This window comes from Carex rostrata, chromosome 31 (assembly GCF_964058835.1).
Source record: "Carex rostrata chromosome 31, lpCarRost1.2, whole genome shotgun sequence".
In the NCBI taxonomy this organism is placed as follows: domain Eukaryota; kingdom Viridiplantae; phylum Streptophyta; class Magnoliopsida; order Poales; family Cyperaceae; genus Carex; species Carex rostrata.
The window spans coordinates 655942-766047 of record NC_135948.1 but is presented as its reverse complement, the minus strand read 5'-3'; the positions used below and the strand labels follow the sequence as shown (position 1 = coordinate 766047).

The window sequence follows — 110106 nt, the reverse complement described above, 5'->3', positions numbered from 1 at the left end:
TAGGCCGGCACCTATTTATCGGGTGGTAATCAAATTGATATTATCAACTGAAAAGGTCAAATTGCATAGTGGATATGCCCGCTATATTTTGGATCCCAAGCAGCGGCATGTGCTTTAATTTGATAAACAGTGACACAACATTCCCATAGCTTCTAGCAAAATAAATAACGCAACTTTAATGCACAAGGATTGATTTTTTAGACAATTATTTGGGTTAATAATTTTTAATTACAGTAAGAACCCAAATTTGAAATCCAACAATTAAAATTTCATTTATATTATGTTTGTATAAATAAAAATACACGCATATCAGAGGATGATTAATTTTAAATAGTGTTTATTGCGTCATAGCGGAACGCCTAAAAAAAAGCGCTATGTCCATATTGTGCCGTTATAGCATGCTATAGTGTTAATAACACCATAGCTAATTTTATGGTCTGAAAATATTATAGCAGCACTATATTACGCTATTTAGAACCCTGATTTCAAGTAGCACTATGAAAAAAAGAAATAATCGATCAAACTGAAACAATTTGATTTAATACCTATTAGTCTTTAGAAACACCGGAAATTAATTAAATTAATTTAGTCCATGAAGAAAATTGTTGTCATAAAATAAAATGATTTACTTGTTCATAAACAATATATTGGGCTGAATTGTGGAGTTCAAAATAAATTGGACCACCGTTTCTAGAAGAGGTATATATGGGCTATAATCCACCTTTCTAAACGAGGATGCATATGGGCTATAAGACTTGAGTCAAATATGCGAGTAAAATGGATAAATGGGTAAAGAACCGAGTATAGATTTTAAATCATGATCAGATCATGGCACAATGACATTATTGCTTCAACATAGTGGGTGTAAGCATAGTAATAAGATTCCCGATTGATTCATTTTTTTTGATGTTTTTGAATTGAACTCTGAATAAAACACAAAAAAACGTATAATACTTTTTATTTGCGAATAAAACACATATAAAGCGCGAATCATGAATTATTCGGGAGAAAAACGCGAAAAAAATGCCATTGTTTTTTTTGCTGGGGTTTTTTGTTGGAGATTTTTTTTTGCTTCCTTATTGTACTGAATTATTTCCGAATTATATCGAAAGCACTAATTTTTGAACCCGCCGAATTGAATCGGAATTTTTCGTTTCTCACTATGGGTGTAACCGTGTAAGGATGGCACTTCCACAATATCCAGGATAAATTTTCAACAAAATGGTTAAATCCTACGTTTATGTTTAATTGAATAGATGAATAATGAACACACTTTTAATTAACTGAAAGTACTAATTACATGAAAATGAACCTAACTTTCATGAATTATGGGACTTATCAACTAGCATAGTCTAAAAGCTTATTTTTGTTGAAACTAATAATACTAAGTCGATTCATATTGATACAATTATATGAGAGTAAATATAATAATGAATTATAGAGTTTTTTTTTTTTAATTTATGGTGGCACTATACTCATTTAAACATCAGGGGAGGTAATAAGACTGTCAAAAGTGTCATTTTTTATAACAACAAATTAAAATTGTTCATGCCAATTACTATACGAAAATACTAATTAGAGATATTAGCGTAATTATACCTACGAACTACAATTCTATTAGTATGCCATCGACTATATTGATTAAGGCAATATCATTTGTAATTTTTTCCCTAAATTAATATATATGGAAAGTAAAACTTAAGATGTGTAGGCAATAACTACCATATTCGATATAAAAATATAAAAAATATATTTTAAGTTCCATATTTAGCTTTCATTATTATCCAGTAACATTTAGTAGTTTTCTTTTACATATTTGATAGATACAATATTTTATTATGCTTCTACGTACGTACCACCATAATTAGAAGAACATATAGAAAGATAAATTGGATATAAAGAGATAAATCTTTTTCAGCTAGCCCTCAAAAATCTAATATTATTGATCCCAAAATAGCACTGCCCGTTAATTTATTAATTAATTTCTGACTTTCCAAATTTATTTAAGTCACTAATCACTTTAGTCCTAGAAGCCGTTAATATAAACGTAACGTAATTCTGTTCTAATCCAATTCAGTCATTCAAAGGAGGGAAGGTATTGCTATTTTAGTTACGCTATAATTAATCCACATTTTATTTAGTTAGGCTATATATAATTAATTAATGTATTCCTTTATTTAACTAATCTCCCCTCCAACACGTACTATATATATATAAGTATCTCGCCTTAGACCTAGCTAGCTTGTGCCATTAATTTGTGAAATTAAGAAGAGCAGAGCAAAAGAGAGAGAGAGAAAATCCGTGTTCTTAAAAGAACTCTGTAAAAACAGCCATGGCATTTGAAGCAAGCATTATTTCTCTTCACACCAACAGGTACACCGCCCTCCATCCCCTGTTCCCTTTTCTCTAATATCAATTTCTTTCTTTTAGTTAACAATTACCGCTAATTTCATTGGATTAAACATTTTAAATTCTATTTTATATTGACATTGTGTTAAAATTTGTAGGAAACGGATGTCATACCTCCATCCTGAGGTAATGATAGAGGTTGAAGATGTTATATTTTATCTACACAAGGTAATTTTCTGCATTTTATTTAATCACAAAGAGTTCTATTTAAGAAGGGATTGTGTCTTATTATTAAGCGAATCAAGAAGATGGTCTAGAAAGGTTAGAATATCCAATTAATTGTGCACTCCATGGTGATGCATCTGTGACATATTTGATGTGTTGCATTTTTACTTAAAAATGAATAAATAGAGAATACATTAGTTGTTTTTTTTTTTTGAAAAAGTGGTCACCCACCGATTTCATTCGAAACCATAATAGTGTTTGCTTCCAATCTTCAAATAATCGGAGAAAGAAACGCATACAGTTTGTACCAAGAAAAAACAAACATAAAAAACCAAAAAGGCTGGTCCACAGAAACAGCCCTAGGCTAATAAACGTCCAAAGAATAGAACTGAAACATCAAAAACAATCAGCAGGCAACAACAGAAACTCCTAGCAATATCAGACAACAAAAAATTCCTAATCATTTAGAAACTCTAACCCAAGCATATGGGTTAAATCTTCTTGTGTCAGCATAGGGTGCTCGACCTCTATCTCTGAATCCCCCTCCTGAACTGTTTCATGTTGACCTAATACAATCAGATCATGAGAAGACAAGACATTAGTGTCCAAAGACATAATTAAAGACAAATGCACAACACATATATATCTGTTGGAACTTGGAATGGATATTTTTCCTACTAGTCAAATGCCTTCTATATATATATAAAATATATATGTAGCCTCGGGTCCCACATCAGTATGCACAACAACATTAATTGTTTTATCTTTCGATAATACAATTAATTAACACGACAACTCATTCTCTTATTTTGCAGATTCCTCTGATAACTAGAAGTCCAATTCTTCGAAATCTCATCCATGCACATTCCACCGAAGAAAGCGACACTTGTGCGTTTGCACTTGATGGGTTTCCTGGTGGGGCTCGCTCCTTCGAGCTCGTTGTCAAATTCTGCTACGGAAGGAAAATCGAATTGACATCGGTGAATGTTGTCCCACTACTTTGCGCTGCCTTCTATTTACATATGACGGAGAAATACTCCAAAGATAATTTGATAGCTCAAACTGAAATATTTTTCTCAAACAAAGTCCTCCCAAGCTGGACAGAATCAATTGAAGCTCTGGTTTCATGTGAGGATGTATTCAACCAGGCCGAGGAGCTCGGTTTTATCTCTAGATGCCTTGATTCTGTTGCAGAGTACATGATGAAAAACTGCGAGCTGAGCTACCCAGAGAAGGAACTGCTTTGGAGTGAGATTAGATGCATGTCTCTGACTCATTTGGAATTAACCGAGTCAAGTACTTCATGTTGGTGGTTTGACGATCTATGCTCTCTAAGCATAGATCTCTTCAGGAGACTTACATGCGTAATGGAAGAAAAGGGACATGATCCATTATTTATTTTCAATGTCATTATGTACTATGCAAGAAAGTACAACCCCGGGTTAGATCCTGATTCTTCTGGAATATGGTCATATGAGGAGAGATTCGTGCTTGAGCAAATTGTTTATATGTTACCTGCAGAGAAGGGGGTCACCTCAACAAATTTCCTTCTTAGCATGTTGTCCGCTGGTACCATGTTAAACGTGAGCCCAGCATGCATTTATATCATTGAAAGGAGAATTGGTGCTCAACTTGACGAATCTACCCTTGAGGACCTCTTAGTCTTAGTACCAATTTTCGGGGACACAACCTATAACACACAAGTTATCAAGAGTATTATTGAGAATTTCGTCAAAGAGAACTCACATGTAGAAAATGTCCCACGCAATACGGCAATGGCAAAGCTGCTTGATCGCTACCTCGCATATGTTGCAGCGGATGCGAGTTTGAACATGGAGATGTTTCTGTCACTTGCAGCTGTGGTTCCTAGGAATGCAAGGCCTTGCCATGACGACCTTTATCGTGCGATTAATTGCTTCATGGAGGTACGTAATCATATTACTTACTTTTAACAACCTTCAGCTGATATTGACATTTTCATCCATGGAAATTGCCTTCTTTGTGGCTAGCTGTTTAAAGATTAATTCCGAAACGACCCTTCCTTTTCAAGCTTAAAAAAAAAAATTGAAACATAAAGAAAGGAAAACAAATTGTTTTTCTTTTGAAGAAATTAAGGTGGACGTGTAATTAAACATGTGCTTGATACTTCTCACTTCACAATTTTTTTTATCAGATTTTTTCTTTCTTAAATTAGTGCAACTGAGACTTCACCTTTAAAAGAAATGATATGATTTCAGTTGCATATATGCTAACAATGTACATTTCGATCAATCTTATGCAGTACCATCCATGGCTCTCTGAACAGGAAAAAATAAAACTCTGTCAAGTACTGGACATAAAAATGATGTCTGAAGATGCATGCAATGATGCATCAGAGAATGGAGAGCTTCCCTTCCTCGTTAAGTTAAAGGTTATCTTCAATCAATTCCTCCATTTCAGGAGATCCCTTGCTGGGTTGGAGCCAAATGAATGAAATCTGAACTTTGTTCGACATTGCTCTAGGAGCAGAGCAAAAAAAAAAAAAAAAAATTCAGAAATACTGTTGAGGAAATTTGCTAATAACTTTGTTAAGAATATGTAATCCATAATATAATAATTCAGAAATACTGTTTAGAAGCTTTTCTCTACAAATGAAATCCATAAGATAGTAACAAATTAATGTGAACAAGAGACAATTGATGCGGTGTGCATATATATATAGTCTGCTTTCTACTTAAATATGAAGCAGTGTATTATGTTTACTTTGTTTGCCTTTCATATTTTCGTTTTTTTTTTTTTTTTAAATGTTAGTATTCCGATAAAAATATATTTCATATTAAAATCCAACAAATTATTTCTTAAATACATCTGTATGATACCCTTTTTAAATTATTTTTTTAATTACGAACTCGATTTTCACCAGCTCGTAAATAAAAGAAACAACCAATATATATATATACTAGTATCATACCCGTGTATTGCAACGGTGACATATTATAAGAAAAAAAAATCAATATATGAAAATAATAATTATCCAAAAATCAAGACACATGTTAATAGAAAATTTATATGATTATGTATTTTTAATTAACTTTAATTGTGATCTCTGATAACAATTTGATGATGTGATGATTCTTTATTTTTAAGTACCAATGATATCAAATAATAGCTCAATTCGAATCTAATATCAAATATCGTACAACAATTCAATATCGACATATAATATGATATCAAAAAACATAAATAAAAAGTGTTATCGTGTGTATGTATAGGATATACACACACACATATTATAAGAAAAATATATATTTACACACACGTTCCAATTTATATTCTTATTTGTTTCCAATTTATATATATTTTTTCTTTGTTTCCAATTTAGAATATATATATACATACACACACATTGATATATTCTATACATGAAATATATTCTAAATTGTCCACAACAATATATATAGAAACTAAGAAAGAGAAATAAAAAAATAAAAAAAAGAAATAAGAAAATGAAAGGTGGAGTCTTTTCAATTGAAGATGAGAAATATGAAAACAAAGAAATAAGGAAACAGAGAAATATATCGCTAAATTTCAGAGACTGTTCATTTTTAATTGTAACGTATCGTGTAGCAGCACATGTGGTGAGTATGTTTTTAACTAAATTTAGACTTCTATACATAAAACAAATGCATTTAATCAAAAGAAGACAAATTATATAATTGGAGGGCTGAGATCAAATCCGAAGTTTCATCTTTCAATTGTAGCTGTTGGCGGATCGGACACCCAACATGCTTAATAATAGAATGGACATATATATATATAGCTCATAGAGAGAGAGATGGGCTACGGTGAGTTGCAAAGTAAAACACGTTTATACTCCACGCAATATCTTCATTTTCAAAGTTCAAAACGTCGATCCAAACCGCTCAACATGATCTCCATAATAAATATGCTTGGAAACTAAATTTTACATTTTTTGGAATTTTTTTACTATTTATTAAGCCACTTTGAAAATCTGAAAATCCGGGTGAACAGAAAAAAACAGTAAAAATTTCTGGACCACCGAATCGGTGATTTTCAAAGTGGCTTAATAAATAGTAAAAAATTCCAAAAAATATAAAATTTGGTCTCCAAGCACATTTCAATATGGAGATCATGTTGAGCAGTTCGGATCGACGTTTTGAACTTTAAAATCGCAAAATATGAGTGTGAAGTAAAATAGTTGCTTTACTTCGCAACTCACCATAGCTCATCTCATATATATATATATAGAGAGAGAGAGAGAGATGGGCTAATGCCTAATATACAAGGTTCTAAATAGCGATTATAGCGGCATAGCGGGGAGACCAAAAAAAAAAAGCTATTGCGAATAGCGTAGCTATAGCGGAAGCTATTACACATAGCGATTTTCCCTTTTCAAACTTTATATTCTATATTTCTACTAATTATCAACATAATCAATATTAGAGAATTGATGTAACAACTAAATGACAACTAATCTAAGTCTATACTTTTTATCAATTACGCAAATAAGAAGGAAAAAAAATCTAAAAAGTAACATTATTTAATAGTTTATACTTCATGGTATTACATATTATAATAGACAAAGAGCAATTAATTTTATAAGGTAAATGAAGTCAATATACATATTTAAACATTTTATAATTATAATAATAATCAAAATCAGCTTTCAATTGAAACGAACGATAATAATTTTACAAATGAATACTATAAAAAGAGTAATCAAAATGAAGAATTAGTATTTGAATATTTCTCAATATAGAATGATAGAATAAATCACAAATAAAAATAGAAGCATATAGTTTGGTTTAGTATACTTATTGTAGAAGACCATGTAGCATTAGAAATAAGAATAGAAGTACAGAAGTCCATATAAATTGCAAAAAAAAAAACCATGTAACATAGTGGTAGCTATAGCGGGTCTCATATAGCGGTAATAGCGGTCAACTATTATAGCTATCGCGGTCGTAGCTGAGTTAGCACAATTTTATCTCATAGCTTAGCGTTTATGGTCCGAAAAAGCTATAGCGTAGCTATAGCTAACTATTTAGAACACTGCTAATATACAATCGATTGTTCCTAGCCTCCCGTGCAACCAAGTCATTTTTCAATTTTTAAAGTCCAAATGATCGATCCAAACCGTTAGATGTGATCTCCATATTAAAATGTGCTAGGAGACCAAATTTTACATTTTTTAGATTTTTTTTACTATTTATTAAGCTACTTTGAAAATCGCTGATCCAACGGTAGCTTCTGATTTTACTGTTTGGTTAAGCCACCGTTGGATCAGTGATTTTCAAAGTGGCTTAATAAATAGTAAAAAAAAATCCAAAAAATGTTAAATTTGGTCTCCTAGCACATTTTAATATGGAGATCACATCTAACGGTTTGGATCGATCATTTGGACTTTAAAAATTGAAAAATGACTTGGTTGCACGGGAGGCTAGGAACAATCGATTGTATATTAGCCTATGTCTCTCTCTCTCTATATATATATATAGGATTTGGCTACTGTGCTACGCCTCAATATTCGAGTTTTCAAAATCCTAATAATCGATCCAAACCGTTCATCTTGTTCTCCATATTAATATGTGTTTGTAGACCAAATTTTACATTTTTTGAAAAAAACTTACTATTTTTTTAGATTTATTGAATATCCCTGTTTTTTATGGTACAGATTTGTCTGAAAAACAATGATTTTCAATAAATCTAAAAAAATAGTAAAATTTAGTCTCCAAACACATATTAATATGGAGAACAAGATGAACGGTTCGGATCGACCGTTAGAATTTTGAAAACTCGAATATTGAGCCGTAGCGCCGTAGCACCGTAGCCCTCTATGCAACCCACAGCACCGTAGCCAAATCCTATATATATTTTTTTATTTAAAAGGAAATTTGCTACGGCACCCATAGCACCGTAGCCCTTTACTTAAAAGGAAATTTGCTAATAACTTCTTCTTCTTTTTTGAGGGTAGGAGACAACTAAAAAAAAAAAAAAATTATTAGCAAATTTCCCCAGCAATATTTCAGATTTTTTTTTTTTTTTTTTGCTCTGCTCCTAGCAATGTCGAACAAAGTTCAGATATCATTCATTGGGCTCCACCCCGAGCAAGGGATCTCCTGAAATGGAGGAATTGATTGAAGAGAACCTTTAATAACTTTGTTAAGAATATGTAAATTGAACTCCATAATTTTAGATGCTTTTTCTACAAATGATATCCATAATATTTCATCAAATGTGAACAAGACAATTGGTCTAATTAAATCTGAAGCAGTGTATGTTTTATTTATTTGACTTTTTATGTTGTCCTTTTTTCTCTTTTTGGAGCTCAATTTTTCATTGAGTTGCTTTTTACTGGTAAAGAGGACTGAGGCTCTGAAGCCTGACTTCTTTCTTACAGATTAATTGATAATAGCGTGCCTGTTGTGATATGTAATTTTTAATAACACTCTTAAAAATGGAAAGTTGTTTTTCTTTTGAAACATAAAGAAAGGAAAACAAATTGTTTTTCTTTGTTTGAAAGTTTCTTTCTGGACTTAAAATTGGAAAACGCTATTCTGGCAAACAAATTTGGTAATTGTTAGATCTCTTAACTTTGCTAATTGGCCACTAGATATAGACCGCAATATATAAACTTTTTTGTCAAAAAGAATAAAACAGAAAGAACATTCAATTTACTCGTTAATTTGACTGTAATGTTAGAAAAAACTCAGTACAAGAAAAATTTTCATGTTACAATATTCACAATAAAATGGACTAAAATTAAGTTACACAACATAAACAGAAAACTTTAAATGTATATATAAACCTAAGGATTGGCACTATCAAACATCATGCAGTGTCTAGAGTTGGGCTTCTACAATACAGCCTTGATTTAATTTTAGATGCTTTATCCAAAGGTAAAGAAAAATTGGTATAAAATTATACTTCTTCTGTAAAAACCCTAAAAATAAAATCACGAAACCTCTTTGAGTACAGTTTTGGATCAACTGCTGAAATTGAGGTGGGGTCATACTGCATAGATTTGTATGCATGCTCAAGCTTCTTACTGATATCATAATCTTGTAGAATATCTATTATTCCAAAGTATAGTAACACATCATGAAATTCACCAGTTGGTTCTCCAATGAGAGCTGATTCAATGCCGGCTCTCCGCACTATCTGTTCTACCTTTGCTGGCATATTAATTCCTAATTTGATTGTCGACCACCTAAAAAACACAAATCACTAATTAAAGTAGAGCATTATTGAGATAGGTTGTTTTGGGTATGTAAAGGAAAAAATTATATATTATTAAGATGCCAAATCACTTGAAGCACCTTGTCAAGTCTGAGTCTTCCTCTCGAGGTGTTCCATCGCTTCTCTTTTCAGCATCATTGGCTGTTTCAGAAGTTTAAGAATGAGAAAACCAAATAGTTAATTCTTTTTTTGAAAACTGAAACTTGGCTAAAAGGATTATACCTGGGAGAAAGTGTACACCCACTAAAAGACTGTAGTCCATGATTCTTTCTTGCTCCAAGAAATCAGAATCTCTTTCCACTTGCCTATTCACAAATATAAATAATGTTAGGAGACTCAGACATAATTATAAATCACTGCTCTTATTTTTTTCCTTGGTGTAATAAAAACACATGGAGGAATATATCCTCAGTTAACTACAACTAAAAACAGGACAAATTAAACAAAAAAATGTTAGATAATGGCCATATTGAGTTAAATATTTAGTCATAAATTATTAGTGTGAAGCAGAAATACTATATACATTACCTGAAAAATTCCTGAAACCAAGAATTCTGTAATCTAAAAATGAAATTAAGATCGAGATCCTTTAAAGTGGTAGTCTCATCAATCTCTGTCTCAGGTTTATCGGTTGTGCGACCATGTGAAGATCCCTTCAGGTCAAATCGTCGGTGGATGGGATACTCGCAGTTGAAAAGATTACCCATTATAACAAAGCGAACCTGTTTTAATTTGCTAAGTTAATTAAATGGTTGAACCTGTTTTATTTCATTGTTTCATCTTTGCTAACCTTTCTTTGAGTAGCACCGACTAATTTGACACAGTGTAAACCAAAAAACTTGGTTACTAGAGTGTTCTCAAATGCTCTAACATGGTTGTAATAAGCTGGAAGCATCTTCAAAAGAACCTATTCAAAGATAAATTTTGAAAAACATAAATCAAGATGATTTTTACTTAAAAGGAAAAAAAATCCAGGGCACTTGAACAAGAACCAGAGACTAGATGAAAACAGTGGAGAAATTTCTACCTTCACTTCTGATTTCTTCATTGTTTTTATCATATACTTGTCATCATTAGTCAAGTAGAAGAAACTTCCGCTCTTTCCAGGTGAGGATAGTTCTCTAAGTGCATCATTGCCACAAATAGAAAGCATGTAGTCCGCTGGATCAACCTTGAACAACTTCCGTAGGGTCCTGTAAAGGGAGTTGATTTAGTGCTTTTCTCTATGCTTATGTGCTCCTGTGTGATCAGTTTGTATTTTCTCAATATATTTGGGTTTCAGTATTAGTCTTCATTTTTCAACTTTTTTTGTGTGCTAATTGTCGCATCGAACTTCTATTAGAAGAGTAGTTCACTTCATCATTCAATTCTGGGAAACATATTTATTTTTCAGTTGTATTTATGTATGATGATGTGTTCAATTAATGTTACTATTCTTCTCAAAATATGTTTCTTTTTTTTTCCTCTAACTGCAGCATTCAATTTTTGACCGAAGAATGGATAATTGTTTGACTGACCTGAAAACCATAGGACAGTAATCTTTCCACCGGAATTCAATTGACTGGTGGGGAGGTGTCTGTTTTGATCCTTCTGGAGGAAACCTTGTCCAGACCTTCTCTTTTGGATCAAATGCAGATGGCTTGAGATCGAGCGTTGTTGCAGCAGATTGCTTCCCTACTGCATGTCTGCAACACAAGTGAATGAATCAAATGGAAGTGCTTCAGCCACTATAGCTCCTTCGAATTTATTCACAATATATTTGATAAAGCATCATTGGTGGAAATTTAAAATGAGATAACAGAGAAAAAAATTGACCATAATAACCAGGACTAACCACAATGTTATCAGCTTTTCTCTGAACAAAAACAAGTAACTTTGTCACTACAGACTTAAAGACCACAAATAACCTATGGGTTAATTTAACATGGCAAAATATATTATGTACTCAAAATTATTGGAACATGTAATTTATCATTTATCACAGCCTTTTCAACTCCAAATTTCACTTACTACTACCTAGGGGTGATCATTACTTGTTGCCTTCTATGTGGGTGTCTGTGCATTTGCTAAGATAAAAGATAGTCTCCACTTAGTATTTGATTGTGCTACAAAGCCAATTTGAAGGAGAAAAAAATAGACGGAATACCTGATTCCAAGTTGGAGATTAAGCATGAGCTCATAGTTCCTATGCCCCTTAGAAATAGTTTCTCCCTGCCTCTTTATCTCTGACGGTGGCCACCTCATCATTGGTGTCAACGGGCACACCTCACTGTTCCTCCAATCTCCATCCAATTCGTCGTCAGAATTTGTGAAATTAGCAAATGAGATCACGCTTTTTGAGTGTCCCCTAGCCCATAGCTTCTTTGAGGAAGGCATCACTGACAGAACATCTCCTTGGCAAACCTGGAAATAGCCATGTCAATTATATCGCCTCAGTGACCTCACATGATCTAATGGTTTATGGTAGTCAAATAAACATACTTTATATATCTTTGTAACAGCAAATAGATATTATCTACAATTATGATATAACAATAAACAAAATTGGGCCATTAATAAAAACTGCGTGAGATACCTTTTAACATTTTCCAAATTAAAGTGAAAGTCATGATGGCACTTACTGCAGTAAATGTAAAGCAAAATTAAAAGCAAGTAAAAGAAAGGGCTAGCTACCACCAACAATTCTGACCAACCGAATGTTGCAAGACAACCTGATCCAACCAACAAGGACTGTGGCATGTGTCTGGACTAGCTGGTGAAACCTGACATGGTAACACCTACCTCAAAATCACTTCGGCCGGTGGTGAAGAAAGTCTCTGGATCTCGGGAAGTAGGTGAACTGGCGTCGACTGATGGATAATAGGCACCTCTTTGTTGGAGCACTCCATTCTCCATGCTCCAACAGCCAACATAGATGCTACCATCAGCCCACTTGAACGTGCCACTTCCGTTTGGTAAGCCATCCTTCCATCCACCTTCATATCTGTACCACAATTATATGTTTGGAATGAACATTGCCTGATTCAGCTTCATTGTATCATCAAAATAAGATAGATATATTATCTAACTAGTATAGATTATCTGATTTAATTGTACTTTCTCAAAGGAGCAATTTGCTCAACCACCTTAAACCGCAAATAGTAAATTCGAAAGGCCTTCTGAGTTCTGACGATAAAACATTTAGTATTCGCACACAGCCATCACATATATTTCAATCAAACGAGAACAATGTCACTCTTTCAAGTTTTCTTGGCAGTAGAAATTGTAATGCAATGTTGGTATTATATAATTTTACGGACATTAAAAGAATATATTTCAAATATGAGTCATTTAAAATTATTGGGCAAGGCATTCTTACCTATTTCCACTTGCCCATATTAGAAGGCCCCGGCCATGAAAAGCACCGGCCTTCCACTCACCAGAGTACTCGTTGCCATTTTTCCACACATACTTCCCATAACCTTCCTGGAACCCGTACACCCATTCCCCGTCATAATAATCTCCAGATGGGAATGACTTCTTGCCATGCCCGTGCTTGAGATTCTGCGACCAATTGCCCCAATATGTGTCGTCTGAACAGCTTGTATACGTTCCGAATCCCTCCATGAATCCATTACAAAACTCTCCTTCATATGTGGCACCGGAAGGCCACAAAAATTTGCCACGGCCAGTTGCACGGCCTCGTCGCCACTGTCCCTCATACATGCATCCATCAACCCAGAGGTACTTGCCTATGCCATCAGGCAAACCGGCCCGCCATTCACCGGTGTAAAAGTCTCCATTTGGGAGGCGTCGTTCCACGTGCTCTGTCTGTTCTTCTTCTTCTTCTTCTTCTTCTTCTTCTTCTTCTTCTTCTTCTTCTACAGTTGGGGAGTTCCCTTCGCCATTGGCAGAGGTGGAGGTAGACATTGTTGGGAAAACAAGGCTTCGCCGCTTGTGATGGTGGTGGTGGTTGTGGTGCTTTCGGAGGAAGGGCCGATCCCAAACTTTGGGCATGATAAATGGGGGTAGAGATTTATGATGGGCTAGATCATGAGCTTGGCGGGGGTTTCATTCTATGTGAAAAAGGAGAGAGAAACAGGAATTTCGTGCAACTTTGGATTGGTTTTGATTTGATTTGGAGGAAGAACAACCGAATTAGGGGAGAGAGAGAGAGAGAGAGAGAGATAGAGACAGAAATGGATATGGTAGGATGTCCGAGGATGGCGCACAAACGCAACATTTGAGGAGGCGGGAGAGCGAGCTTAATTTAGGCTTGGAATATGGAGAGTTGGAGACTGAAAGGAAGAAAAGAGCCTGCTGCCTGCGTAAGTTCCTAGATCCCATGACAGGTGGGTCCCACCGAAAAAATGAAATTAAATATACCGACAGATGACATATATATTAGAAGGATCTCTGTTAATAATTTTAAATTCTAAATTTATTTAGCAAACATTTTATGTTAATTTTAGATTATTTTTATATCTACATTTTCAATTTCGCAAACGCTTTAAAAAAAGATTAATCATTAAAATTATATATTAAAGAAGTAATTAATCTTTTATAATTACAGAGAAAAAAGTGGTCGTATTATTTGTGAAGTAATTAAAAAACTTATGTAAAATTAATTAATTTTCAGACAAATTGTTAATCTAATAGAATTACTAATTAATAAGTAAGTGCATCACATTCTTGCAAGAAAATTATAAGTATTAATTATATCATGATCATGTACAATTAATTAATTATTTTACAAATAAATGTAAGGAGATGTCATGACTTGCGACTTGCATTGCTTCGGCCGGTCAGAGTGGCACTTGACTGTTTCATATATATATTCTGCCTTTTTTTGTTTTATTGTAAATTTATGTAATTCTTTTTTAATTAACAAAAATCGATGGTACGTGCAACAGACACATGCATGAATACCTCCGGCCTTGGACGCTTTCTCAATTAACCGGGCCTCATTAATTGATTGATCTCCTCGATCGTTCTCGGCCTTAATTTCCCAGTTCCAACTTCCAACTCCAGCAAAGCACGAGAAGAGAAGAGACGAAGACAAAAGAAAACCAATGTTCGCATGCACGTTCCAAACTCCAGCAAATCACGAGAAAGGAATCTAGCTAGCTAGACTGCTAGAGCAGACAACAAAATGTTCACACGTACCTTCAATCGTCCTATATATCGTCATTAAGCCACGATATATATGTTCAAACGTCTATTTTAAATTACTAGTATCATACCCGTGCGTTGCAACGGATGCATATTAAAATAAACAAATATATCAATGAAAATAATAATTATCTAAAAATTAAAACACATGTTAATAGAGAATTTATATGATTATGTATTTTTAATTAACTTTAATCGTGATCTCTGATAACAATTTGATGATGTGATGATTTTTTATTTTTAAGTACCAATGATATCAAATAATAGTTCGATTCGAATCTAATATCAAATATCATACAACAATTCAATATCAACATATAATATGATATCAAAAAACATAAATAAAAAGTGTTATCGTATGTATGTATAGGATATATACACACACATATTATAAGAAAAATATATATTCACACACACGTTCCACTTTATATTCGTCTTTGTTTTCAATTTAGAACACACACACACACACACATTGATATATTATATATCGGAAATATATTCTAAATTGCCCACACTAATATGTATAGAAACAAATAAAGAGAAATAAGGAAATAAAAAAATTGATTTCCATTGTGATCCGTATAGAAACGAAGAAATAAGGAAACAATAAATAAGAAAATGGAAGGCGGAGTCTTCTCAATTGAAGATGAGAAATATGGAAACAAAAAAAATAAGGAAACAGATAAATATATCGCTAAATTTCAGAATTTATTCAATTTTATTTGTAACGTATCGTGTGGCAGCATATGTGATGGGTATGTTTTTAACTAAATTTAGACTTATATACATAAAACAGATGCATTTAATCAAAAGAAGACAAAATATGTAATTAGAGAGCTGAGATCAAATCCGAAGTTTCATCTCTCAATCGTAACCATTGGCGGATCGGACACCCAACGTGCTTAATAATAGAATAGAGATTAATTATATATGATTGCTCACATATCTTACATTTAATTATTTTTTTCGTAATTTATATTAGTTTATTCAAAAATGTCCAAAATATGAAAAACAAAATGATAAAATAAAGAAATTAATGATGATGGTCATGTGCCATGTTATGTGTCGTATCTGTTATGATCAAGCCGGGTTGCGTGTTATGCTATTTGTGTCATTTTTTTCGAGTGATCATCAAGTATTTATTTAATGTTTGCTTTGAATTTCAAGTAATTCTTAAAAGAAAAATTGAGGCATATCCATGTTCTTGTATTGAGCTCTTAGATGTCTTAATCTGTCAACGATTGTGATTAAAAGATGAATTTTCAGATTAAATATTGCTTCTATTTGATTATTAATTATTATTATATGCATCTTTGTTATGTTTTTATACGTGTATAAGTCTAAATTTATTTAGACTCGTCACATATAAATGTCATGATTGCTCTATTCTTTTCGAAAAAGTTTCTAAACCTTTCTTATTTGATTGTCATGTTTTTTTTTTTTTTCAAAATATCATTTAAAGATACAGATTCATAGTGGCTGTAATTTTTTATTTCATTATATGTTATTTAAGAATATATTCAAATAGGTAATTTTGGCATGAAATACGTTAGAATTATATTGCTAAGAGATTTTTTTCTATCATATTTTTTTTTTCATAACAAAGGATAAGATAATCATACACCTAACACGAAAAACTAAAAAATTACTCAACTTCAAATTGTTTTCACAAAATTTACTTCTCCCGTATTAAGATTTTCTCTCCGACGTAAATTAAAAAGAGAAGGGTTCAAATGTCTCCATTTTTGGTGTCTCCATGCCTTCATTTTTAAAAAACTTTAATAACTCAAAATTTAAAACTTAAAAGTCAAAATAAAACCGTTGAATGTAATCTACATCATTTTATCTATGCACTAGTAAAAAATTATGACATTTTAACTTTGTTTTGATTGTCATTGAGAGCTTGTAAAAACATACTAATGTGGATAATTTCTAAACTTTAATTTTTCAACTAATTGATTTACATAAAAAGAAAATCGAAATGTGATAAAAAAAATTTAGCACATAGATAAAATAGCATAGATCACATCTAACAGATTTATTTTAAGGTTTATGATTGAAATTTTGAGTTATTAACGTTTTGAAAATTGAGGCATTTGAACCCTCCTCAATTAAAAATGACAAAATTTGGATGTAAACAAAATTTATAAGGTCTTGATGATAATCATGGTTAAATTTTTAAATACAATTATGTCATTATGTTGATAATAATTTAATTTTTAACTCCGCCGAACATTGCTTAACTAATTAAAAAGGATATGTATATCCAAATAGGTAATTTTGAAAGGAATACGTAGAAATATTTCATTGCTAAGAGATTTTTTTTTCATAGCATATTTTGTTGTCTTTCTCCATGACATGGGATAAGATTATCATAGCAGTACTATAGCACCTAACACGAAAAACTAAAATTTTACTCGAACCTTCAAATTGTTTTCCTAAAATCTGCTTCTCTCGTATTAGAATTTCTCTCAGACGTAAATTAAAAATAACAAAATTAAAGTTGGATGTAAATAAAATTTATAAGCTCTTCATGAGAATCATTGTTAAATTTTCAAATACATTTTATGTCATTACGTTGATAATAATTTAATTTTTGACTCCGTAACTGTCGAACATCGCTTAACTATTTTTGTGTAGCTACACTGAATTGTTTTATTTTTGTTTTATTTTTCCTATTATAGAAAGATGTACGACGGTTTTGAATGTATGGAAAATATTTAACTATATCTAGAACAAACTTAAGTTTATTAAAATATGAGGAGGGTTCAACTGCACCAAAATTTCATCCTCCAGATTCGGTCCAAATTCTGAACCGCTTATCTCATTTTTTTATAAACGTCTCAGAATTTGTCTCTGCCTCCAACTCTTCATTTCCAAATATGCATGCTCAATCCTCTCCAGTGAAGGAAAACACTCCTAAATCTCTTTCTCTCTGTTTCGCACTTTCTCCCCCCACGACCCCACCTGTCTCAACCCCGACATCGACCTTTCACCCTCATTTTTTCTCAAGCTCTCTCCCTCTCACCTCTATGGATCCAGTGCTCATTTTGGAGTCTTCGTGCCCCTCTCCTCTCTTCGTTTTTGCAGCAATTCAACACTCAATTTGAAAGCATGGCCGGTTCGGTGGTGGGTATGGCGGAGGGAGCAATTGCAGTGACAATTTTGTTCACTGGAGAAAGAGGAGAAGGAGACAGAACCATGGCAACTTCTTTCACGGAATCAGAAGCAATCTCTTAGAAATGGAGAGGACAATAGGTTCTGATTTCCTTCTTATTTTGTTCACTGGAGAGAAAAGGAAAGACCCAAGCACGCAATATTTGGAATTGAAGAGTCGGTAGAGATAAATCTGAGGCGTTTATCAAAAATGAGATGAGCGGTTCAAGATTTGGACCGAATCTGAAGCATGAAATTTTGGTGCAGTTGAACCCTATACTTAGGGGGCGTTTGGTTCGCGCTATAGATTATTCCAGGGAATAGAAGAATTCCAGGGAATGTAATGCCAGGAAATGTCAGCCAGGGCATGTGTCATTATCATGTTTGGTTCGCGCATGGCTATTGCTTTAACATTCCTAGAAATAAGTCATTCCCATGTTTGGTTTACACATAGATATTGCAATGGCTATAGACATAACTTCACTATTTATTAATTATTAACTAAATGATGTTATTTTATTAGTACAGTACATTTCTAGTCAGGTTTGGTGTCAGTGTGTCCTGACCATAGTTATCACATATTTTACAAGATGTAGTATTTGTAGGCAATAAATGTTAAATGTACCGAATAAAGATATCACCACAAACTCTGTCACTGCTCATCACATAATATGTCAAATAAAGATATCCATTACAATAATTTTACAATATTAAAAATCATTACACAGCATTACAAAATATTCAAGAGATCACAACATAGTAGGTACAAAAAAAAAACTGGATATTCATTTTCTCAGCCTTGAAAAAAAAATGATATTTTCTCACCATGCCAGATTCTATGACCAGCCAAACTTATAATCTAGCACATAAACAAGTACGAGCGAAAACAGGTACATGAGATATGCCAAAACAATTCCACAGAGAGATGGTGCAGAAGATCGTAAAGAGACCCATGACAATGCACACAATCAGGATAACAAGCACTTATGATGAAAATTCCCATGTCAGATCCTTCACATAGACCAGTGCCAGGAACACCGCTAGGTAGTGTGTTATTCATAGTTGCTCCTCCATAGATCTGAAAAATGAAACATTTCCAACAATTTTTTAAGTTGAGGCACAAAGCACTATTCTTTTATCAATGAACTAACCCACTCCAGCTTGCAGCGAGTCATACCAGTACTGGCTTGTGTATTGTCCTATCATCTTGTGAGTGTACCGGGTACCTTGTACCGTGGACCGTTAAAGATAAGAGAATGATATATTCACAAATTAAAGCCGTCCTTCTAATTTCCTTCATAATCCTTTGTTCCTTTTGCAATGTGATATGGCTACTTCACTTGGGTTGGAGTTGCGACTGGTACGATCTGCCACGGTCATTGAGACGATCTCCTCTTGTACCAGTATAGATGCTATTTAATTCAGAGTCAGTGATCGGAAAGAAGAAGAAAAGATTGTTAACCGAATAAAATAAGAAGCGCGCGCGTGCAGTTCGCTGATATCCGCGAAGTGGGAATGGAAAAGTTCCGCCTTTTTTTCGGCTATGACGATGACCATGAACGAGGGAATCGAGATAGTCAGGAATCATCCATTACCATGTCTATTCCCATGTTAGTTTTGCCAAACACGGTAATCACATTCCAGGATATTGAGATGCCAGGGAATCAGCCTCCAATAGCACGAACCAAACGCCCCCTTAAAATATATAATGAATTTAAACTAAAAAACCAAAATCATAAAATAAGTTTGAATTCTTGATCTTGAGTTCATGAGACATGCATTATCTCTCTTATTATTTATTAAGTATGTTGATATTCTGATTTGTCAATGATTGTGATTAAAAAATGAAATTTTGAATTGAATATCAGTCATCCGATTATTATCTGTCTTCGTTTGATTCTATTATGCATCTTTTTTTTTTTTTAATATGTAGAAGTCTAAAATATATTTAGACACGTACTTATTGATGCCTCTCCAGCACTCTCTATCTCACAAAATCTACGTTTCTTCCTCTTTCTTCATTTTTTTGAGAACTTTCTTAAACCATCTTATTTGATTATTAGATACTCGGTTTTCTAATTTGTCCTAATTTTTGTTTTTCATTTTTAAATATCATTTATTTTTTTAACTTATTAATAATTAAATTGGTCATTTAAATGAACTTAGTAGATAATGAAGTATTAATCCGACCAATATATTGAAGTCGCGTTAATTTTTAATGTTCTTAGATTCAGCAACAAAAAAAACTATATTTCAACACTAGCAAATAGAATTTGATTCTTCCGATAATACACACGCATTTGGACCAATCTTAGTTCGATATAGGACCATTTGAAAATTCTCTATTCAAACAAAACTAATTCGAATAAAAATACTAATAAACACAAGAGATTTTATCAAACGTAAAGAATATTCTTGAATATTTTATAAAAGAGCATAGAAAGAAAGTAACACATACATTTGATCTTTAGTTGTCAAATATTAAAAGCGTTTGGAATTAAAAGAAGAATTATAACAAATTTTAAAAACATGGTCTTGTCCTCTAGAAGAACTCAAATAATCTGTTTTTAGTAGTTGAACGTAAACATTCATTCTGATATTTTTTTTCATCTTTTAATCACATCTTTTCTTATAATACGTGATTTTTTTTTATGAAAATATGTTATTTTGTATAAAAAAAATTAAATTGATTGATAATTGATTGGTCATTTAAATGAACTTAGTAGGTTCTTAAATATTGTTATCCGTATGCATATGATTAGTTGAGATATATCACTTCTCTCTTATATTATACTAATTGACTTTTAATTTATAATTTGAATTTAGAACCATCTATTTAAATTTTATTCATGAATATTGTTGAATAATTTTTTTATTGGTCTATTTCTTATCATAATATATGTCAGTTTGTTTGAGATTTTTTTTTTATTCTCTTATAATATATTCCCGTGTAATGTACGGATACAATACTAGTATTAGCTTAACATGTTAGAACCTAGTAAATACACAAGTGCATCACAGACCTGGTTTGTAGTCTGGTTTTTTTAATCCTTTTGAGCCATTAGCAGTTCATGATTGATTTAAAATTGCAATTCGATCTCTAGGATACAAACTGGTTATTGTTATCTTGCCTCGACAAGCTTAGTGAACATCCTATAACTAGGAGCTAATAGAGATGTATAATTACTTTATTTTCTTATTTCAGAATTGTATTGCATTTGTTATGTGTTGAATTATTTGTCGGAAAGTTTGTGTTGCTCATTGCTCTTTTATTTGGTCCTTTTCTCATTTCTTTTCTTCTTCTTTTTTAAAATGAAGATTGAGCCTTCAAATTTTATATCTTTGTTATTAGGATAAAGAATTTCTCATATTCGGATTTTAAACTAATAAACTTCCACATAAAGACTATGTATTTTAATTTGTCATTATACCAAAAACTAGTTCTTCCTTTTCTCATTTCTCATTACTCTTTTTTAATTTCTTCCTCTCACTGACCCTAAAGTTTTGTTATCATAATTAGGAATAATGGAAAGAGGTCATGGTCAGAATCACTACAGAATTGTTTTAATGAATAATATCAATCTAACTGTCAAAAGATATTAATTTAATCAAAATTTAAGAATACATTCAACATGTAAGTCCTTAAAATGTTTAACAAGGTTCCAATACTATTCATATCGTACTAATTGATATTACAATTCATGACCTTTTAGCTCACATAATTGATCGTCATGACTTCATGTCGATGCTAATTGATAATGCAATAATGTTAAAGACTTAAAAAGGCTAATTGATATTGCAATTATGTTAAAGACTTAAAAAGGCTATCTATTTGCATTGTACTCGATTTTAACTACTTTACCTAACTCAACAATTCAAATGTCCTTACAATAACCTCCATCTTTCTTTCAAAAAAAATATAAAAAATCCTCACAATAAAAGAAATAAATGAAGCATGTATAGTGAGTTAAATTCCAGTGTTGTAAAAAACGTCCGTTTAGGCCGATTAATCGGCTGATTAGTCGTTGGCGGTAATCAAACCGTTATAGATTTTTTTTTTACTAATCAACCAATTATTTCCGAATATGACAGATTATTCTTGATTATTTCCAATTAATCGCTTGGCGATACCCTGTCCATCCGATAACCGCATACCATTATTATTTACAACACTGGTAAATTCATATTGTGCCGCAATCAAAATGACAAGGGGCAATCATGCATGGCACTCGAATGGTCACAGTATACCAACAATTCCCTCTAATTAAAATGCCTCATGTTAGAAGTAATTTCAAATTTAAACTTCACCAATAAATAAATATATTGTCAACAAATCCTCACCCATCATTAATTATTTGACAACACCTTACGGGCACTAAAGACATCAATCAAAACTCAACTTTACTTTGCTTCCATTATTTTATTTTGCAGACAATCAAATTTCTCCAAAAGCACTCACTTATCAATTTATTTTGCAGACAATCAAATTTCTCCAAAAGCACTCACTTATCAATGCCCAACAGACATGGCATACAAATAGCAAAAGGAAAGAAAAGAAAAAAAAAATGGCAATAAGCCCAACATAACAGCTAATTTCATCTAAGCCTCAACGTAAATGCCTGCAGTGACAGCAAAATTTTCTTTAAACGTTCCTTGATATCAGGATCGATCACATTCCCGTCATTATCAAAGAAACTTTGAGGGGGCTTTGCTGGAATGAACAATTCAGGCTTGTTTATGAAATGCAGATCAAGAAATACACCGATCTGACGTATGTGGTATTGTGATCGTTGCCCTCCAGATCCACCTGCTGAAGACACTATGGCTGCCGCCTTGTCAGCCCACACATTTGGAGGCCTTGAGGCCCAATCAATGGCATTCTTCAGAGGAGCTGTGTTAACAAGTTTAAATTTGTTTTCAACTATTGTTTTCTGGAAAAATACTTTTGGTTTCATAATTGGCTTCACCAAAGATTTAAAGTCATTGATTAGACAGTAGAACCAACAAGAATCAGCTAGTATGGTAAATTTTAAGTCGTTTCTTTTAGTATGCATTATCATTTTTAGTTGATTGAAAAACAAGAATTGCAAAGCTGTTGAGCTAGTAATCATACCTTCTTCATTTTTTGGAAAAAAAAGGTTTTGTAACCCGTTCCATTGAACTGAAACAGTATTAACTTACAAAAGTCCCTATCACTTAGTAACCCTTTTGGCATGTGTTAAACCCCTCTTTGTGCTAAACCCTAGCACAATCAACCCAGAACTATTCAAGTAACAAGGTCTCAACCAACAACTAGCAATCATACTGGTCAAGTTGCGATGGTGCATGTGACAACGAATACTTAGGGCTGTACCTTCCTGTACAAAATGTACAAAAGGAAGCCCAAAAGGAAAGGACAAAAATGAAGGACCAATAAAATTGTAAAACCCACAGCACCTAATTAACATGATAAAATTTGGAAGTTTACTGGTACATATGCTGGTATAATACCAGCATATGTCAGTTTACCAGTAAAGCATTATCAATTAAAAATAAAAATCTTTGTAGTAATACCCTCAAAAACCAAACAGATACTGAAATGACAGAACTATTACTGCATGACTTACTACAGCAATGTGAAAAGTTAGAAGATAATTCTCAAATAAGAAGTGGAAAACAAATTGCATTACCTGGAACAGAGTAGTTGTATTCAGGCGAGGCAAAAAGGATGCAATCGGCTTCTAGAATCTTCTGTCTGAAGGCCTCTACTACAGGAGGGTATGTACCATCTTTCTCGAGATCCGTGTTTACAAAGGGTAAAGGCTCTATATCAATAAACTCCACTTTCAACCCAGGGATAGATTCATTGCATATCTCAATGGCTTCACAGGAAAAAAAAAAAGGAACAAGATGAGATATCATTAAGAAATTTATTCTTTTTCTTTAAATTATTTTGCGTATGTAACCCTGGAAACTTGTATGTTTCTGTCACAACCCAAAATTTTATTTAATTGGTCATAAATCCCACAATGATATGGTACAATTATTGCCATATCTGATATAATTTTTTGGGAAATATCAAATGAGAATCATTACGTGACCAAGTTGCAGTGGAAGGCAGTGAGGGAAGAGGGCGGCTACCCCCTTTAACGTCCCCGCCCCCCCCTCCCACCCCAATTTGAAAATTTGTAAACTTTGTAATATTTACATGCACATAAACTTTTCAGCCCCCTTTTAAAATAGGGTGAATTCATGTATACCCGTCAAAAACATCAAAGTTACGTATTTCACCCTCGAAAATTCACAATATCAAATTTACCCTTCTAAACTTCAAAAACTCACAAATTTACCCATTTTATTCTTGTTTTATTAGAACTCATTTTAAATTTATAAAATACCATATTCCCTTCATTAAAAAGATTAAAAATATGCAATATGTTTCAGAAAAATGATTGTCTAATTAGTCAGTTTTCGAAGGCAAATAGGTCATTTTTGTACTTCTGACGCTTACAAAAGCATATACTTAAATTTCAATGTGTGTGCATCAAAAGTTCAGAAATGACTCATTTGTCTTCGGGAACCGACCAATTAGAAAACTGACATTTTTTTAAACATGCTACATATTTTTTATTTTTCTTAATGAAGGGTGAAATGGGTACTTTATAAATTTAAAATGAGTTTTAATAGAAAAGACAATAAAATGGAAAAATTTGTGAGTTTCAAATTTTAGAAGGGTAAATATGAAATTATTAATTTTAGAGAGAGGGAATATGTAATTTCAAAGTTTTTTAGGGCAAAATATGAAACTCCCCCTAAAATAAAATTACAATACACTAGATTAATTATCCAGGCCCCCAATTTCATTTTTTTTATGGTGAAATATTGGGAACCAAAGGAGCATTGTCTTAAGTGATATAAGAAACAAATTACAACTTATATCAGAAAAAAAAAGGAATTTCACATTCCTACTTTTCATATTTATATCAAAAATGCCTACTGATGCAATAGCCAGGTTTTACCTTCTTCGTCAATTATTCATTCCCAAATCCCAACTTTCCAATAACTAGTTTTATCAGTATGGCAATATATCATTTCAAATCACCTGGATATGGGACTAAGCTCTTAAGAGCCTCACCAAAAGAGGAGCCTCCTTTGGGATTTTATGCCACCAAAGTTTTATTATTGGCCGCCTTTTGTTCTAAACATCACTACATCAGCAACTACGCTAGGACAACTAATTAACTATAACCACTAGGGGAGTGATTAAGCAAAGAAAAAATATAGTAATTTTCAGAGAGAGAGAGAGAGACCACAACGGATGAGACCGCGGTTGCGAGAGGCGCGGCGAAGGGAGCCACAGAGAGCGGCTACCTTAAGTAACGCCGGCGTTGGAGTCGTAATAGAGTTAGACGCCATATCTTCTTTTTTTCTCGTTTTATTTTCAAATCTCGCTTTGTGTTTGCATCACTAAGTTCTTTATATACCACAAAAAAAGAAAAAAAAAAAGGAAGGATAGATGTCACGGGACCCACAAACTTGGACTTCAGATTTTATGTACAAGTGTGATTTCGCCATTTCGGGATTGGGTTCTATTCTATATCTGCTGCGAATTCACGCGCTGTATCCTAATCCAACCCGTCCGATCTGAAAATCTCATTTTGATCCGCACCGTTAAATCAAAATGATATGGTCCAGATTCCAGAATACTCGGCATTTGTGCGCTGTAACAAGCCGAATTCATGCTGTTAATAACTTCAGCCGTTGCCGTCAAAAATGAAAATTCACTTTTTGGAAATTTGATCTGCGGGAGAAAATTCAAACTTTAAAATTGGAGAAATCAATTTCCCATACGATGTATGAAGAAATCAAACACGTGATATACATTTCTATGTCAATAAAATGTATAAACAGGTGACACATCTTGATCACCTCAATTTTCCACAAATCAATCCCATAAGACATCACATTTTATGGACAGGTCTAGTAGTCTTATTTTTTTTTTGGAAATTTGATCTGCGGGAGAAAATAATCTTTGCAGCCGCCAAGGTTTTCAAAAAAGAAATTTGATCTGCGGGAGAAAATTCCAGTTGACTGTCTCAAACTTTGAAATTGGAGAAATCAATTTCCCATAAGATGTATGAAGAAATCAAACACGTCTATGTGATATACACTTCTATGTCAATAAAATGTATAAGCAGGTGACACGTCTTGATCACATCAATTTCCCACAAATCAATCCCATAAGACATCACATTTTATCAAGGTTGTAAATAACGTTTATTGCGTCATAGCGGGGAGCTTCCAAAAAAAGCTATAGCAAATAGCGACGCTATAGCGAAAGCTATGCCACATAACGTTTTTTTTTTATTTTTATAAAAATTATATTATATATTTGTAGTAAATATCAACATTATTTAGTCTCATAGAACAATAAATAATACCAAATTGATTAAAAAATTATAATATTCATATTGAACCAATGCAAAGTCCAAATTGCGACTCAAAATATCCATAGTAATACTAATATCATAAACTATCGATCTTTTTCTATTCAAAATATCTTCAACATCATAACATAATTTATCTTTTTTCTATTTAAATTTCAAAATACCTAGAAATTAAAAAGAAAAAAAATTTCATACTTCTAGTAAAATAAACAGATGATCCTTGAAGAAATTCTTGTTAGTTCCTAAAATTTTCATAATTTAGCAATTATTTATTTGATTTATCATCAGTTAAAAAAAACCAAGAGCAAAATGAAAAAATTATTATAGCGGACCTGAATTTGATATAATGCAATATTCATCAAAATTAAACAATATCTTCACCATTTATTTATTTTAAAACCTATATAAATTGAAAAAAAAAAAAAAAAAAAACCACTCATGTTGCATAGCATACGCTATTTGCGCTATACGTTATGCGCTATAGCGGACTGCTATTACCGCTATAGCGTCCGTAACTCAAATAGCATGTGTTAATGCTATAGCTTAGCGTTTAGAATCCAAAAACGCTATAGCGGCACTATAGCTAGCACGCTATTTAGAACACTGCATTTTATGGATAGGTCTAATAGTCTTAGTCTTATTTTAAAAAAAAATCACATTTTATGAACATACACGACTATGTCCATAAAATGTATGGAAATCAAACTTTTTGAGGTAGACTTCCAGACCATTTTTTATGAGAGAACTTCCGGACCTTAATTTGGAATACGAGGGATCAAAATCAGTGCTAACCTGTCAAAGTTATTTACAATTAAAAAATTCAAAACCAATGTCATAAAATAAAGCCAATAAATATGATTTATATCATTTTATTAATCAAACAAGACTAGACCTTACTGTTCTTAGGAGGTCGAAACATCAAAGATCAAAGTGAGAAATCCTTCGAATTGTGGACATCTATAAAACAATTTCTTTGTTAATATATAACCTAAGTTTGAAGGAGCACCCATTCTCAGCTAACTTACCCTACTTTTTTATTTTATTTTCTCTTGCCAAATAAAATAAAATATATCCATGTTAAAGGTTAATACCGCTTGACTTATACTTCATGTTATTCTAGCAAACGAACTCTTAATGGGAAATTTATTGATAATGTTTGGTATAAATACATCATACAATGCCTCATCGGCTCATACGAGCTCTGGAATAAAATGTTATTTTTTGTAACATGAGAAGAGAGAAGATTAAGAAAGCAAATTATATTGTAATTTTATTTTTCTAATATATTACAAGTATCTCTATTTATAAAATAAATAAAAAATTAGCCTTTGCACTATTCTCTATTCTATCTAATTACAAGATAATTTTTTTTAGTCTATTAATTACATGACACTATTTCCTATATGCAACTAGCCCTTGCAAATTCAAAATTGAAATTATATTTTATATTTTAAAACTCCCCTCAAGTCAGGAATGTGAAATCGTACAATCCTAGTTTTCTTGTAATTTTCTCAAATAGACTCAGATCCAAGCCTTTAGTGAAGATATCCGCGAGTTAATTTTCATTTTTTTTTAATGTATGGTGTTTCAATTTTTTTTGCTTGAATATTTTCTCTAATAAAATGACAATTCACTTCTATGTGTTTTATTCGCTCAAGAAACACGGGATTTGAAGCTATATGTCATGCCGAATTATTGTCGCAATACATTTTCATTGATTCTTGAGTTTTAAATTCCATATCTAATAGGAGTTGCTTAATCCACGTTAGTTCACTTACGATTGATGTCATGGCATGATATTCGGCTTCGGCGCTTGATCGTGCTACAATATTTTATTTCTTGTTTTTCCATGTGACTATATTTCTGTCTACAAATGTGTAAAAACCTGTTGTCAATTTTTTATCGACCCAATCTACATTGGAATTGCCACATATATCATTAGAATTATTATTTTTCATCCAAATACCCTTATCGGGATTACTTTTTAAGAATCTCAAGTTTCTATTTACCGCTTCTAAATGTGGTGTTCTTGGTGAGTGCATGAATTTACTAATTTTGCTCACGAAAAAAGAAATATCTGGACGAGTAACTGTTAGATAGATCAATTTTCTAACAAATCTTTGAAATTGATTTATGTCTTTTAAAGATCCACCATCTTCACTATTTAACTTGCATTTATTGTCAATTGGAGTGGAGGCTGGTTTACATCCTAACTTACCGGTTTCATTTATTATTAATAAATCAAGTGTGTATTTTCTTTGGAAAATAAATACTCCTTTATTCGAAGATGCTACCTCTATTACTAAAAAATATTTAAGATATTCTAACTTACCGGTTTCGTTTAATAAATCAAGTGTGTATTTTTTTTTTAGTTGTTTCTTAATTTTTTTGGATTTGCTCTAAATTATTTATGGTAATTATGATGTCATCTACATACACTAAAATGAGAGTTGTATTATTTTCATCACAATTAGTAAATAAAGAATGATCGACATTACTAATTCTAAAATTGCAAGAAATTAAATAAGAGCTAAGTTTGTCATACCATGTCCGTGGTGATTGTTTCAATCCATATATTGATTTATTAAATCTAGAAGCCAAGTTAGAGTTGGTTTATAATTTATGACCGGATGGTAGTGTCATATACACCTCTTCTTCAAGTGTTCCTCAAAGAAAGAAATTTTAACATCCATTTAGTAGAGGTCTCAGCTATTATTTACAACAATATAAAATAAAATTCTAACGATATTTATTTTTTTTCATCGGTGCAAAGGTTTCATTATAGTCTATGTCATAGATTTTGGTTACAAGTCTTGCTTTATACCTTTCTATAGTATCATCACTATTATATTTGATTTTATATAGTCATTTACAACCAATCATTTTTTTTTTGGTAGACAAATAATTTTTCAAGTTTAATTTTGTTCTAAGGCTTTAAATATATAAAATGATTTTTGTCACCTATAATTAATTAACTTGTCGGTCAATAAAAACGTGTTGCGTCTCACTAGATGAAAGAAAGAAAAAAAAATAAAAATAAAAAATACATACGATTTTCATTAATCATAGCGCATGATTAACATATATTTGACTAAATGATAAAAATGTGGTACGCTTCCAGGCTTTTGAGGTGAAGTATATTTCAAGAAAACATGATAACAAGTCAAACGCTTCCTTTACGGTTCACCTGATCTTGATGACAATTAAATGCTGATTTTGTATTTTTTGAAATTTTTTTATTATTTATTAAGTATTTAACAAAATCGCTATATTCAGATCGTTGAATTTTTGTACCCATCTTAATAAATAGTAAAAAAATTCAGAAGAATATAAAATTTGATCTGCAAGCACATTTTTAGAAAGAAAAAATACGTAATTTTTAGAATTTCTTAGGGGTATACATAAAATCTCCCCTTGAATTAACTAGTTTCTTCTCTTGCCGTAGAGTGCGACATGTAATTATTTTTGTAACAACATCAAGGTTGAAATATAAGTGTGTACGTGTACGGTCATGGATAATTGGATAATTGGTTTATTTATTTATTTTTTGATGAAAGCAGGTAACCCACATGACTAGTGTTTGGTAAATGCCCCCGGGGATCCAACCCGGACAGGTCCGCCCGTGTCCGTGCCCGGACCGGACCGTGCCCGTGCCACGGGTATGCACGGGTACACGGGCACACGGGCACGGGTATTAAACGGGCCGGACCCGGTTTTTTGAAAAAATGCCCGTGAGAACCCGGACCCCCGTACCCGTAACCCGTACCCGTGATGCCCGTGCCCGTGAGCCCGTGCGCCCGTGCCCGTGCCCGTGACCGTGAGCCCGTGGCAGAATTTTTTTTTTTTTTTTTTACTTTTGGTCTAAAATTCAAAATTTTAACTCAAATTCTCCCCCCCATTCCTCACATCCCCACTTTCTACCCGGACCCCTACCCATTTTTTTTTTTTTTTTAATTCAAATTTTAATCCCTCCAAGCAAAATTCTATAAATATACACCCATTCCTTACAAATTTTCACATCTCTCTCAATATTTTCATCTCTCATTCTCTCAATCTCAATCTCAATATTTTTATTATTCTCCAATTTTAATTTTATTGTCAAAAAAAATAGTTGTTAATTTAACAAATACGCAAACGCAAACACGCAAACGGAAACGGAATTACGAAGGTATTTTCGAAGATTTTCTCGCGAAATTAAAAAGGTAACATTAATTTTTGTTAGATTACATTTTGTTAGATTAAATTTTGCTAGATTAAATTTTGTTAGATTGAAATATTAAATGTTAGATTTATTTTTGTAGAGTAATTTAAAAATTAAATTTGATGTTAGATTTATTTTTGTAGAAACAATTTAGAATTTAAATTGAATGTTAGATTTAGTTTATGTTAGATTTATTCAATGTTAAGTAATTAGATTTGTTATATTTATTGAATGTTAGATTTATTAAATTTGTTAAGTAATTAGATTTATAAGATTTATTTTATGTTAGATTTGTTAGATTTATTTAGTTTATATTAGATTTGTTAGATGTGTAGTAATTAGATTTGTTTTGAATATGTTAGATTTTATTTTTGAAATTCGGATTTATTTTTAATAGGTTAATGAAAGATGTTAGATTTATTTTTTTGAATATGTGAAGTAATTTGATTTGTTTTGAATAGATTAGATTTTATTTTTGAAATTCGGATTTATTTTTAATAGGTTAATGAAAGATGTTAGATTTATTTTTTTGAATATGTGAAGTAATTTGATTTGTTTTGAATAGATTAGATTTTATTTTTGAAATTCGGATTTATTTTTAATAGGTAAATGAAAGATGTTAGATTTATTTTTTTGAATATGTGAAGTAATTTGATTTGTTTTGAATAGGTTAGATTTTATTTTTGAAATTCGGATTTATTTTTAATAGGTTAATGAAAGATGTTAGATTTATTTTTTGGAATATGTGAAGGAATTTGATTTGTTTTGAATAGTTTAGATTTTATTTTTGAAATTCGGATTTATTTTTAATAGGTTAATGAAAGATGTTAGATTTATTTTTTTGAATATGTGAAGTAATTTGATTTGTTTTGAATAGATTAGATTTTATTTTTGAAATTCGGATTTATTTTTAATAGGTTAATGAAAGATGTTAGATTTATTTTTTTGAATATGTGAAGTAATTAGATTTGTTTTGAATATGTTAGATTTTATTTTTGAAATTCGGATTTATTTTTAATAGGTTAATCAAAGATGTTAGATTTATTTTTTTGAATATGTGAAGGAATTTGATTTGTTTTGAATAGATTAGATTTTATTTTTGAAATTCGGATTTATTTTTAATAGGTTAATGAAAGATGTTAGATTTATTTTTTTGAATATGTGAAGGAATTTGATTTGTTTTGAATAGTTTAGATTTTATTTTTGAAATTCGGATTTATTTTTAATAGGTTAATGAAAGATGTTAGATTTATTTTTTTGAATATGTGAAGTAATTATATTTGTTTTAAATATGTTAGATTTTATTTTTGAAATTCGGATTTATTTTTAATAGGTTAATCAAAGATGTTAGATTTATTTTTTTAATATGTGAAGGAATTTGATTTGTTTTGAATAGTTTAGATTTTATTTTTGAAATTCGGATTTATTTTTAATAGGTTAATGAAAGATGTTAGATTTTTTTTTTTTTGAATATGTGAAGTAATTTGATTTGTTTTGAATAGATTAGATTTTATTTTTGAAATTCGGATTTATTTTTAATAGGTTAATCAAAGATGTTAGATTTTTTTTTTGAATATGTGAAGTAATTTGATTTGTTTTGAATAGATTAGATTTTATTTTTGAAATTCGGATTTATTTTTAATAGGTTAATGAAAGATGTTAGATTTATTTTTTTGAATATGTGAAGGAATTTGATTTGTTTTGAATAGTTTAGATTTTATTTTTGAAATTCGGATTTATTTTTAATAAGTTAATGAAAGATGTTAGATTTATTTTTTTGAATATGTGAAGTAATTTGATTTGTTTTGAATAGGTTAGATTTTATTTTTGAAATTCGGATTTATTTTTAATAGGTTAATGAAAGATGTTAGATTTATTTTTTTGAATATGTGAAGGAATTTGATTTGTTTTGAATAGTTTAGATTTTATTTTTGAAATTCGGATTTATTTTTAATAGGTTAATGAAAGATGTTAGATTTATTTTTTTGAATATGTGAAGTAATTAGATTTGTTTTGAATATGTTAGATTTTATTTTTAATAGGTTAATGAAAGATGTTAGATTTATTTTTTTGAATATGTGAAGGAATTTGATTTGTTTTGAATAGTTTAGATTTTATTTTTGAAATTCGGATTTATTTTTAATAAGTTAATGAAAGATGTTAGATTTATTTTTTTGAATATGTGAAGTAATTTGATTTGTTTTGAATAGGTTAGATTTTATTTTTGAAATTCGGATTTATTTTTAATAGGTTAATGAAAGATGTTAGATTTATTTTTTTGAATATGTGAAGGAATTTGATTTGTTTTGAATAGTTTAGATTTTATTTTTGAAATTCGGATTTATTTTTAATAGGTTAATGAAAGATGTTAGATTTATTTTTTTGAATATGTGAAGTAATTAGATTTGTTTTGAATATGTTAGATTTTATTTTGAAATTCGGATTTATTTTTAATAGGTTAATTAAAGATGTTAGATTTTTTTTTTAATATGTGAAGGAATTTGATTTGTTTTGAATAGTTTAGATTTTATTTTTGAAATTCGGATTTATTTTTAATAGGTTAATGAAAGATGTTAGATTTATTTTTTTGAATATGTGAAGTAATTTGATTTGTTTTGAATAGATTAGATTTTATTTTTGAAATTCGGATTTATTTTTAATAGGTTAATCAAAGATGTTAGATTTTTTTTTTTTTGAATATGTGAAGTAATTTGATTTGTTTTGAATAGGTTAGATTTTATTTTTGAAATTTGGATTTATTTTTAATAGGTTAATGAAAGATGTTAGATTTATTTTTTTGAATATGTGAAGGAATTTGATTTGTTTTCAATAGTTTAGATTTTATTTTTGAAATTCGGATTTATTTTTAATAAGTTAATGAAAGATGTTAGATTTATTTTTTTGAATATGTGAAGTAATTTGATTTGTTTTGAATAGGTTAGATTTTATTTTTGGAAATTCGGATTTATTTTTAATAGGTTAATGAAAGATGTTAGTGTCACACCCCGGAACAGGGGGTCGTGCAGTCCCGCCGTGAATATATAATCTCCTATATACTCACAAGGCAAGTACGATGTAAACTTAACATAATAACGGTTTACAACCAATCCAACTTACCATTTAATTAGTCTGAAAATCATATTTATACAAATATGATTTATATACTTTTAAAATATACTCACAAATATATTTAAATCATGCAATTACTATTTAATTTAGGTTTAAAACAAATCCGATTCGATTCCAATTCAATTTGACTCTATTACTATTAAATAAACATTTCTGCATGACCTATTGCGGCCCGCAATAAAATGGTTGCGGCCCGCAAGGCCCATTCAGGTTTCACAAAGTGTCTGACTTGAATCTTGCGGCCCGCAAGGCCCATTCAGATTTCATTTTGCGCAGTACTTTGATTTTTATTCATTGATTGCGGCCCGCAACCTATCCTCTGCGGCCCGCAACCTATCCTCTGCGGCCCGCAATGTATCCCAACGTTTCCAGTCTCTGCAAATCGCCTCTGCCTCCATTCATTGCGGCCCGCAATGAATTTATTGCGGCCCGCAATGACCTGGTTGGATTTTAATCTGCGAATTTTCCTCTGTCTACTCTCATTGCGGCCCGCAATAGGGTTATTGCGGCCCGCAATAAGGGTACTGTGTTTCATTCCTTTGCCCATTTTCGTGAAATTTCACCCCGTTTTCAAACCCGATCAAATCCCCGTATAATTAAACAATTATTCCCCACTCACTAGAGATTTTAATGACATTTAACATGCAATTCCAACATTTAAGTCGTAGCAACAATTTAAAACATACCGTTAGGGTTTTATAACATAATACGGTTCGATAATAACCTATACATCAAAATAACCGACTACGGGTTCAACTACACATTCAAAATGGGCATAGAGGGTTTGGCATAACCTATTAGCTCGGCCTATACTCACGCGTCGAGCCCGAGTCCCACTTCACTCGCGTTTACCTGCACATATCAGTTCAAAGGGAAAAATTCCCCGAAGGGAGGGGGGTGAGAAAACCTGTCATCCGTTTTCTCAGTGCGGAATTTAAAAGGGCTACTGGATTTGTGAGAAATCCATCACCAGAACTAAATACACTAGCAATAGAGCATCTATTTATTTATTCACCAATAATAATAAATGCACATGTACCGGGAATAGATTCAAACGGATTTCAATTCACATCTCATCAACATCAATCAACGAATTTCCAGAAAGATTTGGTTTCACAGATATAATATATATAAGTCTGGTTATGAGGTATAGATATCAACTACCGATCACCTCCGGCTTAACAGTTCTATTTTCTGGTTTCAAGTCATACAATTTCATCAATTCATCACTTAAAATATACACGGGCATATTCCACGAATATGCAACAGAATATCACTTTTCTCAAAAAGAAATCACTGACACTTTCACTGAATCACCGAACCACAGTTCTACCTAAAATTACACTACACTTCCCTTACCCAACCGGTACTGGGTTCACTAGGGCCATTCTCCAGATGCGCATAAGGGTCCTGGATGAAAGTCTAGTAGCTAGCTAGACTTTCCACTATGATACACTGTTCACTTCACACAATCAATCCAAGTCATACTGTGGTTCCACTCACTTATTCAAAACGACAGATCAACAATCGATAAACCGTACCAACATGAGAATCATAACAGTTATACAATTCAATTACACTAATATCACAATTAATGCAATGCGGCAACAAATGCTTTCAATCAGAGATTCAACATGCTATGCACAGTTTATTTAAATCAAGCAATCAACATAAATATAATAATATGCACCGTTATTTAGTTCTACGAATAAACCCCAAAACAGATCCCGTGAACCCCCGCACCTGGTTATGTAGGGCACGTAGAGGGTCCGCGATCTCGCGACTCGGTAAGCTCGTCAATCCCGCTAGCCGTGCTCGTTAGGATCTATCCATAGGTCAATTTATTAAATTCTGACACTTTTACAATTTAAACCCTAATCAATTTTTGAGAAAATCTGTAAATTGGAAATTTGGTTGCACTTTGGAACACGGAATCAATCAATTTACACTATAGAAACAACAAAGGCACGGAATAATCAGTTTGGTACGATTCTACGGGTTTTCACCGAAACCCTAAAAACACGGAAATCACGAAATGAGCGAGAAATAGAAAGGGGAATTACCAATGGAACGGATGGATGTGCGAGGTTTGAGCTCCTCTTCCTAAATCTCCGTTTTCGGGCAATACGGTCACCGGAGGGTTTAGATCTCTCTCTCGCTCTCTCGTTCTCTATCTCTCTTGGTGGAAGCAAAGGAAAAGGGAGGGGGCGCAGGAAAAGAAAGGAAGGAGGGGAAGAAAAGAATGACAAGGGGCCCCACTTGTAAGTGGTATTTTTGCAAAATAAACCCTCCACTTATTCGATATTGATTAAATGATTTATATAACACCTATTGCTTCTCTTCCTTAACACAATTAATCGTATAATTATTGTTCACCATCCACGTCACTAATTTCGTATACACGTATATATATATTATTCGATTTAACCACATATTATTTTCATTAATCTGAATTTTAAAAGTTCACAGTGTTACAGTTAGATTTATTTTTTTGAATATGTGAAGGAATTTGATTTGTTTTGAATAGTTTAGATTTTATTTTTGAAATTCGGATTTATTTTTAATAGGTTGATGAAAGATGTTAGATTTATTTTTTTGAATATGTGAAGTAATTAGATTTGTTTTGAATATGTTAGATTTTATTTTGAAATTCGGATTTATTTTTAATAGGTTAATCAAAGATGTTAGATTTTTTTTTTAATATGTGAAGGAATTTGATTTGTTTTGAATAGTTTAGATTTTATTTTTGAAATTCGGATTTATTTTTAATAAGTTAATGAAAGATGTTAGATTTATTTTTTTGAATATGTGAAGTAATTTGATTTGTTTTGAATAGATTAGATTTTATTTTTGAAATTCGGATTTATTTTTAATAGGTTAATCAAAGATGTTAGATTTTTTTTTTTGAATATGTGAAGTAATTTGATTTGTTTTGAATAGGTTAGATTTTATTTTTGAAATTCGGATTTATTTTTAATAGGTTAATGAAAGATGTTAGATTTATTTTTTTGAATATGTGAAGGAATTTGATTTGTTTTGAATAGTTTAGATTTTATTTTTGAAATTCGGATTTATTTTTAATAAGTTAATGAAAGATGTTAGATTTATTTTTTTGAATATGTGAAGTAATTTGATTTGTTTTGAATAGGTTAGATTTTATTTTTGAAATTCGGATTTATTTTTAATAGGTTAATGAAAGATGTTAGATTTATTTTTATGGTTATTTTTTAAATAATAAATTTCTAAACATTTCAATTAGTTTTTAAATTATTCATTTTAACGAAAAATTACTAACAAAAAAAAAGTTAGAACTCTGCCTATGTTATTTTACATAGCCGGTCCCAAGCCCGAAATAAAAGAGGAGGGTAACTTTTATTTTTTAATCTATTGTTTTAAAATAAGAGCTTAATTATTTTTAAAATAATTGATTTAAGAAATTTTTTATTTATATTTTATTATAACAAAAATTATTGAGTTCAAATATACAACCATGTCAAATGAGTTTAAATTGTTATGAATTTGAATTTATAATTTATTGGTTTTCAAAAAAAAAAAGCAAAAAAAAAACAGCAAAAAAAACAGAACAAAAAAAAACAGAACAAAAAAAAAACAGAACAAAAAAACAGAACAAAAAAACGAAAAAAAAACATAACAAAAAAAAAAACGAAAAACCGAACAGAAAAACCGAAAAAAACCAGAAACAAAAAACAGGAAAAAAAACAGAAAAAAAAACAGAACCAAAAAAACAGAACAAAAAACCCGAAAAAAAAACCAGAAGAAAAAAAACAGAACAGAAAAACAGAAAAAAAAAAAAAAAACCCGGTCCGGACCCGGACCGGACCGGACCGCCCGACCCCCGGTACCCGGACTGTCCTACCCCCGAACCCGTGACGGGCACGGGTATTAAACGGGCAGGGCAGGATTTTTGAAAAAAAAATCCGTGACGCCCAGCCCGTTGTACCCGTGTGCCCGTAACGCCCGTGACCGTGGCTACCCGTGCCCGTGCCCGGGTTTTGCCCGGACCGCCCGGCCCGACCCGTTTACCAATCACTACACATGACCCAGCCCCTGAGGCCCTGATTCAATAAAACATCTGGAGCTAGTTAGCCTGGCAAGCGGATTTGTACATGCTTTGCTTCTTTCTTTGCTTCTCTAGCCTTGGCCCCGCCCAATGGCCCATGGTGTTGCTGAATTCGTATCGTCTGCCTCAACTCAAAAAGGAATCTTTTGAGTTAATACATCTGTACTGTCTCATCAGTTTTAAGATTCGTGCAAATTAAATCCGCACTAATATTGAAGACCCCTATGTTTTAGGCAGAAACCGGATGGACTCCGTTTACAATCGGACGGACTATATCTATTAACTCAAAAGATGCTATTTTGAGTTAATGTAAAATTTGAAAGCTGATTTTAATTATTATTATAATATATAAAATGTTTAAATATGTATACTGATTTCATTTACCTTATAAAATTAATTGCTCTTTGTCTATTATAATATGTAATATTATATAATACTATAAAGTATAAACTATTAAATAATGTTACTTTTTAGTCATTTTTTTTCTTTCTTATTTGCATAATTGATAAAAAAAAATATAGACTTAGATTAGTTGTCATTTAGTTGTTACCTTAATTCTTCAATATTGATTATGTTAATAATTAGTAAAAATATATAATCTAAAACTAAAAAAAAAAAAAAACGCAAAGTATGATAGCTAATTACAAAACACTATTTCCCAATTGATTAATTATAGGACACTATTCCCTATATGCAACTGGACAAATTCAAAATTGAAATTCTATTTTATATTTTAACAGCACTCCATGTTCACACCGAATTGACTATTCAGCATGTGCACACAAACGAAAAATACATGCGCCGCAACCTACTGTGGGATGCCATTTGCACGAGAAAATAAATAATGAACAAATAATTTCACAAAAGCCGCTATAATGACAGCTTGGAAAAAACAAATAAGAATCAGGCCAAGAGGTGTACATGTAAACTGTAGATTGGGAAAATTGGAATATAGATCATAACACGAGCAGACAAATTCCAATTCCAATACTCAAACAAACTATCTCGCTAAACCTAAACCCTAGATTTCTTGCTGCTGGGCATGTCATCATCAAAACTGCCACCACCGCCATCACTGATATCAACCCCATCTTTCTCGGCCTTTTTTCTGGCAAGGATTTTGTTGATCTTGTGAAGGTCGTTTGTCAGTTTCTGGTCTTTGTTTTGCTTGCGCGTCTTCCTCCCATCCTGCATTTTCACACCAAACTGAAATGCCGCCTTTGGCATTGCCTCCTTCTGCTCATTGTATGTTGCCCACTCCTCTTCCGTCTCAAAGTCCCACCTGTGGAGACGCCCCTTGGCCTACAACAATTTGGTATATTAGGAAAAGACAAAACATACATGATATTATAAGACATTTGGCCTGTGAGCAGGTGTTTGTATTGAACTAGTTTTGGTCAATTTGTTCTTAGGATCTGTTTATTTTCCTTTTGTGGTGATTCAACTTAGCACTTGATCTTTTCTTGCCCAAAAATGAAAGATCGGAGCATGCGGAAACATTTGCACAAGCTTGCATGAATGAGATTTTTATGTTCCAACTGTCAGTATAGTAAAAAGGAAAAAAGAAAAAAGAAAAAAAAGATAGAAGATAGATCTTACTCGACCACCCATATCCATCTTAGTTAAATCAGCCTCATCGTCACTATCAATAACCTCATGATTATACACCTGGTACCCAGGATAGCACTCTGAATAACTCTCTGATATAAAACTCGGATCCTTCTCTCGAATATCCTTTTCTTTCATCTGAAGTAGCCTCTCATCGTCCCTCTTAAACACTGATCCTAGACCCCGATCCTTTTGTTCCTGGGTCATGATTTGTGGGTCCAGAGGCTCAACTGGGCCAGCTAACATATCATAACCTTGCATGCCTGGTTGGAGGTATTGCTCTGCATAACCAGCTGCTGCCAGCTGCTCAGCATACTGCTCTGAGTACTGGTAGCCAGCTGACCAATCTGCACCTGCATAACCAGCTGCTGCCATTTGGGCCTGAGTTGCATCATAGCCTTCCTGTAAGAAAAGGGAAACTGTGAACTTAATCACAAATCAATGCAGTGTGTTTATATATAATTGGGGCAATTTTAGTTAGCTCCTCACCTAAAAATACCATGTGTATCCTCAAAGAAGAATTGTTATTATATGTAAAACAAGGAGTATCTTTAAAAAAATATATATATAGAAAAAGTAAATAATACCACATAAGTGAGGCAATGGTACTAGGCATTGCACGGATTGGTCCATACTATGGATCAATATTTCCGTTTTCAACCAAACAGTTGTCTGATCTGTTCAACATGATCTCCATATGAAAATGTACCTGCAAACTAAATTTTACATTATGTAGAAAATTTCTACTATTTTTTAGATAGGTAGAAAAATCACTACTTCTGAATGGTCTAGAATTTTTAGATCAAGTGATCTTCTACCTATCTAAAAAATATAGTAAAAAATTCTAAAAAATGTAAAATTTGATCTACAAGTGCATTTTCATATGGGAAGTGCTATATTGAGCGCATCAATTGTAATTTTGAGAGCTCAGAGAAATTTTTCTCTATACATACCTATTATACCCTTATACCTCTCTCTTTGTTATCTATCACAATTAATTTTGTCACAATTAATACAAAAAATTAATTAAAGTAATAAAGGAAACAACCATTCCCTACTCTTTCTCCCTCTCTCACTCCATCCCTTTCTCTCTTTTATGGAGTTGCTGGCACTTGAGCAAATTGGATGAACAGGAATTTATATTTTGCTGGATTTTAAATATTAATTTTAATTTAGAATGTCATGCTACCCAGGATGTGGTTAGGCCAAGCAAGCAGAAGATTCATAAGACTAGAATACATGAAAGAAAAATAGAATTTGATACTAATGCACTTTTCTATGGTAGCTGCTTCAGAATAAATTTTAAGTTTCCAAAAAAACAATTTGCTTGAATATACCAGGCTAAATTTCATTTGTTTAGAGAAGTTGAGAGCAGAGCCTTCATCTTTGAGGAACAATTTTTTTAAATGACTTGTTTTATTATTAAAGGAGCATTTTTTAATTACTTATTTTAATATGAAGTAATACATTTTAGAAAAGATGCATAGAGCTGCATAGCATGTCTGCGAGTTATCCTTTCATAATTTAAAAAAATAAAGGAAATCCTAGATTAAAGAATCCTGGGAAGCTAGAATTGATTTTTAAATTAATGATACAGAGCAACATACACTGTAATGATAGGGAGCAGGGAGCAGTATTGATGTGTGTACAACAAAAGTGAAGTGCATCAAGATATAACATATTGCAAAAAAAATTCAAACCACACCAACTTGCATCTACAATTTCTAAAACAACATTTAATTCCTTTTAGTCAAATTTAATATTTTAAAAAATTACACTATTGGCAATAACTAGCTAAATTGGTTGAACTGAAATTTAAATTTTGATGGATTCTAAATTTATATTTTGCTGACATTTTAATTTTATAGAACTCAGTGCCTCTTCTTCTCACTACCATCCGGCCATCCCTGTGTTTGTGCCCGCATCTCCAAGGGAGAGAGAAAGGGATGGAGGGAACAAAAGAGTTGCTAGTTGTTTCCTTTATTGATTTTTTTCTTTATTAACTATGAGTGAGTCTATGGTACTATGCATATCACGGGTTGTTACCGTGCTACGGCTCTATATTCGAGTTTTCAAATCCTAACGGTTGATCTGAACCGTTCATCTTGTTCTCCATATTAATATGTGTTTGGAGACTAAATTTTACATTTTTTGAAATTTTTTTACTATTTTTTTAGATATTTAGAAAATCACTTGATCTGAAAATTCTGGACCATCCAAAAACAGTGATTTTCAATAAATCTAAAAAAATAGTAAAAAAATTTCAAAAAATGTAAAATTTGGTCTCCAAACACATATTAATATGGAGAACAAGATGAACGGTTCGGATCGACCGTTAGGATTTGAAAACTCAAATATAGAGCCGTAGCATAGTGCCAAATCGTAATATGCATAGTACCATAGACACACTCATTAACTATTGTATTAATTGTGACAGACTTAATTGCCACATATAAAGAAAAGAGTACAAGGGTATAATTGGTATTTAGAGAGAAAAGTTTCTCTCAGCTCTCAATATATCAATTGATGCACTCAATATAGCACTCCCCTTTTCATATAGAGATCATGCTTAATTGTTCAGATGGACTGTTTGGACTTTCTATATGAAGAGAGTTGCTAGTTGTTTGGACCAATTCGGCTATGCATAGTACCATAGCCTCACTCATACCACATTAACAAATAGATTAGGTACAAGTTCCATAACCCCTACAAACTAAAATAACCTCTCCTCATTCTTCCTCCAGCAAATTGTTCTTATTTCTAAATGAGAGTGAAGGATGACCAGTTTGAAACTTTGAATGATATTGAGAAAGATATGGCATTTCCATGGTCTAAAAGGTGCATTACATGAGGTACATCTCAAAGGCAGAAGTACCCATGATATTTCAGATATTTTGCAGCAACAAAAAAAATTTAGTGGGAGGTTATTCTGTGTATGTCCTAGCAGCACAGTAAAACACTAAGACAAGCTAAAAAACTAAACCTCCCTCAATTTCTTAACAAAACTAAATAAACTCACAGTTGGTTGCCACGTGTAAGTAGGTTCAGAAGGTGGAACAGGACCATAGACCGGCTCCTCAAAATAAGACTGCCTCTCCTGGAGGCGTGGTGATTCTGTCATATCCTCTGGAACTGGGCTGCCATTGGTTTCTTTGGTGGGAACAGCATACTCAACTCCTTCCCCTAAAAATATGTCATCATCTTCTTCTCTTGAAATTACAGGAGGTGGTTGTTTCTGTTTCTCATTTACACCAGAATTGCTTTTGGGTAGTGGTGGTGGCGGTGGTGGAAGCATTTCCCTCTCTAGATGGTGCTTTGGACCAGTACTATTGATTTTGGATTTCTCTTCTCCGTCAAGACCATTGCCAGAAGAGAAATTCACTGCCATAAGAGTATGTTTAGAGAATAAGAGAATTCAGTACTATTTTTTCTCTTTTTTCAGATAAAAATCAACATTAGTATGCTTCTCTTTTGTATTTGTTTCTTTTTTCTAAGATATAAACATGAACAGTCAATTTGTCGATGCGATTAAAAAGACGTGTTAAGTTGGACACAGCATGTGCCTCTGGCTCTAGTTTGTTTTGCTGCACTCTATATTGACAAAAATCAAGCCAAGTGGAACTACAGTTCTTGATCATTATATTATGACAAATATAGTTGATTCTACATAAAGAATAGAGATAATAGTCAAGCATTACATTATCCTTAGTTTTAACTAGTCCATCTTGCAAAAGACCTTGAGAAAGTTAAACTACCAGATTTGTGACTAGCATTAAGCTGTACTTGATAGCAGGGTAGCACTTATATAGAACCTTTACCTCTGGGATCTTTCTCTTTTTTCTTCTTCTTTAAGACCTTGCCAGAAGAACCAAGCCGCAAGTACGCCATAATTTTAGCTATTCTATCAAGAACTGAACCATCCACACTGACTGTCACCATTTCCTGCATACAAAAAGAACCATCACAAATTTAGTGCCAACATAACAAAGAGAAGCTGCCCTCTCCAGGAGTCTTATCATCACTTATTTAATCACTGCCAACTTGTGAAGCGGATTTGGAGATAGGCTTATTATCAGCCAGACTGCACCTCCTTGAACACCTTACATCAGTCCAGTACCAGCCGGTCAACAGTTTTGTCAAAGTTGCCCTTTTTTTTTTGGTACTGAAAGCTGATATGTACACATAATAATTCTAGAACAGCTTTTAATGCCACATTTCTTGAAAACAGAAAAAACAAAAAATCATAGCATAGATGAATTAAAGGCAAACCTCTGGTACAGGGCAATCAGCTTTACTTCTGTGAAAAGTGGTCGGGATATCATGAGTAAATCCATTTTCCTAGTTTTACATTTTTATAAGAAAGAAAATAAAAAGGCGATTAGCTAGTTCTTTAAAAAATGCTGACGTAATGAATGTAAAAATTTGGATGAGAGATGTGTATCCAATACAACTAAAACCACAGAAATTTTAAAAAATGAGCACTCACTTGAATAATTGTATTATACATATTACATACCATGTCATAAACGAATGCCATACGACCAGGAAGGAACATTTCACTGGCCTTGCTTACAATCTGGGGTTTTATGATCCACTGATATACTGACTGCACCCAAGAAAATAAAAAAATAAAAAAATGAGATCAGGTTTATTTTAAAGAGAATATAAATTTATCTTTACAGTCTGAAACTCAAAATCAAGAGACTTTTTGTAAAAGTACCTTTGCAGTAGCAGTTCGAAAAGAAACATCCTTATCTTCTTGTGCTGCTCTGTAGAAGAAAACTTAGCAAATAACCAACAAATAACAATAAAATGTTGCCATCTAACTTGAAAATACATGTACCTTGGCTTTCCCTCTGTTGCATCCTCATAATCAGGCTTCTTATCAATTTCACTCCTGACCTTATTGAGTAAAGCATAATCCAAACCTTTCACCAAATGTGTGTGCTCCAAGTCACCTTCAAACATTTGAGGGAAGCAAAAGAAATTAGATTAAATGGCTCCAGAAACCAAGATCATTAAATCCATAAAGGTTGGTAACAGGATTTGCCACAATGCAATCAGAAGTATGCACAACCTAACGGAATAACAGATTAACAGTACAAAAATAAAGTAGCTTTTAGCAAGATTAAAAGTCAAATGGGATAAATCCATCTTCTCATAATAAGGCAAGGGCAATTTATTCAAAATCTGTCTAAACTTACTCTTTCAGAAAAAGCCAACAACATTATGCAATTTCTGTCTAAAGTTACTGTTTTTCAACAAATGGTAAGAACATAATACAATTTTGTTTCAATATACGCACCTCCAAGGTACTTGCTCTTCTCAATAGCTAGCTTATGTGACTCTGCAGCCCTGAAAAATCAGACCAAATTAAGAGCCTTAAAAATCTACAGCTTTCACATAAACAAGAAGAACAATTGCCATGCTGGTCAGTGCCACTTTCTACCCAATGGTACAAACTTTTACTTGACCTGACTTGTGTAGAACTAATGGTAATGTATAGACAAGATTGGCACTTCTCATTCTCTCTGCATAAATTTAGGCCAAGTCTAACAATAGAGCTCCAGTTAAGCACTAATTTGCAAACAATACTCCAAATAAAAAAGTAAAACTAAACCAGGTCCCTTTCCATCATCATACCAGTACGTAACAACACTGACCTTACTGGTAAAGTACCTGAAGTTTTAGGACTAATACAGTAAACAGTAGCAACTTGAACAGTAAGTACTATTAGGTAACCCACCCCAAATCGATTGCACCAGGTGGGGCCACAGCATGGAAGGCACCAAGCTCAGTTGCCTCATAGTCAGGATTTTGATCTTCTCTTCTCTCCTTAGCACGGTCCCTGTATTTTGGAAGCTCTGGTTCTTCTTTCTTCTCCTCTCTGAATCAAAAAAGAAGAATTAGTTGAAATTGCAAAAAACTTACAAAAAACCAAAGACAAATCAGAGGAAAAAAAGAATTGTTTGAGACCTCTCGCAAATATACACGCAGTAGTGCAAAAGGCTACTTACTTCTTGCGCATAAATTTCTCCTTGTAGCTACTCTTCTTCCCGGACGACATCTTCCCCTTTCAAATTATCTCCAATCCAAATTTAATACAACAAAGGGTACTTGTCTTAGGGTTTATATTCTCCCTATAACCTTGTCAGAATCAGATATTTTTGAGGTTTCGGAGTGGAATCTAGTCTAGAGGAAAAACGTTGTCATGGCCTTTTTACCTTTGCAACCTCAAATTTTCTTAATTTTTGTGTTGGAGGAATCATATCATGCCATGCCGCGCCGTGGTACCAAGTCAAATCACCTGAGGTAGCAGAATATTTATATTTAAATCTGAACTGTCCGATCAGAATCCACACGAATGTTAAAGGGTTCTTGCATTTCACCTCGGACCGGATTGACCTGGATTCTGATCGGACAGTCCGGATCTAAACAGAAATTTCTGGTACCTCAGATGATATGTACTCGCCGCGGGTGAGATAATAGCTACAGAAACTCATAAATTCTCATACTCGCTCTTAGTGGCCTGTTATAAATTTGGGCTGAATTTGGACTTAAAAATGGATACACCAATTTGTAGAGCTCCTGACGGGCTTGTAGAATTTATACAGTATTTCACTGCTTTTGTGAGTTGTGACGCTCTAATTATTGATGAATTTCATAAATTTTAACATTTTATTATCAAAGTTGGGTTTAATCTATGTGTTCTGACCTTGTCAGTCCTCCCCCTTTCTGAGATGTGTACTTGTGAAAGCATCTGATACAAGTTTCACAAGTCCACAAGTTTTCTCAATTTATAGGAGTCATTAACAACTCGCTCATTAACTTAAAGAGCCGAACATGAGCATACCCCAACTTACTCATACTTGCTCATTAATCACCCCTAGATACAGCTGTGTGGCACCTTTTACATGATAAGTTTGTAGAAATTTGACGCACTAGAGATAGAAAGTACAAAAATCTTCATTATTAACTGATACCTAAATCAATTTTTTTGACACCTCAATCAATTTTTTTTGATACAGCCGTGTTTGTTTTTCAAAAAAAAAAAGAGAGGGAGGGGCTGCACTATGACATTGCGGCTGTGGTGAAAATAAAAAATTTTAGAAACGAGGATTTTTTGGTTTTTTATTTTTTATTGAAGAAATGTTATAAATAAAAATTTCGGAGAAAGATGCCATTGATGTTCCTTTGAAATCTGATTATGTTGATACTGGATCTTCAAATGGTGCTTACTGATACTGTTATATAGTCTTTTACTTGTTGCTTGCTCGGCCATTTTTATTAATAACCCAAAAAAAAAAGTTTTTTACAAAAATAACCTCAAAATCTAATTTTTTTCAAATATAACCAAACCGCCAGGGTTGCTGGCGGTCCGCTTCTATAGCGGACCGCCACTATTCCTGGCGGTCCACTTTTTTTTTTTTTTTTTTTTTTTTTTTTTTTTTTTTTTTTAGAGATCTGATTTTTTTTCTTAATATTTTCATTTGTGAAGTTTTAGTTTTTTTTTTTGTTTAGGGTATTTGTCAAAAAATTAAAGACTTGGTCTTTATTAAAATTTTAAATTTCAAGTTCTGACAGCTTGTTGGTCTTTTTTTTTCGGTTTTTATAATATATGTATAATATATACATATATACAAACATACATACATACATACATATATACATACATACATATACACATACACATACACATACATATATACATATACAGTTTTTTTATGATGTATTTATTATGATTGCAGTTTTTTTATGATGTATTTTGGACTGTAGCTCTTTATTATGATTGCAGTTTTATTTTATATTTCATGTTGGTTTTTATGTTTTTTCTGCTTTACATCGAAATGGTCTTCTGAAATTACAACGTATCTTTCACGACGTCGGAATAATAAGTTCACAAATACAATTAAAGTTCAACGATACAACTGAAGTTCACAAATATTCATAACTTAGTTCACCTAAGCAAAATAATAAGTTCATCTTTCACGACGTCGGAATAGACCCAATAGACGAGAAGATTTTCTGGTGTCAGCTGCAGGAGCAGCAGTACTTGTAGACCCTTGGCTACTAGATGATTGGGTCGCAAGAGGTGGTTGTGTTCTACCAGTTGCTTCAGCAACAACTCTCGCATTTTCTCTTTCATTGTGTTCGTTTATGGCATCTGAACATAACAACAGAATTCAGTTATTAATATAATAAAATCATAAATTAATTCCGAAAAATGCTACATACCTGCCCTGCGCCTGTCAGAAACGGAACGGCGAGCCTGATTTCCCGATGGCCTCCTACCACCCATCTCGTCCATGGTCATTATAGCACGTTTGTGTCTCCTCCTCCCCTTCCTTATCCATCCTTCTGAAGGGAGTATTCTATCACCGACATACGCAGGCCACTCATGCTGGTTAGGATAAGAATGGAAAGATCCACCCCAAGTAGAAGCAAGGTAATCGGTACGATACATGTCAGCGACATAGTGATCCTCGCAGAAGTTTCTCACTCGGCATACCGCCATCACGTGACTACAAGGAATTCCAGTTAGTTGGGGTCCTTGGCATGTACAGGTCACCTCTCTTGCCTCTCGGAATTGCACTACGTACTTGAAAGCCCTCTTCACAAACTCCATAGTGCCATCTGCTCTACGGCTGGAAGGAACGTACTCATTTGGATTGTGCACTTCGAATTCTGTACCATCATTACCCATCGGGATCACGGTCATAGTTGCACCTTTGTTCCTGTGTTTTCTTAGTTTCTCCTCCACCCTTATTGAAAATGACTGGTTCATCCTTATTAATTCTGCGGCCTTAGCACGCCGTTCCTGAAACCAGGTATTTAACTTGTAGAAAGTGTCTTCTACAACTGCAGCCACAGGCAACGTCCGGCTCTCCTTGAAGACTGCATTCAGCGATTCAGAACCGTTGGTGGTCATAATTCCCCAACGGTAACCTCCATCACGTGCTTGAAATATTTTCTCGTATGCTGGTGGCTCTTCGACATCTCTGGGGTTATTTTTGCCCACCTTCATTAAGTAGAGATTTGCTTTCGGCATATACTACATATAAATAAGGAAATAAAATAATATAAGTAAACAATTAAAATAAAAATATGTTAACAAAGTACAATAAGACATGTAAACAATCAACAAACACATACCTTTGCAAATTCTCTACTCATCTCTTCCACCCTTCTCGGCTTCTTCTTTTTGCAATTACGTCTGAATGTTTCTAGGACCCAGCCTCCCCTCGTAACGGCCAGACATGAAGCATGCATCAATGCTGATAACGGGTCTGATGAATGGCACAGCTTGGATACAAGGACCAAAAGCCCATGCTATGCCCTTGAATTGTTGAACTCCCTCTATTAGTACTCCATTCTTGTCATAAATGGGGCCATGCCACCGCTGAAATACGGTGCCAGGATTTGTACTTGCCATAGCCTGGAGCAATGGTGTCAGATAGTTGTATGAATCCTTCCAACTACCGAATACTCTGCAAATCGCAAGTTCACGACCTCTCCACAACCTGTTATATTTTGGGATTACATGTATGTATTTGTGTCTGACGGCCATAGCCACCGCCTTGATGCTCATCGATGGATCCAACTTAATGTCTGCCTCAATTGCATCGGCAATTAGTGATGCTGTCAGGTTTGAATGGTCTGTCCTTGTGGACGCAGACTTGCATGTATGAGGTGGTTCACACTTTTTAATTATCCATGCTTCCCCCGAACCCGCAGGGGTTGCATAAAGGCGAAACTCGCAACAAGGGGCATTTTTGCATATCACAACCAATCTTTTTGATTCCCTTTTTTCTAATATACATTCCCAGTTGCCGTGAATGTGAGTCTCGTGAATTTTCTTTACAAGTTCATCTATGTTGGTATAGACTTGCCCTGGGGCAAGTTCACGATTGTATACAACACGAGGACCAAAGAAACTAATGTCAGCCTCTTCAAAAGCTGTGGTATCGTTGAATGTGGCGACAGGATGCCTATTCCCCCGACCCCTGATTGGGAATTTTTCTTCCCTGGACAAACCTGGTACATTTGCATCACCATCTGATAAGTCATCAGATTCCCAAATTCCTTGGTATTCATCTCCAGTTTCCATTTCTCTTTCCGGTATGGCATCAATAGCATCAACATCAATATTAGTATCATTTCGATTAACGGATAACTGTATCGGTACTGACTCTGGTATAGCTGGAAATGTAGGGATTATGGGTGCCTGTCTGGGTGGTGGTGGTGGTGGTACAACTTCAGTAAACTCACAGGAGTTTTGGTACCCCGGGTTGTCATAACAGGGACTGTGGTACCCCTGGTTGTCATGAGGGGAGTGGTGGTACCCCTGGCTGTCATGAGGGGAGTGGTGGTACCCCTGGCTGTCATAAGCCGAATTGTCATAACCTGAAGGTCCAACAGGGGGAGCCATAGAAGGTCCAGCCCCAGCCGCACTAAAAGGTCTAGCCCCGGCCTGGGGAACCCTCCTGGAATATAAGTCTATCATCGCGACCCCCCTAGACTCAAATTGTTGGTACACAGCCTTCCACAACTCCTCATCTGTTATAGGAAAACTCACAAAGTAAGGTTTACCCGCCCCAGCCCGTTGTGTGTCAATTCGGGTAGCCAATTCTAAGTCATACCGGTTGGGGTTTACACCAGTCTTTTCGTATACTAGTTGCTTAAGTTCAATAAATGTGGTTCTTTCATTAACCTGCAAGCCGAATGAGGCATCTTTCGAGTAATACACGCCCTCTACACCCTTAGTTAGCTTACCGCCCACGTACAGTGCAACCAGCATTTTTTCCTTAACAAACTACATTTAAAAAAAAAATTCATAAGAATTACAGTATAATAGATTCATTATTTTTTGCAATTTAAAAGTTAATTATAATATTAATTAAAGACTAATTTATAGTATTTACATACTGCGGGTATAATAATTATTAATTAAAAATTAAACAGAAAATAATTAAATAAAAAATAAAATACCTGTAGCAATCGCCTCTAAATCGCCTAAAATCGCTTCAAAATCGCCAAAATCGTTCTCTCTTTCTTCTCTGTGGTTTAACAAATGAGACTGTGTGATGGAGAGAGAGAGAAAACGTGCTTATAAGACAGCTAGCGGACCGCCAGGGATACTGGCGGTCTGGTCCCTAGTGGACCGCCCAAGCTGTCAGAACTTGAAATTTAAAATTTTAATAAATGCCAAGTCCTTAATTTTTTGACAAATACCCTAAACAAAAAAAAACTAAAATTTCACAAATGAAAATATTAAGAAAAAAAATCAGATCTCTAAAAAAAAAAAAAAAAAAAAAAAAAAAAAAAAAGTGGACCGCCAGGAATAGTGGCGGTCCGCTATAGAAGTGGACCGCCAGCAACCCTGGCGGTTTGGTTATATTTGAAAAAAATTAGATTTTGAGGTTATTTTTGTAAAAAACTTTTTTTTGTGGGTTATTAATAAAAATGGCCGTTGCTTGCTTTACCTAGTTTAGATGTTTACTTGTCCGTTTTGTATAATTCATACTCCTTGCAGAACTTTTATACTGATGTGTAGTTGTCTTAGGGTCAGGCTTATTTCTTTTGTTTTGATTCAGAGTTTCTGTCTCAGAGCTCTACTTTTGTAATCCAACACTATTAAGTTTTGTAATTAAATTGGTGGAATATCCACTTTTGTCAAAAAAAGAAATATATATATAGAGAGTGACTAATGTACATTCGAATGTATATGGGCCGAAATATATACGATCCAAATTTGACTTTTCAAAATTCAAATGGTTGATCCGAACCGTTTATCTTGTTCTCCATATTAATATGTAGTTGGAGACCAAATTTTATATTTTTCTGAATTGTTTTACTATTTATTAAGTATTTTACAAAATTGTTGATCCAACGGTGGCTGCTGATTTTACTGTTTTGTTAAGCCACCGTTGGATCAACAATTTTGTAAAATACTTAATAAATAGTAAACAAAATCAGAAAAATGTAAAATTTGGTCTCCAAGCACATATTAATATGGAGAACAAGATGAACGGTTCGGATCGACCATTTGAATTTTAAAAAGTCAAATTTGAACCGTATATATTTCGGACCATATACATTTGAATGCACATTAGTCACACACTCTCTCTCTCTATATATATATATATATATTTAGATTTGACCTATATTAAATTTGAGTCAATTTATAATTTGATTGGTTATTATTTAAAATCCATTAAAATTTCACTCTTAATTTTTTTTAAATTGTTTGAAAGAAAGCTAAACGTTTTTCAAATCAATATTATTTACGAAACGAAAATACATCTATAATTTTATTTTTAATTTTAAAAAAAGCCAGAATTACCCACGTCTTAGTTAATTAACTCGATATAATCCCTTGTAATAGATCAAATAAATTCATGTCGATAATAAATTAAAAAAAATATGTAATAAAAAAATTGAATAATAATTTTGCACAAGTAAAGCTTTGATATGTATTTTGAAAAGAGGACAAAACTGTCATTTTAATTTTTTTTTATTAATAATTTGTAGTTTTTAATTGATGAAATCAACCAATAGGGATAAAATAAATGAGTTTAGATGGAAAAATAATCAATTGAAAAAATTCTGATGAATAGATATTGGAATCTTGAATTTGTAATGGGTATCTATACAAAATTCTCAACTAAGAAATAGGAATATGTGCATCAGGTCATCAGGATGAGCTAGAGTCTAGAGTCTAGACGAGTCGACATGTTTAGCAGCCTCAACACCAAATTTTGCATTTTTCTTTCCCCAAAGAAACAGATCCAGTCTCATTTGAAAGCACACTTATTCCAAAATCCAAAATCAATGAGAAAACTCAACACAATTTTCAGATCAACCAAACCCAATTCAAAATCTCCCATCAAGCGTCGTAGCAAAGAAACCAACAACTCAGAGGTCGCTTCCCCCTCTTCTCCTTCTTCTTCTTCTTCATCTCCCGTCACCACTTCCCTTTCTTCGTCGAGTCAAAGAAGGAAGGGAAGGAGTTCACGCAATGGCGACTCGAATCAGAAGAGAAAGAGAATGACGGTTTCTGCGTGGTCGGTGTATCTCATCGTTTCTTCGCGGTTGCCTCGTACCTATGTTGGGGTCACCACGAATTTCACACGCAGGTGAGGTCGGTGTTTTGATAATTTGTATTTCAAAGAATGTGAACGCGCTAATTTGTTCAATATCGTATTGACCATATATACATCCCTCATCTATGTTAATTTAATTGAACTGTAGCATTGTATTGAAGTCCCAATTCCAAAAGAAATCGAATTTCTGACTGTAGTTATAATTAAGATAGATTTAGCTCTGCTGTAACTTCTGTGGAAATTCTGCGTGTATTTCATATTTTTAGTTTTTATTTGGTATTTTCCTGAACAATTCCTAAATGTATCATAATTGGTGGTTTTTGATTTTTTGTAGATTAAAGCAGCATAATGGAGAGTTAAAAGGAGGTGCAAAGGCTTCTTCTGCCGGTAGGCCTTGGTCACTGGCATGTATTATTCGTGGATTTGAGAACAGAAGTGAAGGTAGATAAATTTTCTGGCGCATTACTTTGCTGTGCATATATGTAGACAGTATATTGGGATGTTAGAATTGGTAGCTGATCAGGATAGCCTCAAATTAGTGCAAAGAAAGCACGATATAAGTACTTATAAATGATGTTTCTAGTTCATGATCAATTAAACACTGGTATGGTTTATTCCAATTGTCCCTAATTAACTTTGTTTTTTTCTTTTAAATTAATGTGAAAGGTTTTGGAGCCATTTATAAGCTGCCAACTAGGGAAAATAAATAAAGTATTACCTCAGTTACTAATCAAATTTATAGACAAATTATCTTACTGAGCAGTGCTTATGTTTTGTATTTACAGCCTGCGAATTTGAATCAAAATGGAAGAACATCTCTAAGAAAATGACGCGGAAAAAGAAAGAAGAGAATCCTATCAATTCATTGTTACGGCATAGAGAGGAAGCTTTGAATAAAGTAGAGACATCATTTGATTCTAGTCGCTTAAATGTGAAGTGGCAATCAACCCAATCCTGATTCCCATAAAATATGCATGTTCATTTTCAGTAATTTGTATGATTGATTATTCAATGTGTTATTTAATTATTTTAATGTTTATATACAAAAGAAGACGATATATCAGTGGTTTGATTCAACCATATGGTTGACAGTTAACTGCATCATCTATTGTTTCTTGTAATTAAAGAGATATGATAATGTCTAGCTGACAATGTTTTGCTTCAGCCAATCAGCCTAGTTTGCTCCGGGTCTGCTCCAAAAAGAATACATAACATGCGGATTAGTATGGTGTTGGTGTTGGATTACTTCATTTTTATTCCTCTAGATTATAATTTTACACTGGAATTCCTTAGATTGATAAAATCTGCAGTTTCCAGTAGAGTTGATTTCTTATTACTTTAGTTTTTATGAAAGCCTCAACTCTCAAGCTCGGCAAAGTTTATTCCAAGCCTTGACATTATATTTTATATTTTTTTTTTTGATCCAGATTGATTTTTGGTGCATTTTAACACTACTTATTTTTAACATTAATAACTTAAAATTTAAACTCTAATTTCAAAAGAAAAGAAAACCGATATGATTTATACCATTGTTTTTATGCACATAAAAAAAATGTGACACCGACTTTATTTTGATCGATACTGAGAAATTGAAAAAAATAAATAAAAAATACACTAGTGTTGATAAATTCGGACGTTGATTTTTCAACTTATTAATTTATTTAAAAAATAAAATCAAGATATAATAATGAGAAATTTAGATATATACCTATCATAACTTCATCAATTAGATATTTACCCATCAAAAATTGAAAATTAGTTATTTCCTCATCCAAATTCCTTTAATTTATTAATATCTCCATTCCTTGATTTAATCAATTAAAAAAACTGGTTAATATTAATAAAAATTAAAATGACATTTTTAACCCTTTCCTCCCTCCCCTTCTCTTTGCATTTTAATCAGTTTACAATCCTCATTCTTTTCTATACTTTCCATCTGTCTTTTTTGCACAGATGCTGCTCCTATGACCCCATTCCTTTCTCCTTTCACTTCCTCTTTGTTTCTGACCCAGAAGACAGCACCATTAGTGAGGTGATGCACCATCATCATCGCCAAAATGCAACTCACAACTAAATAGTGACCATGGAGAAAAGCATGACGGAAATAACGGCCACATGACAATCCTTTGTATTGATCATCCATTTATTCAAGTTGCATTTGAACATTTTCTGTAAACCCTCAACAAATTCAACTCCTATTGTGATTGACTCATTCACAATAAACATTCTTACAAACAGAAACATTTGATTAAATTAATGCAAGTAATGTTGTTGGTTCTACTTAGCTTTTTTTTTTTTTTACATCTCGGCTAAACAAAAACTCAATTTACATTAGCTTCAACAATTACGTCAATGCACTAATCATGTTATCTCACAGAATCCACTAGAAGCATCTTGCTCCAGTTCTTCCTATCTAGAATGCTCCTCTCATTAGCAGTACCCCTTCTTGTGACACACCGGTACCAGTGTTTGTACTGGTACAGTGAACTGACTGCATCTACTAGTCTTCTCAGTGTGTAAATCTCCTTCTATCTAAAACAACAAAGTCCAAACAGATAAATTTTCCTACTGACACGTCCTGTCTCGCACCACCTGTTTCTAGTAATAGATTTAACAAAAATATTTGGACTGTTTGTATTTATTGTTTATATATAAAACAAAATTATTTGAACTATTAAAAGCATCTTTGTCACTGAGATTTTTCCTTTTTTTTCCCTCAAAACTGTACTTAATTTATGAGAAGATTAGAGATATTTAGAGAGATCAACAATTATAATTTGTGCACATTTTTATTTTTTTGACGTAACCTAAATACCTAATAGCATCCGAGCCACAACAAACATCCAGTGCCCTTTAGAGGAGATGAGAAGCATTTTTCTGGTTCCATCCACTGAAGGTTGTCAGACTCCCAATGTAAGTACCTGTCGTGATCCCAATTGTCAGATGCTCTCACACATGGCCCGAGATGACCAGGATCAAATAAATTCTGGAGAAAATGCCTTGTAATTGACCGGGACCAGGAACAAATAGAAAGTGAGATGAGAAAAAGGATAGGGTCATAAGAGCAGGGTATGTGCAAAAAAGAAGGATGGAAGTATAGAAGAAAATGAGGACCGTAAATCGATTAAAATGCAAAGAGATCAGAGGAGGGAGGAAAGGGTTAAAAATGTTATTTTTTTTTTATTAATATTAACCAGTAATTTTTATTGATTAAATCAAGGAATGGGCCTATTAATAAATTAAAGGAATTTAGATAGGAAAATAACTAATTTTTAATTTTTTGATAGGTAAATATCTAATTGATGAAGTTATGATATGTATATATCTAAATATCTCTCTAAGTACGCTGACGAATTTTTTGCAGTTAAGAAAATTAAATAAAGTAAAATAAGAAAGATTCATTGGGTATAGAAAGAGAAGTCTGAGAAAATTTGATAAATATTTTTTTGAAAAATAGACATGAATGCCCTTCCATTATATAATTTTTTTTTGATAAATATTCTTATCAAGTGCTGGCCACATAGAACTGATACAAATTTTGATAAATATTCTTATCAAGTGCGGAGAGAATTCATTTAGAAAAACTATATTAAAGAAACGAATACCTTTCCTAAGCTTAATTAGCTAGATGTACACATGCAGCTCAGTTTGATTTTGTTCATAATTTTTCAAGGGATATTAATTCGAATGCTCAGCAGCCAATCTCATGTATTCTATTGATGTTGCTTGGTTGGCATGCATAATGAAAGTCAAGGTCAAAATCAACGTAAGTTAATCAAGAGATCAATATATTGTGATCAGTTGGTAATAGTTTCCTATTCAGAGATGTTCTTAAATAAAAGCAGACTGCATTAACTGTTTCCCATCAGAAATTCAGAACAGCCGGGCACATTGGGAATAGCCAAATTGTCAATAATTCGAAAGTATTTTTTGTTTGAATATATATATATATTTGACAAATGTGGTGGTGAACCCACCGATTTCCACTGAAACCATCTTACTATGTTTTTAGCAGGTACCAAACCTTCTTTACGATAAATTAAAATCTATTTAAGTGCTGCTGACAGTTTCCAAAGCAAGTAATTAATTACTCCCTCGAATTCGAATGTGACTCTGCGCGCTTGTTCTATTTAAGGGTTATCCCCCCTAACCATTTCATGCAAAGTACAAGAGCTTGTCTTAATTTAATTCTTTAGCAACTCGATCATACCATACAGGCATACAGCTCATTAACAACAATGGGTTTCAACATGGATCTTGCGCAGCAACGATCTAAAGGCTTTGCTACCGTGCTTGCAGTAGGCACTGCAGTTCCACCCCAAAAAATCTCTGTGGATTATATGATTGACAATTACTTTAGGGTCACCAACACAGAGCACTTAACGGAGCTCAAGAAGAAGTTTGCCAAGATTTGTAAGTGGTCCTTAATTACTTGCGTTTATATCTCATTTGCTATATATATATACCATGTACTTAATTAGTACGTTCTTAATTGTTTGAAGAAATTGCATGTATTAGATCAACATACATCTTTTTACAGCACCAGCATTAATTAAACAGGCATGCATGATAACCGTTATTGGGTCGAGGCTTCAGTAAAAAGAAAATTAACCGTAAAAAAGAGAATGAAAATCTAAACAGTCCGTGTATTGGAATAATTAATCGATCTTAATTTCTTACAAATTATTGTAGGGCTGTATGCATGCCACAATTAATATTATATATTATAGGATGTTTAAGCCAATCATATATATATGTATCTCAACGAGTGCAAACTGACATGCATATAATCCCAAGGCAGTCCGTGAAATTTTTAATTAGTTTCAGACTTTCAGTACTTCAAATGACATGCATATAATCCCAGTTAAATATTTAATCTCCGGAATATATATTCGATTTAATTATTAATCCAGGCAAGGCGACCACAATTCAAAGCAAATACCTTTATGCAACAGAAGAGACACTCAAGGAGCACCCAAACATTGCTGCGAGCATGGATCCATCTCTTGATGACCGACTAGACATTCTAGTAGAGGAAGTGCCCAAGCTGGGAAAAGAGGCAGCGTTGGCAGCCATCAAGGACTGGGGCCAGCCTATCTCCAAAATCACGCACCTTATCGTTGCCACTAATAGCGGTGCCGACTGCCCCGGCGCTGATGCCAGACTTGTACACCTTCTTGGCCTGTCTCCAACAGTCAAGCGCATCATGCTTTACTACCAAGGATGCCATGCCGGCGCAAGTAGTCTACGTCTGGCCAAGGACCTTGCGGAGAACAACCGAGGTGCACGTGTTCTTATCATCACTTCTGAGAACATCATCCATGCATTCCGTGGTCCTGCTGAAGCTTACGCTGACTTCCTAGTTTCCCAAGCATTGTTTGCTGATGGCGCTGCTGCTGTTATAGTCGGTGCAGATCCGGACTTGGAAACTGAGCGTCCACTGTATGAAATTGTGTCTGCGACAGAGACCATGATTCTAAACACAATGGAGGAACTTGGAATGCAACTTCGCGAAGTAGGCAACCTCATCTTCTTGTCGCCTTCAATACCGAAACACATATCCACAAACATTGAAGGTTGTCTTCTCGAAGCATTCTCGCCACTAGGTATCACAGATTGGAATTCCCTTTTCTGGGTTTCTCATCCAGGGGGACCCGCAATTTTGAATCAAGTAGAGACAAAACTCAAACTCGACAAGGGCAAACTGCGCCTGTCAAGGAAGATCCTGAGTGAATACGGAAACTTGTCGAGCCCAACTGTCCTGTTTATTCTAGATGAGTTGCGCAAAGAATCAGCCAAGGAAGGCAAGTCGACCACAGGTGATGGGCTCGAATATGGGGTTCTTCTTGGCTTCGGACCTGGCCTCAGCATTGAGACGATCGTTTTACGTTCTGTTCCTATCTAAGCAGCAACATCTTCAGGCAAAAGTATAAAAATATTCAACATATCATCTCCTTCATTCATTTTCTTTTTATCAGTCCTCTGGGATTAATTTGAAATATCATCTTTTATTAATTAATGTATTGTTTATGGTATTTATATTTTGCTTTGCTGTAATGAGCTTATTCTTTCAAGATGTTTGATTAAATTTCTTTTTGTAATTGGTTTCAATTCATTCAAAGATATACGTGCACATGTGCTATTGTGTAATTTTAATTTTCTGAATTCACAAAACCTAACTTGTCATTAATTAATATGTCTACTAAGTATAAGTGCGGCTATGGACACACATTTTATCTTTTACACACCTTTCAAGGAAAATTATACATTGATGAAAGAAATTATGTTGCTGTAAAAATTAATCAAACAGAGTATTTTTTTTCTGTCAAACGAGTTTTACAGACTCATAGCATCAATTTAATTAGTAGGATCTTAGATGTATACAGAAAATTTGCATTTAATGTCATGCAAATACAGATAATGCAATTAAGCGACTCCAAAGGAGAAAAAAAAATCTCAAACCCTTAATACTATAGATCTAATTAGCCGTCAGTCACCCCTCACTCCACATCTCTCCTCTTTGAGTTTTCACTTCCAACACAACGATACTCTCCCCTCTCTCTCATCTCTACCTTTTTAAGCGGATAGGAGAATGAGGAAGAGGAGAAGGAGCCAAGCTGAGCTAACCAAAGATAAGAGCGCAATATCGTCGAAGTTCGGAGAGTAGATTTTTCATCTTGATGGAGCACCGCATTGAGTAGATAATGGTCGTCAGAGCGGCGGTGGTCGAAAAACAGACCCGGTCGTGCAACGAGATAAGAATTAAGGTATTAAAATGATTATGAATGTATACAAGTAGGATTAGAATAGTAGATCTACGAATTTAGAAGATGAACAAAGAAATAGATACATGATTAGAGTTACTTAATTTATTGTAAATACATAATTATTTCAATCAAACTGTCGTAGACATAAAAGCTACTAATCTTAAAAAAGATACAAAATGCAAATTTTCTCAGTGCAAATATTTATAAATTAATTATTGGCAAATCATGTTTGCTTAGTCATTATAATTCAAAACGTGCGATATGAAATTCATCGCAGAAAATTCAAAATCCAGCACAGTTTCAAATCATGTGAGTTCGGGTAGGACCGTCGTAGGATCACGACAACGAACGTCAAATGTGAAAATGGGAATGTAATCTTGACCTTTTAAGTGAACCAATAACTGATATGAAGTGCATCATGACATATTGTGATAATCACAATTATGATACCAGATATGTGAACTCATTTGATAAATGAAGTGGACAACGAAGAAAATCCGAAGAGATTCGAAGAGAGAAACAGCCGCTTAGAAACTTAATTGCATAGTTGCATTTGATAAGCGAAGTAAAAGTTAAATAGAATAAATACTAAACTTAAGCATTATTGTTTGTAACAGTGAAGTATATGAATGTAAAAATTATTATATTTACTCTATTTACGGAGATGAGTTAAATTCATTTTACTTGAAATTATCTGACGCATTAAAAGTCGTTAAAGTACTTAAATTACAACTGCTCCATTTGCAAACCATTATCTGAGAACTTAAGAGGCCATGGGTATTTCTAAAATGTTGTTCTTTTTTCATGATCTCGGTATATATTAATGCTCCATTCTTTTACGCGCACAAAGTCATGCGTAACTGCTTTATTTTATCATTCAACTTTTGAAGTTCATTATTTGTTTCGTTAAAGTTGCAAAAAATGGAGAGACAAATAAACACTAGGAACATAAAAAAACAGAAGTGAACAATCGTCAATCGTTGAATATTATATGCTACCTAGTTAACTTCAGTTCAACCGTGCAGCTTACTTGCACAGCACGGGCTGTGCGGCAGTTCAATTCACTAACAATTCCCACTGAAAACAGAAATCTGAATTATAAAGCTCTACTACTTTCTCTTTTAATTAACAGCAATGGATATACACAGAGAACATATAATATTGGGGGGTCAGTATGCCACAAGGTTTTTCATATGTGCCCATGAATATCAAATATTACGTATACCTCATCTACAAAGTGATAATTTAAATTATGTCCCTAGAAAACCCATACAATAATTGAAAAATATCTTCATGCTAGGAATGTGAAATGCCCCAAAAATCCATCTTTGCTCGTTATCCTCCATAGTTTAGTAAGGATAATCTGGATGCTGCTTTAGAAAAAAGCATAGTACTTAAATATGCAGAATTTCTTCTAGTTTTTCCAGGGACACACCTGGAAGAACACGTAACTATGGAATCCATGTGTTACTACAAAGTGTTACAATAAAGTGCGTTGCCTGAGGCATTCTATCAATCCCTTCTCCTCCCTTAGTTTTCTCATTGCTCTCACATATATTTGTCGTGCTCTCTCTCCCTTGACATCTATTGTTTTCCCTATATCTTGAAATGTGTGAGCTCGTTTGCAGCCAAAACCGTACCTTAACCGAATGACTAATTCCTCTTTCTCATTTAATTTACTGAGAAACTTTCCTAAATTTTGTAGCTTAAGTTCCCTAATGACAGACAAATCCGGTCTCAGTTCATCTGGTCCTGACATAATATCCTACATTAAAGATCAGTGAATAAGTTCACCAAGCCAGATAATTTGAAACTTGTCATTACTGCATCAAACCTTGATCAGCACCTAGTTTTCTTTTAAGGAAAGAATAGAGAGAACTGTTGAATTGTTCAAACCTTGAATTGCAACCCATTTTGGTGTACCGGCTGATCAAGAGAGATAGGCTTTCTATTCCTCTGAATGATAATTTTTACACTTTTAGCACTTAGATTGACAACTTCAGCAATTTCATCATATGAAGGCATTCTTCCTAATCTTCTTGATAGGACTGACTTTGCCTCCATTACTTTGCCTGTTGCCTCGCACAAGTTCACCTACAAAGTTGCTAAATATATGTTTCTTAGTTATTCACTTGGCAGAAAGGGCTTGGAACATCACGAAATGGTGCAAATGACCATTTTAACTCTTTGCAATATGGATTGCAATCTCGTTTCTTAGTCCTAATTAACCACATATACATTGGTTAATACCAAATCATACCATTGGTACAGACTGAAATCACAGGTTTATTTTGAATTGGCAGAGACTCAACTGACCTAATAACAAAAATCTAATTAAAACGATGCCCAAATTTGATGCAATAGCCTTACTGCCTTAGGTCATCAATCAATCAGGGTAATAGTAAATAGGATACCAACATTTCAAATAATTTTTTTCAACAACTGGAACGTAATTAGTTGCAAGTACTTACTGGAAGCCTGACTAGTCTTGAGGTGTTTGCAATAGTTCTCACAATGGCCTGCTTAATCCACCAGTAAACATAAGTTGATAGTTTATTTCCTTTTGAAGGGTCAAATTTCCGTACACCCCGTAGAAGCCCTACATAACCTTCCTAAAAAGAGTTGCCAATTTCCAAAATCAGATAAACAAGAAACCTATTTGAAAAGCATAATCTGAAAAGGAAAAAAGGAAAACACAACTTCGATTGAAGCATGAGCATTCTCAACCTCAAGTTAGCAGAAATATATTTATAAAAATTAGTAATATCAGACTTGTAAAGGACCAGTAAAGGTTTGGCATAAACCACAGGTATGACTGGGGGTCACCAGCCCAGTGCACTACAGATTTTTATTGTACCATTGATCAGTGCTTTTAGTGTGACCTACATCAATGGAATAATATATTATAAGAAATTAGTAAGAATATTAATCTATCAAACCTGGATCAAGTCATCGAGGCTGATACCACTACCCGCATAAGCGGAAGCAATGGAGATGACCAGCCCTTTATAATTCATTATAATCCTGTCTTCACTGGCCCTTGCTCTTAGCAGCACCTTGTCTCTATAACTACGACTTTTTGAAGAAATGCAAGTGTCAATATAAGACGAATCATAACCAGTGAACTTCATTGCCATTTGATTGCTATTTGGCTCTAACATCGCCTGTTCCTACAATCATAAGATCAAAGCAGTAATTATATTGACTTTCTATGGATATTTGAGGTTCCATTAAATATACATACCTTATTGTATTCTTTGTACATATGCCAGTTTTATTACAGTTATGTCTATGAAAATAAATACAAGGACAGAATTGCCCACGCTGTTTTACATTAAAGAGTATATTTGATATTTAAGTTTGAATTTGTCATGACACAAACAAAACAAGAATTGGACGTAACATATGATTCCAATTGGGAATTCAAATAGTGGCTAAAGAAAATTTAATCAGTGTCACAATGGCGTTAACTAAGCGGTTTTGTCAACAACAAAAAATCTCAAATGCTCGGACAATACATGCATGTATCAAATATTAAATGGGAAATAAATAGAGTTCGAATCAAATGATATTGTACATTGTACAACTATATGGTGAAAGCAACTGGCACTATACAACTCTACAATTTTGTGTTATTTGGTTCAAAAGCATCTTTCTTTTGTGCACTTTCCTCACTTGTAGCTCAAAACTATTGTTGATCAAGTTAACATTAGACACAGAAACTGAAATGATGTTTAGTTTGTGAAACAATTTTAAACTTTATAAAAGAGATAGATAGAGACTAAATAAGTAGCTAGTAGAAGTAATTTCATTGAATACCTTGAGATAACGAGAAAGAGCTGCCTCTTGTCTTTTGGTCAAAGTCCTGGATTTATCCGGTCCAAATAACCACTTGTCGTCTATTTCATCCTCGATATCTTCTTCCCCATCCCCATCCCAAAGGCCTAGATTCTTTTTCCTTTTATTCCTCCTAGCGCACCTCTTCTGCCGCCGCCTCTCATCCATGAACTGGTCCCACTCGAGCGCGATGTCAGACGCCGGCAATTCCTCCCGCAGCGCCACCATCTGAGCATTGAAAGCTGTTCTCATCGAGGATGGATTGGGCTGCGTTGGCGTGATTTGAATCGCTTGTTTGGGTGGCAGCGCGACGTGGTGGGAAGGGAGAGAGAATGTGGGGTGAGGCGGGTGTAAGGAGCAAGGAGGAGGCATTGGTAAGGAAGGAGAGGTCGGAGTGGCACTGTGGTGGTGCCAGTGCCAGTGCCAGTGGTGGGGTGATCTATCTGATTGATTTTCGGGTACTCTCCCGAGTGAGTGGCTGCTAGCATTGGATTATTTCCTACATGGAGAGGAAAACGATAAGGCTGTCAATCCGCTCCTCTGCATTAACGCACCATTTCATTTTATCTCCATACCGTTCGATCAGATTTTAATATTTTAAGAGTCGTGCTTGAATGCAGTGAACGGTTGGATCTAAAGTCAAAGATTGCTTTAATGCAGAGGAAATGAGAGCATTGTGTTATTTCCTACATGGAGAGAAAAACGATAAGGCTGTGCGCCCTTTGTGGACAAAAATAAAATGAGAGGAGGAACTGTTGTTGAGGTGTAAGTTTAATTAGCTAGCTTTTTATCTATATTTATTCATGTATCTAATTGGAAGATATTTTTTCTTTTCCCTTGACGTAGTATATATTAGTGAGTTCTGTTTTTTTTCATTTTTCTCAGTTTTGTATCAATCATAATTATTAAGACTAATTAATCTATTTTTAAATTGTTCAACTGAAAACTATTCAAAAACATTATTATAAGTGCACGTTGTAGTTGTGAAATACATTGATTATAATATCTTCCAACTCAGCCCCTTACGTCTCTATGACTCTGTCTCGTGTAAAATCAATGTAACTGTAATTGTCTTTTAATTTGACCCTTATGTATCTGTGTAAAATCAAGTCCAACGAGAAGGATTAGCGCTAGGCTATGTTACTCGGATACGTTGACTTAGGCACCGTATCTGTATCGGATACTATCTGTATCGGATACGGATACGCGTCCGATACGGCCACGATACATATCCGATACGCTAGCTGGCGTATCGGATGACGTGGCGTATCTCTAAACTGCTAGATACGGTCACGATACGAGTTGACTCGTATCCGATACGTCCATTTCAGCGAGATACGGGTGGGATACGTGCCTGTAATCCGCGAACTCGGAGCATATTTCTTTTTTTTTTTTTCCGCTCCAAGCTGGGTTCGAACTTGGGACCTCCCAAGTGTGGGTCAAAAGCTTTAACTACTACACTAGAGCATCACATGTGACAAGATCTAGTCAATATAATATTTATCTTAAACTTTTATGAAGTCTTTATTTTTCTACAAATTTGATTTAAGTTATAATTATCTAAATACAATATATAAATTAATTAAAAATAATATATATAATAGACGTGTCGTATCTTATATTTTTCAAAATTGTCGTATCGCCGTACCCGTATTGTATCCGATACGATACCCGTATCCGTATCCATGCAACATAGGTGCTAGGACAATGGGTCCAAGGCTCATTAGAGGGTATTATTATAAAGGGGCCATATATAACTCAGCGGACTTGGCTATGGTGTTATGGGTTGCATAGAGGCCTCTCGTGCTACAGCTCAATATTTGACTTTTCAAAATCCAAACGGTCGATCTGAACCGTTCATCTTGTTCTTCATATTAATATGTGTTTGGAGATCAAATTTTATATTTTTTTTGGAAATTTTTTACTATTTTTTTAGATTTATTGAAAATCGTTGTTTTTCAGACAAATCTGGACCATAAAAAACAGCGATATTCAATAAATCTAAAATAATAGTAAAAATTTTCCAAAAAATGTAAAATTTGGTCTCCAAAAACATATTAATATGGAGAACAAGATGAACGGTTCGGATCGACCATTAGAATTTTAAAAAGTTGAATATTGAGCCGTAATACGGGAGGCCTCTATGCAACCCATAGCATATTAGCCAAATCCTAACTCAGCCCCTTCAAGACTTTCACTTTCAGAGGTATAACCAAATTTTCTTCCGAATCCAATAGATACACATACACATACACATACACTGGAGGTTAAAAGTTTGATTAATTGGACCTGGAAGAAAAACTGACCCTTCTCTCCCTTCTCTTTGTGCGACTCCTTCCCTTCGATTCTACCGTGCACCTCCTAACTTCCAAAAAACTGATTCATCTTTTGTGGGGAAAAGATGTTTATCTTTAGTGATGCAATTTGGGTTAGAATCCTTGGTGATGCAAATTGCCGACATTTTTATTTTTACTCAGTTTTTAAAATATTTTAATAAAAATAATCATGAATTTGAAATTTTTTTAAAAATACTCAAATCATGCAAAAAATTCACGGTCCGGGGATATAAATAGCATTTTTTTATTTTTTTTATTGAAATATTGAAATGTTGAATATATTTCTTTGAAAATAGATGGAATACAATATAATTTGATTTAAAAAGACTGCAACAAATAACCTGGATCAACATTTTTTATGTCGAATTTTTCGCGGCTGTAAGAAAAAACGATATATTTCTTTATGTGTTATTGTAAAAAAATAAAAATGCTTGGATTCTGAGTTATTGATCCTGATTCAAAAGTCACTTTTAGGTAATACATAAAGAGTTAGGCTGGGGTGCTATGGATAGCATAGTGGCCTCCCGTGCTACGGCACAATATTCAAGTTTTCAAAATCCAAACGGTCGATCCGAACCGTTCATCTTATTCTCCATATTAATATCTGCTTGGAGACCAAATTTTATAATTTTCTGAATTTTTTTACTATTTATTAAGCCACTTTGAAAATCGCTAATCCAACGGTTTTACTGTTTTGTGCAGCCACCGTTGGATCAATAATTTTGTAAAATACTTAATAAATAGTAAAAAAATTCACAAAAATGTAAAATTTGGTCTCCAAGCAGATATTAATATGGAGAATAAGATGAACGGTTCAGATCGACCGTTTGGATTTTGAAAACTCGAATATTGAGCCGTAGCACGGGAGGCCACTATGCTATCCATAGCACCCCAGCCTAACTCATACATAAAATATTGTCATCCTTCTAGTACATTTAATTTCTAAAAAAATGTACATATTTTGATAATTCTTTTTGAATAACAATCATTAAATAACTTAATTTTTTTTTCCAAAAATAAATAAACTTTATTTGTATGTGTTGACAGCTCATAGTTTCATTATGAGTCCAACTTTGCACCTCTGGTTAACATAGCAAAACATCTTCAAAATTGATCGACATGCATTCTTGACATCATAGAACACGACTACAAAGTTTCATATAAAATCTCTAAACAGATTGTGAGATATCAGGTCTCACAAATTGTCCAAACTGTTAAAGGAGTGCACATAGTAGCAACTTTGCACTTCTGGTTAACATAGCAAAACATCTCCAGATATATGAGATAATAGTGGGAGGTCCAGGTACTGTCTGAAGAGGACAAAGTTGCGAGAGGTCTGCATTAGTCTTCCACGCCAGAATATATTCAGAGATACTCATACATGTTGGGGTTTTACGGTGCTAACCAAAAACCCGTTTAGGCTTAAGTTGTGGAATAACCGTAGAACAAAAATTTCTACGGCCAACTTAAGCTCAGGATTAAACAGGGTATGTCAGGAAACTTTCCAAGGCGGTCCACCTTCAGTATTCCTTTGGCATCAAAACCCAATTTAATCATTTTACAGATCTACTCCATGATTGATTTCTAAAACTTTAATCTACTTACCAATTAAATAGATTAATATAACATATTTATACCTTGTTTCCAAATCACACTTGGAATGCAGACCGAGCGAGTAGAGCCTCACCAGGGAAGGAATCGACTCGGAGTATCACACGTGTGATACCTCTATCGGTTATCCACCAGGACTAACCGGAGAGCGGTTTATTTCTTCTGCCAGAAATACCGTAAACCGCAGAATTCTGCAAAAACACTATTCACGAGAAAAAGACGAAAACCCGTAAACACGAATTTTCGGTTGCTCAGTTTCATCAATATGCAAAACTGACATACCGCGAAATTCGGTAAAACACTATTCATCGATCCCATAAATATACCTCACAACAACTCGCAAGATTATACGTCAACTATGTATAACTTTCTTTTCTCAACCGAAACACTATTTGGAAGAGAAACCGAGAAAGAGAGAAAATACCGATCCGTTTCGACACAAAACGGTATGAGTGAATTAGTCAATTTCTCTCTACCCCTCCACCCCTATTTATAGGGTTTAGGGTCGGTTGCCAAAAGACCAAAATGCCCTCCAAGTTCGGCCTATTTACAAGATATGTCATTGAATGGATAAGGATGACATGTCATGTGGATAAGATCGATGACGTGTCATCTGGATAGGATCGATGACATGTCATGCGGATAAGCACGAATCTGAAAAGACCCGAATGCCCTCGGCCCGAATACAAATAATATTCGTATAATTATTCTAAACAATTATATATATTTTTCTTGCGGTTGTTATTTCGGTAATTTATACAATGTGTCCTGCACATTTATAAATTAACCGGTTAACTTTTATACAACGTGTCACACACGTTTATAAATTAACCAATGTTTTTGCTTGTTATTTTTACATAACATTTATAATTTAATTATAACACGTATAATTAATTATAACCATCTTACTATTGATCATAACCAATTTATAATCAATCACAATAAGATTCTCCGATTAACTCCTATATGGTGTGACCCAATAGGATCTGTGTTATGTTGGTAAACAGAGTTAAAACTGTTTTAACTTCTATAATCATGAGCGGCATCTGGCAACACATCATGACCATCCAATTACACAGATGATGATGTACAGTACAATATCACGATCCAGTAAACAATTTACTTGTGTCTGTTCTTCTGTCTCATAGCTATCATATTAGTTTCAAGGTAGATGTGTGTCATCCTTGCTAACTGAATCTTTTCTTGATCTTGAGCAGATTATCAAATATAATTACTCTTGTAATTATACCGCTAGCAGATAATCTTACTCTATCAAGGGGTCCAGTGATGCTATAGCTCCTATAGAGATACGAGGGACAAATAGTATTCTTGGTAAACCATCACTACCTCAGCTAAGCCATGTATACCGAAGAGCTACCGTTATAACTGCATTTTACCGACAGCGTTTGATAACAATCACACATATACATTTCTTAGTAGGAAAGATGAATACCTCATACTGTAGAACTTGATACTAAATGAAAACATAAATGACACGAACACAATTATATTTAATGTTTCATTCGGGGTCTGTCAAATACCATGTTCCTAGAACATGTATCTATGTGATTAAAATGACATCTCGTGTCAAGTGGTTTGTAAAACTTAACCATCTTTTAATTCACATACTAACCTTATCGCGGTAATTAGTGTTCCTGCTAATTACCTTGGTCAGTGATTTTTTAAGAGTATATATTACCTATATTATGGAGTTTCATAATTTCAGTCATGAACTCGAAATGATCCATAAATTCAATAATACTCAAGGCAACAAAATGATATTAATCATCCAATTCATGAACAAAGCTTTATGATAAATTATCGTATTATTGACTTCTATATTATTACACTAACAATACAAACTATTCTAGATACATTTATTTTGTACTCTATTTCATGTCAATACTGCATGTCGATCAATTTTCATGATTTTTGGAGATGTTTTGCTATATTAACCAAAGATGTAAAGTTGCTACTATGTGTACTCCTTTAGCAGTTCGGACAATTTTTTAGACCTGATATCTCACGATCTGTAGAGAGATTTTATATGAAACTTTGCAGTTGTGTTCTATGATGTCAAGACTGTATGTCGGTAAATTTTCATGATTTTTTGAGACGTTTTTCTATGTTAACCAGAGGTGCAAAGTTGATACTATGTGCACTCCTTTAACAATTCGGGCAATTTTTGAGACTTGATATCTCACGATATGTTTGGAGATTTTATATGAAACTTTGCAGTCGTGTTCTATGATGTCAAGACTTCATGTCGGTTAATTTTTATGATTTTTGGAAATGTTTTGTTATGTTAACCAGAGGTGCAAAGTTGGGCTCAAAATGAAACTGTGAGCTGTCAACACATACAAATAAAGTTTATTTATTTTGAAAATAAAACAAAAACTTTAAGTTATTTAATGTTTGTTATTCAAAAAGAATTCTCAAAATAGATATATTTTTTTAGAAATTAAATGTACTAGAAGTTGAATCGGGATCAATAACTCAAAATTCAAGCATTTTTATTTTTTTTACAATAATACATAAAGAAATATATTATTTTTTCTTACAGCCCGAAAAATCCGACCTACAAAATGTTGATTCGGGTTATTTGTTGCAGTCTTTCTAAATCAAATTATATTGTATTTCATCTATTTTCAAAGAAATATGTCCATCATTTCTAATATTTAAATAAAAAAATAAAAAAATTTAAAAAATGCTATTTATACCCCGGACCGTTATTTTTCCACGGTTTGGGTATTTTTAAAAAAATTCAAAACCCTGGTTATTTTTATTAAAATATTTTTTAAATTGAGTAAAAATAAAAATGTCGGTGCAAATTGCATGTTTCGTCCTTGGCTTTCAGCAAATTCATCTGACATTTAGGATTCTATGAAAAAGTTACAAAGCTTTTCAGCATGTAAAAAGAAAAATTGATTCTGGTATTGGTTAGAGTATCGGTGCTGCCAAGTTTATAATTACTATCTTAATTTAATTCGTTGACCATTGCTGACTTCTCAAAAGTGTGAACCAGTGAATAGAAGACAAGTGGGTATTGGTCATTTGGGAATGAAAAAATGGTGGATGAATTAATTAATAAAAGATAGTGTGTTTTACCTTCCCGTGGTCTTTATTATTTAATTTAATTTCTTTTTTCGGACAAAGTTAAGTGCATGGTATAACAATAGTAGAACCAACCATTAAAAAAAAAAACAATAGTAGAATCGAAAGGAATGATAAGTCAATCTTTATTGGCTAAATTGTCTCTGGTTAAGATTTTATTTTTACCCAGCAAGTACATAAAAATCATAATTTTTGGAGGAACCTTAAAGAATCCACCACCATTCCGTAGTATTCCTTATAATCCCGCCCCTGCATACAAGGATTTCATAGAAAACCTCTCATTATATTCCCAAAGCCATTTGATGTGATCATGAGCAGCTGAGCAGTATCAGAATTAAAGGAACTAATGATCTGTAAGACTTCCTGCCATTCATACTTGACTACACTTGTTAAAGTTCTAATAAAAGTGACATTCTGGCCATGTGATACAATGACATCAGGTAAACTAATGTTTGGATTACTGCACAATACAAATAAAAAATGATAGCACTCTGAGTACCATGCATGTAAGTAATACTCCTATCACAAAATGAATTATATTCATTCACAGCTATCCAAAAAGGAGAGGAGGAGTGAAGAGGGTTATCAGAAAAGTAGTTCAAGGTAATATCCTATTTCCATAGACTTTGACAACAATGATTCTTAAATTTTCATCTTCATTTACCCAACAAGGCTATATTCATCAATTCAAGATCTAGGATCCCCATCCCACCTTGTTTCTTTGGTAGACATATTTGGTACCAACTAATTAGATCATATTTATATTTATTAATCCCATACGCCTGCTAAAGAAACTTCCTCTTTTCTTTATCTAACTTAAAAAGGACTGTTTTTGAAATATAATAAATATAAAGGGCATACATGGGCACTGAAGACAAAGCAGAATTGAGCAAAGTCTACCACTCAAAGATAAAATTCTGTTTTTCCAACTTTGTAATTTGTTTTCTATTTATTTTTAATAAAAAATTCCAGTGTTTAACCCTCAATTTTGTATTGGATAAATGAAGTCCTAAATATTTACAAGAAAGGGGGAATTTAATATATCCCCTCAAAAACTTCAATATTACATATTTTCCACTCAAAACTTTGTAATATCATATTAATCCTTCAAAATGGTTGAAACTCACAAATTTATCCAAATACAATAAAACAATAAAATTTACCAGTTAAAATTTAATAAACAATATTCATTAAATAAATAAGACCATTGTACCCTCCATCCTTTCTCTCTTTTCTCTCTGTGACTTCGCTTGTTCCTGGCGCCAAAACAAATTGTTCTAGAGATACAAAACAACCAACGTCTCTACTTCCCTTCTCCCAACTTCTAATATTACATGGTACCAACCAACAAGCTAAAGGGATACAAAACAATAAAATATTAAAACAACACCTAAAAACAGAAAAAGGATGGAGTGACCTGGTACGGTACCAGTACCAGTTCTCATTTTCTAAAAATAAAACAGCAAGTATACTAAGAATAAAAACTAAAAACTAAAAGAGATAAGAAACTCAAAAAAGTCATCAACACATTCTTGGATGACTGTATCGACCCGGTACAGTACTGGTACCAGCCTCATTCCTTAAGAAGAAATATGAACTATCTTAACAGGAAAAAGTCTGGATTTAGTGAATGCTAAAGCTCTAATTGTGTTACATGAACCTACAACGGTGTCCCTCGTGCCAACTGCCACATCCTTCTCACCCAATTGACCATTTGGTTTGGTGTCTGTACTGCTCTCCTTGTGACATATTGGACCAGGATTTTTGAGCTGTTGCTATTGTAGTATTGTATACAGTACTGTTTTGACTAAAATTGTGTCACAAATCTATTTAAATTATGTCGCTTTCTTAAACATCACTGCATTATGGTCACATTAAAATTCGTATTAATAGACTTGCTCCATGAATATATCAAATGAACAATTGACTTAATACAAATGTAGTTCTATGGTATATATAAGAAAAAATTGTGAGGCCCACACAGTACTGATTTTCCCCAAGTCTTTCATAATTATTGATGGTGATAAATAAGTTATGTATAAAGAAGAAATGACACAATAAGCTCTTATGCAAAAAAAAAAAAATTGTCTGGATGTTTGTTATATCAAATTAAATAAAAAGTTTTGTCTCCTTTAACTCCTAAACAGTAAACTTTTTTTCACAATTCTCCTTTTTTTATCAATTCTCATAAAAGTTTTAGCTGTAGGAATAAACATGCCCTTCCACTTTTTCACAATTATCTTCTTCTTATCAAACAATACCTTAATCCTTTCTCTAATGGCATCAAGGAGATCAAGCCCAGGTTGCGTCGCACTTCATCTAGCTAAGAATTAAATATTTCAGAAATATTGTTAATAATGTAATCACACTTGGCTACCGAACCAAACTTGCTTCGACTCCATATCTTCGTATTGTTCTCATTAAAAATTGTATTGGCATCTGCCAATTTTCTTTGGAGAAGAAATTTAGGTTGGCGCCAGTTTTTCTTAGGTTTTTGTTTTGGCGCTGCTCCAATTTGTTTTGGTCCCAAGAACAAGAGAAGTCAGAAGATAGAAAGGAGGGAGGGTATAATGGTCTTATTTATTTATTATTATTATTATTATTTATTAAATTTTAACTGTTAAATTTTATTGTTTTAATGTATGTGGATAAATATGTAAGTTTCAAAAGATTAAATATGATATTATAAAAATTTTGAGAGAAAAATACGTAATATTAAAGTTTTTGAGGGGATACATGAAATTCCCCCTAAAAGAAAAGTATCAACTCTGTCTCTGCATCTCCAGAATTTGGATTTATCCTTCTTCCTCCTCTATTTTTTAACATTTCTCAGACCTTTTTGTGGTTCTCTACTTCTCTCCAGCTATGACTATGAGCACCATCACTCCACACCACTCCATTGGCCTACCCCAACCAAGACTCCACCGCTTCCAAAAACCTCGCCTAAAACCCCACCTGTTCCCTCTCCATTCTTCCAAAGAGAACTCCGCTTCCATCTCCACCTCCACCTCAACCTCCTTTGAGAAACAAGGGGCTGAGGAAGGCATCCCAATCGAAGATGTAACTACGCTAGCGAAATTTCAGTCTCGGCATAACCACATCCGTGTTCTAGAAGTTTCCCGTCGTGCTGACCATCCACTGGCAGGTTTCTCTCTTGTTTTATTTTGGTACTTTTGGTTTAGTTTCTGGTTATTTATTTGTTGTGCGATTAGAATACTTGTCGGTCAATTGTGTTGGGAATTATATATGTTATTAGTTGAATTTCTTCTATCAACCGTTTAGCCCAAGATTTACATGCTTTTGATTCTTTTCTCAACTGATATATATATCAGGCTCTCGTCTCCTACTTCTTGATATCCCGGGGAACATCCACAGCATTTCTCACCTCTTCCACCCTCTCACCTCCTCTTATTTTGATGTGTTCGCTACTCTCCCGCCAATCATTCCTTCCGGTCCAATTGCTATACTTGGATTCGGTGCCGGCTCAGCTGCCAGACTTGTCCTCAACCTGTATCCAAAAACTATTATTCATGGGTATTATCATTACTTAACTAGATATTATTACCAATTTAATCAGTTTAGATATCTATGCAGTAGTCTAGAAGTTATGGGATATTATTAACAATTTACCCTTATGTATCACAATTTACAGGTATGAGCTTGATCCCTCTGTCATATCAGTAGCTAGAGAATTCTTTGGCCTCTTTAAACTCGAGAAGCAGTATCGAAACCAGATCTCCATATCTGTTTCTGATGCCATTGAGGCAATCCCAACTATGGCAGATGGCTTCTACTCTGGTACAATATATATATATTTTTTAACTAGCCAATTGTTTCTCACTTTACTAATTACAATACTTGGTTGCTCCAACAAAAGGACAGCTGGAAAGGTCATGTTGACCTGTTCATCTTATTACTGCTCTATGCATTCCATTTCTAGTAAGTATCAAACCTAAACATTCCAATAAACATAAACATCTCACTTTATAAGCAAAAACAGCTAAATTAATTGCAATATATTATATAGGTATCCTGGTGGATCTTTTCTTGAAAGGAAGTGTTATTCCCCAGCTCCAAGACAAGGACACCTGGAAAGAGCTTAAAAAGAAACTTGATAAAAATGGTAGAATAATGGTAAACTGCGGAGGGAGATGTGTCGAATCAGAGGATCCGAGAAGGGATGGAAATGTGGTTAAAGAGGAAACTCTTAAAGCTATGAGTGAGGTTTTTGGTAAAGATAAGTTGTTCGTGTTGAATTTAGGCGGGACAAAAGAAGAAGATAGTTGGGTTGGATTGACAGGTGCTTTGCCAGATTTGGAGGGGTGGAAAGTAATAATGCCTACTGCATTGCGTTGCTATGTTGATATGTGGAAGCCTTACATAAATGTTACAAATACATATAAATATATTAGAAATGAATGTACCAGAAAGTAGGATTAGTGTTCTCAATTGGAAAGAACAAACGCCAACTGTAGTTTCTAGCTTTAGTTTTTCTTCTTTTCTTTTTTTGGATTATGTGGATATCTTTGGTTCAGTATTACTAATACATTCCACCATTATGTCTAATTTTTTATTTTATTTTAGGAGGCAAGCAAATTTTCAACATAATATGTCGATTATTGCTTATGTGTGTTCTGTTTATAATTATGGAATTTCTTTTTATCATGGGACTTATTGGGACAAATTATGTAAAGTTCGAGAGCAACTTTTTGTTATTCACATATATTACCACCTAAACCCCAACAATTATCTATTGCAATTATTTTAAGTGAAAAAAGTAAATGAACATTTGGAAAATCCCATCTCGTTCTCATACTGGAATCTAGGCAAAATTGAGATACACAGTGATTGTGAAAATGTAAAGGCCTCCATTAAAGGCAAAATTGAGATACACAGTGATTGTGAAAATGTAAAGGCCTCCATTAAAAATTTGAAAACTGGAAAGAAATAAAATAGCAAACAACTGACTTTAAAGGGAAAAAAAATCCCGCTGGAAAAAAAGTATTGGAATAGTAATAGATAAACCTGCTGGTACAATGTATATGTTAATTTTATTTTAGCATTTCAGCCGGTGGAACTATCCTCTCCAATGAAACATGATCAGTAGCATGTACCAGCACTCTAGCAACAGTTGTTAAATACATCAAAGTTAGAAAAACTACAATGGAGGACTTGTACTCCTAGTAATTTGAGTTGTAGAAAGTTACAAAACCAATCACTAAAAACCTAAGAAAGGGTAATAATCAGGACACTGAGGTCAATAGCACAAAGCTTATATCCTATTTTTTTTCAAGCAACAATCTCAGTGTCAAACAGAGAAGCAGATAACAGCTGAGTTGCAATTTGGAATTTAAGCATCATAGAACAGACTAGTTACAAAATTTCCAAGTGTTAATTCTCTATCATTCTTATCTTCACATTTAAAACCTTTCCGCCGCACACCCACAAAAAAAAAAAAAAAAAAAAAAGCAGATGTCAATGAGACATCTCCTTATAGGCAGCCAAATAGGCATCATGAAGCTCAGGCACATACTTCTTATGTGGCTCTACATACAATTCTAGGAAGCGCTTTTCGGAAATCACACACGCGCTCAAAAGACCACTTTTGGTAAGTTGCTTCACTTTTAAGATGCTTAGCACATGGTGTCTTGGTATCAGCATTCTCTCCAGGCTAAATGCAAGCAACCTGGCCTGAGAAGCTATGTTCTTCGGCTCAAGCCCAGCCTGTCCGATAAGAAAATCCATCTTGGATTTCAATTTTCTTTCAGAAAGTGCAAATACTGAAGGCATACTCCTCAAAGCAGAATAAATATCTTTCTCCGACCAGCCATACTGATCCCTAAAGAAGGCCAATTTCTTGTCTAATGTTTTTTCACTGAGATTGTTGACCACTCTGAACCCCTTTACAAACATTTTCGATCCCACCAAAAACCCTAGTTCCTCGGTCCGCTTAAGATTCCTGCTTAGAGAATCAATATTATGTAGCAGGATCCTATCCCCAATCATGACCAATGCTGCTATTTCTTGTTCTGATATTCTGTATTCTTTTAATAAATTCAGAATAGGAATTATATGATTATCAATGTCGTATTGGATTAGCGGCTTGTTTTTCTGCATAACCTTGAGCAAGGTCTGGTCGCTGTTTCCTAGAAAGCTTCTCCAAAATTGGAGCCGCGAGACGGCACAATTCAAGGTAAGGATTATTGGGTTGAACTGAGTCAAGCTTACCAGTAACTCTCCAGTGAACCCCGCAGTGATTAATTTATGAGCACACGGATCGAGTGTATTGTTGATACTATAACCAAGCACTGTCGGGTGAAATGAGACAGCACTCTTGATCTGGGCATCTGACAGGCCGATATCCTTCAAGAAACTTACCACCGAGTCAGGCTGATCGGGGGTTTTAATTCGGGAGAGATAGCTATAAGTGGATACCTTACGTGCCCGGTAAACAGAGAAGCCAAAGGAGGAGACGAGATACTGAGCTATGAATGGCATCTCCTTCTTTGATTTCTGGGTCTGGGTTGAAATAGAGAGCCGGAGGGCCGTAGTCAGAAGTAATCGGTGGTGCAAGCGACGAAAGTGGTGGTTGTGATAATGAGAGGAGGAGGTGGAAAATCTATTTGCCAGGGGAAGAGACATTGTTTATTTCAAAATGGGAGGTCTGATTGAGGCGAAGGAAGAGGATACAGATATAACACTGGAGAGTGGAGACCGGAGAGATGGTTTTCTAGAATTCTTTCTTATCTTTTTCTAACGATGCGGGAAATTTGAGTTGAGTTGTTTGCTGTGTTGCCGTGCATTTGTTACTTTCAACAGTGTTCGGTGCTTGGGTTTATTTGGGCTGATAGAGTGTGGCCCATAGGCAGGAAGATAGCACCATTTAGAGAGAGAGGGCTTCATTCACTGGCACGCAATTCAGTCAATAGGCATGGTAGTTTAAAGTTTGGTACATACACAACACAGGTGATCTGAATTGATAAATGCTGCCGGTGCCGGGTGCCTCCACCCTGTCCCTGTCATCTTTTGATGCCAATAGAAAGAGAACAATAGAGAACCATTGCTCCATGCCTACATTATTAACAAATGGGGGATCATACACTTGTGATCTGATTATAAGTACAAACAGATTTATAAATTTAAAAGTGCATAACACATTTACGCCCATCATCCATCATACCATAGATTCGGTATGTCATCAAGTGTGATATTCGAGTTCTCACTCTTATTCTCGGTTGATAATCCGATCATTTTAGATTCTCAGTGGATATAATTTATCTTTGGTACTCCCAACAAATAAAAGAGAATTTCATGTATATAAGAAATTGGAATTTTCAATTTTGGTCCACAAAGTCACAATTTATTTGTGTCATATCAGCAAATTTCAAAAAAATAATAATAATAATAATTAATGCCGAAAGTGTTACATAGTCTCGACCTTTTAAAAAAGGGAAATTTGGTTATTTACCATTCCAAAACCTTCAAATTTGAAAAATACCATTCCGAAATTTGAAATTGTAATAATGTCACTCTAAACTTCATTAATTTTTTAATTTTTTCACTCCAAATAATTAATGACTAAAATATCCTCCCTTCTTCTTCTCTTCTTCTTCTCCTGCCTTATCTTCTTCTTTATATTCTCCTCCCATAACCATGGTTATGTCGAAAATGATAAAAATAAAGCTCTCAAATTATAAAGCCGAAAATTAAAAAAGAAGTTTCCCTTTGATTTGTTAGCAACACCCTTGTATTGTTTTCTTTCTTGGAGTTATATCGGTGGATACATAAAATGTATGGTGCTAGTCCATCATGAAAATGGAGTGGTATTGATTGAACAATCTGACAGAGACTTGTTTCATTTTTTATCTTTCAATTTTTAGTTGGACGTCACATACTTCAGGGATCCATCTTAGCTTTCTGAAAATTGTTAATTGCCAATTATATGTTAATACAGTCCTTAACTAATTCCTGTTTAATTTTGGAGTCCAGTGGATAAAAAACATTTGATTTTGTTAAAATAAAATTTTGTTTATTCTTTTCTTTCAAGTCGTAATTTGCATATAATTAGAAGCTTATTTTTCAAACTATGTTGTTTCAGAGTAATTCCTGTGTAACATCTATGTTAGTTTCTGAGCATGCTAGAAATGTCAATTCATTTTCCGAAGATTAAGGCCAGTCTGATTTAAGGAGGCATGCGGCCAGGTAACTTTAATCTATTAAAAAAAGCAAATTTCATGACAATCAGCATAGTCTGAAACTCTGAATTATTTTTCCCATTTTCAACATGGTTATAGTCATGAAAAGAGAATATAAAGAAGAAGAGAAGAAAATTGAAGAGTATTTTAGTTATTAATTATTTAGAGTGGAAAAATTAAAAATTAATGAAATTTAAAATGACATTATTACAATTTTATATTTCAGGATGGCATATTTCAAATTTGAAGGTTTTGAAGTGGCAAATAACCAATTTTTCCTTTAAAAAATCATGACCAGTACAACTTTTATTAGCTAATTTTTGGAGCATTTTCAGTTATGTTGCAATTGTATCAGTAATTTTTTTTATTCAGAATGTTTCCACAAATTTTGCTGACTGGACATAGAGATAGGACAACAAAAGAAAAAAAAAACTGAAATTCAAACTAATAATATTCCAATTGTTAACATTGCATCGTTGCATCAACGGGCCAGGTTGCACACAATCTCGCCAGTATCATTTTTAATCAGGAGAAGAAAAAAAATCACTTTTCTAAATGCTATGATTTGAGTTAGAGGTGAAAACGGAGTGGATAGTGGTGAAACCATATTCATATTTTTTTTTATTTTTTTTGGATCTGGATACGAAGACGGATACAGATCAGATCGGATATTAATTAAAATAATATAAAAAATATTGAAGTTCATATTATTTATCTAATTATAATTATGAATAGCATAATTTTCTCATAACATATATTAAAATATATGATATATATTTACTATTCGAATACGGATAATAGGAACATAAAATTATATCAGTATCCATATCCACACGGATATTTGGATATCGAATATTCACATCTAACTTTCCAGATACAGATCAAATACGGATCCGATATTATCCATACCATTTTCACCCCTATTTGAGATGCAATTATTATAATTAATAACACTGTGTAGATGGCAGCATGATCAACATTTAGAGAAAAATTCAAAGCCACTGGCATTTTCTCATAATTATTATGCCTTAAATTTATTTGATATCTTTATTTCCTTCAATGTCCATTATAAATTCCCAATGTTGGAAATTATAAACGTGGTCCTTGCATATAATCATCACACATTGTTACAGTTATATAAGTAGCTGGGAGAGGGCTTCACCGGCACGCAATCCTGTCGACAAACGCAACTTTCGATAGTCCTCGTGCTTAAAAGTTTGGTACAAATGAGGGTGATCTGAATCAATGAAAGCTGCCGGTGCCTCCACCTTGTCATCTTTTGGGGCCAATAGAAAGAGAGCGATAGAGAACCGTGGTGTTGCGGCTTTGCATTGCACCCTGTGCTTCACATTGTGAAGTGCACCATTGCTCCATGCCTACATTATTCACAAATTCAACTGTGAGTTTTGCCCTCTTCTTGATGTAATATGCTATATTGATTCTCTACTGTTTATAAATGAGCGTCATTAACTCTTCATCAAGTTAGAAAGATGAATGGGAATAGTACATACAAATTGATAAAAGAGCCCCAACTCTTCAAATTAAACTTGTCCATCAATTCCTAATAGTACATACATAATATGACAGTGATGGATAACTAAGTACCTTAGCAACATCACCAAGATTGACAAGGAGAGTACCAGGTACCGGGTCAACTTCGACATAAGAACCTGAACCCGGATCCAGTATCTCTAGACCACCCACACACTCATCTTCTTGTAAAAGAGTGAGGAAACCAGAATCGGTATGGATCTGCACTCCATCAGAACCAACAGAGTCTTGCCTGAAATTGTACTTGTTAATTCTGAATTGACACGGCCATTCACTAAAGTTTTCATCTTTCAAGCCCATGCTCTCAGCCAATTTCGTTGCTATATCTACAATCACCTTGTGCAAACTTTCGGCATAGGCCTTGATTGTCACCCTTTCATGATCATTAAGAAAAATTAAAAAAGTTGAAGAATTTTCAACTATTAAAGTGTTAATTTAGTAAATTAGGCTAAAATTGAAAAAAAAAAAAAAAATTATTTACAGATAGTAGCTAAAATCATCTCAATTGCCAGTGATCAGGTATTATTCACTGGAAAACCTATCACAGAACATAAAATCTTTATCAGATAACGACAGTATCGATTATTCATAACAATTCTGAGCACAAGTTACCAGCTTTTTAATATTAATAAAAAAAAAATTGATGATAACCTGGCATGGCTTGGGGCATCAAGGAGAGAGCAAAAGGCATCCACGTCAGACAGAGAAGCGGCGTCATAAAGACCAAAGGACTCGTACAACGGGTTCTTGGGAGTAGGCGCCACGTAACCGCTTCCATGAATGACATCAGCATTTCGACGCTTGACATCATCGGGGAGGTCGAAGAGGACCTTGACAGCGGCCTTCATTTCGGACTGGAGACTTCCAGGGATGCTGTGGTTGATCACACGAAAGCAACCCCAGTAACGAGAAGCTTCTAGAAGGTCCTTCTGGTTTGGGTCTGAGAACTCCGCTAGATCTATCACTGCTAACTTTGCCATGAACTCTCCTCACTCTTTGTTCTTTCTCTCCGACAGTCCGACTCCGTTGCTCGCCTCGCAGGAAAGCTTGATCGCTTAAACTATGTTTATATTAGTTTTCACCCCTCTCCAGTCCTTAAAATGACTGGAGAGTTCCAGACTCAGATGACCGTCTGACTGGGATCAGAGGCACTTGATAGAAAGGTACTTGAGATCTCCATTTTGAGGAAAATTGGGTGGATCTCAGCTCTTCATTTTCGGCAGTAATGGTTAGCAATTTGTGCCCGTATTTCCCCAACTCAGTAGAGATGGACATATTTACCAATTTTTTTCTTTTTCTTTTTCTGGTAATACACTATATTTGTCGAAGTACACCATAGAAACGTATATTTTTTTAGTATTCTACTTACCTCTAACTTCCAGTTCAGGCACAAAAATTTGCAAATGAGGTTGAATAAATTGTTTTAAATAAGCAAATGAACAAGGACACGAATATTCACGTAAAATATGTTTTTAATTAAATTATTCATCCACAAAAAATATATTCCTCTGACAGGGTTGTCTTGCTCGTAATGCTTGAAATTTAAAATGCGATCTTTAAAATTTCCATCTAAAATTCTATTGCAAAAGGTGCCTTCTTTTCCATTTCAAAAAACCAAAATTCTATTTTGCAGGTAGCCATTTTAAACTTATTTTTCATTTCGCCAAATCAAAATTCCAGGCACAAAAATGAATAATATAAACTTAAGGGAGAATTTCATATGAATAATATAAACTTAAGGGAGAAGTTCATATATACCACTCAAAAATGATAAAATTACGTATTTATCATTTAAATTTCTATAATTACGTATTTACCATTTAAAAATCTAATAACTCACATATTTACTCAATATAACTTTAGTATATATCAAATATACTCAAAACTCAAATTAATTATGTTTAATATTCTTAAAATAATAATTAATCAATGATTAACTTAACTCTATCTTTTTCTCTTCTTACACCCTTTGAGTTCCCATCAGCTAAAAAACCCACACTATTTTTAACTGAGTCAGTAACAAAACGCATATTCTCAAACTACTTTGATAATAGGTTGTAATATAGCATTGACTTCAGTACAAGTTGTTTTGTTGAAAAAAGTGAAGTAGTTACATGTATATTTTACTAAAAACCAAACTAAGTAAATCGTACCTTTCGGTCCTTGCCATTTTATTAAAAATATAAATAAAGTAAAATATACATGTACCCAAAACAGCACACTTGATATCTCCTCGTGATTTTTCTAATGTCTTGTTTGAATGAAGAGTAGAGAAAGGGAGGGAAAGAAAACACATGAAAACTTTTCGTTGAATCGTGTTTGGTTAATAAAATTATATTGGATGTGAAAGATCATTGTATTATTGTAATTAATAGAATTCGTTTCTCTCTTAATTTGAGGTGTAATAGATGAAAAGAACTTTTGATGTAAACATCGTTAGAAAAAATAACACAAATGCTCATTATATGACACGTTGTGACTTGATGTGGCAAATACGCCGTAATTTAATCACGTGACATAATGTGATTAATTTTTTTTTCACGTAACATGATGCGAACAAAAGTGGCAGATGGTCTAACTGTTATAGTCAGGTATTGCACTGGATATGAATTCGGGAATTTTTTTCATAAACCATAATTAATAAAACGAATTTTATGGAACCAATATGATTGATTTTTTTTTTCAAAAACCATAAGGACCGTATGGTCCCTACGGTCTCCAAAATTGTATTTTTTTGAGACCGTATGGACCATACGGTCTTACCTTTTCTTTTCTTTTTTAAAAAAAGAAAACAGAATTTGTTTAAATTTTTTAAAAAAAATTATTTTTTGTATTAAAATATTATAAATATTGAATATATTTCTTTGAAAATAGATGAAATATAATATAATTTGATTTATTAGAAAGACTGCAACAAATAACCCGGATCAATATTTTTCAGATCAGATTTTTCGCAGCTGTAAGAAAAATTAATATATTTTTTTGTGTTATTGAAAAAAAAATGCTTAGATTATGAGTTATTGATCCTGGTTCAAAAGTCACTTCTAGATAATTCAGAAAATATTGTGATCCTTCTATGACATTTAATTTATAAAAAGTTGTATCTGTTTTGAGAATTATTTTTGAATAACAATCATTAAATAACTTAAAGTTTTTGTTTTTTTTCAAAAATAGATACAACTTTTCATAAATTAAATGTACTAAAAGGATCACAATATTTTCTAAATTACCTAGAAGTGACTTTTGAACCGGGATCAATAACTCAGAATCTAAGCATTTTTATTTTTTTTTCCAATAACACGTAAAGAAATATATTAATTTTTCTTACAGCCACGAAAAATCCGACCTGAAAAATATTGATCCGGGTTATTTGTTGCAGTCTTTCTAATAAATCAAATTATATTATATTTCATCTATTTTCAAATAAATATATTCAATATTTCTAATATTTTAATAAAAAAAATAAAAAAATTTAAAAAATTCTTTTTTTTAAAAAAAAAGTAAGACCGTATGGTCCATACGGTCTCAAAAAATGCAATTTTGAAGACCGATCCTTGTGGTTTTTGATAAAAAAAAAAACCAATTATATTGGTTCCGTAAAATTCGTTTTATTAATTATGGTTTATGAAAAAAAAATCGTGAATTCGGGGCGTGTGATGCCAACGATTGGTTGACTGGCAGTTTTGGCTTTAATACAGCAGACGAACAAATGTAGCGCTGTTCTAATTCTATAGTCGGTACGCTGCACGAAGTGAAAAGTGCTCTGTTAAAATCTTTACCCTCTGGTCCGGGCCGCAGGGCTTTGGGGTCAAAACCCAATCAGCGATTCTATAATCTAGAACACCAACCATGTCTTCTTTCCTTGCAAAGAGAATCGTCTCCTCCTATTCCTATCTCTTCTTCTCTTCTCCACTCCAAAACCACCACCTAGCGCTTCTGCCGCCTCTCCTCCGCCTGTCCCTTTCAACCCAAACCCAGCAACAGAAGGAGACACCTTTCCTTGCACAGTACCTCATCTCCTCCTCAGGCATCTCTCCGGATCGAGCGCTCAAGATCTCCGCTGAGAAGAAGCTCGCTGAAATTGAATCCTCATCTGGGCCTGACTTGGTCTTGCAATTCCTTAAAGAAATTGGCCTGTCAGATGACATGATCAAGTCTGCCATCTCATTAAATCCACGTCTTCTACCTCTCAATGTCGAAGAAACCCTCAAACCCAATTTGCATCAACTGATGACTGCCGGTTTCACTGGTGAAATTCTTGTTAAGCTGATTCGGCACAGCCCATCTGTCCTCGAAATGAAACCCCCCCATTGCAAGTCTGCAGTTTTGGAGAGATTTCATGGGCAACAATGTTGCATTTTTTAAGCTTATTCAAAAAAAATGGGCTCCTGGTCACACGTGACATCGACAAGAATATTACTCCAAGATTGAATCTGTTAAAAGAGTATGGATTTTCAGATAAAGGGATCGTGAAGCTACTCACTAAGGGCGGTTCCAGATTTATGCTCCTCCAGAGTCTTGATAATTTTAGCCGGAAACTCAAACAAAATGAGGAACTAGGGTTTTCGCGAGGATCTAATATGTTTTTACATGGTCTACTAGTGATTGGTAATTACAAAAAAGAGACGATAGAAAAGAAGTTGGAGTATTTCCAAAAGATGTATGGCTGGTCAAAGGAAGAGGTTTGGGTTGCTTTCAACAAATTCCCAAATATCCTGGCAAAATCTGAGAAGACGGTGAAGGCAACCATGGATTTCCTTTTAAAAAATGTTGGATTAGAGCCAAGGAGCATAGCTATGCGGCCTATATTTTTCTCATATAGCCTTGAGAAAAGACTGGTTCCGAGGCAACATGTGTTGAACATCTTGAAAGAACATGGGCTGAATAAAAACCCCAAGCTCTTTACTGCCTGTGTGATGTCTGAAAAGACCTTCCATGAGAAGTTCATAGTGCCATATAAGAAGGATATGCCGGGCCTAGCTGAGACTTATGCAGCTGCTTGCTCTGGAAAGGTGCCACATTGACAATTCCTCCTTCTCGAGCGACATAGATCTATATGTTCAAAACTCAGGTGCTCTTTTTTGAGGAAAGTTTTACTGATGTGGAAAGTTTATTAAATTTCTGTTATTGGTTAGAAGATGTGAGTTGTGTTTTAGGTGATTGTCTGATTTTGAATTAATGGTTCTTTAATTCAATCTTGAACCCATAAACAGAAAATTAGTTTCTTTTACCATAAAGTTCTGAATTGTGCTCTGATTTGGATGCAATATATATTGGATATGTATTTCAGCTTGGTGTCAAAGCTGGATTGGGTTTGACTTCAACTTGATGACTTGTAGATTGACCTGGTTGATATATTTAGAATATAAACCAACAGAGCTGCAGAAATTATGGGTAGGAATGCATTGAAATTTTTCGTTGAAGTTGAATATCAGAGTAAATTGCTGAGAGTTTCTCTTGTTTTATGAGTTTCCTTTTCCTAATAATTATTATTGTGCAGCTAAAATTGTAGTTGTAATTCGAGAGTTTTAATGAAACATAGGTAAAGGTTGGTCCTAATTAGCTGGTTCATGTTTTTAAGCCAGTGAAAGTTCATAGTGTGTATACTATATTAGCTGGGTGGGGACGGTGGCTGTAAGTAAATTGGAGAAAAGAGAAAAACCTCTTTACCTGACCTAGGCAGAGAGTATCAGAGATATTCTTGTACAGCTCCTCAACCTTGTCAGTTTTCATTGTGCTTGACTAGTTGATAAAAGTTTCAGAGGTTTGTTACCAGTTAATTAATTTAGTTATACTCTCTTTGGTGACCGGGTAGCTATTCCAGTCAATGCACAAATCTAATTTATTAACTGACAGCAACCATGAATTAGGCGCGAATTCTTACTGTTTAAAGGTTAAAAAAGTTCCATTTGTTCACCGCCTAAGTTTTGTATAGATACAACGAAAGAATTTAATTAATAGTAAAATGACCTCTGCGCGAGAGCTAACAATATAAAGATTTTGCCTTAAAAATACACATCAACATTTGCAGTCCTATTCACATGAATTTAAACAACACACCAAAATCTCAATGATTCTACAATGGAATATCTTTTTTTTTATTTTTATTTTTATTTTAACCAACAATAGTATCTCGCTTTTACTCTTGAGAATGCATTTTCAATTGACACCTTCAACACAAGAATAAAAACGATCCCCAGGGCCTACTGGTACGCTTACCAGGTCGAGGTGCATGCATCAAGGATTCAAGATACTATTGAATTTGAGCTAATAATTCTCATCTAATAGTGAAAGCATGACATGATATAGGGCTCCCAAAGTATGTGAATAAAAATTGAGGTTCTTCAAAGCTGAGTTCTTGTTATCCTCACTAGCAGCCCAACTAATTGGAGTTCAGAGTTTATTTCGACTTTAAAACTTAGCAAATCACAACAAAGGAGTAAACCAGCGACAACCGACTAAAATAGGCAGTTTCAGCTTCTGGTGTAGAACACCTTTTTGGAATTTCCATTCTAGTCCATAAATTTTGCTTTATATTATAAAGTTTTCTTAACTATTTTTGCTAAGAAATCTATGGACGGGTCACAATTTTGGCTGAACTCAGAAAATTTCATTACTGTTCAGTACCTGACGGTTGTCGCTGGTTTACTCCATAAATATTTAGTCTTGGTGATATAAACAGTTAAGATAGACATTGAAGCTGGCTACTTACCAAGGATTGTTGTTCTTATTATATCAGGCATAATTCTAATTTGTGTAGGTTGATGAAACTTTTTTTGGCAAGTACGAATTCACCATGCAGACAATTAATCAAGATATGTTAAATGAAAAAATTTCCAGTAGTTTACTTTGTTTATATCCACTGTGCTTAGATTTTGATTAATTATTTAGTAGACGCTATTTTGTGCAAATTTTGCAGTTATTTAAGCGGGGCAACAATCCTACGTACCAGTCAGTACTAAAACAGTCATATATCAGCAGAAGTGGGAAGACATTAGCGGTACAAGCCAGATATTATCTTTAGCGGTACAACCCAGATATTACAAAGATAAATTCGATGAGGTGTGTAGCATCATTTTGAGATTGAATTTAAAGAGTAGAAACATGGAAAACAAATAGAGAGAATTAAGATTGAAATGGAAGGCAAGCAAACGAACAACCAGGAGTTATGGAAATCAATGTTAAATTATGAATTGGATAGCTATTTGGTATAATGGACTTATGACTACACGAGCAAACAAGAGACATATGATGTATTTTCACTTTTCAGAGGTGCTAATATGAATCTTGAATAAAAACATTTGAGACATGAAAATTTCTCCACCCGTGAGTTGTTTAGTGCAACAACAACAGTCAGAATACTGAATTTTTTTCAAATAATAAATATCATTCCAAAATTAGAAAATGCATCTCCAATGGCAATTACTGGGTATCACCTACTCAATTGGACTCGATCGAAAAAAAAAAAAAAAAAAAACTAACCTTCTCAGGATTCATCTAAAATCAGAGAGCAACATAGTTACATCAACCAACTTCCAAGATAAACTAACTCTACCATCTCATAAAATATTTTAAGTTAGAATTGCACAATAACAACAACTAGCCCCTCATCAAGCCGCATATTGCAATAGCATCTCAACTTGCCTTGTCTGAAACTCCATTTTCCACAGGTTTCTCAATATAATCATGCCCGTGATATTCTACCTCGACCATTGGTCTTGGGATTGGCCTGCCACCAAAATCCGCTGGAAAGAACTCAAAATCAGGGCCGAAATTAAATGTCACCTCGCAATTTGGCTGTTTTGGAAGAGTGTAAACTGAAGCGGCCGGGTAGTACCGACCTCCAAACAGTTCTGTGAATGCAACCCCCTGACAGATACCGTTCTTGAAAAATAATATCTCGCTTTCTGCATTGTTATAAACAACTCATAACGAAACCAGTGTTGTACTTGGGACCAATAATCTGGTACAGAACCATTCCAAACAGCTACTTTTCAGGACCTTATTTTGGTACAGATTTTGTCATGAGTGTCATACGGAAAACCTAGGTTTTGTCTGTGTGTAAAACAGATTAGGTAAAACTTTAACCGTCTATACCTAAACCATTATCGCAAATAATAGTTTAGGTAGAATGATTATCTATTAGCCAGTCTGGGTCATGTTCCTTTTGTCAATTGTACATTTCATATCGAGCATTTTGAAACATTACAAGAAAAATTAAGTTGACAAAGGTACCAGTCATAACTGGTACAGCACAACTCACCAGGTACAATCTGAGGGGGTTCCTCCTTCCCGTCGACAGGGTAGAAGTACCTCTGCCCCTTGAGACAAACCAAATATGGCTTTTTTGGTGCATATTTTTCCCCTTCTGGTAGATTAATATAAAATCCAATCACATCTCCTTCTTTATATCCTTCTTCAGCATATTTCTCTCTTAATGCCTTGTGCAACTTACTTCCATCTATGTCTCTGAATCCATAACTAAAGGAATCGTACCCAACCGGGGCCTGTAGGTCCCCCTTGTCAGTGGACCAACCGAGCCGGGTGTGACCCGTTTCACCTAGATGCTTCACCTTGATCTCAAAGTACCATGCTCCTTGCATTACCCCACGGGTGGCCCGTACCATGCGATACCTGAGATGTTAACCCTGATTCAGTTCCGAACAGTTCATGAAATATATAATTGTAAAGTTTTTCTAAGTTACCTTTTTCTTTAATTTGGCTTGAACCGTTTTGATACTTTTAGGAAATTCAGGCCAATTGAGGCATGAGTGCAGAACTAGACTTACCGGGAAAAACTGCGGTGAACTAAAATCACATTCCACAAGGCCTCATCTTACATACTGAATTCAATTGGCTAAAATTGAGACCCTTCTATGGACAACACCGCTATTGTAATGTAGAGGAGGTATAGTTATATTTTTGAGAAAATTTGCAATTATAACACTTGAGTTTTAAAATTACCCTTTTGTGCAACCAGCTGTCAGTCTCCCCTCACTAAGCTCGACCCTCTCAGATTTTGAGACACGAGACAAGCAAATAATTGAATCTGGTGAATCATCAGACTGATCCGGCAACCGAGGCACAGGCGTCATGAGCACATTGTCCTCTGGGGCTGTCGAAACCGGCGCTGATTGGCCCAGCGCCGACTTAGATTTCTTCTTCCACTTTCGCGAGGTCGGTTTGGTCCACACATTGTTGTTCTTGTTGTTCTTCTTCTTCGGCTTCTTGGTTGGTGGGAGGAGGAGAGAAGCGGGGGATGGGGTGAAGGAAGAGAGAATTTTCTCTTTGGAGGGGTCGAGGTCTAGGTCGGCGTCAACATCACCATCCACATCCATGTCAGCATCACCGTCGGCATCGACTTCAACGTCAGCTTCAGCATCAACATCGGCGTCGGCGTCGGCGTCGGCGTCGGCGTCGTCGAATGCGTCGGGGTCAGCGTCTAGGTCTTGGTCAGGGTCGGAGGAGGAGGAGGAAGGGGAGGGGGAAAGAGGTTGGGTTTCAGTAGGTGGCGATTCGGGAGAGATGGCGACGGAGGGAGGGGGAGAGAAGGCGGCGGCTAAAGCGGCGGCGAGGGGAGGTGGAGGAGGGATTAAGGCGGGAAGATTGTTTGGCTCCATTGATGAGCGACTCCAGAGAGAGTCCGACTGCTCTCTGCGTCTTTGATTGATTTGGGTTTTCGTTTTCGGGGAGGGAAATGGAGAGGATAGTCCCAATCCCAAACTCGAAGATTCAATCCTCTGTGGCGTAAAATCAGATTATTATAGTATTGCGAATCACTGGTTAAAATGATTTGGATTTTTCGCGGATGCCTCCAGTAACATGCTAGACGCTGTACGCGTCCGTCTGGCTCAGAGAATCTAGGTACAAAATAGAAGCCCACATTTTATTTTACTTTCTTTTTTGGTGGTTAATTCAAGCGAGTTGCTCTAGTAACTAGTAACTAGTATATTAAATAAAGAGAAATTTAAAATTTATTATATTTTAATCAATTTGAAAATCGATTATTTTGTTTGTTATATATAAATATAGAATACATGTATATTTTTTTTTATATTCAAACTTAAAATCTATTATAGTTTCATCTAAATTTAACTATTTTATTAATATACCCATCAATTGATTTAATCACTTAAAAATACTATCCAATAATGATACAAATTAATTATGTCAGTATTTTTAATTAACCATCTATTGATTTACATTTAAATATACTATATAATAATAAAAACTAGATTGACAGTTTCATCCCTTATTGAAAATACTTGGGTAAAATGTGATTAAAATTCAAGCAGGTTGCATTGAATATGATTATCATATTTTTAAGGTTTTTTGTCTGCTTCACATTTACTTGGGTAAAATGTTTCGTATTTGTTTCGAGCAAGAATGGGGTCAAATTAATAAAATAAAACAAGCATGAAGAAAACACATATTGAGGTATTATGAAGAATTTAAGAGAGGTAATTTAGTAATTGCATTCAAGCAGGATTTTAATGACAAATTTTTATTTGTCATAAAGGTCGAATTTGTTATAAATAAATTTAAATTATGGATGTTAATTTGAAACTCTTCACTAATTATATCAAAACTTCTCATTAATGAAGTATGTTTCATCTCTTCACATTTATCAATGAAATTAAATTAGATGGCTTGTTATTTACATTTTCTACCTATAAATAGAGGATTGTAAGCTTGTATTATGTATACACAAAATATATATATATATATGAATAAAAGATAGTCATTTTTATACATTCTCAATATCTTGTTTACTTTTTTTCAATTTACAACACATTATCAGCACAGCTTGCTCAAAAGAAATTGCAAAGTTATTTGATAAGTAATTTGTATGATTGATTATTATGTCCAATGCCAAGTGTTTTATGACTGTATTCTCGATAAATATAGCAATTATTCATCCATCATTGATGTGTATATTGCAATCTCTATAGTTATGAACCTGCACAATATCTCAAGACAAGAAAACTGTAAAATTCAACAAATATATGTTTTGCAAATCTAGTCAAACAGACAAGTAGATTATGGCACAATTAAACAATCTCTCTCTTTTGACTATTTGCAAAACATATATATCAAGTGAGTGCATAAATTAGTTATTCCCACAAAATTCAGAATTTTTAGAATTTAGAAAAAAAATTTCTCCTTTTTTCTTGTGTTGTGTGTGTGCTGTTATAGAATACCAATATAACATAAACTTATAATATCTCTCCTCCTTTTTGAAAATTATCAAAATGGGCAAAATATCATATAATTATGCTCAAATGAAGAGAGAGCCCCCCTCCCCCCCCCCCCCTTAATTTTATAAAATTGTAAATTAAGGCATAAAAATAACATAAAGAAAATAAGAGATTACAATTAAAGCACGCATATTTGCACTAAATTAAAATTTTGAATTATATAAAGTGCAAAATATATAAATTTGACTCTTGTAGTCATGAAATTGTTGAAATTATTATGTTTAATTCTAAATATTTATTATTTCATATTATTTGATCATAACACCATGTACTATTTCGGTCTTTAAAATAGTTTCTTCGTGATTTTTGATATAGGGGTGTATATTTTTTATACAAGTTTGGGTGATTGAGATTTTAGCTTATTAAATATTTGAGTTTGTTCTCCTTTTATATTTTGGCTTTTCACGTTAGTGGAGTCAAATGAGGTGTAACCCTTCTTGTCTCTAGGTACTCGGGTTTAGTACTCAATTTTATCACATGGTCGGAAATTTGAATCTATCTTAATGACACTCTTAGATTCATTAGGTGATCTCAAAGCCTTGTTTTCGGTCTCCAACTTTTGGATTATTGCCTTTAATAGTTTTATTTCATCTATGTGAGATTGACATTTATTATTTCTTTCTAATTCTTTAACTCTAGGTTCATGGTGTAAGTTTTCACATTCTACCGCCTTGGTTCTTATGGTTGATTTGAGACTTTTATTTTCATCTTGAAGTTTGTTCAATGAATTTCTAAGAATCTCAATTTCATCTATATGTGGTAGACTTGTGTTTAACTCTAGGAGTGTAGACTCTAACCCTTATACCTTAAGTTCTAGCTCAAGAATCTCATATCTTAAATTTTGGATAGCACTGTCTTTCTTAAGTAGTATGACATGTGATTCGTCAAGCATGATTTTCAACCAAGTATCAATCTTATAAGTTAACCCCTTATCTAAGGAAGTATTTGACTCACTAGTTGATTCACATTTATCATATGAGTTATTAGTGTTTTCATACTTATTTAAATTGGGGGTTAGGCATACCTTGATCGCGGAGCTCGAGGAGCCTGCACTGTTATGTGTAGCCATCAAGACTAGGTTGACAACCTCCTCGTTTTTAGGTTCCGAAGCAGACTCTCCACCACTGCTATAGTCCGTCTCAGTGTGTTGGTCGACTAGCATAACTCTTTCCTTCTTGCTCCATGATTCGCCATCCCTTCTTGATTTAAAGTGTCGATTCTGCCGATCACCACCTTCTTTCTTTTTAGGGAATAGTTTGAAATAGATTTGGATGGTGTGCCCTTCTTTGTTACACCCAAGGCAGATGACCTTTTTGTTGTTTTATTCTGTCTTTTTATTGTACATTTTTTCAAAATCTAACATGCCTCAAAATATTTTGGTCAGTCGTCTGGCATTCTCATTGGGTTGAGGGTTACTCTTTTGTTGGTTGTAGTAATTTGAGGAACTAGAGGATAGAGAGTTGTATGCTTCTTAGTATGACTGTTTTTGTGTTTGGGCATAAAGAGATGTGAGTTTGGCCTTAGGTTTAAGGTCATCGGTTTGTCAGAGTTCTTCTTCACATCTTCTGAGATGAGCGAATAGTTCTTCTGGTGTGAAGGCCTGTACTCCAGACAGCACCTCTAGTGCGCTCACCATCGACTCCCATCTCGGTTTCCTGAGCATATCACGTAAAAATTTTCTTACAATCTTATTGTTAAAGAGTAGTTGTCCAAGTTCGATAAATTTTTGAATTTGTAAAAGCCTATTGTAAGTATCTTCTACGGACTCACCGTTCTCTACACTAAAAGTTTAAAATCGTGTTTCTAACCCTGTGAGTTTGGTTTGTTTGATTCAATCATTACCCTTATATTTGTGGTATTCGAGAACACAATCCATATTGATTGAAGTGCACCCATAATAACATTCATTGCGGTATCATTTACCTTTTTGGCAAATTTTGACTATGTGGTAATTATGTTATTGGATTTATTATACTCTGGAATGAATTCCTTATCCACACCTTCCCATACATCAATTAAGTTGAGGTAGTTGATCATTAACTTTTTCAATAATTAATGTTTTTGGTATATTGAGTTAACATTGGAGGTTCTCTAACATATTTAGGGTTTATTTGTGTCATTATAAGGATCTAACAACAATAACCAAATTAAGTGTGTATTAATTTGAAATTAATGCTCTAATACTACTTGTTGGTCCCAAAGGCATTTAGAGGGGGGGGGGGGGGGGGGGGGGGGGTGAATATGGTATTTTTAAAATTTTAATCCAAGTTATATTTATCTACCGTGTATATAAGTTATTCTTGGCGGAAACTATAATAACTTTAATCTAAACAAATATATATAAAACTAAATAGTAGAGTTTAGAGACACTTAACACGAGAGTTATTTACGAAGTTCGACACTAACGCCTACGTCTCTGGGGCCCGCAACCTTTGAGATGACGCGTCTTTATTTATCCAATGAGTAAGGAGTACAAGGTGGAACTGGTGAGCCCTTACAAAACTTCTGAGAAATTATACGGTCCGAACACGGAATGCTCACGAGCGCTAAAATTTTAGCATCTTATATGCACAACAACTAGAACTAGGTCAAAAAAATTTATCTTTGCCTTTTAGCATCTTATTTGCATAAAAATCAATTTGCATATTTTTCCTTTTTGTATATTTATTTGGCTTTCCTTATTTGCATAAAAACCTCAAAAATATCAATTAGGTTAGTTTTTAATTTTTTTTCATAATTATTTTATTTGCATAACAAAATTCCAAAAAAAAAAACCAATCAAGTTAATTTACTTTAAAAAAAATAACAATATAAGTATCACTCTCAAAATATAAAATTAGTTGCTTAAACAAAATTTGAGGACAAATATCGGCAAATAAAATTTTATAAAGTTTGAAAAAATAATATTTTGTTTGATGTTCTATAAAAGCAAAACTATTTTATCTAATTTCACTTTTTGCTATATATATTAACGCTGATCATTCAAGTGGGGCTCCACAAAAAGTTGTAGTTCTTGATTCGATTTGAGTTTGATTCGAAAAAAAGTTCGCAATTAATTTGACTCGAAATTAGTTCGTTTTGAAACAAATCAAACTAGATCGGTTCGAATCTTATTCAAATCAAATTTAAACTGGATATAATTCGATCGAAATTGATTCGCAAACTATTTAGGTTCAAATTTCAAATAATACAACTAATAGATTCAACCATTAATCTTTAATAATGCAGGAACCAAACTTATATCAGAGCTCAAAATTGTTAATACAATGGTAACTTATAACAACAACGTAACAAATTAACAATGGAATAATTCCATTTGACTAGGTTCATGTCATGATTTTAATCAATCCAGCAGCATAAAAGATAAGAGAATCTTAAGCTAACCCATAATCCATCGGTGTGAATTCGTGAAAGGTAAATGAAAACCAATTTAATTCAAACTCAAACTCAAACTGAAATAAGTTCTATTTCTTGGATTCGAAAGGTAAAAGAAAACTAATGCATAAACTACCGGTATAACTAGAGCTGCCAAAAAAATTTGTAGGTAATTAGATTGACTTTGATTCGAAAAATTTATAGTTCGCAATTAATTCGATTCAAAATTAGTTCGTTCTAAAACAAGCCAAACAAGTTCGGTTCAAATCTAATTCAAACTCAAACTCAAACTGAAATAAATTTGATTTGATTCGATTCGTTTGCAGCCCTACATTCAAGTTTAACTTCAAATTTGCAAGGCATCAATGTAAAATTAAAAATAGTGTTCTCCGTGACCTAGAATTAGAAAGATCTCAATTTCACATTTTATTTTCTGTTATTAGAATCGGTTACTGAAGTCCAAGGCCAATTCTAGCAGTTCGGCCGGAGTTTAAAATGGGCTTTAATGGGCCTAACGAAGTATCATATTAGAAAGTGTATACTTTACAGGGGACTAACAGAAAAGGTCGAAACTCAGACCTGCTTCATCAAATAAAGAATTTAACTCAACTCACCTAAAATTATCCGAAGAAAAATACTTTCTGAACCAATTTAAGTTCATTTTCTCAACTCCTAATTTCATTTTAGCTATCTGCAGCTCTTAATGGCGAGGTCCATGATATGCCGAGCTTAATTAATTTAACGAATTATTTTTATAGATGCAACTTGTATAGTTATATGCGAGTAAAAGTAGGGTGTTCCTAAGTTCAGTCTCTTTGTAAACTTTAAAACTTAACGGGTTGACTTCAAATATTGAATTCAAACTGTTGAAACTTGTTTACCTTATGACTGATATATCTATCAGGGGTGGAGCCAGACCTTTGAACTATGGAGATCAATTATATAAACAATTTATACTGTAAATGAGGGTCAATTTTATAGTATTCGTAACATTTTGATATAAAATATATATAAAATCACATATACATACATAAATTTTGAAAATAAATGGGGTCAATTGACCCCCATTTGGTGTTACTACCTCTGTTTAAACTTAAAAATTAATTTAGTATAATATCTCTAATTGATCTTCTTTTTGGTCTTGTGTCCTTAAAGGTACTGATGTAGTTGAATTAGGACTTATTAGGCAGTTTGGTAATATATCTGCAATTAAATTTTGGAAAGATAGATGGTGTTCAGATCACCCCTATCTTTTCTTTACCCACATCTTTTCCTTTACTCATTAGATCCTGACTTTTTAGTTATAGAAGCTTATGAGAATTCCTCTCTACAATTACAATTTACACGGCAATTAACTGATGTGCTTTTTAATGAGTGACAAGCTCTGCAAGCCCAATTAATTAATTATACCCCTAATCCTACTTTACCTGGCACTCTATATTGAAGATGGTCTAATGTTGGTAAATTTTCAATGCACTCTTTCTATGAGTGGCTTGAGTATGGTGGAATCAAAAATACTACCTTTACTTCTCTTTGATTGTCTAAAATACCCCTTAAAATTAAAATCTTCATCTACCTTATTGAAAGAAATAAAATTCTAACCAAAGGTAATATAGTTAAGAAGGGCTGGCAAGGGATCCAACTTGTCATTTTTGTGGTGATTTTGAGACAACAAACTATTTATTTGTACAAAGTAGCTTTATTAATTATATATGGCAATGGATAGCTACACACAACAATTTTACATTTTATGGTTCTTGTATGGATGATCCTTGGTTTATTAATGCTTCCATACACCTGAAAAATGCTCCATTAGTTGTGATAGTAAGGATGTGCTCCAGTTAAAGGGAAATAAGGCTCATTAAAGGGAATGAACGGGAGAAGAGGGGAAAGGCCACCAGACCGGATCTGCCCGAGCTCGTTACCTTGCTCTAGAAGAAGAAAATCGAAAAGGGAAAGGAGGAAAGACATTGTTATAGCGAGGGTAACGCTCAATACAAATTTTCCAAATATGTACCTCCCAAATCGGGGTGTAGAAATTACTGTAGAGAGGGGAATTGTGGCTGTCTCATTCCTTCCTCTTCCTTCTCATTCCTCTCCATGTGGGTTTTGTGGAGCAGAGCCTAAGAGGTGCTGTCTTATGGTGTGTTTGGCTTGCAAGAAATAAACTTTGTTTTCAAAACACTTGTGTTCCCTCCTTACCATCTGTAGGCACTAAGATCATCTCTCTTGTCAGTTTTTGGTGTAAAACTTTACTTTCTAGCTCTTTACTTCATTTATCATTAATTTTACCTCTAGACGCTAATCATTTGCATACCCAGGAACTGATCCATTTACCTTCAGAGGGAGAGGAAATTATAACACAGGAAGATGGAGAGGACCAAGAGGAGGCAGGAGCAACCACCCCTCTGAAACAGGACGCTATAATCCTTATGCTTGGTTCAACCCAGGATATATAGCTTAGTTATTTGTTCTGTTTGTTTTCACATAGACTTGCTATGTTTTGTCAATATACAGTTGTTGTTCCAGGCTACCTTAACTGTGTTGGCTTTTGGAGCCCTCGACTTGCTCCTTTGACTGGATTTGCAAAACATACATAATTGCATTTTACAGTTTTCCCTCTTGAGACATGTGCAGGTTCATGACAACTGGAGATACAATAAATACACATCGATGATGAATCAATGAACTACAATATAACATTAAGGATGTGGTCATGAAGCACAAGAGTATGGATAGCAAAAGCATAACTCAAGATTAAGGACAATCAATCTGTAAAATTGATAAAATAAGCTTGAGACTGAACTAAGTAAGGCCTACCGTTACAACGGTCCAGGAACCGTTGCAACGGAATAAATAAAATCACATAAATGATTGCGCCGGATAAATCAGAATCAAGCTGCTCTAGCCGGAAGTTGAGATAGAGACTTTTGTTATGGAGACCATTACAACGATCCTTAACCGTTGCATATCCAAACCTGTTCGAACTACCCTACCGTTGTAACGGTCCATGTACCGTTGCAACGGTCAGCACCACTTACTTCCTTTTTGATAGCTCTCTATAAATAGAAGCTATACCAAGGTTTGGATAGACACTCTAGCCACCCCCAACTTCAATGTTTCGTATTTACAGATCTAGAGAAAGTCATTGTTGCTTGTGTGCTTAAACTTCAATACTCATAATCAATCTCAAGCTTATTCAATCAATTAAACAACTCTTAGAGTGATCCTGCGTGATTAAACCATTTACTACTTCGAGCAATCCTTGAGTCCTCGCGAATTCTTTCTTGAGCCTTTAGTGCTCATTGTTCGGGCCGTGTGACTTCTCAGAAGATTGTAAGGGCTCACCGGTTCCAGTTTGTAATCATTTCTCATTGGGTAAAGAAAGGCGCACCATCTCGAAGGTTGCGGGTCCCGAAGACGTAGGGGTTAGTGCCGAACTCCGTAAACAACTCTTGTGTCAAGTGTCTCTAAACTCTACTATTTACTTTATTTATTTCATACTTTTAGTTTACGACAAAGTTATTCTAAGTTTTCGCCAAGAATAACTTTATGACACACTCGAACTTTATAACTTAGGTTAAAATTTAAAAAGGCTCTATTCACCCCCCTTTAGGTGCCTTTGGGACCAACAAGTGGTATCAGAGCAGGTTATTCAAATTAAGGCACACTTAATTTGATTATCTTATTAGATCATAGATATGGCACTTCATACACCAAAATTTGTTAGAGAACCTCCCATGTTAACACCATCTACCAAAAACTTTAGTTATAGGAAAAGGGTTATGACCAACTACATGAAATTGATTGAAGTATGGGAAGTTGTAGAAAATGGTTTTACACCGACCTATAACAATGACACCAATATAATCACAACCGAATCTAAACTTGCCAAAAAAGGTAGATGACCTTGCTATGAATGTCATCATGGGTGCAGTACATGAATCAATATGGATCGTGTTCTCAAACGCTAAAAATGCAAAAAAGATGTGGAAATATCTTATAACCAAATATGAGGGTAATGACCAAATCAAACGAACCAAACTAGCCGGTCTAGAAACAAAGTTTGAAACCTTCTATGTAGAAAGTGATGAGACTATAGAAGACACCTATAACAGACTTCTACAAATACAAAATAAATTTATTGAACTTGGACAACCACTATCTAACAATAAGATTGTAGGAAAGCTTTTACGTGTCATGCTTAGAAAACCCAGATGGGAGTCAATGGTGAGTGCACTAGAAGTACTGTCAGGAGTGCAAACCTTTACTCCAGAAGAATTGTTCGCACATCTCAGGAGCTGCGAAGAAAAACTCTGACAAACCGAGGATCATAAACCCAATGCTAAACATGCATCCCTACATGCTCAGACTCCACCACCTACAGAGTCAAAAGATTATAACCCACCATCCATATACTCACAGAAACATTATAACTCACAAAATCATGTACCCTCAACCAAGGCCGGATTTCTAAGCACTATTTTCCAAGGAGCACTAGAATTCAAAAAGAATTACAACAGACGGCGATTGGAGAAAAACAAAAAGACAATGTGCATTGTTTGCAGTAAGGAAATATGAGATCGAAGGTAGGAGACTTTTCCAAACTTCAGATCCGCCAGATACTTCGGACAGTTTCTCTTCCAATGACTTTTGTTATTTGCCCTACCTACTCTGTCCTCCTCAAATCATTGTTCATTGGTTGACGCGACCTACTCAGTAGGCAAAAGAGTTACATTTTGTCATTTTTTGAAAGCATAAAAGTAATTTGGTAACGTGACAAAGTTCCCTTTGGGCCAGTTATCAGGACACGTAAAAGGGGTTTGCCAGAAAGACAACCGAAAGTTCCTTTTCCAGTCCTTCTTTGACATAACATTATCTTTTACAGTGTGGAGATTAACAGCTCTTACTCAGGTACTTTATTGCTTCATCACATTCTTAGATATACTTTAACACGATCAAAAGTTTTCAAAAGAGAATATAAAGAAAGCATAAAATCACATTTTATCTTTCTCGGTCGGAAAACCGAACCAAGAAATTTACATTTCATAAGAAAGCATAAAGAAAGCTTAAAATCTAGTTTAACTTTCTCAGTCAGAAAACCTAAACAAGAAAATCCAATTTTTATTCGGTTTGGACTTTTAGCTGCAAATCTAAGAATTAAATCGATACTCGATATATGCACCTTATTTGCATAAGTTATAACTTTTAGAAAATCAATCAGCGGGAGAGCCATGTGCTCTAATACCATTGTAGGGTTTTGGTACTACCCTTTGATTAGGCTTAAGCTGCGAAAAGACCGTAAAATAAAAATTTTACTTCTAACTCAAGCCGTAGATTAAAAGAGGTATGTCGGAAAGACCACCGAAAGTTCCTTTTTCCAGCCTTTCCTTGACAAAACCTTATCCTTTAAGATCTATTTCTTAATTGATTTCTAAAAATTAAATCTATTTAATAATTAAATAAATTAATATAACATTTATACCTCATTTCTAAATTCCAATTAAAATGAAGACCGACTCGTCTCGAAGCACTAGACGTCTGATGTCTCTATCAGTTATCCACCAGGACTAACCAGAGAGCGGTTTATTTCTTTTGCCAGAAATATCGTAAACCGCTGAATTATGCAAAAATATTATTTATGGGAAACGTAAAAACACTATTCACAATCCACAGATATACTGATTCACAAATATGCAAAAATAGAAATACGACGATCTTCATGAAAATACTATTCAGAGATCCTGCAAATATACTATTCAACAACCCGCCAAATTATACGTGAATTACGTATAACTTTCTTTTCCTAACCGAAACACTATTTGGAAAAGAAACCGAGAAAAAGAGAAAATAGATATCCGAATCGATTCGATACGAACTATCACGGAATTAGTAATTTCTCTCTCTACACCCCATGCCTTTATATAGGCCTATAGGGTCAGTTTCCAAATGACCAAAATACCCTTGGCAAGGTCGGTTAGGGGTGAATTGACCATTTTGTCTTCGGCCCAATAAAGAATTAATTAATTTTGGCTTTTACTTTGGGCTTTGACTTTGGACTTATAATCTTAATTAATGCTTTAATTCTAATGGGCTTTAAGCCCAAAATATTAATCCATAATTAACATTAAAAATTCAAATCAAATATATATAATCATTCTGAACAATTATATTTCTTGTGGTTATTATTTCGGTAACTTTTATATAACGTGTCGTGCACGTTTATAAATTAACTATTATTTTTGCTTGTCATCTTATATGACATTTATAATTTAATTATATCACGTATAATTAATTATATCCATCTTATTATTAATCAATAAGATTCTCCGATTACATCCTATACGGTGTGACCCGATAGGATCTATGTTATGTTGGTAAATAGAATTGAAAACTATTTTAACTTCTACAAATCATAAGAGGCACCTAGCAGAATGCATTATGACCATCCAATTACAGAGATGATGTTGTACTGTACAATACCACGATCCAATAAACTATTTACTCGTGTTAATTATTTTGTCTCATATCTATCAGATTAGTTTCAAGGTAGGTGTGTGTCATCCTTACAAACTTAATCTTTTATTGATCTTGAGCAGATTATCAAATATGATTACTCTTGTAATCATATTGCTAACAAATAACCTTACTCTATCAAGGGGCCCAATGATACGAGGGACAATAGTACTTTTGGTAAACCATATCTTCCTCCTCATAAGTTATGTATACCGAAGTGTCATCGTTATAGCTACATTTTACAGACAGCGTTAGACAACACTCACACATATACATCTCTTATGTATGAAAGATGAATACCTCATACTTTAGAACTTAACACTGAATGAAAACATTAATAACACGAACACAATTTTATTTAATGTTTCATTCGGGGTCTGTCAAATACGATGTTTCTGAAACATGTATCTATGTGATTAAAATGACATCTCTTGTCTATGGTTTGTAAAACTTAATAATCTTTTAATCCACATACTAACCTTGTAGCGGTTAATTAGTGTTCTTGCTAATTACCTCGGTTAGAGATTTTTAAGAGTATATATCATCTATATCATGAAGCTTCACAATTTCATTCATGAACTCGAAATGATTCATAAATGCAATAATACTCAAGGCAACAAAATGACATTTTATTAATCATCTAATTTATGAACAAAATATATATGATAAAATTATCGTATTATTGACTTCTATGTTATTATATTCTAAAAAAAATGAGAGGAAAGGATGAATATTAATTTCACGGGACTCGTAAGAATTTCTTGAAAAATTTGATGGCAAGGACATTTTGTAAAGAGGTTGGCACAAGTCATCAACTTTTTAATAATTGAGGTGGTCAAATTGAACTATAAAAATGATAAAATTCGGAAAAATCAGAACCTTATCCGAGAATAATTAGTACCCCGTCAAGATTCTTTTTCCATGTTGTTATCAACCAAACCGTGGGCCTAATTTAATATCTTTGCATTAAACCATTGGCGCCCATAGGCTTTGTCTGGCTCTTATTTAATTTCCCCTTAAATTTTTCTCTGTACAAAATTCTCAATTATTCAATCTTAAATTGACACTCCAAAACTTTTTATTGTCGTTTTGCTTTTCATGTGGGGTCACTGTTTTTGTCCAATCTCTTCAACCTATGATTCTCATAATTTTTTTTTTTTTTATAACTGGGCAGTAGCTGCCGAGTGGATTCTCATAATTTTTTACCTTTACAAATTATATAAAAAAAATATAGGGTACTAAATCTTGATCTCATAGAAAAAAACAATATTTTTTTTTTATTTCAATTTCTCTAGAAAATATCTAAAGGAACTGATTCTTTTGTTTCGGTATCTTTTAGGTAGTATTTTCTTAAGTAACAAAAATAAAGAATTAGTTCTATTTATGGGATCGAAATTTTTATGCAATCCATCTAGGACTTTATATTATTTTTAAATAATTTATAAAACTAAAAATTCTAAAGTAGTCTGGTTCTCTATAATCTTATAGTGGTAAAATAAAAACTAATCTTCAAATTGCTGCATGACCGTTGAACATTTTGAAGTTACTCTAAAGAAGAAAAAAAAAAAGTAACTTTTATTTTGATCTGATTTCTAGTTTGTTTTGTAAAAATTAGAGATTAAGAAGAGAGAGTAATTACATCAGTTTATATGTTATTTCTTGATTATGAAACTAAATAGGTAGTCATCTGTTCTGCCATTTAATTTAGTCAATTACACTTAATATCATTTTTCTTATCTACTGATGTATAATTAAAAGTTAAAAATTATTTTCTTATAAACGTCTAACTGTTCATTTTGACATTTAAATTTTAAACTTTGAGTTATTTAAGTTTTTAAAAATGAAAGCATGATGGAGGCACAAAAAATGGAGACATTTGAACCCTCCTCTAGATATGTACAACTATTGAATAAGAATGTGCTTATTATTTTAATTTTTCCTTGCACTTTTTAGCTTCGTTTTTTTTTTTAATCTGTTTTTCATTATCCCAATCACATGACTGATTATTCTGTTTTTGCACTTCTTTAATTTAATAAATTGAACTAGATCTCATGTGTTACTTCCAAGTGAAAATTTAAGAACTGGTATTATTCGGTGAAGAGATGATTAAGAAGAAGTTACATAAAAGTGAATACTTATTTATTTACTGAATCATATAAAGAGACTGGAGTGAGTCTATGGTACTATGCATATTACGATTTGGCACTGTGCTATGGCTCTATATTGGAGTTTTCAAATCCTAACGGTCGATCCGAACCGTTCGTCTTGTTCTCCATATTAATATGTGTTTGGAGACTAAATTTTACATTTTTCGAAATTATTTTACTATTCTTATAGATTTATTGAAAATCACTGTTTTTGGATGGTCCAGAATTTTCAGATCAAGTGATTTTCTAAATATCTAAAAAAATAGTAAAAAATTTTCAAAAAATGTAAAATTTGGTCTCCAAACACATATTAATATGGAGAACAAGATGAACGGTTTGGATTGACCGTTAGGATTTGAAAACTCGAATATAGAGCCGTAGCACAGTAACAACCCGTGATATGCATAGTACCATAGACTCACTCAAGAGACTGCATGAAAGTTCTAACAATGATTCTAGAAAAGTCGGATCTTCTCCAGTGGGTAAGTAACTTCACCATGGATTCCTCACTAGTTGCATCTGTAGAATGTTCTTGCTTTCGTCAATGTTATTTTTTGTCTATCGTGAGAAAAAAAAATTATGGTTATTAGAATTCTTTTTAAATAATATTATAGTTTTTTTTATATAAGTTTTTTCCAGTGAAGTTATAGAAACAGCAAAAGTTATATAAAAAAACTATAATATTATTTAAAAAGAATCCTAATAACCATAAGTTATAGAAATAGCAAAAGTTACGTTGTTAAGTTAATCGGGCAAAATTAAAAAGTTAATAAATTAATTTTAGTGCATTCATTTTTTGAACGTTTTTTGACCGCTTGACTTTATACTAAATTAATTCGAATGTTTAAAATTTTCACATGTAAACGCATCACTCGTAAGGTGTAAGGTATGCGGATTTTAACGGTTCAGATTCATCATTTGAAACCGATTTAATGGGTTTTAAAGTTAAGCTGTTACATTCTGAAATTTTAAAACTTGATTAAATTGATAAATCGATCAATTGACTTAAATAAAAAGTTTAATTAATTTAACGATCGTTCAGAAATTTTCTGACCGACTAAAACGAAACTAAAATTTCGTAATGTAAATAATGTATAAAATTATGTATAATAAAATTTAGAGATTTAGAAATAAAATAAAATATAGCACTATATAGTAAATTATAATTATTCGGTAAATTGGAAACTTAGAAAATCCGTTACAATTCCTTTTTATTTTTAGAAAAGAAGAAATTGATTTAATTGGATTCGTGGGAATAAATAAGTAATTGAATTCCAAATAAGAGTATAATTATACGAAATTATTCGTACAAATAAATTATATAAATTATAATTCTCGTTCATTTAGAATTTTTAGAGAACTAATGGAATATATATAATTATATAAAAAGAGATCGAATTATTCGAATCTTAAATTGAGTGATAAATACACAAATTATATGTGCAAATATAGTTACAAAAATATTATGAACTTTCGATTCGAATTTATAAAAGAAACAGACTTTAAAACCAATTAAAAGAAACAATGTTTAAATTCTGAATTGTTTAGACCATTTGATTCATTGAGCACGGATCTTAAATGTTGCAATATAAAGTTTGGAATTATATCAACCCCTCATCACAACCCAGCACGAATCTCAAAGCAGCCCATTTAATCCTCTCCTTTCTCTCTTTCTCTCCTCTCCCTCTACGTGACAGAACCGAACCCCCCACCCCAGCCCCGTTCCCTCCCTCTGTCTACGCAAAAAACCCAAGAGGGTTCCGCCCCTGCCCTCTCCCGTCGCCGGCGAACCCCACCGGACCCGCCCTTCTCTCCTCTCTTCCTCTCTGGCCATGGGAGCCCCAACAGCCGCCCCTTCTCTCTCTAGGTTTCGGCCTCCCCTGCCCCTCCGCACCACCTCCTCCTCCTCTCTCGCCGAGCCACGCCACCACCATCAAAATATCCCTCTCTTTTCTCTCTAACCAGTGGAACACCTCTTTCAAATTATCTCTCCCTCTTTGGCACCGGTTGCCGCTAATTCCGTGAGAATTCGAAACCCTAGAAATTGGGGGTTTGCCATTATTGCTTGCGGGTGTTTTCGTGAGGTTGCTATGGTGCTTGCTCGTGCTCAAGTGAGACGGCTGCAAGGCGGAGCGAGACAAAACCCTCGAAATCGACCGTTCTCCTTTGACATCCTCTCTTTCGGTTAATTTTTAAATTAAATTATAAACTTCTTGAATTGTGTCTGGATGAACCGATTAATGTCGTAGGATGTGAATTTGCTAGTTTTCGAGTACGGGTTGTTGATTTTCCCGACTCGATCGAATTGCTCGAATAAATTAAGTATAAGGGGTTATATTGCAAAATGATTTTATTAATGGTCGGAATTGTAAAATATATGACCATAGTGATTTGTATGAATTAAAGGGAATTGTAGTTAGGATTTTGTAAAGGGAATTATAGTTAATTACACCTTTGCTCGGGTTGTTGATTTTCCCGGTAAATGGTGCTGACTTGAGGCTTGAGTCGTGTTATTAATTTCTGATGTGCCTGTTCTGATCTGACATGTGGCTTGTCTCTGTTTTGCTGGTTTTATTGTGCATGGCTGTGTTGTGTGCATGAATGGCGAAGTGCTGGTACCAGTGGTACCAGCCCAGTATACTACTGGTATGGTGCTGATTTTGTGTGTGTACCAGTCCTTGACTTGACAGGGACCAAAAATGTAAATAAATTAAATTGAAGGTTGTTTTGTGCAAAATACAAGCCTTGGGAATCTTTATAAAAATAAGGGGTATGAATTATAAAATATAAGGCCTATGTGAGTTGTATAAATATAAGGGACCAATTTGTAAGATGTAAATTGTTTGAGGCTATGGCCGGCCATGCATGTGAAGTATTATAATTTGAGCCATATGTGAATTTAAATAATTGTAAAGAGGACTGAAATTGAAATGTTATAAATGGACTTTGAGTAAATGGTGAATTGTTAATTAGGGGCTTAAACCTTTACTAAATTATGGGTCTTTAATTAAATTGAATTGGAATAAAATAATTGATACGTCCAATGGACCAAAGTGTAATAAGGTGAAAGTTTATATAAGGGCCGACCATATATATATAATTTTGGAATTGGACTTGAATTAAAATGATTATAAATGAGCCGAAAGGTATAAGAGAATTGACGAATTGAAAGACGACTTTTGGAATTTAAGTTTTGAGAATGTAACCGAACTAAACCAAGTAATCGTATAATATAGGTGTAGGCTCAGTCGAGCCGGATATCGCGAGGTAATTCGAGACGCCCGATCCGTAACTAAGCGGTACGCTCGTCATAATAAGGTGCGGGATTCTTGGACTTGTTTGATACTTTATTTTCAGGAATTAAACTGTGTATTCGTTTGTCATTTTGAATATCATTGATTGCATCATTGAATTGTGTAAAGCATTTGCATAGCCCAATCAAATTAAACTCGAATTGATATAACTTGAGTGATTTGCATGCTGGTATGGTTGTAGGTTGTGTCGATCTATTATGATCTGATTTGATTGAAAGTCACCACGATTTGATTTGATTTGATATGTATGTGAATGGATTTACGAAGTTAAGCACTTGGATCCAATGAATTTGCCAAGTCGGGCTGTATGCTGACTTGGATTCCCAGGATCCTAAATGGCCTTAGGTGAACGGCCCTCGATATTCCCAGTACTGGTTGGGACGAGGGAAGGTGATTATGTTATGAGATGTGAATGAAACTCGTGGGTGACATGTGTAACGTCTGTGACTCAGTAGCATTCTCCTACGGGTTAATACATTTTGAAGGTCAATTGAATATTACGACTATTGGAATGATTCCAAAGAGGATTTTCTTTATATGATTTGAACCAGACCGTAATAAACTGTTAAGCCAAGCGATTGCAGATGGGTGTCAGATAAAGGGTCCAGCGGTTGGCCATCTGTAGGCGTCTGTAACCCTACAGATGTGGGTTTGATAAAGGTCCAGCTCGAAAGAACATCTGTAATTGCTACAAGCCCTAATGATCCGAATTAAGCCAAATATATGTTGTGTTTGAAATTCATCTTGAAAATTCCGTAAACTGTGTTTCAGGTTGATTAAATTGTTGTCGAGCATTGGCATTCCGTTATTTATGATTATATATATCTGTTTGAACTGTTATTGTTTGGGTTTCATTTTTGAATATAGAGTTTGATTGCAAGTCCAATAGTCTGAACTGTGGCAAATTCGCACTGAGAATTTATTCTCACCCCCACCCTCCCGATTATTTTCAGGTTTATATATTACACGGACGCAGCAAGTGAGGACATTGGTAATGCATATAAAAAGATCCACTGCCTTGCGTGTATATGTGACGCCTGATAGATACACGCGGCAGACTGTCAGACCCGCGGAATTTGTGGTGTGACATAAGCTCACCAAACACTTTGGTGAGCTTAATAACACCCTAGTTCTACTCTTTTGATTAATATAATAATATAGCTAATGATATAAGGTAGTGTTTGGTGTGTGAATAATCAGTCCAATATTCACTTAACACAATTTCAAGAGTTTAGGCTTAAAAACTATTTAAAATATTATATAATTCATAGCAACCAACTTTTTATTTATTTTTCACACTGATTAGTAATCCAATAACCTCCATATATATAATCTCTTTCTTTTTTATGTGATTTTATATACTTCAAATTTCCATACTAACTAATGGTTAAAATACCAGCAACATATTTTTTTTAAAATATTGTAAGCAGCAACATAGCATGACCTCTCCTACGTACTGTCATCATAATTTGCTGTCACCTTACAAAGTTCCAACTTCTACATACCAGTTACCACTGATCACTATTTGCAACATAAATTATTACTCATAATAACCACCGCTTAAGAAATCAGTACCAAATAAAACTGTACGTGTTGACACCAGGCATGAAGTATCTATATATTTTTAGTTTATTGCCAGACACATCAGATTGATGTGGCTCCCTGTATTTTTGTACTGCTCACGGCACACTCTCCATAATACATTTCATTAAAATTATTGCGAGTTGCTTCATTGTCACTAACTGGTAAACATAATTAAATTTTAATGTTCTTGCGCGCCAAAGTATATTTTAATTTCCTCAATATTGTCCTGTTGTGTCAATTTATTAATTAAGCCTTGCTCTGAAGCGTAGCAGGGGTGATGATGGTTAGATTTTCTTTCAAAAAAATGTAGATTTGATTCACATCAATAGCATATAAATAGAAATTAATATCATCAAGACATTTTTTTAAATAAGTAACACCAGCTCTATGATTTTTTTTTTTTGTTTCCATCGATTTCTTATATTCTCACCTTAAGTATTTTAATTGCCATTTTTTTATGTTGCAGTGATTTGTTCTTTAATTATGGAATCACTTGTCAAAACTGAAAGAAATTATTTAATTTATTATGTACAATTAGGTATATTATTTTGAGATATCTTTTACTTATAGAGATAATAATGAAAGCTCTTTATTTTTGCTCAAGCAGAATCATTTTGCTCCGTATATATAGTACCATGCACCATATGCCAATATTTTGTTTATTAATATAAAAATAATGCAATTAACTTTTGAAGCCGCAAATGTATATATAGTACCACCATATGCCAGTATTTTGTTTATTAATATAAAAATAATGAAATTAACTTTTGAAGCCGCAAATGTATATAACAAAAAAACTTGAAAACTCAAATAATGTCTAGAAAACTATTAGTGGTATATTATATAAGAAGTTCTCAGACATTAATTATCTATAACCAAAAAGGATCATGCAGACAACAATTTTGTGCTTTAATTAAAACATTTTGTTCCGGATGCTCGTCTTCAATATTACCCATTTAGAATTATCATATAAGAAATGCTACATATGAGAGAAATTAAAAATACTAATTAGCTAAATCATGCATCCAACTGATACCTTTCTGATTCCATACGAAACTTGTTGGCCTGGTTCAACTGTAACTACACTCCTTTAATTAACTAAGAGTAAGACTTAGGTGCTATGGATAGCATAAGGTTTTTGTGCTATTATCTCAAAAACTTATCATATAAATTTTAAATTTCAATTTAAGTAACTCAACAAATTGGTTATATAATGAACTTGCAGAATACCAATGTTTATTATTTTTGGATTTTTTTTTTTACTATTTTTTATGATTTATGAAAAATGGCAAAAAATATTGGTAATTTTTTTTAAGCCATTTTTTGTCACCTTTCATAAATCATAAAAAATATAAAAAAAGTAGCAATTAGTATTCTTCAGATTCATTATATGAATAATTTATTGAGATATTTAAATCAAAGTTTAAAATGTATAAAATAAAATTTAAAAATAATCATATGAAAAATCTTATGCTATTTATAGGAATTAAGTCTTACTCACTAATTAATATCCTTTTGAGTGAATTTCACTGTGCTTGTGAAATCTACTAAATTAGCTGGCTGTTCTTGGACTCTTGAAACAGTTCAAAAGTGTAATGCTTTGATATAGGAATTAAAACTTAAAAAGTTCAAAGTTATTACCAGTGTGTTCTTTGATATAGGAATTCAAACAGTTACCATAAATCACAGAAAATTATAATTTGTAACCAGTGTGTTCATCTATGTCTTGCCTATATGCTCATGCAATGACTTAATCAAATTTGATCCAGATACATTTTTATTTGACATTCATATATAATTAAGAAAAAAAATTAAATAAAAATAAAATACACA

The 110106-nt window shown here is 33.6% G+C and overlaps 11 protein-coding genes and 1 pseudogene across 13 annotated transcripts; 5 read left to right on the top strand and 7 right to left on the bottom strand.

Annotated features, from left to right (window-relative positions):
- Window positions 1-2292: 2292 nt before the first annotated feature.
- Window positions 2293-5066, top strand: LOC144547274 (BTB/POZ domain-containing protein At1g30440-like). Its single transcript, XM_078295876.1, has 4 exons — window positions 2293-2373; window positions 2508-2577; window positions 3390-4499; window positions 4856-5066. The coding sequence occupies exons 1-4, from the start codon at window positions 2333-2335 to the stop codon at window positions 5045-5047; spliced, it is 1413 nt and encodes a 470-aa protein (XP_078152002.1). The 5' UTR covers window positions 2293-2332; the 3' UTR covers window positions 5048-5066.
- Window positions 5067-9298: 4232 nt separating this feature from the next.
- Window positions 9299-14055, bottom strand: LOC144547666 (phosphatidylinositol 4-phosphate 5-kinase 4-like). The gene is made up of 10 exons (XM_078296362.1): window positions 13172-14055; window positions 12595-12796; window positions 11960-12216; window positions 11331-11498; window positions 10841-11006; window positions 10604-10720; window positions 10342-10535; window positions 10036-10118; window positions 9894-9954; window positions 9299-9784 (listed from the first exon to the last, which is right to left on the bottom strand). The coding sequence occupies exons 1-10, from the start codon at window positions 13807-13809 to the stop codon at window positions 9496-9498; spliced, it is 2175 nt and encodes a 724-aa protein (XP_078152488.1). The 5' UTR covers window positions 13810-14055; the 3' UTR covers window positions 9299-9495.
- Window positions 14056-22504: 8449 nt separating this feature from the next.
- LOC144547610 (NADPH:quinone oxidoreductase-like) lies at window positions 22505-25557 on the bottom strand. The gene is made up of 3 exons (XM_078296301.1): window positions 25410-25557; window positions 23790-23981; window positions 22505-23011 (listed from the first exon to the last, which is right to left on the bottom strand). The coding sequence occupies exons 1-3, from the start codon at window positions 25513-25515 to the stop codon at window positions 22716-22718; spliced, it is 594 nt and encodes a 197-aa protein (XP_078152427.1). The 5' UTR covers window positions 25516-25557; the 3' UTR covers window positions 22505-22715.
- Window positions 25558-38833: 13276 nt separating this feature from the next.
- On the bottom strand, window positions 38834-45851 carry SMU2 (RED family protein). Of its 2 annotated transcripts, none has more exons than XM_078295956.1 (11): window positions 45583-45851; window positions 45312-45452; window positions 44871-44920; window positions 44409-44523; window positions 44286-44334; window positions 44082-44171; window positions 43835-43903; window positions 43384-43507; window positions 42585-42946; window positions 39557-39967; window positions 38834-39259 (listed from the first exon to the last, which is right to left on the bottom strand). In XM_078295956.1, exons 1-11 carry the CDS (start codon window positions 45630-45632, stop codon window positions 38972-38974), a joined length of 1749 nt encoding a protein of 582 aa, XP_078152082.1. In that variant the 5' UTR covers window positions 45633-45851; the 3' UTR covers window positions 38834-38971. The 2 variants fall into 2 exon arrangements, with proteins under 2 accessions (XP_078152082.1, XP_078152083.1); XM_078295957.1 differs by having other exon boundaries at window positions 44286-44329; window positions 45583-45822.
- A 6442-nt stretch (window positions 45852-52293) lies between these two features.
- Window positions 52294-53695, top strand: LOC144547487 (Excinuclease ABC, C subunit, N-terminal). The gene is made up of 3 exons (XM_078296153.1): window positions 52294-52701; window positions 53003-53109; window positions 53454-53695. Exons 1-3 carry the CDS (start codon window positions 52298-52300, stop codon window positions 53624-53626), a joined length of 684 nt encoding a protein of 227 aa, XP_078152279.1. The 5' UTR covers window positions 52294-52297; the 3' UTR covers window positions 53627-53695.
- A 3211-nt stretch (window positions 53696-56906) lies between these two features.
- On the top strand, window positions 56907-58584 carry LOC144547175 (stilbene synthase 4 pseudogene; annotated as a pseudogene). The gene is made up of 2 exons (XR_013509025.1): window positions 56907-57081; window positions 57582-58584. The product of XR_013509025.1 is annotated as a stilbene synthase 4 pseudogene (transcript).
- A 1943-nt stretch (window positions 58585-60527) lies between these two features.
- On the bottom strand, window positions 60528-63733 carry SIG4 (sigma factor 4). Its single transcript, XM_078296224.1, has 5 exons — window positions 63255-63733; window positions 62375-62605; window positions 61907-62047; window positions 61332-61529; window positions 60528-61200 (listed from the first exon to the last, which is right to left on the bottom strand). Exons 1-5 carry the CDS (start codon window positions 63642-63644, stop codon window positions 60916-60918), a joined length of 1245 nt encoding a protein of 414 aa, XP_078152350.1. The 5' UTR covers window positions 63645-63733; the 3' UTR covers window positions 60528-60915.
- Window positions 63734-73132: 9399 nt separating this feature from the next.
- Window positions 73133-74889, top strand: LOC144547642 (S-adenosyl-L-methionine-dependent methyltransferases superfamily protein). Its single transcript, XM_078296331.1, has 4 exons — window positions 73133-73478; window positions 73666-73867; window positions 73986-74131; window positions 74361-74889. The coding sequence occupies exons 1-4, from the start codon at window positions 73199-73201 to the stop codon at window positions 74765-74767; spliced, it is 1035 nt and encodes a 344-aa protein (XP_078152457.1). The 5' UTR covers window positions 73133-73198; the 3' UTR covers window positions 74768-74889.
- A 593-nt stretch (window positions 74890-75482) lies between these two features.
- LOC144547525 (uncharacterized) lies at window positions 75483-77044 on the bottom strand. Its single transcript, XM_078296194.1, has one exon. The coding sequence runs from the start codon at window positions 76973-76975 to the stop codon at window positions 75809-75811; it is 1167 nt and encodes a 388-aa protein (XP_078152320.1). The 5' UTR covers window positions 76976-77044; the 3' UTR covers window positions 75483-75808.
- Window positions 77045-79454: 2410 nt separating this feature from the next.
- LOC144547645 (2-oxoglutarate-dependent dioxygenase DAO-like) lies at window positions 79455-81212 on the bottom strand. Its single transcript, XM_078296335.1, has 3 exons — window positions 80731-81212; window positions 80134-80452; window positions 79455-79904 (listed from the first exon to the last, which is right to left on the bottom strand). Exons 1-3 carry the CDS (start codon window positions 81057-81059, stop codon window positions 79662-79664), a joined length of 891 nt encoding a protein of 296 aa, XP_078152461.1. The 5' UTR covers window positions 81060-81212; the 3' UTR covers window positions 79455-79661.
- A 2716-nt stretch (window positions 81213-83928) lies between these two features.
- On the top strand, window positions 83929-85103 carry LOC144547174 (transcription termination factor MTERF15, mitochondrial-like). Its single transcript, XM_078295765.1, has 2 exons — window positions 83929-84430; window positions 84538-85103. Exons 1-2 carry the CDS (start codon window positions 83929-83931, stop codon window positions 85101-85103), a joined length of 1068 nt encoding a protein of 355 aa, XP_078151891.1.
- A 2332-nt stretch (window positions 85104-87435) lies between these two features.
- On the bottom strand, window positions 87436-89833 carry TRO (histone H3K4 methyltransferase TRAUCO). Its single transcript, XM_078296234.1, has 3 exons — window positions 89044-89833; window positions 88343-88713; window positions 87436-87986 (listed from the first exon to the last, which is right to left on the bottom strand). The coding sequence occupies exons 1-3, from the start codon at window positions 89697-89699 to the stop codon at window positions 87715-87717; spliced, it is 1299 nt and encodes a 432-aa protein (XP_078152360.1). The 5' UTR covers window positions 89700-89833; the 3' UTR covers window positions 87436-87714.
- Window positions 89834-110106: the final 20273 nt, after the last annotated feature.

Coding starts and splice junctions, on each gene's coding strand:
- LOC144547666 (XM_078296362.1), bottom strand. CDS start 13,809: ATGCCCAAAGTTTGGGATCGGCCCTTCCTCCGAAAGCACCACAACCAC. Junction 11,499..11,959: donor AATCTCCAACTTGGAATCAG/GTATTCCGTCTA, acceptor CTTGTGTTGCAG/ACATGCAGTAGGGAAGCAAT. Junction 10,536..10,603: donor TCGGTGCTACTCAAAGAAAG/GTTAGCAAAGAT, acceptor AAATTAAAACAG/GTTCGCTTTGTTATAATGGG.
- SIG4 (XM_078296224.1), bottom strand. CDS start 63,644: ATGCCTCCTCCTTGCTCCTTACACCCGCCTCACCCCACATTCTCTCTC. Junction 62,048..62,374: donor GCCTCGATGACTTGATCCAG/GTTTGATAGATT, acceptor AACTCTTTTTAG/GAAGGTTATGTAGGGCTTCT. Junction 61,201..61,331: donor AAAATGGGTTGCAATTCAAG/GTTTGAACAATT, acceptor TCTTTAATGTAG/GATATTATGTCAGGACCAGA.
- LOC144547525 (XM_078296194.1), bottom strand. CDS start 76,975: ATGTCTCTTCCCCTGGCAAATAGATTTTCCACCTCCTCCTCTCATTAT.
- LOC144547610 (XM_078296301.1), bottom strand. CDS start 25,515: ATGGCGTCTAACTCTATTACGACTCCAACGCCGGCGTTACTTAAGGTA. Junction 23,982..25,409: donor CCGCGGTCTCATCCGTTGTG/GTCTCTCTCTCT, acceptor TTTCCTGTGAAG/CCATTGAGATATGCAATGAA. Junction 23,012..23,789: donor ATACAACTACTCTGTTCCAG/GTAATGCAATTT, acceptor TTGTTAACACAG/CTCCTCTGAAGAATGCCATT.
- SMU2 (XM_078295956.1), bottom strand. CDS start 45,632: ATGTCGTCCGGGAAGAAGAGTAGCTACAAGGAGAAATTTATGCGCAAG. Junction 43,904..44,081: donor TGGCATTCGTTTATGACATG/GTATGTAATATG, acceptor ATGTAAAACTAG/GAAAATGGATTTACTCATGA. Junction 39,260..39,556: donor AGATGGATATGGGTGGTCGA/GTAAGATCTATC, acceptor AAATTGTTGTAG/GCCAAGGGGCGTCTCCACAG.
- LOC144547645 (XM_078296335.1), bottom strand. CDS start 81,059: ATGGCAAAGTTAGCAGTGATAGATCTAGCGGAGTTCTCAGACCCAAAC. Junction 80,453..80,730: donor GATGCCCCAAGCCATGCCAG/GTTATCATCAAT, acceptor TGATCATGAAAG/GGTGACAATCAAGGCCTATG. Junction 79,905..80,133: donor ATCTTGGTGATGTTGCTAAG/GTACTTAGTTAT, acceptor TGAATAATGTAG/GCATGGAGCAATGGTGCACT.
- LOC144547274 (XM_078295876.1), top strand. CDS start 2,333: ATGGCATTTGAAGCAAGCATTATTTCTCTTCACACCAACAG. Junction 2,374..2,507: donor ATTTCTCTTCACACCAACAG/GTACACCGCCCT, acceptor TAAAATTTGTAG/GAAACGGATGTCATACCTCC. Junction 4,500..4,855: donor CGATTAATTGCTTCATGGAG/GTACGTAATCAT, acceptor AATCTTATGCAG/TACCATCCATGGCTCTCTGA.
- LOC144547174 (XM_078295765.1), top strand. CDS start 83,929: ATGTCTTCTTTCCTTGCAAAGAGAATCGTCTCCTCCTATTCCTATCTC. Junction 84,431..84,537: donor GAGATTTCATGGGCAACAAT/GTTGCATTTTTT, acceptor ATGGATTTTCAG/ATAAAGGGATCGTGAAGCTA.
- TRO (XM_078296234.1), bottom strand. CDS start 89,699: ATGGAGCCAAACAATCTTCCCGCCTTAATCCCTCCTCCACCTCCCCTC. Junction 88,714..89,043: donor ACAGCTGGTTGCACAAAAGG/GTAATTTTAAAA, acceptor TTAACATCTCAG/GTATCGCATGGTACGGGCCA. Junction 87,987..88,342: donor ACCCCCTCAGATTGTACCTG/GTGAGTTGTGCT, acceptor ATAACAATGCAG/AAAGCGAGATATTATTTTTC.
- LOC144547642 (XM_078296331.1), top strand. CDS start 73,199: ATGACTATGAGCACCATCACTCCACACCACTCCATTGGCCTACCCCAA. Junction 73,479..73,665: donor TGCTGACCATCCACTGGCAG/GTTTCTCTCTTG, acceptor TATATATATCAG/GCTCTCGTCTCCTACTTCTT. Junction 74,132..74,360: donor GGCAGATGGCTTCTACTCTG/GTACAATATATA, acceptor TATATTATATAG/GTATCCTGGTGGATCTTTTC.
- LOC144547487 (XM_078296153.1), top strand. CDS start 52,298: ATGTTTAGCAGCCTCAACACCAAATTTTGCATTTTTCTTTCCCCAAAG. Junction 52,702..53,002: donor ACCACGAATTTCACACGCAG/GTGAGGTCGGTG, acceptor GATTTTTTGTAG/ATTAAAGCAGCATAATGGAG. Junction 53,110..53,453: donor ATTTGAGAACAGAAGTGAAG/GTAGATAAATTT, acceptor TTGTATTTACAG/CCTGCGAATTTGAATCAAAA.